Here is a 126,046-nt window from a genome sequence, read left to right as displayed (position 1 = left end):
AAAAACTATGAATGTACCATTAGAAAAATACGGGCCCAACGTTTATGGCTAAGCTTGGACAATAACGTTGAGAGGGGACAAACTCCAAATGTATAAAAATAGTTCAAAAATGAGGGGTGAGGGGCTCAATAAATTTTTGGTTGAAACAGGTAAATTCGCACTATTGCGCGGAAAAATAGGAGGCCAGAGTCATCCCTGGCCCTCACTATACCTCGCCCCTGCCACCGACCAACCATAAAATCATGTCAATCGCTTAGAGCATTCAAAATGCCAAACCTATATAATGTGTGTGTGTGTGAGAGGCCCTCACATTCTCGTCCGTCTCAACGATTGTAGCCCCAAACCTTACCAGCAAACTACCCCACAACAACGCGACTCGTTTCCCCCCTCTCGTTTGGTGCCCGCCACCTTGGACGGGCGCAATTACAAACGTTAGCTTTGTGAATGCTCTTATAACAAACTATGCAATAATCAAAATAAATAGATAAATATTCTAAATTTAAATTAATAAAAGTGTGACAACAAAACATGATGTAATTATCAATATAAACCTCAAATGGTGAACTCTATTTGATGACTTTTGAAGCCAACAGAAAATATAGTGGAAGTAGTGCTGAATATTGAAGAATATTCACGGAAGTGATGATATTCATAACGACTTAATTAGTATTAATATAGTAATTTAAGGTTATTAGGTGTAATCTGATTAATCAAAGACTTAAATTAACTTTACACTTAACAAATGCGTGGATTAACATCGGATGTATCTTGGGTTTGAATATGTGGCGTGCGGGAACCGCTTGTTTAATCGAATTGTATAAAAGGCTTTAAGTATTGATTATTTTAGATTATACTTGAAGTGATGATGTACATATTGCAACTCGATAATGTGGGAAGCTTAATAAAATGAACTTTTTTTTATCATCCAACTCAATAAAATGTAATAGTTTTAAGCCAATTAAGAGAACATAGATAGAATTAACCGGCTAAGTAAGCTAGGATTTAACACGTCACGAAAAAATAACATTAAAAGTACAATGAGGTTCATGAAAAAAGGCAATCAAATCAATACATGCGTAAAAGGTTGCCGTTTAAGACGATCAAGATTAGCCTAGCCAGCTAAGACAATATGACATGACTAACTGGCTTAGACGACTAAGATTATCCCCATCTTTAGAATCAGTCAGCTAAAATAACTTAAAAGTTAAAAAAAATGGGTATAAATTATTATTGAATAACCATTTTACCAAAATTAATTATTACTCTTATTAAACAGTTATAAAATCAATTAGTTACACTAGCAAATTTTAATTGCTTTGATTAATCATGAACAACCACTTGAGATTTTACTCTTTGGCATATATAGATGAAATCTTGTTAATAGTGTGAGATGTTAAATTGCTTTGCTAATTTCACTTATAATGAAGTCAAGCGATGTCTAGTTCCTCACGGCCCACATGTCTTACTCTATCAAGTGGTTGCGAAGGATCATGCCATGATTACATAGGATAAAACTCTATCATTTAACGTCACGCCACTGATTCTAACGCTTGCATTGGCTACATGCTAATTTGTGCATCATTGAAATAAAGAATTCCTTGTTCCCCCCTTTAGACGCTGGTCAGTTTAAACCGAACCACATTAAATTCCTGTGTCAGTTTATTCCTGTGTCAATTCATGAGAAAGGCTTAACATTTACAAGGATTCCTCTAAGTTGCAATTTTATCCCTACAAAATACTACAACTTTGCTATTTTATTGTTTCGTTTTAAGTGAATTAAACTGAATGTTCCATCAACAATGTTTGTTAAATATGGGATAAATATAAATCAAATAATAATAGCTATAATGAAGAGTGAACTGCTGTTTCATCCCTATGGTTTGTAAAAATTGCCAGTTTTAGTCCAATAGTTTTAAATTGCTGTTTTTGTTCATGTGGTTTCATTTCACCTACACTTAAACCCGAATTCATTAACCCCGTTAAGTTTGATCGTTAAACTCATCAGGGTGTCCCTCACGTGAAGGCCATTTTTGTCCTTTTCTCCCCAAATAAACCACATCATAATTCGCAAGCCCTTCACGTGAGGGGCTGGGGTGTAATTGAAAAAAAAAGGACACAACTGCCCCTCACGTGAAGGGTACGTTGATGTGTTTAACGACCAGACTTAACGGTGTTAATGAATTCGGGTTTAATTGCAGGTGAAATGAAACCACATGGATGAAAATATCAAATTTGAAACTATTGGTCCAAAACCACAAATTTGGACAAACCACAAAGACGAAACCACAATTAACTATTATAAATCGGCTAACACACGTGTACCATTCCCGTAAACAAGTGAGCACTAAACTAGTAGATTTATAAACTATAAAAAATGTGATGATCAAGGCATCGACTACTTTCGATGTCAATTAGACCTATTCAAGTATTCAACCGATTAAAATCGGCTCACAAAGTACAGAACTTTGAACCAATACTTAGACTATAGTTTATATGAAGTTTCACCTCACGGGTGATAAGGTTTCCCATTTCTATGTTTAGCTCGTGACACTACGTACTGGCTTTGAAATTGTTATAGCATGCATGTAGGTCACTTGAATACTAATGCATGTGGTTCATGATCGATCATAATTAATGGTTGATTATCAGATTTAGGATTCCATGCTTATTCAAATAGTTTGTAGGTGTTTTGTTTTATTTTATTTTCTTCTCTTCTTTTTGGTGGTAAACATCTTATTTCATGGTTGTAACAAGTTATAGATATATAATTTTGATATTTAGGGATTTTTGTCACGATTATGCAATTTGAAGTGTTCATTTTGCAAAGTGAACATAACAAGGGAGCGTAAATGGAATATACTTTTGTCAATATCTTTACACGACCATCATAGTCTTACAGGAAAGCATTAAGCACATATATATGTAGACTAGATTTTGAACCCGTATATTACACAGGATTTGCAAATAATACAAATAAATAAGATCCGTTATTTTAATTGTGATTATCAAAATACTAATAAATTAATTTAATGTAGATTTAATGGAAAAACAAACGTGTGGTTAACAAAAAGTACTAAAATAACATGGTTTTAATGGAAACGTTAGGTACTGATCTGCAAGAAATTTAAAAAAAAAGTACTAAAGTTGCGTAATTGGTTAAACCTCATGTATGAAAATGAAACTTAATTTAATAATGAATAAAATCTATACTATGTTATAACCCACTTGACAAAATGGTTTTGACCAATGATCCATGAATAGCTAGAATGAATGAGATTAAAGATTAGGAATTAAAAAAAATATATGTTTGACACTTAAGCTTCAACATTTTCTTTATTAGTATTGTAAGATAAGTAGCAATAGTGGTAAACATTTTAAAAACAATACTAAAAGCAATGACAAAGAAAACTATATAAAAGAGGGAATGAAAGGGACATTTCAATACAACTTAAAGAATATTAATTTTTTCTAAACAACTTTTAAAATTAGTGACAATATCTGAGTGAGTCTTTTAAAGAAGGGATGTCAATCGTTCATACGGATTTTGAAGCTTCAATTCCGAGCTACCCAAAAACATCATCGAGGAGGAAATCCACCACTGTGAGAAAATCCTTTGAATCAGGTTTTAGACTTTAGATCTTAAAGATTCAAAGTCTTAATTATCACTCCCATGTCATTAGACTAGAAAGATAATCGCAACAATAATACTATCACCAATGATTTGATTTGATTTGATTTTGCCATGTTAGGCATTCTAGTTTTAGTTTGAGCAAAGTTATACATGTTTACAAAACAATACAAAAACTATAATCTAATAGAAACAATAAAGTCAAGATTCCACTACGACATATAGTATTATCTAAAACATATAACTAACGTTAGTTTGAGCAAAGTTATATATGTTTACAAAACAATACAAAAACTATAATCTAATAGAACCAATGAGGGCAAGATTCCACTATGACATAAAGTATTATCTAAATCATAAAACTAACGTGTTAATATGTAATACATTTAACTATTAAACTTTAGACCCGTGTTTTCTTAGATTTGTTAACGTACACCGCAATAAAAATAGATATTTGCTAGCAAATATCCTTTTGCTATGAATTGGGTTCGTAACCAATACCTTTATCGCTATTCGTTTTTTTTTGTTAACATTTACTATGATTTTATTAATTAGATTTATCATGTTATTTTTAATATCTTTCGTTAATATTGTTATTATACACATGCATACATGTCACACCCTCAAAATCCACTAACGGAGTTTTACCGTCAGAGGGTGTGAACTAACAGGATCGGAATCATTAGTTATAATCAAACCATAAAAACGTTTAAATGAAAATAAGTGCGGAAGCGTAAAAACCAAAAGACAAAAGTTGCGTCACGCAGGACGACTTAAAACCCAAGTAATAATAGTTAAAAACATGTTTGCATATCAGAATGTTCAAAAACCATGCATGATCCTATACCGCGCGCCCGCCTCGGCTACCTGAGAATAACATACTAAAAGTGTCAACACGAGGTTGGTGAGTTCACAAGTTTATATAAAATAAAGCGTTTAGCGTTTGCGTTCAGCGTTTTGCGTTACCAGATAGTGTTATGTCAATTATATATCTATAGGTAGCTAGCCTATAAAACAAGTATTACTAAGTGTTCGACACCGAAGCTGACTGTTTATCATTTGCCTTGCCACCAGGTCTATCCCGACCATGGTATGTGTTTAGCCAAGATTACACCCACTCGACCTCCAGTCGAGTTTAGCGTTGGGTGGGGTTTGTCAAACCCATTAGTACTACTCAACAATGACTCGCTATTATCCAATACTAAACGGTTCGATGTGAATGAAGGACTTTAGTTATTGCGTTTGCCACTTAGTCTTTACAAGTGATATATAATTTATATTAACAAAATCTTAAATGCGTTTTCGGAGTATGTTATCTCCCCAAGTGAAAAGCGTTTGAAAATAGTTTAGAGGGGTAAGTGAACTCACTGTTTGCGAAGAATTCCCAAAATAAATCACCAAAGGATGCGCGTCACAGAAAAACTCTCTCTAGCGTTCTAAAACAACAAAGAGATTTTTTTTCTAAGTGTCGGAACTATTATCGAGTCTCTAGACTCGGCACATAATACCTATGCACACAATATGTTTCGTGTTTCGTTTGTGAATCGTGTGTGTCTTTAACAAGTACATTTGTGATACATTACATGTGTGAGCAATTATTTACGTGTCATGTATTAATAATGTACATCACTAGCAATTACTCCCCGTGAGGGCAATTTGGTCAACACATAACAATTAACTAGCAATTATTCCCCGCAAGGGTAATTTGGTCAAAACACGACAATTAATTAGCAATTATTCCCCGCAGGGGCAATTTGGTCAAAACATAACAATTAACTAGCAATTATCATGTTTCATGCATTTTCACAAAATTCAGCAGCTAGTTTCACCGAGACAGAAATTCTACTTGAAAGATTGTACTATTCCACCGATCATAGCATCTCAATTAATTTACCAAAAATCATCACAAAAGCATACATGTATTAGGTTTCCAGAACATATTTTATTTTATTTTTATTCCACATAGGTTTCTCACAATGATCAATACATTACAGCAAACTCATAACAGTCAAATTCATGCGCAACAGAATGTTGTTTGAAATTCCCGTTAAACGAAAAATCCAACAAATGCAAGACCACTTGGGTTAGGTTCCTAACTTAACAAGCCAACTTCCAGAAGTGGAACCAACCCAATTGGTCTCGTAGTTCATGAGATATAATATTTACAAAACAACCTAACAGCAGGTCTAACAACTCAGCTTTGCACAATGTTTTTGTAAAATCATAAAGGTTAACTTTTACACGTCAAAAAATTGCAAATTTATATTCTTTAGAAACTAGACTCAACCTAGTTTACTGTAGTATCAATAATCTCAACCAATTTTTACATTTACACCCAGATACAGTCAATTGAACATCAACAACACAATCTGTCCAGAAACTGTTTGCAACAAAACTCAACATATTAACTATCTATGGACCATAATCCGTTCATATGACCTTCTAGACACCATAATCATTATCCATGCACATCAAATACACACAACATACATGATTAGGGTTTTACTTGAACTCAAAATCAAAGAAACAAGCAATTAACATGCAATAACATCCATTCTAGTTATCAAATCAACAATCAATACATAATTAACCATCATCTAATCAAAACAAGTCATATGAACATTATATATTTAATTTCCAGATTCTAGGGTTTATAATTATACCTTCAAAAGCACAAAAATAAGCAAGAGGAAGGTAGAAGATGACTAGAATCGGGTGTAGGATGTTTTAATTGTGAAAAACAAGATCAAGAACCAAGCAATATGTGTTTGTATGAGGGCCGATAGCAAGGAGAGGGGGGGGGGGTAGGCTGCCGTCGGGTTTTGTGAGGGAAAGAGAGAGGGGAGTTAGGGTTTTATAATATTATTAATAATAATCATATTACATCTAGGTCCCTCCACTTTCAAATGTTACTTTTCTAACTTAATTAACTAGTTCTAGCACATTGAGTTAACGTTTATAACAATGTTATCACATAACACATAAGTCTAACACATAATTATCACATAATTATTGTTTTGACATTTTTCTTTTATTCACCAATTGTTTGCGTCAACTCGTTTGCGTTTCGGTGCAATTCCCGAAAGACTACACATGTAGTAAGTGTCAAGCGTCATTTAAACCCTAGTTTAAATGTAATGCGGTGTGCGTTATAGATTCAGTAATCTTTAAGTTTGAATTGACGGAGTTGAGTTAACGGAGTTAACCTGAAATTGACGATTGTCACATCATTCCCATGTCAAAGAATTTTCGTCCCGAAAATTTGAGTCAAGTCGTGATGAGTGTCTGAAAAAGTAAGAAAAAATTTTCAGTTTGTCATATCATCCCCTAGTAGAAAGAAATTTCGTCCCGAAATTTAATTCATACCTCCGGTGATTTCTGACGGTTTTTTGGGTTTCGCGGTTTTCTGTGTTTGGTCAGCCCTTCAAAAAGGTGAGGATACTTTTTCATCATTTGATCCCCGCGTTCCCACTTGAACTCCGGTCCACGTCTTGAGTTCCAACGAACCTTAACGATTGGAATTTTGCTGTGCTTGAGTGTTTTGGTTTCCCAATCCAAAACTTCAACAGGTTCTTCAATGAAGCATAGCTGTTCATCAACTTGCAGTTCGTCCAAAGGGACTACTTGGGTTTCATCAGATAGGCATTTCTTCAAATTGGATACGTGAAATACATTGTGTACGCCACTGAGTTCCGTTGGTAGGTCCAGTCGGTACGCCACCGGACCAATGCGCTCAGTTATTCGATAAGGGCCAACGTATCGTGGGTTGAGTTTGTTTCGCTTTCCAAAGCGAACCACACCTTTCCAAGGTGAGACTTTGAGTAACACTTGATCGTTCACTTGAAATTCGAGAGGTTTTCGGTGCTTGTCGGCGTAACTCTTTTGACAATCTCGTGCTGCTGCCATGCGGTTTCGGATTTGAACAATCTTTTCCGAGGTTTCGAGTACCAGTTCTGGACCAGTGATTTGGCTGTCACCCACCTCTGCCCAGCAGAGAGGTGATCGACACTTCCGTCCGTACAGCGCTTCAAACGGCGCTGCTTTAATACTTGCGTGGTAGCTGTTATTATACGAAAACTCTACCAAATGTAGGTGAGGTTCCCAACTTTTTCCGAAATCCAACACGCATGCACGCAACATGTCCTCTAAGGTCTGAATAGTTCGTTCACTTTGCCTATCCATCTGAGGATGGTATGCTGTGCTCATATCAAGGCGTGTGCCTAAGGCACTCTGTAGCGACTTCCAAAAGTGCGAAGTGAAACGGGAATCTCGATCAGAAATAATTGAGACAGGCACTCCGTGTCTAGACACTACTTCCTTCATGTAGACGCGAGTCAGTCTTTCCATTTTGTCCGATTCCTTAATCGCTAAAAAGTTTGCCGACTTAGTCAACCGGTCAACGATCACCCAGATGGTATCGCATCCCGTCGGTGTCTTAGGTAAACCCGTGATAAAATCCATTGAGATGTGTTCCCATTTCCACATTGGAAGTTCCGGTTGTTCCAGCAAACCAGATGGTTTCTGATATTCTATTTTGACTCTGGCACAAGTCAAGCATTTGCTCACGTAGGTGGCAATGTCGGCTTTCATATTTGGCCACCAGTAAAGTGCCTTTAAGTCATGATACATTTTATCTGAGCCAGGGTGGATAGAATATCGGGACTTGTGTGCTTCGTCCATCACCAGAGTTCTCAACTCTCCGTACCGTGGAACCCAAATCCGGTTCTCAAAATATCGAACCCCGTCCGATCTGGTTTCAAGTTGCTTGTTCATGCCCCGCATGAGTTCCGATGGAAGATTATCATCCTTCAAAGCTTCAAGTTGTGCATCGCGAATCTGATCGGGTAAGCTGGCATGAATCGTGAGTTGCAATGCTCGCACTCGCCTGGGTTTATCGGTTTCTTTTCTACTGAGGGCGTCGGCCACTACATTGGCCTTGCCAGGGTGGTACTTGATGGCACAATCATAATCCTTAAGCAGCTCGACCCAACGACGCTGTCGCATGTTCAGCTCCTTCTGATCGTAGATATGTTGGAGACTCTTGTGGTCGGTGTAAATGGTAAACTTGGTACCGTACAAGTAATGCCTCCATATCTTAAGGGCAAACACCACAGCTCCGAGTTCCAAATCATGGGTCGTGTAGTTCTTCTCGTGAACCCGTAGTTGTCGAGAGGCATAGGCTATAACCTTCTCGAGTTGCATCAGCACACAACCGAGACCTTGTATCGATGTGTCACAATGTACTTCAAAATTCTCTGTTCCCTCAGGGAGGGCTAAAATAGGGGCGCTACAGAGTTTGGTTTTCAACAGTTGGAAAGCGGATTCTTGCGCGTCTCCCCAATTGTACTTAGTACCCTTGTGAGTCAAAGCGGTGAGGGGTTGAGCAATCTTTGAAAATCCCTCGATGAAACGCCGGTAGTAGCCGGCCAGTCCTAGGAATTGCCGCACCTCAGTCGGAGTCTTAGGTGCTTCCCAGTTTTTGATGGCCTCTACCTTACCGGGATCGACATGGATACCATTCTCGTTGATCACATGTCCTAAAAAGTGAACCTCGCGAAGCCAAAATTCGCATTTCGAGAGTTTAGCGTACAGTTGTTCCTTCTTCAATAATTCCAGAATTATCCTCAAGTGTTCTTCATGGTCAGCTTCGTCCTTGGAGTAGACGAGAATATCATCAATGAAAACAATCACAAACTTGTCGAGGTACGCCTTGCATACTCGATTCATGAGATCCATAAATACGGCTGGTGCGTTGGTTAGGCCAAAAGGCATAACCGAAAACTCGTAGTGACCATACCGTGTTCTGAAAGCAGTCTTTGGAATATCTTCCTCGCGCACTCTTAATTGATGGTAACCAGACCGCAGATCGATCTTCAAGTAAAAACTCGATCCTTGAAGCTGGTCAAACAGATCATCAATTCGGGGTAAAGGATAACGGTTCTTGACCGTCACCTTGTTCAACTCCCGGTAGTCGATGCACATGCGGAAAGTCCCGTCCTTCTTTCTGACAAATAAGACAGGGGCTTCCCATGGCGTTGAGCTAGGTCGGATAAAACCCTTATCCAACAAATCTTGTAACTGAGTGGACAGTTCCTGAAGCTCCGCCGGTGCGAGCCGATACGGGGCTCGTGCTATGGGTGCTGCACCGGGTGTCAACTCGATTTGGAATTTGACTTGACGAATAGGAGGGAGTCCAGGCAAATCCTCCGGGAAAACTTCCGGAAAATCTCGCACAATCGGTATATCTTCAATTCGCTTCTCCTCCGCGGGTTTCTCAACAATATGCGCCAAAATTGCCGGATGACCCTTTCGTAGATACTTCTGCGCCTTCATGAGGGTAATGACGCTGGTGGTCATGCCGCTCTTCTCGCCCTGGATCGAAATGATCTCGCCGGAAGGGGTAGTAATGTGGACTATCTTGTCGTGACATATAATCTCTGCTCGGTTCTCGGATAACCAGTCCATGTCGACCACGACATCGAAACTACTAAACATAAAAGGAATAAGGTCGATATCAAAAACATGACCTGACAGTTTTAACTTACATCCCGCAAGTACATGAGTCGTTACTATAGTCTTACCGTCAGCTAATTCAACAGGAAACTTAGCATCTAACGGGGTTGGAGTTAGGTCTAAGAGTTGACTAAAGGCTTTCGACACAAAACTCCTATCAGCTCCCGTGTCAAACAATACAGAAGCAAAACAATCGTTCACAGGGAACTTACCAGTCACCACGTACGGATCATTGCGGGCTTGACCCGACCCAATAACAAAAGCTCTTCCTTTACCATTGTTTCCACCACCACTGCCACTTCCATTACCTCCATTGTTGTCGTTCTGTTTCAGCTTAGGGCAGTCTTTCTTAAAATGGCCCTCTTGACCACACTCAAAACATCCCTTAGTCGTCATAGGTGGTTTAGGAGCACCCTTTGCCGCAAGGTCTCCTCTACATTCCTTTGCCTGGTGACCCATCTTTCCGCATCTTTGACACTTGACACGGTCACACGGCCCAGCATGATGATAGTTGCACTTGTTGCACTTCGGATATTTCCCAGCATAGCCGCTCGAACCCTGCCCGCTACCGTTGTTATTGTTGTTGTGACCCTGATTGTTGAAGCTCCGGGTGAATTCGGGCTTTCGGTAGTGTTGCTGCTGTGGGGGGTTCGAGGATGAGGATCTGGTATTGTCAAACTTTCTCTTTCCGCTGCTCGGGTTGTTGTTGCTGTTGTTGTCAGTGTTCGGGTTGTCACGGGCTTTAGTGGTTGAACCCCTAGGTGGTAGCGCACCTTGGGTCACTGCTTGATCCGTTAGTTTGTGAGCTAACTGAATCGCTTGTTGAATCGTGGCTGGTATGGAAGACGTCACCATGCCCTGAATTTGCGGTGCTAACCCATCAATATACATTTCAATCCTCTTACTCGGTGGGTCTACCATCCGTGGACACATCACAGCTAACTCGTGAGAACGGGTAGTGTAGGCTTCGATTTCTGAACCCACCATCTTCAATGACCAAAACTCTGATTCCAACTTTGCAATCTCCTCCCTAGGACAGTACTCTTCTCGCATCATGTTCTTGAACTCCTCCCAGTTCATAGCGTTAGCCAGTTCTAATCCAAGAATCTGTACATTCGAATTCCACCAAGTGAGAGCAGAATCTTCAAGTGTTCCAGCCGCAAATTTGACCCTACTGGCAGGTGGACAATTACACATCTCAAACGCTGATTCGGCCTTCTCAGCCCAACGCAGGAAGCCTATAGCTCCCTCAGTGCCCTTAAACGTACTAGGCTTGCAGTCAAGGTAGTTCTTGAAGGTGCACGTTCCAATTGGACCTCAAGCTTGGTTCTGAACATGTGCAACTAGAGCGGCCACCGTGTGATCATTCAGCAGAGTTTGGAGTTCTGCTGCAGTCAAGTTGATGTTACCACGTCCGTGTCCAGCGTTTATTCCTGCCATTTCCTAGAATCACAGCATAAGCTGTTGAACATGAGTTTTTCTTTCATATGCAACACGCCATACCTGTAATAAGAAACAAACATCACATCACACCCATATATTAATCCAAATAATAATTTATGATTAAAACCATTGTATTCGTTACAAAGTATTTAAAATCAATCCTTAAAATTATAGAAAATAATAGTTTAGATGGAGACAACCCCTCCATCTAGGTGTTATCATCACTGGATGTCATCATCTGAGGACACCTCTGAGTGTGCCTCCTCCTCAGCCGGTTCTTCCTCCGGTTCTTCTTCAGGTTCCTCCTCGGGATCTTCATCGGGATCCTCTTCAGGTTCCTCTTCGGGATCCTCTTCAGGTTCCTCTTCCTCAGGCTCTGCCTCAGGTTCGGCTGCGTTCTGAGCAATTTGCATTTGTAAAACATCGCAACGCTCTAAAGCTATCTCGGTTCGAGTCCTTGCTACTTGGACTTGCTCTTGCAAGTCTATCATCTCGGCTTGCATCTTTCTCATAATCTTCATCTGTTGGTCACTAGCCTCTTGCATTTCCTTCATTACCGCTGTCATACGGGAAATTTCCTTTTTAGTTTCGGTTCCATCTTTTAACAGTCCGGATACGTTCGCTCTTGTATAGCGCATGTAACCAACATCACGCTCCAAACAAGAAACAACAGCTGCGAGCACACGCTCTACAGGTTCGGTTATAGGTGGTAGGGTGTTGGGGTAAGCAGGATGGTTCGGGTGAGGTAGCGGGGGAACTTGTTCACGGTAGACCATACGTCTGATCATATTAGGGTACCAATCCCAGCTAACTTCGTTTTCGTACATGCCTCCGGATAAGCGGTACCTCTTCGGTGTGGGAGCTTCGAGTTCCGGGACTACTCGGGGTGGCGATGAGGTAGGTAACTGCGGTTCCTTCCCATGCGCATGAGTCATCTGATCGGATGATGATGATGGTGGCGTCGACATCCCTACATGTAAGCCGTGTACGCGCGCGTATGAGTGAAAGGGGTAAAGAGATAAGATAACAAAGACTACACAAACATATGCAGTGCGTATCATTATAACTAATAGGTCGACGCGGTTATAGTCTAGTATGCATGCAATTTCTAGTTCGCTATAACCAATGGCTCTGATACCAATCTGTCACACCCTCAAAATCCACTAACGGAGTTTTACCGTCAGAGGGTGTGAACTAACAGGATCGGAATCATTAGTTATAATCAAACCATAAAAACGTTTAAATGAAAATAAGTGCGGAAGCGTAAAAACCAAAAGACAAAAGTTACGTCACGCAGGACGACTTAAAACCCAAGTAATAATAGTTAAAAACATGTTTGCATATCAGAATGTTCAAAAACCATGCATGATCCTATACCGCGCGCCCGCCTCGGCTACCTGAGAATAACATACTAAAAGTGTCAACACGAGGTTGGTGAGTTCACAAGTTTATATAAAATAAAGCGTTTAGCGTTTGCGTTCAGCGTTTTGCGTTACCAGATAGTGTTATGTCAATTATATATCTATAGGTAGCTAGCCTATAAAACAAGTATTACTAAGTGTTCGACACCGAAGCTGACTGTTTATCATTTGCCTTGCCACCAGGTCTATCCCGACCATGGTATGTGTTTAGCCAAGATTACACCCACTCGACCTCCAGTCGAGTTTAGCGTTGGGTGGGGTTTGTCAAACCCAGTAGTACTACTCAACAATGACTCGCTATTATCCAATACTAAACGGTTCGATGTGAATGAAGGACTTTAGTTATTGCGTTTGCCACTTAGTCTTTACAAGTGATATATAATTTATATTAACAAAATCTTAAATGCGTTTTAGGAGTATGTTATCTCCCCAAGTGAAAAGCGTTTGAAAATAGTTTAGAGGGGTAAGTGAACTCACTGTTTGCGAAGAATTCCCAAAATAAATCACCAAAGGATGCGCGTCACAGAAAAACTCTCTCTAGCGTTCTAAAACAACAAAGAGATTTTTTTTCTAAGTGTCGGAACTATTATCGAGTCTCTAGACTCGGCACATAATACCTATGCACACAATATGTTTCGTGTTTCGTTTGTGAATCGTGTGTGTCTTTAACAAGTACATTTGTGATACATTACATGTGTGAGCAATTATTTACGTGTCATGTATTAATAATGTACATCACTAGCAATTACTCCCCGTGAGGGCAATTTGGTCAACACATAACAATTAACTAGCAATTATTCCCCGCAAGGGTAATTTGGTCAAAACACGACAATTAATTAGCAATTATTCCCCGCAGGGGCAATTTGGTCAAAACATAACAATTAACTAGCAATTATCATGTTTCATGCATTTTCACAAAATTCAGCAGCTAGTTTCACCGAGACAGAAATTCTACTTGAAAGATTGTACTATTCCACCGATCATAGCATCTCAATTAATTTACCAAAAATCATCACAAAAGCATACATGTATTAGGTTTCCAGAACATATTTTATTTTATTTTTATTCCACATAGGTTTCTCACAATGATCAAAACATTACAGCAAACTCATAACAGTCAAATTCATGCGCAACAGAATGTTGTTTGAAATTCCCGTTAAACGAAAAATCCAACAAATGCAAGACCACTTGGGTTAGGTTCCTAACTTAACAAGCCAACTTCCAGAAGTGGAACCAACCCAATTGGTCTCGTAGTTCATGAGATATAATATTTACAAAACAACCTAACAGCAGGTCTAACAACTCAGCTTTGCACAATGTTTTTGTAAAATCATAAAGGTTAACTTTTACACGTCAAAAAATTGCAAATTTATATTCTTTAGAAACTAGACTCAACCTAGTTTACTGTAGTATCAATAATCTCAACCAATTTTTACATTTACACCCAGATACAGTCAATTGAACATCAACAACACAATCTGTCCAGAAACTGTTTGCAACAAAACTCAACATATTAACTATCTATGGACCATAATCCGTTCATATGACCTTCTAGACACCATAATCATTATCCATGCACATCAAATACACACAACATACATGATTAGGGTTTTACTTGAACTCAAAATCAAAGAAACAAGCAATTAACATGCAATAACATCCATTCTAGTTATCAAATCAACAATCAATACATAATTAACCATCATCTAATCAAAACAAGTCATATGAACATTATATATATAATTTCCAGATTCTAGGGTTTATAATTTTACCTTCAAAAGCACAAAAATAAGCAAGAGGAAGGTAGAAGATGACTAGAATCGGGTGTAGGATGTTTTAATTGTGAAAAACAAGATCAAGAACCAAGCAATATGTGTGTGTATGAGGGCCGATCGCAAGGAGAGGGGGGGGGGTAGGCTGCCGTCGGGTTTTGTGAGGGAAAGAGAGAGGGGAGTTAGGGTTTTATATTATTATTAATAATAATCATATTACATCTAGGTCCCTCCACTTTCAAATGTTACTTTTCTAGCTTAATTAACTAGTTCTAGCACATTGAGTTAACGTTTATAACAATGTTATCACATAACACATAAGTCTAACACATAATTATCACATAATTATTGTTTTGACGTTTTTCGTTTATTCACCAATTGTTTGAGTCAACTCGTTTGTGTTTCGGTGCAATTCCCGAAAGACTACACATGTAGTAAGTGTCAAGCGTCATTTAAACCCTAGTTTAAATGTAATGCGGTGTGCGTTATAGATTCAGTAATCTTTAAGTTTGAATTGACGGAGTTGAGTTAACGGAGTTAACCTGAAATTGACGATTGTCACAATACATTTCACGAGTTTGCTATGATTTGAAAAACAGTTAATTTTACTTTTCTTTAAATAACCATTTCTCGATTTTGTTAAGAATTTTGCTCTGAAGTTTATCAAATTAATTTTCAAATATTTGTTTTCTCGGTTTTGCTACAAATTTGTGCTACGTATTTAGTTTGTGTCAAAATACCCGTAGCTAAGCCGTAACAAAATATGTCCAGTAGCTAATTAATCCGTATCCACCCAAGAGTTTGTATCATAATTTGTTGGAAATGTGTTTCTCTCCATGAGGTTGAGTGTTCAAGTCCAGTAATAGATAAACATGTATAATGAACGATGCAAACTGTAGGTCCCCCGCGGGGCGTCGCCGATCGATACGAGATCCGCACGAGGTCTAGGAGTGCGGAATCCTCCTAGACTCGTTTATGGTGTAGAAGACGAAGAACACGATTACACACAAAACACATACACGAACAAACACACGAATGGGATAAACACATCTGCAGATCTTTTATATAATAACCAAACACGTTACATACCAACATAAACAGAAACACGGCCGACCCGAGGTGAGCTCTACCTCGGGTCGTCCCACACGACTCTCCCTCTCTGTTTCTCTCTAGACAATTGAACTGAACACTCAAAACTCTAACTTTCTGGATTCTCAAACCTAAACAAGACACACATATATATAGATACACAACTTCGCGGGCTTGGGCTTGGGCCTGTAGGCGAAGTTGTTATAACTTCGCCTAAGGCGAAGTTGTTCTAACTTCGCCTATGGCAGAAGGCGAAGTTGTTATAACTTCGCCTATGGCGAAGTTGTTCTAACTTCGTACTTCGTTTCTGCTGAACAGAATTGCATAGCGACGGTCACAAAATGCACCAACAGACTCCCCTTTGACCGTTGCTCTCAATTCTAACAAACACAAAAGATCATCTGTTACAAAACATGCACCAACACAAACAACAAATTAGCTAGGCAAAACTTAATTTTAATAATACGATAAAGTGTTATCATAAGATACGCGCGTCTTGGCTTTAGTAGGCATTGTATCTGGTTAACTTTTGAATTTTGTTGTATTTTGGAAACACAATAAGGTGTATGCGACTCACTCAAAGGTATAAGACAAGATAGTATGTTTGCCAATACTTGTAGTTAGTGGGAAATGATAAAAGAAACAATATGATATCACCCTTGTTTTATGAAAAGATCTCTTTGATTGATTAGCTTTACTATATGCATATACAAGTGGTGCAACTTTTATTATTATAAAGTAATTAAATTGGTTTCCATTTCTGATTCCATTAGTGACCGTGGAGGTCTTCCCCATGACATGCAAATTAAATACATGAGCCTACTGCCTACTGGTATGGTATATATATAGCCTAGTTCCCATTTAATTCTACACACCAAAAACAGACACAACACACAAACATAGATAGAGAGTGCTAAAATATCAAAACAAGATGACATTTGAAAAACTAAAGCCTTATTTGTATGTCATTTTCTTGCAATTTGGGAATGCAGGGTTGGTCATAATTGCCAAAGCTGCTCTTAACCAAGGCATGAATCACTATACTTTCGCCACGTATCGAAACCTCATTGCTGCCCTTGTTATGGCTCCTTTCGCTCTCATCTTCGAAAGGTTGTCTTTCTCTTTCTCTCTCGAGATTTGCGTTTATCTTTCTATATATATTTGTACACATATATAATGTTGAAAGCGCTCTAGCGACTTTTGCAACCATGTATTTGACATCTGTATAATGACAGGAAAGGAAGGCCAAAGTTGACATTTTCAATCTTCCTCAAGATAATGTTGCTAGGCTTTCTAGAGTATGTTTCTATTTCTCTTGAAGCTAATAATGTTGAAAGAATTATGATTTCACGGTTTAACAATATGTATTGATTAATCATGATTCATATATATCTTGAAATTTAGGAGTGTAACTTAGTCATGAATTACAAGAAAATGAGATAATATTAAAAATGTAAATAGTTATCATAACTCAAATTATAGAGAATAATGAGTAAGAGCATTCTCAGCAGGTACTTTTGAAGGGGTATGTACCCGCCTTAACATCGAGCGGGGCGGGTCAACCCACAAGATATAGACAAGAGGCTTGAAATCAGGATGTCATAAAGACAAAAAGCCAAAACCTATGCGCAAGCGCATGAAACATCTGCGCGTGGCGCATATCACATATGCACACAACACACACATTTAGTGTGAGAATAAAGAGAAGACCTTGCGCATCCCCGGGATAGGCGCATAAAGGCCGCGCGTAAGCGACACACAACAAATGAGACAATAGTCTAATCCAAATCAGGATAAGGACAACCATGATTGTACTCATCAGACAACCTTCCAGAAGGTATCTTTTAAGGAATAAAGAATGTGCTGATGTTGACAGCTGCCAATGAAGGGTGGACAACTCAGCAAAGCCCATGTGCCACCGCGTGATGGCACATGGGTCAGGTGAAATACCTTGGTCAGAGAATAATCAATGAAAAAGCACCAGGTGTCCTAAGTACACGTGGCGCGAAGCAATAGGAGGAGGCCAAAAAGGCCCTAATTGGGTCTGAGCCCAATCATTGGAAACCCTGATACTATAAATACCACACCACCTCCACAGTTGGAGGCAGGCAAGAAAATATATTCTAAGTCCTTTACTCATTTTCACATCCTGATTATCCTCTCCTACAATATCTGGTTCTCACACCGGAGGGTTACCCCAAAGAGGACCCCTCTGTCCCTTTCTGAGGGGTAAGCTCACGGTGCTGTTCGTTTTGTAGGTGGAAGAACTCGTGTCTCGGAAAACCATCGGTGATATAGCACACTCGTACCCGAGGAACGTTGATCGTATACAAGTAAGTCGATACACGTTTCTTCATTGGCGCCATCACCTGTTACAACGGCAACAAAACCACTATTTCATCAATTTTCTCTCTGAAAATCTTCACCATGGTTTCCGGTGTTCGAAACAACGATCAAGTTCTGGAGGATAATGAGCTTGAGGATGTTAATGAGGGACATCAGTTTCTGAGGGCGCCGCGTGACACTGCGCGCACCACCAGTAACCATCCCTTCAACACAACACCTCATAGTCAAACTGAAACTCCCCCAGACGATCTCACGTTCCAAAATCTGACTGGTACAAAACAAAAAGGACCAATGGGCCCGGAAGTTGAAACCAATGACCCTAAGGAATGGCTCATAAACGAACAACGGCGTTTAATGGACAAATACAATGAGTTGGTAAAACACAAAAAGTTAGCCGATTTAACACAAAGGCTCGCATTTGATAAACAAACCATGCAAGGAACAACAAAAAGGACGCGCGCGCTGGAAGACGGTTATTCTGTTCACACCGAACAAGCTGATATTAGTGATGAGGAAGAGGTGCACAGCATGAAGAAGACGCGAGATACTCATGCAGGAGGTTCACAGCTTCGCACACACATGCACATAGCACATGGAGCCAAAGCTGATATGGATTTATACACACCATACAACCCACAAGCGAAAGGGCAAGTGGACGTATCCACACCATATTGGCCAACATCTTGGTAAAACATTCAAAATTCGCTGAGCGCATTGCGAAGGCTCCCATCCAACACAAAACCAAGATGCCAAGTGGTTTAGGCAAGTACGATGGTACAACAGATCCAGATGATTTCTTACAAGGTTTTTATAACACTGGAAACTTAGAAAGCTGGACGATGCCAACATGGTGTCACATGTTTGCTCGCTGCCTCACGGGTGCAGCGCGTGTCTGGTTCGAAAGCTTGCCGACAGGACAAATCGATGGGTTCGAAGAGCTATTGGAAAAGTTCCAGGCTCACTTTGTACAGCAGCGCAGACACACGCGCGCGACCCCGATGACATCATGCACTACGTACGCAGGAATGATGAAACCATTGAAGACTACATAACTCGTTTCAATCAGGAATCTCTTGCAATTGGAGGCATCACTGAACAACTCTTGCACGTGGCCTTTATACAAGGTGCGCGCAGTGATCAACTCCGCAGAGCTCTCGTGAGTAGAGAAGGCATGCCAACCACTTGGGCTAAGCTTATGGAAGCATCGCGAGTCTTCGCGCGAAATGAAAAACAAATTGCCCAAGACAGAGCAAGAGATAAAGGGCATCAAACAAAAGCACCACGCAACAAGGAAAGGAGGGGCAAACAAAACTCCGTATGGTCCAGGTTGCAGCAAACCAATTATTCTCCTGCAGAAAAGCAAGCGCAACAAAGTTCACCCCAACCCCAAAAAGACATTCTTAATCGCGGAGAAGGTGACAAGAAAGAAGGCGGCAGAGAGCCTAACAAACCTCTACCAAGAATATGGACTCCCCTCACCAAAACGCCTTCGCAAGTGTTAAGCACAGAGAATGTCCAGTTTAAAAATCCCAGGCCATTACTCCATAAGGGACCACCGAACAGTGACAAATATTGTGAGTTTCACAAATCCACAGGGCACAACACCGATGCATGCCATCATTTGAAGGATGCGATCGAAAAAGATGTGAAATCAGGCAAGTTGGCTCACCTGGTAAAAAATCCAAGACCAGAGAACGAACAACCAGACGGAGCCTCAGCCAGTAAAAAATTCAAAAGAATCTATGTAGCTGAAGGAAGAAGGCAAGGGCAAGGATCGAGGAAGAGAAGCGCGCAAATCCAAGGGGATTGGCGCTAGCAACAAGTAATCTTTCCAAGAATCAGAGGAGGCCCGTCTATCAGCAGTCCCCTAGTCATCACTGCACACATCGCTCATTATGAGGTGTCAAGAATCCTGGTGGACACCGGTAGTGAGTCAGACATCATGTATGAGCAATGTTTCAGGAAGTTGGATCCAGCAGACCAAGCAAGGCTCGAAGTTGTGAGTGCACCAATCTCGGGTGTCTCAGCTCGATCAACGTCCTTCTCTCCCGAGGTTCGAAATGTGGAGGTACCTTTACCGTCACCTGCTAGCTCTGTCCGCCACGGGTTAGCGACATAAAGTGCGAATAAAGGTTCATCGGGACATTTTCTTCAACAACTAAAGCCCTTATTATCCCCGCAGAGCCTCCAAAGGAAGTAAAGACTACAGGTCCCTAAGGAAGTTCCTTGCCCACTTCTTGGCATCTGCCTTGATTATGTTTCTTGTCCGCGAATCGTATTCATGTCCGACCCCCTTCTCTGTTGGCGAATCGACTTCAGCTCCTGTACTTCTTTCCTTAGGGCCGTCTAAAAAGTATTAAGTTCTTTAAAGATCTTCGGCTCCTTTTGAAGCGGAGAAAGGGTGAAAGCTAATAATCACTTTTTTCCATAACTTACTTGGAAAAGGGAAACTCATGCCTTTCTTAATCAGTTACTTGCCTCCTTCTGCTACTAGTGATTCAATTCCAAAGATGGAGGAAGTGTTACCCAGCGTCGAAGTGAAGTTCCTTGTCTCAGCGTCCTTCTTCCTATTGGAAGGGCCCCATTACTTTGGCAAAGAAGGCCCTACCTCAAACATTCAATCAACCGGTTTAGACAAAAAGTAGGGCAAGTCATCAGGTATCAAACTAGGGCATCGTCTCTTGGGCTTTTGAATGGCTACCGCCTAATGTGTCATTTGACCTCAGTCATTCCAGGCAAAAGGATCCGTTCCTGGACTTCGGTTAGGGCAAGAAGGCTACGGTTAAAAACCACCGACATGTCAAGATCAAAATTCGAAAGGTAGATCATTTCCGTAACGCTTTCGCAGAAAGGTTCGGTCTTTAATCTATATCAATAGCAAACCAACCAAATGCCTTTAAGGGGGAGTACTGCTTATGGCTTTGTACAGGTAAAAGGCAGTATTCCAGTCATGGGGGCTAAGCTTGTCATAATGTACCGAATTGGGTATTTCAGAGGATGGTGAGTCATCTAAGGGATTTGGCATTTGAACAAGAACCTTTGAGCATTTCCCAATCAATAGGAGTTTGATTTATGAGTCCAAACGAAATTATTCACCCCCTAGGTCAGATACAATTCGAACTAACTATGGGGGATGAGAAGCACAAGCGAGCTGAAATTGTCAACTTCCTGGTCTTGCCCACCACTTCAAGCCATAGTATGATCTTGGGTAGAGGAACGATTGCCCAATTCAACGCCATACCGTCACCAGCGCATGGCGCGTTGGGGTTCCCAACACCAACAGGAGTAACATTTGTGTACCGAGATCATTTATGCGCAGTAATAAGTATACCTCAAGAGGGGAGAATGAAGCTTCCAGTGGCAAACAACGCGCCAGAGGAATGGATTCTCAACCCAAAATTCCCAGAATAAACAATCACAATCGGAGCTACGATATCAGATGACACAAGAGTGAGAATGAAAAGATTGTTCACAACGTATATGTCAGTCTTCGCGTGGCAACATTCTGATATGACTGGGGTTCCGTGAGACCTGGCGCAGCATTCTCTAAACACATTCAAGTCTGTGGAGCCAATTGCTCAAAAGAAAAGAGTCATGGGAGACGAGAAGACAGAGGCCATGAATGAGCAAGTAGAAGATCTACTGCGCGCGAATATCATTCGCCCAATACGATATCAAACATGGGTAGCCAATCCTGTGATGGTAAAGAAGAGCAATGGGTCATGGAGAATGTGCATTGATTTCAGGGACCTCAACAAGGCGTGTCCAAAAGATTGTTACCCCCTCCCAAAAATTGACATGAAGGTGGACTCTATGGTGCCATTTAAGCTCAAATGTTTCCTGGATGCCTATAAGGGCTATCACCAAATTCAAATGGCACCACAGGATGAAGACAAGACTGCTTTCAGAACTGACAAGGGTGTTTTCTGCTACACAAAAATGCCCTTTGGTTTGAAGAATGCAGGAGCCACTTACCAAAGACTCATGGATGCAATTTTCAACGAGCAGATTGGAAAAAACGTAGAAGTCTACGTGGATGATTTGGTGATTAAAAGTAGGGAGGAAAAACAAATGCTCAAAGACATCGAAGAAACCCTTCGGCGCCTAAAGGAAGTAAACATGAAGCTCAACCCGAGCAAATGCACATTCGGCGTGGAAGAAGGGAAATTTCTCGGCGTAATGGTCACCAAGGATGGTTTCAAGGTGAACCCAGAGAAGGTGGAGGCTATCCTCGGCATGCCCTCACCATCTACCATGAAGGAAGTTCAAAAGTTGAATGGTAGATTGGTATCAATTAACAGGTTCCTAGCAAACCATGCAAGCAAATCTACCCCATTCATTAACACATTGAGAAATTGCTTAAAGAAAAGCCAATTCAAGTGGACGCCTGAGGCCGAGCAAGCTTTCAGTGAGATAAAAGAATGTCTGATAAATTTGCCTGCGCTCACAGCCCCACTACCTGGTGAAACTTTAACGTTGTACCTGTCAGCAGGAGAGCGCGCCATTGGCGCAGTATTATTGGTGGATCGCAAGGGAATCCAAACACCAATTTATTATGTAAGTCGGGTACTGACAGATCCTGAGACGCGCTACACCATCATAGAAAAGTTAGTTTTATCACTAACGCATGCGTCGCGCAAGCTTCACAGATATTTCAATGGTCATCCTATTGAAGTCCTGACTGATTACAACATCCAGCAAGTCTTGCGACGTCCCGCGCTCTCAGGAAGGCTGACAAAATGGGCGCTGGAATTAGGGGAGCACACGATCACCTATAAGCCTCGTCCAGCAATCAAGGGACAAGTCTTAGCTGATTTCATCGCAGAAATCCCTGAAGGAAAAGTCGAAGAGGCTCAGCGCGAAGTAGACCCTCCGCAAGCCAATAATGAAGAAAACATTTGGAGATTATTCACTGATGGAGCTTCAAACAACGAAGGGTCCGGCGCAGGCCTCAAACTGGTGGATCCAGAAAATCATGAGTATACTTACGCAATCAGGTTGGATTTCAAGAGCACCAACAATGAAGCTGAGTATGAAGCCCTGCTGGCTGTTTGCGCATCGCGCACAAGTTCCGAGTTAAAAAGCTAGAGGCTCATGTAGATTCATACCTGGTAGCAGCACAAGTCAATGGCCTTTATGATGCCAAGGAGAACACCATGCCTCTGTATCTAGAGCAGGCGAAGAAACTCACCGAACAATTTGACTTTTTCAGAATCATACACATTCCGCGCAGTGAAAATAAGTCTGCCGACGCGCTAAGCAAGATGGCATCAACCAGCTTCGATCATTTTGGCAAAGATGTCAGGGTTGAAGTAATGAGAAACCCGTCAGTGGGAGCGAAGTCTGTTCTTGTAATTCATACAACACCTTCATCATGGATAACTCCAATAATGGAATTCTTGAAGGAGGGAAAGGTACCAGACGATCGCGCACAGGCGAGGAAGATAAGACACAAGTCGCAGAACTACGAAATGCTCGATGGTACGTTATATCGACGCTCTTATCTTGGACCACTCATGAAATGCCTAGACGCTGAGGAAGCAAGCTATGTGATCAGAGAGATACACGAAGGAATCTGTGGAATACATGCTGGCCCGCGCATGATGATCGCCAAGGCAATGAACGCAGGTTACTATTGGCCAGGCATGTACTTGGACGCGTTAAAAGAGATCCAAAAATGCAAAGCGTGTCAGAGCTATGCGCCAAATACCATGCGGCCAAAGAACAACTTGATTCCGGTGACCTCTGCATGGCCTTTCCACAAGTGGGCAATCGATATTGTGGGTCCCTTACCACAAGCGCCAGGGCGAGTAAAGTTTTTGGTAGTGGCAGTAGACTATTTCACAAAATGGGTTGAAGCCAAGCCACTGGCAAAAATCACAGCCGAGGCAATGAAGCAATTTATATGGAGTCACATCGTATGCCGTTTTGGCCTGCCCATGGAAATCGTGAACGACAATGCCAAACAATTCACTGACAGGAAGATATCCAGTTAGTTCAAGGAATTGCACATCAATCAGGTCTTCACTTCAGTATACCACCCTCAAGGGAATGGCCAAGTGGAACGCGCGGACCAAAGCTTGCTGAATGGGCTGAAGAAAAGGTTGGAGGGAGAGTCCCATGCATGGGTCAAGGAGTTACCTAATGTCCTGTGGGCGCACAGGACATTAAGCAAAACCAGCAATGGCGAGTCCCCGTTCAGCCTAACCTATTGAACGGAGGCTATGATTCCAGCAGAGATTGGATGCCCATCCTATAGAGTGCTCATGATGAGTAAGACGGATAACGAGCAAGAAAAGAGGTTGGATCTCAATTTACTTAAGGGACGCAGAGAGGCGGCTATCATCGGTGAAGCCAAATACAAGAAAAAGCTAGAAAAATACTACAATCAGCGCGTGAAAGAATGCCACTTCAAGAAGAATGATTTTGTCCTTCGGAACAATGAAGCTAGTCGCGCAATACCCCCGGGAAAGATGTCTCCCAACTGGGAGGGACCTTATCAAGTCTCGGAAGAATTGGGAAAAGGCGCATACGCTTTAAAAGATTTAAATGGAAAGAAGATCCCGCGCACATGGAACGCAGCACAACTTAGAAAATGTTTCATGTAAAAGTTGTCAAGTTTGTAATTAAGGATTTTTAAGCCATTATGAATAATGATACGCTCTATGCGTTCTATTACCTTTTGCATACATGTTTCACACTTCCCTTTATTAATTTTGAGCAATATGACAACATTGTATTGACATCAAACTAAAAATAAAACGAAGTAAAACATACATGCGCGAGCTTCAAGCTCAGACGCGTTAACGAGTTTTAACTCTAAAACGTCAGGCCCAATAATATGAGCCTTAGCTCAAATTACTCATAGCATCCATCCTACGTATTGCGCAGCTGGACCATAAAAATACCTAAGCACAACTAAGGCAAAGCACATGCCAAAGCATAGTTGTTAAGGTCTCAGGTCGGGGCCGCGCATAGGATTATAATGGATATAGGCAGAGTAACACATACTGACACGTAAAGGCTAAAAAACTCATTCATAATTCCCTATAATAAATGCACGATAACGTCGCGCAAAAGAGGAATAATGAAATGCCAAGGCACGTGTCAGCATATTCAGAATATCGCAAAATAACTTGAAATATGACAACTGTTAAGGATTAAGTAAAAATAATTTCCTTACAACCTTGTTCAAGTTTCAATGTGTAAGCATACCTTATATTCAACAAGCACACACATGCAATATAAAGAGATGAATTGGGAATGCGCAAGATGCGAATAAGGGAAAAACAAAATTTCATTCCGAAACATAGAAGTTTACAAATTTACAAATGATGAGGTAAAAACTACAAACAAAAAAAAAACAAGAAGGGCTTTTCAAGTCTCTATGTTAATATCAGGCTCTTCATCTTCCTCATCATTATTTCCTCCCTCAGCATCTGGCGCAATCCGCTCCTCGTCATCTCCAAACTTACCATAATCAAGCTGTTCGTCTTGAATATAGTCGTCTTCTGTCATGATAGCGTCAGGAGTAGGTCCTTTGGCCACGCCAGAGCCGCTGGCAGAGGTAGCGTTGCCCGCGCCATCATCATTGCCACCAGTCCCTTCACATTCATCAAGTAATTTCTTTAAAGCGCCAAGATCGGGCTGGTCAGCAAGCGCGGCTATCTGCAAGTCACAAGGAACAGTATAAGTACAAAAGATTATGAAAATAAGTCAGGTAAACTCATTAAGGTTAAAATACCAGCTCAAGGATGGGAATTGGAGTATTCAAGTACTTCTCCCCCACCTCAGCCATGTCAGCGCAGACAGCGTCGAGCTGATAAGGGTAGTCGGATGGATTCTTCTTTAGCATGCCATATTCATAACCATCCTTAAACCCCTCAGCCCGACCCACCAAGCGCGACGCCACATTACAGTCCATCACAAGGGTCTGAAACTCGTCTGAGTATTTCATGGCATAAGCGCAACGAGTCACACCCTGTGAAATCAGCCATTGACGGTCCTGCGCGAGGGAAGAAACAGACGTCTCAAGAGCAGGGATTTGAGAGTTTAACAACTTAACAGTTTCCTTGGCTTGTTTTAGCTCTTCTTTGTCAGACGCTGCTGCCGCCAAGGCTTCATTCTTTTCCGCTCGCGCAGCATCGAGCTCTTTCTTCAGGCGCGCAACCTCACTCTCCAATAAAGATTTTTCAATATTAACCTGCGCAATAGTTTGGTCATGCGCCTCCACTGCCAACTCCAGGTCACGCGCTCGACGCGCATACTTGGCCGCATCTGCCTCTGCCACTTGCAGTTTCTCCCGCGCAGCTTGCAGCTCAAGCCCGCGCTTCATAAAAGCAGCGTTGGAACTTGCCCGGTTCTCACTAAGTTCTGCTTGGAGTTTCTCAGCTTTCTCTCGGGCATCAGAAAGATTCCAAGCAGAAATCTTAGCCTCTTGCTTGGCCTCCGCAAGGGCATCACGTACCTTTATATAATCATTGCGAAGCTCTTGGGAGGCAGCAAAAAACGCAGACCCAGCAAAAAGGTGGTCATTAAGCAAATCCACGCGAGCGCGGTCCTCTTGAAACCTCCTTTCAGCTGGAGGAACAGAGTGAGCCCAAAAGTCTTCACATACGCCCAAGGATTGGAATGAGCTCTCTTCAGTGATACTCCAGCTCAGGCGGTATATGTGATCGGCTCCCTACAAACACAAAGCAACGCAAAGAAACGTTTTAGTTATCTAAACACTAATTTGGAAGTCTGCACAGCGGAGCAAAATAAACTTATACCTGAGGAGAACCGGCAGAAAGATTAGCGCCAGCTGATGAGCTCCTGCCTGCCCCATGAGAAAAAGGCTGCGCCACGAAATCTCGTGGCGCTATAGGGCTTACGCGGCCACCATCAGAATTTTCAAAATTAACCTCCTCATCATCCTCTATAACAGGTCTCTTCTCCTGCGACTTGGAAGAATCAAAAATAGTCTCACGAGGAGGGCTGCGCACAGGAGGAGGTGAGGGAGGTCTTGACGCTGTTAGAGCAGCGCGAAAAATAGTCTCCTGCTCCTTAGTGATCCCAATGAGGGGAGATTCAGTACTTGTTGGAGCAGGGTCAGAACTAACGGCGCCAGCGCTAGCAGTGCCACCAGCAGCTTGTGTGCCAGCTATAATTCTTATGAAAAAACCAACAAGGAGAAATGATTCATGACTTGAACTAAAGGAAAAAATCAGACAATCAAAGCGCAATAAATACCATGGCGCACCGCAGTCCGCGAATTAAGCATCGCCATGAAGTCCATTTTCCCCCTTTTTGAGGGCAAAACAGAGGACTTCAAAACAACCTTCGGCATAGCCTTGGCACCTTGCTGCGCCTGAGGTTGAGCCACCAACGTTGCCGGCTCTACAAACATTTGAGTGAACAAAGCTTCATTAATAACTCTATCGGAATCACGCTCATAAAACCACAAAATATAAACAAAGTATACCTGTTGGAGAAGACGAAACAGCAGGCGCAGCACCGCTTCCCTTGTCCGCCGCGCGCAGAGATGAGGTGGCAGCACCATACCTCGTGTGGACTGGAGGATTGCCCACCCCTTGAGGCAAAGAAGACGAGGAAAACTTGGAAGTAAAACCCTTGGTTTTCTCAAGTCCCTTCACTTGAGTAGGAGGAAGATTCTGGGCAACAGAGGCATCATCTTTTTTCTGTTTTTTACTGGCCCCTGCGCCAGTTTTGCCTTTAGCCTTGCGCTTGAGTTTTTGCGCTTCAGCTTCTGCCTCCTTCCCTCCCTCTTCCACAGGCTCCAACTCATAATTAGCGAGCGCATCTACAATACGCGCAACAGAAATGTTAAAACCAAATTTGGTATTCTAAGGGCCTAAACACAAATACAAGGGCTTACCAGGCGCATCGCTGTCAAAGCAAAATTCTAAGTCGACAGGGATGAACATATCATCGAAGCGATCAGGGAAAGCAACTTCCCCAGCGTTCAGGGCGACAGAGCCACCTTCTGTATGCTCGTCATAGACGGCGTGGATGTATTCCTTGCTTTCTGCATAAAACAAGACAAGTGATATCAGCAAAACGAATTATACTCGCGCAAAATTAATGCAATGAACAAACAACCCACCTGAGCCATCAACATGGATGACAGGCTCAGTCTAGCTGTCAGTCCACCTCTTGCTCATACCAACCCCCACCAACGCTTCCTCGCAAATATTCTTGGCGGGGGATGGTTCAGCAGTTAATTTTTTAACCCACGCGCCAGATGGATTCTTAAGAACGTCATCATCCGCGGGCGCGGAAGTAATCGCGCGCATGGTCATACGAATGGGAATAACGCCAGCCTTGATATAAAAGAATTTTTCAACCCAGTCATGAAGGCTTTTGAAGGTAACAGTGCAGCACTTAACCTTCTGACTGCGTGGTGTGAATGAGAACCAAGAATCTTGGATTTTCGGCTTATAAAAATATTGAAAGCGCCGAGGGGTGGGCTCCTCGCGCTGAGCTTTGCACATGAACTCAAAATGAGTCATGCGCACTAATCCACAGGGATGGACTTGAGATATATGAATCCCGTAAAATTGGAGGAGCGCACCTATAAACCTCGTCATCGGAAGACGAAGATTACAGTGGGTGAAAAAGTGAGAATATAAAGAGATATAGCCGGCGGGAGGATCCGCCGCCGTTTGCTCGGTCGCCGGGAGCAGACAACCATACTCAGGGAGAAAACCCTGAGAGGCGACGAGATTATCAAAATCAGGTTGTTTCAACTTGCAGGGAATCTCATCCCATCTCTTCACCGCCTTGTTCTTCCCTCCCTCCTCCGACAAGGCCTCGGCAACCCGAGTACCCTTGCCGGTTTTCTTCAAAGCAGACATAACCACTGATTTTACATGGCCTTTACTAGGGGAAATTGTGGTGTCTAGGTTATCAGACATACAATTGCGAATCGAACAATATGGTTACTTTAAGCACGGAATTCAGGGACAAAGACGAAAGCTCTTAATCGGAATGTAAATGATAGGCAAAAGCTCTGAAAATGACAGTGGAGATGAAGAAAAAACCGTTCAAAAGGTTTGGTTTTATAGGCCCAGGAGAGAGAGAGAGAAACAAGTAATAATCAGATCTACGCTCACGCGCCCCCACTCGCAGGCGTAGGTCAACATAAGCGCGACACGTGTTCCTGACACTGTATGAGGAGACGTGAAAAGCCACTGTAGCACCTCGAGCACACGAAAGGTCTGACACATAACGTCTCCATCTCTGATGCATGTCAACACCAACCAACCACGAGCATTGACGATTCGTTTTAACCAAAGGGATGGAATTTCGCGCAACGCGCGTACAAGAAAAGAAAAAGAAAAAACAAGCCCTATTGAAAAAGCAAACTATTAAGTCTAATATCTATCTTACCTCGCTCGCGCGAGACAAGACACACATTAGACTGGGGGGGCTTGAAGGGGTATGTACCAGCCTTAACATCGAGCGGGGCGGGTCAACCCACAAGATATAGACAAGAGGCTTGAAATCAGGATGTCATGAAGACACAAAGCCAAAACCTATGCGCAAGCGCATGAAACATCTGCGCGTGGCGCATATCACATATGCACACAACACACACATTTAGTGTGAGAATAAAGAGAAGACCTTGCGCATCCCCGGGATAGGCGCATAAAGGCCGCGCGTAAGCGACACACAACAAATGAGACAATAGTCTAATCCAAATCAGGATAAGGACAACCATGATTGTACTCATCAGACAACCTTCCAGAAGGTATCTTTTAAGGAATAAAGAATGTGCTGATGTTGACGGCTGCCAATGAAGGGTGGACAACTCAGCAAAGCCCATGTGCCACCGCGTGATGGCACATGGGTCAGGTGAAATACCTTGGTCAGAGAATAATCAATGAAAAAGCACCAGGTGTCCTAAGTACACGTGGCGCGAAGCAATAGGAGGAGGCCAAAAGGCCCTAATTGGGTCTGAGCCTAATCATTGGAAACCCTAATACTATAAATACCACACCACCTCCACAGTTAGAGGCAGGCAAGAAAATATATTCTAAGTCCTTTACTCATTTTCACATCCTGATTATCCTCTCCTACAATATCTGATTCTCACACCGGAGGGTTACCCCAAAGAGGACCCCTCTGTCCCTTTCTGAGGGGTAAGCTCACGGTGCTGTTCGTTTTGTAGGTGGAAGAACTCGTGTCTCGGAAAACCATCGGTGATATAGCACACTCATACCCGAGGAACGTTGATCGTATACAAGTAAGTCGATACACACTTCTTCAACTTTAAACTTTTTATAAGAGAAATCTCTAAAAAAATTTTAGAGAATTGTAAGTGGTTGTAAGTACATGAAGGAAAGAATAATATTAAAGAGATGAGTAAATTTGAAGAAATATTGTTCATGCTCTATTTAATTTTTAATATATTTGAAAGTAGTTGTGAGTGAAGGAGATATAAAAAATAATGATAAAAAGGTAAAAAAAAATATTATTTAATTGTATATGAGAAAGAAAATAGTGTTTTTAAGTGTAATTATAGAGACAAAGAAACAGTTAAGAATGCTCTAACATATATGATAAATCAAATAATAATAACTAGACAGTAAACTCGGCTAATTAACAAATTAATGTTCCTTTACTATTATGTTAACCATATGACATACTTTTATACAGGCCGGTTGTCGATCAGAACTTATATTACGCGGGGATGAAGTATACAACCGCCACATTCGCAGTCGCAATGACCAACATAATCCCTGCCTTGACATTTCTCATGGCTTGGGTATGCAGGTAATGTTTCTATATATATTATGGATGTTCAATTCACATAAGCACATAATTTACATTCTATACCCATCAAACTTCTTACTTATACAAAACTAGTCCCTCTTTTACCCTTTGTTGTCAATAACCATCCACACACTTTAAAGTACTTGTTATTTTGGGCAGGATGGAGAAGGTGAATATCAAGAAAGTACATAGCATTGGGAAGATAGTTGGAACACTAGTGACTGTAGGAGGAGCCATGATAATGACCGTAGTTGCGGGGCCTGCAATTGGTTTGCCATGGACCAAGGATTCAACGACGAAACATCAACAACAGTCCGCAACCCATGTGAGCCCCGGAGATAATATCAAGGGCTCGATGATGATCATAGCCGGTTGTTTGTCATGGAGCTGCTTTTACATTGTCCAGGTTAATAAAAATTTAAATATAGGTTGCGTAGTTATTATATAAGTTCAGGGTCAAAATTTTGACGTAACTAGTTAACGTCTTTTGTTATACCTATTTTTTTTTTATTGGTGAACTAACCAATTCATTAGCAGAAAATCAAAATTACTTACCATAGTTAGTTTCAAGTGTTATCACATGATTATTGTCACACTAAAGAAATGAACTTGTTTTTTTACAGGCGATTACACTGAAGTCATACCCGGCAGAGTTGTCTCTTACAACTCTAATATGTGCAGCAGGTGCATTGCAAGGGGGTATAGTGACTGTTATAGCTGAAAAGGGTCATAATGAAGCATGGAAGTTACAATTGGATGCTGGACTTGTGACTATGGTCTATGTTGTAAGAAACTTTTGAAAATCATGATTATACATATAATATCTCCAATGCAAAATGCTAAAAGCACTAAAAATATGCGTCGCATTGGCTGCCACATTAAATTTCCAGTCATTGTCAAAAATAACTATTTTCTCTCAAGCTTTACAAAATATCTTTAAAAATCCTTACATTTTCATTATATCACTGCCTTCGACGTTTATTTTTCTTAGTCAAGATGTTTTTATACAGAATCAAGTTATATGAAAACTTATACAACCTATTAATAAAATACTTTGTTGGTAAAATAATTTGTATAATTAAATTATTGTTTAAAAGAAATAAAAATAATAAGTTATTGGTTTTAAAATAAAAACATTACTTATTTAGTTATTTTGCTAGGTTGCTAATATCTAAAACTAAGAACAAATATGGTTTAGTCACTAAAACGCATGGTGTGCACGTCATTAATCCACACCATGTAAACAAACAACTATAAAAGAAAATAAAAATTAAAATCCCAATCGACCCCACCAAAACCACCCGTTCATGCCCTTGTGGAAGGGCGTCCATCGGAGATGGTCTAATTGAAAGATTTATCAACTTCAATCATATATATATGATCTTTGATCGTCTTTAAATGCAGGGTGTAATCTGTTCAGGATTGGGTTACTATCTTTCCGGAATAATAATGAAGTCAAAAGGGCCTGTTTTTGTTACTGCTTTTAACCCTCTAAGCATGGTTATCGTTGCGGTTTTAGGATCTATTGTTTTGGCTGAAAGTTTAAATTTGGGAAGGTACATATATAATATATTTGGATCAACCTTTGCACCAGAGTCAAAAATAGAACAAAAATATCCTTGTGTTACATTACATATGTAAATAACAAAAAAGTGAATGTTAAATATTTTGCAGGGTTCTTGGTGCAGTTGTGATTGTTATGGGACTATACCTGGTGATATGGGGCAAGAGTAAGGATGAAAGTCAGCCGCCAACTTCGAAATGTGACCCGAATGAGCTTCCACCAGTTAATCATCAGCAGATGATACCCATGACAGTTACTAGCACAAGATTTGGAAAGCTTGAAATGGATAGTGTTTCAATAGCAATAACCGCCAACTAAAGTTAATGGTATATAGAGTAATGACTATGAATCAATTGTAATATATTTGACTTTGGACTTTCAATTTCCTAAACAAGTTTTTGTATTGAATATTATTGCAAACTATTGGGTCATGACGGATTTCCTTTACATTATCTATGATAATTTTATTGCAACATTAATTTTATGAGTTAATAATAATAATAATAAAAATAATAACAACGACGACAATAATAATAATAATAATAATAATAATAATAATACGAGTTACCTCTCTAACACATGCTCAATATGTATACTTTTGGTTACGGTGCGTGTCTACACACGTGTACACGCATGCATCCTTAAAAAGCAAAGACAAAAATAATAACAATATAAATTATTTGAGCAAGCTGATAACGATACTAATGATTTTTTAACAATAATAACGAAGCCGTATTGCACCCTAAAGACATGTGTCAATGTTAATTAACATCAAACCAATTGCAAAAGTTTAATTATTCTTGTTTATTATTCTTAGAAAAAGAAATTAAAGGTATACAAAAGACATGGGGTTAGGGGATCTATAATATTGTAACAAAAGGAAAAAGGAAGGAACACTAAGTGCATATATAATATACGTATACTATATGTGGATCATGCATGGGAAGAGTTGAGATTTTTCATTATGTACTATGTCAAAGTTTTTAAGATAAGGTTTCGGTGTGTTGTATATTTGAATGTTATTCGGACACGTTGTTGCCCGAGAGTGGGCCACGTGTTGGAAGAGTTAAAGTCAATTTTAAGTGACAAGGTTAAAGTTGACTTTAGACAAGAAAGTTGGACATGCACAACGAAACCCAAAACACAAAAAGTTTGTAATTTAAAAGATGATTATTGAGGTGATGTTTTAATTCAAAAGATTAAAGTAATACATGCGTGTTTAAAAATGATCATAAAATCTGTTTGAAAATAAAATAAAGAAGATAAAGGTATGTCCTCGAAATCCATTACAAAAAGAAAAGAAAAAAAATGACCCTCTCAAATAGTATTTAAAAAAGTTTAAAGGAAAGATCGGATGCCATCATTGTAAACTTTTGTTTAGAATTAAAAAAAAATTGAGTTTATATAATCCTAATTATAACCTAGTGGCCGATACCTTGATAATAATTCATACTTAAACTTTGACTGATGATAATTTAACTTTCACTTTTATTGTCAAGAAAAATCTCGTTAACATAATTATCATAGTGTTTTATATCATATGGTAGGTTTCTTTATTATGATATATATGAAATCAATTTATGTAATAGACTTGCAATTTAAAAACACAATGACCATGTAGTCGTCATTTTCTATATAAAAGCTCATGTTGTGGAATCACCCTCACTAAAAAGATATTTATTTATATATTGATTTAATAATAACAACAATCATTGTACTTAAAAAAGGTGACACTATTTGGTCGGAATAAGGTTATGGCCTCTTTAGAACATACTTTATTTTTATAAAAGCAACGAAGGATTACAAAATAAGCCAGAACGTATGTCACTAAGCTTTAATAGCTTTATGCAACAAAGTTATGAAAATCGTAAGAGATTATTGTCTTGCAAAAATGATGTAGCTACCCAATTGCTTTTTAGATAATTAAGTTAGAAACGTGTGTAATACACTAATACACAAATTAAATATATGAATTATTTAAGTATACTTTACTAGTGAAGAGATTAGTGATCGATACCAATCTATTAAGGAGAGAGTGGGTCGTTAAGATGGAAATAAGTTCTTTTATAAAACCAATTTGTTTCAAATTGATCATTGTCATTTAATTTTGCAAGTTGTAAATTTATATATTATGAGTTTTAGATGTTCAAGATGGAAGAGAATGAGAGAGTTGATGAATTTTCGGACAAGCTAAGTGGCACTGCAACGAAACTCAAGAGCCTTTCTGGTAGCCCAATATTAATTTAAGCCTAGTTTACCACTAATTTGGTAGCCCATTTTATTTTTTTGAAAAAAAGTTTTGCATCGACCCATTTGGATTCGGTATCGGGCAGTGCTAAAAAGTATCGGGCTAGTAAGCGGAAACTGGTACAATCAGAATGAAATTTGAGGCTCGTTTCCAAATTACTTGTCAAAACTTTGCTCTCACATCAAACTCTTACAAACAAATGTTCATATAATTCATATAAACATTCTTTTCGCTACTTTTAATATGAATGTAACCATTTTATGAACACACCATACGTTAACATTTACAATGCATTAACTGTTTCACTTGGGTTTTGGTATCGTTCTTTATTTGAAGTAAACAAATTTTAGAACATGTCACACAAAATAATTCATACATAGTAATCAAGTTTTAACCTTCCTTTCTAACGCCTACAGTTGACAATTTAGTCATTCATGGTTTATGAATCAAGTTTCGAATTAAACCCATTCCTTCTTTGAGCTTAAGCATTCATCTTAAATACTTAAATCCCTCATAAAAGTTCTCTTATCACTAACATATAACACCTTTTTACTTGTTCTTTAGTTTAAAACATTAAGTGAAACTTGGTCCAATTTTTTTCATTTTAAGTTACATAATACACGTTACATTAACGTTCAAACTTTTATATGCGGAATGAAATGGACCATTGTGAGGGAATGAAAGAAGAGGGTGTTTGTTGGTCATTGAAATGGAATCACCTATTACACCAAAACCATTCATCCGCACTCTCGTGTGTTTTTCATTACACCCTCTCTTTCACCTTACTTTCTTGACACCACTACATGACAATCACCATACCACCATTGCTATCGTCACCACCTTGCCACTTGCGACCACTACTCGCATGTCCACATTTTCATGCAAGGTATAGTTTTTCCCAAATCCTTTCAAGAACATCATAAAAACCGTTTTCACCTTTATATGGGTACACATTCAAAAATGGAAGATCTCAATGATTTCGAAACACGAACAATGGTGTTTCTAAGGATATTAATTATCATTGTAATATTCAGCCACTCAGGTCCATGGACAAACTCACTTGGACTTATACTTAGGTTTAAGAAGAGTTCGTTGATTGACAATAATCACCAAAGATGATGAGGTTGAAGGGTTGATTTTTTGCTTCACACACATAAAGTGACAAAACACTCACAAGAAGTTCTCAACTTTATGTAATACCACATTGGAGGTTCTTATATTATCGAGTTCGTATTATTCACCCAATAGTTACCTTTTTTGTCATAAAAAATTCTTTCATTAAATCTTCGATGTATATTACTATACTAGATTCATTCATAATATACTATTTAGGATTATGATGCTACAGCCTCTATCTCAACATCCTCCGTTTAAAAACATTTTTATTTGTTGAATGTCATATATTAATTTACAATGAAGTTTCATTGGAATTCATATTTTTTTAATGATTATAATTTTCATGCTAACTAATTAGATAAATATAAGTTTTAAATTTATAATATCATGTTTCAGTTTTCAAAAGATCTATGTATGAGGACTATTCTAAAGTCTAGTTTATTATTCATACGTGACAAGTTATCAAGAAAAAGTGAGACAACAAAGAAGACAAAGTTATACGCTATAGTGACACAGTACCGTACATAAACGATTGTGAAATATTGAAGTTGTCGTATTCAAGACAATTAAAAACAGTTGAAGCAACACGACATGTGTTAATCTATACCCCGAACAAAGGCTCTTAAACTTAACATTGTCAATAATATTATAAGCGTAAACGTGTATAAATTTGTACCATGCCAAAATTTTATAATTAATTAACATAACTACCACTCTTTATTTTATAGTTAATTAGTGTTCATCATAATCGTGGGTTGAATAATGGCATGTGATTTGATTCTCTTAGTTAAGTCATCAAGTTAGAAGATAAAAGTCCATATTATTGGTATTTGGAAGTCAACTTAAAAAACCAATAATTCAAGCATAGACCAAGGGCTATATTTACTTTTTAGCTTTACTATTAAATGATCTTAAAACTTCTTCAACTAAGCTAATAGAGACTTGTTACACCTTAACCACCATGCCTTTTGAAAACTAATAAAAATATTATTTAATGAAATTTAATTAATAGTTGGGTCTAGTGTTAATCAAATCTTTCTTATCAACACGCTAATATATATTGTTTTATTTGCGAAAGAAAGTAGTGTGTGATTAGTTTTGTTTTCTGAAGAGGTATGTACCCGCCTCAACACCGAGCGAGGCGGGTCAACCCACAAAATATAGACAAGAGGCTTGAAATCAAGATATTATGAAGGCACAAAGCCAAAACCTATGCGCATGGCGCATATCACATATGCTCACGCATATCACATATGCTCAGGCATCACATATGCTCACGCATCACATATGCTCACGCATATCACATGCTCACGCATATCACATCCGCGCGTGGCGCATATCACATGCTTGTGCATATCATATCTGCGCATGAAACATCTGCGCGTGAGAATAAAGAGAAGACCTCGCGCATCCTCAGGATAGGCGCATATCACACATGCACATAATCAACCTCGTCCTTATCCAAATCAGGATTAGGGCAACCTTGATTGTGCACGTCAGACAACCTTCCAGAAGGTATCTTTTTAAGGAATAAGAATATGCTGATGTTGACAGCTGCCAATTAAAGGTGGACAACTCAGCAAAACCCATGTGCTACCACGTGATTATAACCAATGAAAAAGCACCAGGTGTCCCAAGGACACGTGGCGCAAAGCAATTGGAGGAGGCCAACAAGGCCCTAATTGGGTCTGAGCCCAATCATTGGAAACCCTAGCACTATAAATACCACATCAACTCCACAAGGAGGAGGACACCCAATTACACAGTATTCAGCTATATTAAGCAATACACTCCAATTTCCTTATTCTCAGATTATTATCTTCTCCTACAAATTCTTATTCTCACACCGGAGGGTTACCCCAAAGAGGACCCTTATGTCCCTTTCTGAGGGGTAAGTTTACGGTGCTGTTCATTTTGTAGGTGGAAGAATCCAGATCCCAGAGAACCATCGGTGGAATAGTATAATCACACCCGAGGAAAGTAGATCGTCTACCAGTGAGTCGATCCACGTTTCTTCATTGGCGCCATCCACTGTTACAACGGCAACAAGATCTCATCAGATCTCTAAAAAAAAAAAACAAATTTTCACCATGGTTTCTGGCGTTCGTAACGTGGATCAAGTTCTGGAGGATATTGAACGTAAGGATGTTAATGAGGGACAGCAGTTTCTGAGGGTGCCGCGTGATTCTACGCGCACCACCAGTAACCGTCCCTTCATCACAACTCCTCATTGCCAGACTGAAACTCCTCCAGACGATCTCACGTTACAAAATCTTACGGCGCGAAACAAAAAGGACCAATGGGTCCAGAAGATGAAACCAATGACCCTAAAGAATGGCTCATAAACGAGCAACGGCGTCTAATGGACAAGTACAATGAGCTGGTCAAACACAAAACACAAAGGCAAGCGTTTGATAAGCAAACCGTTCATGGAACAAGAAGGGGGCGCGCACCGGAAGAGGGTCACTCTGTTCACACTGAACACGCTGAGTTTAGTGATGAAGAAGTGCACAGCGTCAGGAAGACGCGAGATACTCATGCAGGAGGCTCACAGCTCCGCGCGCAAATGAACATGGCGCCTAGAGCCAGAGCCGATCTGGATCTACACACACCATACAGCCCACCAGTGAGAGGGCAAGTGGATGTAACCACACCGTACAGGCCAGCCATCTTGGTGAAACATTCAAAATTCACTGAGCGCATCGCGAAGGCCCCCATTCAGCACAAAACCCAGATGCCAAGTGGTTTGGGCAAATATGACGGCACAACAGATCCAGACGATTTCTTACAAGGTTTTTACAACACTGGAAACCTAGAAAGCTGGACGATGCCAACATGGTGTCACATGTTTGCTCGCTGCCTCACGGGCGCGGCGCGTGTCTGGTTCGAAAGCTTGCCGACTGGGCAAATCGATGGGTTCGAGGAACTATTGGAAAAGTTCCAAGCTGACTTCGTACAGCAGCGCAGACACACGCGCGACCCTGATGACATCATGCACTGCGTGCGCAGGAATGATGAAACGATTGAAGACTACATAACTCGTTTCAATCAGGAGTCCCTGGCAATCGGAGGTATCACTGAGCAACTATTGCTCGTGGCCTTTATACAAGGCGCGCGCAGTGATCAACTCTGCCGAGCTCTCGTGAGCAGAGATGGCATGCCAACCACTTGGGCCAAGCTAATGGAAGCATCGCTAGTCTTCGCGAGAAATGAAAAACAAATTGCCCAAGATAGAGCGAGAGACAGAGGGCATCAAGCAGAGGCACCGCACAACAACGAAAGAAGGGGCAAACAGAACTCTGTATGGTCCAGGTTGCAATCAACCAGTTTTTCTTCCTCAGAAAAGCAGGCGCAACCAAGCTCACCCACGCCCCAAAAAGACGTTCGTAATCGCGGGGAGGGTGACAAGAGGGAAGGCGGCAGAGATCCTAACAGACCTCTACCAAGAATATGGACCCCCCTCACTAAAACGCCTTCACAAGTGTTAAGCACTGAGAATGTCCAGTTCAAAAGCCCCAAGCCACTACACTACAAGGGACCATCAAACAGTGGCAAGTACTGTGAGTTTCACAAGTCCACAGGACACAACACTGATGCATGCCACCACTTGAAAGATGCAATTGAGAAAGATGTGAAATCAGGCAAGCTGGCTCACCTGGTGAAAAACTCAAGACCAGAAAATGAACAACCAGAAGGAGCCTCTGCCAGTAAAAAGTTCAAAAGAATCTGTGTAGCCGAGGGAGGAACGCAAGGGCAAAGATCAAGAAAGAGAAGCGCGCAAATCCAAGGAGATTGGCGCGAGCAGCAAGTAATCTTCCCAAGAATCAGGGGAGGCCCTTCAATCAGCAGTCCTCTGGTCATCACTACACACATTGCTCATTATGAAGTGTCAAAAGTCCTGGTGGACACTGGCAGCGAATCAGACATCATGTATGAGCAATGTTTCAGGAAACTGGATCCGGCAGACCAAGCAAGGCTTGAAATTGTGAATGCACCAATCTCTGGTGTTTCAAATGAAATCATTCATCCCCTAGGTCAAATACAATTTGAACTAACCATGGGGGATGAGAAACACAAGCGAGCCGAAGTTGTTAATTTCTTGGTCTTGCCCACCACTTCTTGCCACAATATGATCTTGGGTAGAGGAACGATTGCCCAATTTAACGCCATACCGTCGCCAGCGCACGGCGCGTTGGGGTTCCCAACACCAACGGATGTAACTTTTGTATACCGAGATCATTTGTGTGCAGTGACAAGTACTCCGCGGGAAGGGAGAATGAAACTTCCAATGGCAGACAACGCGCCAGAGGAATGGATTCTAAACCCAAAATTCCCGGAGCAGACAATCACAATTGGCGCTACGATATCAGACGACACGAGGTTGAGAATGAAAAGATTGCTCACAGCATATATGTCGGTCTTCGCGTGGCAACACTCTGATATGACTGGGGTTCCGCGAGACCTGGCGCAACATTCTCTCAACACCTTCAAGTCTGTAGAGCCAATTGCTCAAAAGAAGAGAGTCATGGGGGATGAGAAGGCGAGGGCCATGAATGAACAGGTTGAGGATCTATTGCGCGCAAACATCATCCGCCCGATACGATACCAGACATGGGTAGCCAATCCTGTGATGGTAAAGAAAAGTAACGGGTCATGGAGGATGTGCATTGACTTCAAGGACCTCAACAAAGCATGCCCAAAAGATTGTTACCCCCTCCCAAACATCGACGCGAAGGTGGACTCCGTGGAGCCATTCAAGCTCAAATGTTTCCTGGATGCCTACAAGGGCTATCACCAGATTCAAATGGCACCACAAGACGAGGACAAGACCGCCTTCAGAACCGACAAGGGTGTTTTTTGTTACACAAAAATGCCCTTTGGTTTGAATAATGCGGGCGCCACCTACCAAATACTTATGGATGCCGTTTTCAGCGAGCAAATTGGGAGAAACCTAGAAGTCTACGTGGATGATTTGGTGATCAAAAGCAGGGAGGAAAGACAAATGCTCAAAGACATCGAAGAAACCCTTGGGCGCCTAAAGTAAGTTAACATGAAGCTCAATCCGAGCAAATGCACTTTCGGCGTACAAGAGGGAAAATTTCTAAGTGTAATGGTCACCAAGGATGGTTTCAAGGTGAACCCAGAAAAGGTGGAGGCCATCCTTGACATGCCCTCGCCATCCACCATGAAAGAAGTCCAGAAGCTGAATGGTAGATTGGTATCAATCAACAGGTTCCTAGCGAACCATGCAAGCAAATCTACCCCATTTGTCAATACATTGAGAAACTGCTTAAAGAAAAGCCAATTCAAATGGACTCCTGAGGCCGAGCAAGCTTTCAGTGAGATAAAAGAATGTTTGATAAATTTGCCCGCGCTCACAGCTCCACTTCCTGGTGAAACTTTGACATTGTACCTATCAGCAGGAGAGCGCGCCATCGGCGCAGTATTATTGGTGGATCGCAAGGGAATCCAAACGCCAATATACTATGTGAGTCGGGTGCTGACGGATCCTGAGACGCGCTACTCCATCATGGAAAAGTTAGTTTTGTCACTAACACACGCGTCGCGCAAGCTTCATAGATATTTCAATGGTCATCCCATTGAAGTACTGACTGGTTACAACATCCAGCAAGTTTTGCGGCGCCCCGCGCTCTCGGGAAGGCTGACAAAATGGGCGCTGGAATTAGGAGAGCACACGATCGCCTATAAGCCCCGTCCAGCAATAAAGGGACAAGTCTTAGCTGATTTCATCGCAGAAATCCCCGAGGGAAAAATTGAAGAGGCTCAGCGCGAGGCAGACCCTCCGCGAGCCAATGATGAAGAAAATGTTTGGAGATTGTTCACTGACGGAGCTTCAAACAACGAAGGGTCCGGCGCAGGCCTAAAACTGGTAGATCCAGAGAATCATGAATATACTTACGCCATCAGGTTGGACTTCAAGAGCACCAACAATGAGGCTGAGTATGAAGCCCTGCTGGCTGGCCTGCGCATCGCGCACAAATTCGGAGTTAAAAAACTAGAGGCCCATGTTGATTCATACTTGGTAGCAGCACAGGTCAATGGCCTTTATGATGCCAAGGAGAACACCATGCCTCTGTATCTAGAGCAGGCGAAAAAGCTCATCGAGCAATTTGACTGCTTCAGAATCATTCATATTCCGCGCAGTGAAAACAAATCTGCCGACGCGCTGAGCAAGATGGCATCAACCAGCTTCGATCACTTTGGCAAAGATGTCAGAGTAGAAGTAATGAGCAACCCGTCGGTGGGAGCAAAGTCTGTCCTTGTAACTCATACAACCCCTTCATCATGGATAACTCCAATAATGGAATTCTTGAAGGAGGGAAAAGTACCAGACGATCGCGCACAGGCGAGGAAGATAAGACACAAGTCGCAGAACTATGAACTGCTTGATGGTACACTATATCGACGCTCTTATCTTGGACCGCTCATGAAATGCCTTGATGCTGAGGAAGCAAGCTATGTGATCAGAGAGATACACGAAGGAATCTGTGGAATACATGCTGGCCCGCGCATGGTTGTTACCAAGGCAATGAGCGCTGGTTACTATTGGCCAGGCATGTACTTGGACGCTTTAAAAGAGATCAAAAAATGCAAAGCATGTCAGAGCTATGCGCCAAACACCATGCGGCCAAAGAACAACTTGATTCCGGTGACCTCCGTATGGCCTTTCCACAAATGGGCAATCGATATTGTGGGTCCCCTACCGCAAGCGCAAGGACGAGTAAAATTTTTGGTAGTGGCGGTAGACTATTTCACAAAATGGGTCGAAGCCAAGCCACTAGCAAAAATCACAGCCGAGGCGATGAAGCAGTTTATTTGGAGCCACATCATATGCCGTTTTGGCCTTCCCATGGAAATTGTGAGCGACAATGGCAAACAATTCACTGACAAGAAGATATCCAGCTGGCTCAAGGAATTGCGCATCAACCAAATTTTCACTTCAGTATACCACCCTCAGGGGAATGGCCAAGTGGAACGCGCGAACCAAAGCTTGCTGAATGGGCTGAAGAAAAGGTTAGAGGGAGAATCCCATTCTTGGGTTGACGAGCTACCTAATGTCCTGTGGGCGCACAGGACATTAAGCAAAACCAGCAATGGCGAATCCCCGTTCAGCCTAACCTATGGAACGGAGGCAATGATTCCAGCAGAAATTGGATGCCCATCCCATAGAGTGCTCATGATGAACAAGATTGATAACGAGCTTTTACTTGTTCATCATGAGCACTCTATGGGATGGGCATCCAATTTCTGCTGGAATCATTGCCTCCGTTCCATAGGTTAGGCTGAACGGGGATTCGCCATTGCTGGTTTTGCTTAATGTCCTGTGCGCCCACAGGACATTAGGTAGCCCATCCCAAAGGAAGTTGGATCTCAACTTGCTTGAAGAGCGCAGAAAGGCGGCTATCATCAGTGAAGCCAAATACAAGAAAAAAACTGGAAAAATATTACAATCAGCGCGTGAAAGAATGCCACTTCAAGAAGAATGATTTTGTTCTTCGAAACAATGAAGCTAGCCGCGCGATTCCCCCAGGAAAGATGTCCCCCAATTGGGAGGGACCTTATCAAGTCTCGGAAGAATTGGGAAAAGGCGCCTACGCCTTAAAAGATTTGAATGGAAAGAAGATCCCGCGCGCATGGAACGCAGCACAGCTTAGAAAATGTTTCATGTAAAAATTGTCAAGTTTGTAATCAAGGCTTTTTAAGCCATTATGAATAATGATACGCGCTATCTTCTCCTAATGTGGATTCTATTACCTTTTGCATACATGTTTCACACTTCCCTTTATTAATTTTGAGCAATATGACAACATTGTATTGACATCAAAACGAAATAAAACGAAGTAAAACATACATGCGCGAGCTTCAAGCTCAAACGCGTTAACGAGTCTTAACTCTAAAACGTCAGGGCCTTAGCCCAATAATATGAGCCTTAGCTCAGGGCCTTAGCCCAATAATGTGAGCCTTAGCTCAAATCACTCACAACATCCATCCTACATGCTGCGCAGCCTGACCATAAAAATACCTAAGCACAACTAAGGCAAAGCAAATGCCAAAACATAGTTGTTAAGGTCTCAGGTTGAGGTCGCGCATGAAATTGTAATGGATATCTGAGTAACACATACTGACACGTAAAGGCTAAAAAACTCATAGTTCCCTATAATAAATGCGAGATAACGTCGCGCAAAAGAGGAATAATGAAAACGCCAAGGCACGTGTCAACATAATCAAGATATGGCAAAATCACTTACAATATGACAAGGATTAAGTATAATAATTTCCTTACAACCTTGTTCTTATTTCAACGTGCAAGCATATCTTATATTCAACAAGCAAACATGCAATATAAAGAGATGAATGGGGAATGCGCAAGATGCGAAGAAGGGAAAAACAAAATTTCATTCTAAAGCATTGAAATTTACAAGTTTACAAGATGATGAGATACAAACTACAAATAAAAATAAAAAAACATGAAGGGCTTCTCAAGTCTCCACGTCGACGTCAGCCTCTTCATAGTCCTCATCACCGCCCTCAGCATCTGGCGCAGCCCGCTCCTCGTCATCTCCAAACTGACCATAGTCAAGTTGTTCGTCCTGAATGGAGTCTTCTATCACAATAGTGTCAGGAGCGGATCCTTTGGCCACGCCAGAGCCGCTAGCAGGGGCAGCATTCCCCGCGCCATCATCGCCGTCACCAGCCCCTTGCACTCGTCAAGTAATTTCTTTAGCGCGCCGAGATCGGGCTGGTCAGCAAGCGCGGATATCTGCAAATCATATGGAAAATATGAGTACAAAAAAAAAGACTTGGAAAATAAGTCAAGGTAATATCATTAAGGTTAAAATACCTGCCCAAGGATGGGAATGGGAGTATTCAAATACTTCTCCCCCATCGCGGCCATATCCGCGAAGACAACGTCGAGCTGGTAAGGGTAGTCGGATGGGTTCTTCTTTAGTGCGCTATATTCACAACCATCCTTGAACCCTTCAGCTCGACCCACCAAGCGCGAGGCAGCGTTGCAATCCATCACAAGGGCCTGAAACTCATCTGAGTATTTCATCGCATAAGCGCAACGAGTCATACCCTGTGAGACTAGCCATTGGCGATCCTGCGCGAGAGAAGAAACAGTCGTCTCGAGGGCAGGAATCTGAGAGTTTAACAACTCAACAGTTTCCTTAGTCTGTTTCAGCTCCTCTTTGTCGGACGCTGCTGCCACCAAGGCTTCTTCCTTTTCCGCTCGCGCAAGCTCGAGTGCTTCCTGGCTAGACGCTGCCGTCGCCAAGGCTTCATCTTTCTCGGCCCGCGCGGCCGCTAGCTCCTTCTTCAGGCGCGCAACCTCACTCTCCAATGATGATTTGTCAGTTATAGACTGGACAAGAGCTTGGTCACGCGCCTCCGCGTCCAGCTCCAAGTCGCGCACTCTACGCGCGTACTTGGCCGCGTCCGCCTCGGCCGCCTGTAGCTTCTCCCGCGCAGCCTGTAGCTCATGCCCGCGCTTCACGAAGGCGGTGTTGGCACTTGCTCTGTTCTCGCTGAGCTCTGCTTGGAGTTTCTCAGCTCTCTCTCGAGCATCAGAAAGATGCCAAGCAGACACTTTAGCCTCTTGCTTGGCTTCCGCAAGAGCATCACGTACCTTTACGTGATCATAGCGAAGCTCTTGGGAGGCAGCAAAGAAAGCCGACCCAGCAAGCAGATGATCGTTGAGCAAGTCATCGCGAGCGCGGTTCTCCTGAAACCTTCTTTCAGCTGGAGGCACAGAATGAGCCCAGAAGTCCTCACACACACCCATGGACTGAAATGAGCTGTCCTCAGTAATATTCCATCTCGGGCGGTAAATGTGATCGGCTTCTTGCAAACACAAAGTAATGATCTAAGTCATCAAAACACTAATATGGAAGTCCGCGCAGCGGAGCAAAAACGAACTTATACCTGCGGGGATGAAGCAGAAAAGTCAGCGCCAGGCCCACTAGAAGACGGCGCCGCAAAACCTCGTGGCGCGGCAGGGCTGGCGCGGCCGCTGTCGGAGCCTTCAGCTTGAACCTCCTCATCCTCCTCTGAAACAGGCCTTTTCTCCTGCGACCTAGAACCAAAATCAGTCTCGCGAGGAGGGCTGCGCGCAGGAGGAGGTGAGGGAGGTCTCGATGCCGCCAAATCGGCGCGTAAAACGGCCTCCTGCTCCTTAGTAATCCCGATGAGGGGAGATTCAGCGCTTGCAGAAGCAGGAGCAGAACCAACGGCGCTGCCACCGGCGCCAGCAGTGCCGCCAGCAGCTTGTACGCCAGCAATGACTCCTATGAAAAAATCAACAAAAAGAAATGGTTCATGACTTGATCTAAAAGAAAAAAAGTCAGAAAATAAAAGCGCAATACATACCTTGGCGCAACTCCGTTCGCGAGTCAAACATCGCCATGAAGTCCATTCTACCCTTTTTTGAGGGTAAAACAGGGGACTTCGAAGCGACCTCCGGCGCAGGCTCGGCACCTTGTTGCCCCTGAGGTTGGTCCACCAAGGTCGCCGGCTCTACAAACATTTGAGTGAGCAAAGATTCATTAGTAACTCTATCAGAATCGCGCTCATAGAACCATAAAGGATAAGCAAAGTATACCTGTCGAAGAGGAAACGGCAGGCGCAACGCCACTCCCCTTTTCCGCCGCGCGAAGGGAGGAGGTAGTGGCACCATACCTCGTGTGGACAGGAGGTCTGCCCACTTTTTGAGGCAGGGAAGACAAGGAAAACTTGGTGGTAAACACCTGGGTTTTCTCAAGTCCCTTCGCCTGAGTAGGAGGATCCTGAACAACAGGGGCATCATCTTTCTTCTGTTTCTTACTGGCCCCTGCGCTAGTTTTCCCTTTAGCCTTACGCTTTAGTTGGGGCACCTCAGCCTCCTCCTCCTCCTCCTTTTCCGCGAGCTCCAGCTCGTAGTTTTCGAGCGCATCTACAATACGTGCAACGGAAATGTTAGCCAAATTTGGTATTATAAAGGCATAAGCATAAGTACAAAGGCTTACCAGGCGCATCGCTGTCAAAGAGAAATCCTTGATCAACAGGGATGAACATGTCATCGAAGCGATCGGGGAAGCCAACCTCCCCAGCGCCCAGCGCGACGGAGCCACCCTCCATATGCTCATCATAGGCGGCGTGGACATACTCCTTGCTGACTGCACAAAACAAGTCAAATGATATCAGCAAAAAGAATTATATTCGCGCAGAAGTAATGCAATGAGATTAACTTACACAAGCCGTCAACTTGGATAACGGGCTCAGTCGCGCTGTCGGCCCACCTCCTGCTCATACCAACCCCCACCAGCGCCTCCTCGCAAATGTTCTTGGCGGGGGATGGTTCGGCAGTCAACTTTTTAACCCAGGCGCCAGTTGGGTTCTTGAAGACACCCACATCCGCAGGCGCAGAAGAGATCGCGCGCATGGTCATGCGGATGGGGATCACACCAGCCCTGATATAGAAAAATCTCTCAGACCAGTCATGAAGGCTCTTGAATGAAACAGTGCAGCACTTGACCTTCTGACTGCGAGGAATAAATGAGAACCAAGAATCTTGGATCTTGGGCTTATAAAAAAACTGAAAGCGCCGAGGGGTGGGCTCCTCGCGCTGAGATTTGCACATGAACTCAAAGTGAGTCATGCGCACGAGTCCAAACGGATGGACTTGGGATATATGAATCCCATAAAACTTAAGCAGCGCACCCACAAACCTGGTCATCGGGAGACGAAGGTTGCAGTGGGTGAAAAAATGGCAATAAAGGGATATATAGCCGGTGGGCGGGTCCGCCGCCGTTTGCCCGGCCGCCGGCAACATGCAGCCATACTCAGGGAGAAAACCCTGAGAGGCGATAAGGCTGTCAAAATCGGACTGTCTCAGTTTACAGGGGATTTCATCCCACTTCTTCACTGCCTTGGTCTTCCCTACCTCCTCCGATGAGGCCTCAGCAGCCCTCTTCCCCTTGCCGGTCTTCTTCAACGTAGACATTACTAGCGATTTCACACGGCGATTGCTGGGGGAGATTGTGTTGTCGGAGCTATCAGACATACAACTATAAAATCGGACAAAGGATGCTTCTGAAGAACAGAGATCTGGAAGCAGAAGACAGTTAATCGGAATAGAATGAAAGAAAGGAAAGCTTCGAATAAACAACAAAGAAGATGAAGAATAAAAACTCTAAGTGCTTGCTTTTATAGGCCCAGGAGAGAGAAAATTTGGTACTAATCTAACTTCACGCGCCTCCACTCGCAGGTGTAAGCCAACGCGAGCGCGACACGTGTCCCTGACACTGTGTGAGGGGACACGAAAAGAAACGATACAGGTGCTGCCAGAGTTCACGCGCCACCACTCGCAGGTACGGACCAACGCGAGCGCGACACGTGTTCCTGACACTATGTGAGGGGACATGAAAGGCAACTGTAGCACCTCGAGCACACGAAAGGTCTGACACGTCTCCATCACTGACGCATGTCAGCAACGACCAACCACGTACAGGGACGATTCGTTTTCAACCAAAAGGATAGAATTTCGCGCAACGATGAGTAACAAGAAGAAAAGACAAACCATATTAAAAGAGCAAACTATCAAGTCTAATATCTATCTTACCTCGCTCGCGCGAGACAAGACACACATTAGACTGGGGGGCTTGAAGAGGTATGTACCCGCCTCAACACCGAGCGAGGCGGGTCAACCCACAAAATATAGACAAGATGCTTGAAATCAAGATATTATGAAGGCACAAAGCCAAAACCTATGCGCATGGCGCATATCACATATGCTCACGCATATCACATATGCTCATGCATCACATGCTCAGGCATCACATATGCTCACGCATCACATATGCTCACGCATATCACATGCTCACGCATATCACATCTGCGCGTGGCGCATCCGCGCGTGGCGCATATCACATGCTTGTGCATATCACATCTGCGCATGAAACATCTGCGCGTGAGAATAAAGAGAAGACCTCGCGCATCCTCAGGATAGGCGCATATCACACATGCACATAATCAACCTCGTCCTTATCCAAATCAGGATTAGGGCAACCTTGATTGTGCACGTCAGACAACCTTCCAGAAGGTATCTTTTTAAGGAATAAGAATATGCTGATGTTGACAGCTGCCAATGAAAGGTGGACAACTCAGCAAAACCCATGTGCTACCACGTGATTATAACCAATAAAAAAGCACCAGGTGTCCCAAGGACACGTGGCGCAAAGCAATTGGAGGAGGCCAACAAGGCCCTAATTGGGTCTGAGCCCAATCATTGGAAACCCTAGCACTATAAATACCACATCAACTCCACAAGGAGGAGGACACCCAATTACACAGTATTCAGCTATATTAAGCAATACACTCCAATTTCCTTATTCTCAGATTATTATCTTCTCCTACAAATTCTTATTCTCACACCGGAGGGTTACCCCAAAGAGGACCCCCTCTGTCCCTTTCTGAGGGGTAAGTTTACGGTGCTGTTCATTTTGTAGGTGGAAGAATCCAGATCCCAGAGAACCATCGGTGGAATAGTATAATCACACCCGAGGAAAGTAGATCGTCTACCAGTGAGTCGATCCACGTTTCTTCATTTTCAAATTGTTTTGTTAGTCACCATAGCCGGTGTAAAAGCCGATACATTCATTGTAATGTTCTAAAGACTAAATTGATCATCAAACCCTTTGCTTTATTGGTTTATTGCCTGGACATGTTGAATTAAGAATTGGATTACGTCGTAAATAATTTCAGAAAATATTTAAATATTACATAAAATCAAAATTTTAATACAATTATGTTATTAGGGTATATTTAAAAATAGAATAAATATTGCAGTTAAATAATTATACCCAGAAAACTATTTATAAACAAAAAGGTTAATAAATTAGAGTTTATTTTTTTTTTATGTTACTATAATTACAACATTAATATTTCTTTAGTTGAGTTCGCATAGGATTCTGTTGTTTAAATTATTTTTTAACAACAAATGTTTTCCACTAATTTTTTTTTCTACATAAAGTTATTTAAACGTTGCACTTGCAATGATTTAAACTTATTACCTCATATTTGTAAAAAAGAACATGTATCGCTAGATCAATAGGTAATGGATTTTCTCCAAAAAGACATGAAAGATCAAATACTTGAGCTAAATAAACATCTCATTTTCTTATGAAATAACCGGATTAAATTAATGATAGCTCGCCATTTAAAATTGAAACAATGTTGTAGCCTAATAAGAGGTGGAGAGCAACCCGAGCAATACATCTCATCAGTTTTGGTAGGTAATTATAGATAGATATAGAGTATGTGTTAATTCTATATCTTTTTCTAGCTTTATATGCTCAAGTTGATGTTTATCTTTTATTGGAGATGGACCGACCAATTTTCTCATTGAGGTGGATAAAACGGTCTTATCATTCCAACGCTTGCTTTATCTGTTTTGTTGTGTTGCATTATATAAAAATACTAGCATGAGTCCCGCGTACTTATATAGATAATTAATAAAAAGTTACCATCTACACCATTACATTAATAAAAAAAAAATCACCGTATAAATTTATTTTAACAAAAAAAGAAAATTTCCATCATAAATTATTCAAACTTTACACTTGCAAGTATTTAAATCTATCATTTTAAATTTGTAAGGGATGACACCATACTACTAGACCGATAGTATAAATACTTTTTACATAGTAAACATTTTTAATATAATTTAGGTAAAAGAAAGCAGAAAAGTAATCTTCCAAATGGTCGTCCATTTTAAATGAATATATAAAAACAAAAAGGAAATTATTAGGGAATGTACAGTAGACTTCGAATAGCTAAAAGCAAAAGATAAATGGATTTAAGCTAATCATATTTTGATCCAAGGTTCATGGCAATTATGTGTTTCAAATTGACAAAACTACAGAAAAAAATGGTATTACAAAAAAGTTTTGAATCAACCCTAAGACTCTTCGCTATGGGGCATCCATGGCTGAGGTGGCGGGCGCCGATGGGCACCGAACACCGCCGTGGGGCTCCGTCAAACCAAGGGCGCCGAAGGTTGGGTGGTTCCAACAGCCGGCGCGGTTGATGGTGAATGTGGCCCCCCCTCTCACACACACATACATACATATGCATATATATATATAGACAAACCATAGCGGGGTGGGCTTCGATGCCCCCCCCCCCCCCGGTTGCTTACGTGGCGGTGACGTGTCACGGTGGAGGGGCTTCGAAGCCCCTCATCATAGCGTATAGTCTAACGGCTCATCCATAATTCAGCTCCAAAACATTGATTTTTAAATTTAAATTTAAAAGAAATTGGATGTTAATCACTTAATCAGTTAAATTATTATAATCTATTGGATATTAATTCATACCAACACCTGCTTTATTTAAAAGAGCAATCTCATCAGCACAATATTTATAAATCTGCAGTTAATTTCGTTCACATGTTGATATGAGCGAATAAACTAAGGGAAAATTTCCAAAATAGCTCTTTTTTAGAGAGAGAAACTAAAAAATAGCCCTAAATTTCATCATATTTTCAAAATAGCTCATCAAATTTGAATTGAGAAGACGAGATCTGGAAAAATCTTTCAGCCAATAAAATTCTGACAAGTGTCCAAATCCGACGGGTTTTTTAAAAATATGGGGGACCAGTCTATATTTCCTATTAAAAGTTTTTGAAATAAAACAGTCTTTTCCGACGGTCTTTTAATGTTTCCTAACGGGTCCCTACAACTTTCAAAAACATGGGAAAATGTGCCTTCAAATTCAGTCTTACAAGACGCATTTAGGGTGAATTTGTACCAAGAAGACCATAGATTTATATATATTGTGGGACCCGTCCATATTTTTGAACTAAAATTTATTTTACAAAGCTTTCTTGCCAGACGGGTTATTTAAGTTTCTTATGTAACCCTACAAATTTTAAAGACATAGAAAAATGTGCCATTTTATTTTGTCTTTCAAAACACTTACCTGAAAAATTTGAAATAAGGGGATCATATTTTTAAAAATATTGAGGTACTCGTCCATATTCTTTACAAAATCTTAATATTAAAAAGTTGTCTTGCCAGACGAGTTATTTAAGTTTCTTATCTCGACCCTATATATTTTGAACTCATAGAAAAATGTGTCATTTCATTTTATCTTTCAAGACACTTACCTGAAGAATTTGAACTAAGGAGATCATATTTTTGAAAATATTAAGGTACCCGTCCATATTTTTCACAAAATCTTAATATTAAAAAGTTGTCTTGCCAGACGGGTTACTTAAGTTTCTTATCTCGACCCTATATATTTTGAACTCATGGAAAAATGTGTCATTTCATTTTGTCTTTCAAGACACCAATCTTTAAATTTATACGAAGGAGACGAGTATGTAGTATATTCTTACTTGTCCGTCCATATTTACATTATATCTATAATCTTCATCAATACTCAATAATTCGTTCACATATTTTCATCAAATTCTAACTCTTGAATCAAATCATGAAGTTTAAGAGGGGTGATCAAGTGGAGGAATGGATAAGGTTTAGAGTGGTATGAGAGGATGGTTTAGGGTGGTATGAAGTGGAAGATAATGAAGATAAGCCATTTATATTCTTTGGATGATCATGTCGGAATAGACGGAATCTCATAATATATTGTCGGTATAGACGGAATATAAATATATTTTGAAGGTCTAGACTAAATTTAAACACATCTATCTCTTCTAATAAAAGCCTACCACTTTTGCCACTTGTCAATACCATAACCCTCCTCATCTTTTTTAACCAATTTTTATATATGGTCCTTATCTTTTAAGTCATTTCAATATATGACATTAAAATTATAGGTTTATTCCAACTAAATTCGTTACCACATATAATAAGTATTATCCATATGGATTGACAAGAGACGATTAGTCATTAGTGTTTATTATGGTTTATATTCAAAATAATAAACAATAAACATTCGATTCGTAATATGTGGAATGAGAACAATCAACTTGGACTAAATCCTGATAACGTCAGCGGCTAAGGCTTGGCCTTTAATACCTAAAAATACATATGATTTTAAAACTAAATGTTTTCAGGTTGACCCTAAACCTAGAATTCGGACCCAAGAACCAACGCGAATTACTTCCGTTCAGGTTCTGGTTATTATTTTCTTGGGTTCGAGTTTCTCGGGTCGGGTTAGTTTGGGTTCAGGTACGGGTTTTCTTGGGTTGGGTTTCATGTTACGGGTAAAAGTGATAGCCCTACTTTCAACGATTATATATAAGAATCACTACATTCATTTTATGCAACTTTAAATCTTATAATATTCTTCGAACTCGGAATAATCACTATTATTTGAACATGGTTTTAATGTTAGTATGCACTTTTCATTTTCCTAGCAATTACATTCATATGAAACAAACAAATCATTTTGTTATATTTAAATTTTCGGTTTTTATTTTGCTTGATTATACAATTATTAATTGTAAAATATAAAGTTAATTAAAACATTTGTCATTACAGAATATTAATAACAAAAAATTTATCATGATTAATCAATTTTAAATCGTAAAGATTCTAAGGATGATTATATCATCAAAGATCAGGTATATGGTTTTTGAGATAATCATGTTTTTTTATAAACATGAGCAGATATTCTCAAATGACATTATATTTTATGTGTATGAATATTTTTTTTATTAGTATCATAGATATATATTATTATTTATCTAGAGTTGGTATGTACTTGGAGAACCTTTTTTGTCACACGGACAACTATATATGGCTATATCAAGAGTTATAAGTAGACCTATATGTTACTTTATTAATAGCTACAAGCAGACATTGACTAAAGATTTTGATTTTTGATAAACAATGTATACCTTCTAATACAATCTCAAATGTAGTGTAAAAGGAAGTTTTTACCTATTTGTAACATATTTGCGTAATCTTAGTTATGTAATTTATGTAATTTTAATATATTTGTAATTGTATTAACAATATATAATCAATTGCTTGAATGTATTTTACTTATTGGTCAAAGTTTAAAATTTTCATCAATTACCCGTGTAATACACAGGCCTCAAACTAGTAAGAAATAAACTACAAACTCCTCTTCTTGGTACAAATTCACCCTAAATGCGTCTTGTAAGACTGAATTTGAAGGCACATTTTCCCATGTTTTTGAAAGTTGTGTGGACCCGTTAGGAAACATTAAAAGACCGTCGGAAAAGGCTGTTTTATTTTAAGAACTTTTAATAGGAAATATGGACTGGTCCCCCAATATTTTTAAAAAACCCGTCGGATTTTGACCCTTGTCTGAATTTTATTGGCCGGAGGATTTTTCCAGATCTCGTCTCCTCAGTCCAAATCTGATGGACTATTTTGAGAATATATTGAAATTTAGGGTTATTTTACAATTTCTCTCTCTTAAAAGGGTCATTTTAAGAATTTTCTCATAAACTAAACATATATAGGTAAAATCAAGTGTAAGCCTATAATAATTAAATTAATTCAATTATGAATTATTATTAATATTGAGCAATAAGTATTATTTAAATTTTCGAAATTTAATTTGCCTATATATAAAAAGAACTATTCAATAAAAATAGTCAGTTAAATGCCAATAATATATGTCCATCATCTCCCACGTTATTAGAGCTCTTCCAACACTAAACAAATTAAAATAACAAATATATCATCACGTATAGTAAATAATACTCTCTCCGTCCCATTATAAGTGTCATACTTTGATTTTTCAAGTCTTTCTTATTTAACTTTGACCAACAATATTTTTGTTTGGTTATATAATACTTGATGTAAAATATATGAATGGATTGGGTTTTAAATGTATTTTACATTGATATAATTTTCATCAAGTATTATATGACACGAACAAAAAAATTTACGGTCAAAGTTGCAAAAGAAAGACTTGAAAAGTCAAAACATGACACTTATAATGGGACGGAGGAAATATAATAAAGAACACGCGTACGCCATCTCAAAGTAAAAATATGTATTCAATTTACACATAAAATGAAAAAAATGAAGTAAAAAAGTTTGCTTTAGTTATAATAATTACGTCAAAAATTGCATCACAAGCATAATTCAACCGTGGTTGGAACTTGGAACCATCCCTAATCGAAATTCTAAATCGTTCTCTGATGGTGTCAAGTTTAAATCCAAACTGAAAACCCTTCGACTTTTCACCCTTTTAACCACAATAGGAGACGGATCCATTGATACAAAAGACTGGTTATCATAATTGGTTGTTGTCGTTGCTCTATGTCGTCTCATATGTCCGCCTAATGCTTGCCCTATGGAAAACTCTAGCCCACATATAGGGCACTCATGTGATTTAGGCTTCACAGGCACCACGTTGGTGCCATGACTCAAGTCACCATCCGGATTAAGTCGTGGCTTCTTGTGGCTAGCCCTGTGGCCACCTAGTGCTTGGAAAGATGGGAATTGACGGTTACATGTTTTGCACTCAAAGACTCGGCCATGTGTATTATCATATGGTTCGTTGCTAGACGGACCCCTCGAAAGTAGCATCAAGCTGTTAGCCATGTTGCTTAGGGTTGCATCTAGCTCCGCTTCTCTCAATCTCTTCATCATCTTTAGATACATCATTTTTTGAACCAGTAAAGTACGAATTGGTACAAGTTTTGTTGTGTGAAAAGAAAGAAATGGTGTAGTTTTGTGTCAGGTGGAAATGTTGAGGGTTGGGTATATATAGGTGACAAGTGTTGACTTCTTTAAGTTTGACCAAAGAGTGTGGATGACGAAAGTGACACGTAGTTGCTTGTGGAGATGGTAAAGCCTGAAGGTGATGTGAGCTAGAGATGAGTTTAGGATGGTACCGGTATTGATTCCGTAAATATTTGATACCAGCACCTGTATTTCGTGTAAAATTCAGTAATACTGGTATCGTACCGAACTGTACCGGTACTGGTACCGTATCAATACCGAAAACTAAAAACTTGGTACCTGTACCGAAAATGTTCATCCTAACGTGAGCCCTGTTTTTATTAATAAAAGATTGTGGGAGGCAAATTGTAGAATAGAGATAAGAATGGTATGAAAGTGAAAAAAAAGGGAGATTAGAGAGCCGACTTAGCCGTCATGGCCACGTAAGCTTGACAAAGGCACCAAAATTCAGGGAGACTCCAAATAGTCAACAAATGCATGCAAGACTTGTACGGATTCTAGAGAGGTAAGGTTTGAAATAACTTGATTTTAAGATATGAATTAGTTCTAAAATGTTAAGGTATTTTATCAACTAAATTCTACTCTGGAGTCCATCTAACCCAGTTATTGTAAGATTTGAACCCTCGATCCATTGGACCAAATGTCCTTCCGTAAATATTAGTTGATTTAGGCTAGAAAAGTAGAAATGATATGGCATTTAGCTAAATCATTTTAATTAGTCCGATGCTGAAGCTTTTAATATTTTTCCGTAATCATAAAAAGCCATTACCGTAAAATTTACAACACCCAATCACTACGTCATCCACTTAAAGTTAAACTTTGATTGTTACAACCTTGATTTTGGGTTTAACATCTAAATAGAATCCCTGCGACCAAGGTAGTTGATCCATAGGTTTATGTTTGTCTTATAACGGGAGGTTTAAGGTTCAATAATCGACCATGACGTTAATTTAGGAAAAAAAATGTTTTATTTACCAGTAGTGTAGTTTAACGTTGTTGTTATTATTATTATTATTATTTTATTGTTGTTGTTGTTGTTGTTATTATTATTATTATTATTATTATTATTTTAGCCAGGTCACAAAATAATTTACTTGACACATTTTAATATCCTATTATTCTGACAATTATAAAGAAAAATAAGGATATTAGATTCCTACTAGTTTCGTCACATATATCTTCTAGTACTAAGAAGTGTGACTGGAGTGGTGCATCCAGAAGTTCAAATGTGGACTTTTGAATCGGGTCTTACAACTGAAAATTATAAGTCTGATATCATGACGGTCCCGGTGATCCATTAATCTAGAAACACAAGATACCAATTTAGTTTACAATAACTGCCTTGTGTTTCTGTTATTGCCACTTTTAGCACCTAAGCTGAAGTTTTTAAATATCGCACGTTATGCACGTCTTTGAAGCCATGTTTAAACAAAGTGTTTAAGGAAATAAAAAATACAAGCTTAAATGATTTGAGCTTCATATAAGCCTGGTTAATAATGGTCAGTTAGCACGACCTATGGGACTGAGATTATTGGTTTCATGACCGATGCATTTGTGAGATTTTCTTGTTTATAGATTTTCTGTATTGAGTTAGTGCGATTGTGATTAACTAATATTTGGTGATTTTATAAATTTTCTTATGAGGGTAATAGTCGGTTGCGTTTAATGTTTAGTTTCGTAGCTCACCTTTAGCCAAAGTTTAGGAGTTGAAACTTGAAAGGGAGGGACTGAGGTTAACAACTTAAACTCAAACCAACTTCATATTTAGTTAGTTATGCAATAAGGCTGGTGAGTTAATAACTTCAAACTCAACCAAAGTGAAATAAAAATGCACTAAATATCATTCCAAATTTCCAACTTGAAGCTGTTTAACACTTGAAAATATTTGTTGATAGTAGACTGCCCTTTTTGGTTGAATTTGGGCAATTAACCAATGGGCTCAAATGGAGTTTACGGCCTTTTGGGCTTATTTCACTGGACCGGCTCATTATTCAAAGAATTTGCAAGCAAGGCCTCCGTAATGCAAATATAAATAATGGTAGTGGTCCTATCCGAACCATCTTTCACCTAGACGTGCACAAAAAAACCGGTTCCGGAACCTAACTGGTGGAACCGAACCGGAACCGGTTCCAGTTCCAACCCGGTTGGTACAATACCCGGTTTGGGTATTTTTGTACCCGAAAATCGTACCCGGTTCTCATATTTGTATGTTAGTATCAGTTCCAACCCGGTTCCTACCCGGTTCTTAATTGTAACCGGTTCGGTTCGTACCCGGAAAAACCGGTTCCGGCGGGTTTTTTTTGAAGAGTCAAACAAAAGCCAAAGTAGCCGTTGGAACCGGTTCCAACGGTAATATAGCCGTTGGAACCGGTTTTTTAGCCACCAATTAGCCGTTGGAACCGGTTCCAACGGTAATATAGCCGTTGGAACCGGTTTTCGAGAGACAATAGATCCGTTGGAACTGGTTCCAACGGTAATATAGCCGTTGGAACCGGTTTTTGATGCCCAAACCTATATATAACTTGTTTTCCACCACTAATTTCACCACCAAACTCAAAAACAAACTAAAATACTACTCCTTTAGCAAACCCGTTCCGTTACCCGACCATCCAACTAAATATTATTATGGCACCCATCAAAAAAACTAACAAGAAGGCTAAGAAGAGTGTTTTTGTTGCCCCCGTTCCTGTTACGGAGGACCCAAGGGTTGTTACGGTAGTCAACCATAACCGCAACCAAGACATATGGAAGAATTGGGATTTGATTGTGGATGATGAAGGTTATCAAAAGGCTCGTTGCAAACCATGTGGTTCAATATTAAAGCACGATTCCAACTCTACTTTGAGAAAGCACATCGAGAAGCCATATTGCAAGGCGTTGAAAGGGATTGGCGCGACCGATCAAACTGACTTGGGTAAAGATGGTACACTATTTCGTTACAACACGACTTAAGTTCAAGATAGAATGGCAAAGTTCGTTATTCAACGAGGTTTGCCGTTTAACCACTTTGATGACCCGGAGTTGACGTCGTTGATTCGCGAAACTCTACAACCGAGATACACACATGTAAGTCGTACTACCTTAAGACGTCATTGTATCAGGTTGTGGGAGTGTGCTAAAAAAGAGTTAATCGAGTCTTTTCATTCTTTAGAAGCCATGGTTAGTTTAACTACCGATGTTTGGTCGGCACCACACGGGTTGCCCGAATCATACATATGTGTCACCGCTCATTGGGTTGATCCGGTGACATGGCAATTGATGAAACGCACCATCGCTTTTGAAAACTTCCCGTTCCCACATACCGCCGAAAAATTGTTTGAATTACTTGATGAAGTTATAACGACTTACAACTTGAGAAATAAAATATTTTCGATTTCGTTTGACAACGCTTCAAACAATGCTAAGGCGGCTGAAAAATTTATCATTAAATATTCACCACCTTGTTTCGGGGATTTTTTTCATGTCCGATGTGTTGCACATATCATCAACTTGGTTGTTCAAATAGGTCTTGACAATGAAAACATTTGTGATGATTTAAAATACTTTAGACTTATGTTACAAGATGTCTTCAAAAGTGGTAAAAGAAGACATCTTGAATATAAGAACTATTGCAAGTCGGTTGAAAGAAAGTATTTGGGGCCGAATTGGGACGTTCCAACCCATTGGAACTTAACTTGTCATATGTTAAAGTGTGCTTTTGCCCAACGCCAAACTTTACAAGCTTTTCATAACAATCTTGTTGAAGAACGCGAGGCCGATATGTTTCCGGAAAGTGTTTGGGTCCAAGTCGGTTATTTGTTGGAGTATCTTGACGTGTTCAAAAAGTCAACAACAAAATTATCGGGAGTCTATTACCCTACTAGTTGTTGGGTTTTGCAAGAATTGTACTATATGTCTTGTGTTTTTAAAAGCTTTGCGGAGAAGAACAAACTCTTCGAAAATATTGTTGCGGTGATGAAAGAAAAGTTCATAAAATATTTTTAAAACATACCGCCGGTCTTTACTTGTGCCGCCGCATTAAACCCCTATTGGAATGTTAATGGGGTTGAAACAACGATTGAGGAAATATTCGACAACTTAGGTATGCACGAGATTGACCCGAAGTTGTCGACGGAAGCGAAGGACAAGTTCAACAAAAACCTTCAAGACCTTTATGACAATTATTTTCAAATGTATGGTCCAAGCACGAGATCGTCTTTAGTGAAAAAAACAACAACTAGTAGGCCGTGCAATGACCCACTTATAAACTTGATGAATGGGATTCATGAATCGGCATCTAAGAGGCAAAGAGGAAACACACCAAGTAGCGAACTTGGTCGATATAGTGGAGCAAACTATGTTGAGGGCGCAACGGTCGACGAAATTCGCAATATTGATTTGTCGGCTTGGTGGAAAGGTAAACAAAACGAATTTCCCATTCTATCCGCCATGGCTCGTGATTTGCTTGCCGTACAAGCCTCAACGGTTGCTCCCGAATCGGTTTTTTCTCTTAGTGGGAGGGTGTTATCTATGCGAAGAACAAAACTAACTCTCGAGTCTCTAGAGGTTTGCATTTGCCTAAAGGACCATTTGGATGCGGTGGATCGTGTACAACACAAGGCGAACTTTGAAGACGAAATACCAATAGAGCGTCATATTCATGATGAGCAGGCGGAGGACGGGGTTTCTTCCGATAACGAAGACGAGGGTGAAGACGAGAATGAAGACGAAGAAGAGTTGTAATTATTTGTTTTGGTAAAATTATTTGTAACTTGTTCAACTAATATTTAGTTTTGATTTGTTTTATTATAATTACTTTTGTTACTCATGATTAATTTTTGTTACTTTTTTAATAACGACGAACATTTTATTTATTTAAAAAATAACTATTACAAACATTATTAAAACATAAACGATACTAAACATAACAACTAAAACATAAAAAACAAAGTCCGTCGTTTTAATCCGGGAATACTTATTTTTGGGTTGTAGAGCCGGACGACTCTCCCACTTCCGTTTTTTTAGCTTCCAAACTTCTTTTCTCTCGACAATACTTATTCGTATGTTTTCGTAATGTCGAGTTGGACCCTGCTTTAAGAAACTTCGAGCAATATTTGCAACGTGCCAACTCATGTGAGTCGGTCATGAGACACAAATCATAATGAACCCAAACATCGGGGCATCTTGTTGTTTCGATCACCATAACAACGTCATCATTAGTTGCCATTTGTTGTCGGTTTAAGGTTAATTATGGTTTGGAGTGTGTTTTATAGTTTTGGAAGTGGTTTAACAAGTACACAAACAAACCTTGCTATTTAGAGTAAAAAAATAACCTACTTATAGTTAAAAACCGGTTCCAACGGTCAAAAACGGCTATATAGCCGTTGGAATCGGTTCCTAACGGCTATGATATTTAAATTTCAAAAAAAACCGGTGGAACCGGTTTTTACGTAAAAACCGGTTCCGGTTCATACCCTACCCGGTTCTTAAAAGTTAGCATATCTGGGCATCGGTTCGGGTCGGGAACCGAACCGGTTCTTGATTGGAACCGGTGCCATTTTACAACCCGGTGTGAAAAAACCGGTTTCGAACCAGTTCGGGTTTTCCAGTTGAACCCGATTTGTGCACCTCTACTTTCACCTCCTCTCTCCTTCACGTAAGTGTCACTCAGATTTTCATTATCGCATCCCAATCCATCTTGCAAGTGCGTAAATGATCATCTTTCTCGTATTTTATATAATTAAAATTATAATAAATAAAAACTAAATTAACACTATTTAAAAAAAATTTAAAAGTTCATTAATAAAATAAAAATTACTACATCATTTACTTTTAGAAATCAATAAAAATACTATAAAAACGTAGTTCAAAATGTTCGGTGAGTACTACTCGATAGTATTGATTTTTTATCGGTGCCGAGGAGGCAATGGTGGTGTTCCCGGCGGCCCCGAGGCCACTCCGACACCTTTTTGTGACCACTCCCCTCACCCTAAGAACCACATAAACGAGTTATAGGCTCGCACTTACACGTATATATTAAAAAAAATGTTCAAAACTTTTGGTCACGTCTGAACAGGCCTTGTGAAATCGTCCACCTTGCATTTAGCCTGGTCCGTCCCTTTACATAAATACTGAAAGGTAAAACGTAAGAACATATGTTATGTATCACCTTCAAAGTACCAACTAAGATAACGATGTTATGTGTTTCACAATTTGTGTATTGTATAAAAGCATCTCTCTTAAACAATAACCAGACAAAATAGCACAAAACAAAAAATTACAAATGAAATAACTTTGAAAATTCCGAACATTTTCATAGATATTTCATACTTCTTTCCATGTGTCTTATCATAGGTAACACTTGAAATTTACCAGAAAATACAACAAAGTAAACGTCCAAGGTTGATATAAACCCTCACAGATCAAGTTTTTAAGTTTATATTTTAAACTATTTTTAGAAATTTAAGAAACTAAACACACGGAAAAAACTTGGTCAGGCTCTAGTTTTTTTTTTTTTGGAAGGTTGACTTTTTTGTACCGCATCCCTTAAATTTGGAGAGCCCCGTTGCCTCACTCTGACCAGATATGTTATTTTAACCGGGCTCATGCTGGCTTCAGAGTTTGGTTTGGGCGTTCCCCAGGAAACCATACCGCCGGTTGTCACTTGATAGTCGTTGTGTCACCACAAGAGCAGAACTCTTGGCGTAACACACGGTGGGACGAAAACCCTGGTGGGCTTGGAATTTGAACCGACAATCTCGCAAGACTCTTGCTCACCAAGTTTTGCATAATATCTCAAAATATTCTTATAAATTATTCTTCATCAACAAAAAAATTCAAAGTTCCAACCCATAAATGAATCACGAATCAAACCGTGTCATCGATCAATCCAAAAGGTAAGTTTTTCTTATCACAAAACATTGATAGTACGTGATTTGTGTTTATTCATATAACAATGGAGAATTTTCAGGTCAGAGATTGATGAAGACTACATAAGCAAATTACCAGATTAACTCCTTGCATATATCCTCTCAATTCATCCTTTGGATACTGGATCAAAAGCTGTAGCTCTCTTTACAAGGTTATTAAACAGATCTTGCATCAAACATGGAGGACCAACAGCCAAGATTCATGATTTTGAATCTGTGTTAAGTCATTTTCTGGTTAATTTTGATGAACACAATCCTCTAAAAAAGCCAAGAAAACTTGAATTTCATTTCGGTAAAGGTTTTATGATTACAACATCACTTGGGTCGAACAAAAACTTGAGTCTTGATTTTTCCAAAGGATATCAAGAATTCCCAAGGCAATTCGGGTGGGAGATTGTGTTGAATACCATGGATTTGGCGCATTCTACTCCGTATCAGTTTGCCGTCAAAACTCTTAAGTTAACTTCTGTTAACTATTTAAGTTGCGAAGTGGTTTCTTCTTTGGTCAACAAGTTTCGATATGTTGAGAGTTTGATAATTGAGAAATGCAAGGGATTGAGGTCTTTGAGAGTTGAAGGTCTTGCTAAGCTTACGAATTTAAGTGTTTTCGATTGTGTTGATCTAAAGTCGGTGTATGTAGAGGCTTTGGAGCTTAAATCTATTCGATATAGAGGGTCTTTGTGTTGGTTTTCTTTGAAAAATGTGATGTACTTGAAAGATGTCAAGTTGGATTTCCAGAGTCCGGTTCAAGTGGTTGAACCCTGGACTTTATAATTCACTCTTGCGCGCCATTCGAGATGTTAGCGTGCTTACGCTTCATGGATGAATGTTTAAGGTAAATTTCTTCTTGATAACAGGCTCAATATAGACTTGTAAGTTGTTAAATCATGTGTCTATATTTTCTTGTAGGAAGTCTTTGGGCCATTGTTGTCATCAAAACAAAATGAAGAACATTTCAAATTTAGCAAACTTGAGGATTTGTGGTGGATTGATAGTTGTATGCAATGTCATAACATTAACTTATTATTTGGTTTCTTAAAGTTCTATACTTCTCTGAAGCGGCTGTTCATAAGTGTAAGTTTTTCATTTCTTTTAATCTTATTCACAAACTACCATTAAGGGGTTGTTTGGTAGTCTCTTAATGATTCCATTAAAAGGCTTTGAATCGGTCAGAGGTAAATCGTGTTTGGTTCACTAAAAAACACACCTCTTAATGGTTCGTGAAGCCTGGGTAAGTTTCAAAAACATGCATGCTAAATGATTTAGAAGCTGCCTCTTAATCGGTTAGACCTCTTAATCATTCAACACAAGTTTGTGAAACAACCTCTAACTCTTGATTCTTTTAAGAAAGATTTTTTGAGGTGCTACTATGTGTTCACAGATTGACACGCGAAGCTACTCGAAATCATGTGAACACGAAAGCTCCTCCAAGGTCCAAAGGGAGCAATTGCGAAAGCTCAAAGTGGTGAAAATGGAAGGATTTGAATAGGAAGTAGACATCATGTGGTTCAAGGAGCATTTGATGGAAATTTTTGATGTTGAACCTCGAATTGTAGAGGTTAAGAAGGGGATGCAAGGCAGGTGTTTATTAAGAATCCCCAAACGCCAAGCTATTGGTAAAACAACAAAATCAAATAAGTTGAAGTTTTCCTATAAGTTTGTGGAAGAAGTTGAAGATAACAGGGGTTTATGCTCAAAGCATCCTCATATGCCATAAGTAGCCTTCTTTAAAAATTAATATTTTTCATGTTATATTTGATTAAATTTATAAATAAGACAATGGACCTTGTAAATAAATAGTGATTAACTCGAGTATACGAGTTTATTGATTATTTACTACATAATAATGGTGTTACCGAGTTTTGTGTTACGAAGAAAGGAAAGAAAGGAAAGACAATAATTTTTTTGTTAGAATGTTGAATTTCTTTTTTCATGTCGTCAGTAGAACTTGAACACAAGACCTCCAAACCTAATTAAGTGTTCCTAACAAGGAGCCTGAAGAAACACTAACCGGACCCCGGGCAGATTACGGGTAACCTGGGGGTTAGATAGATGTTTCCCACGAGGGGTTAGACCCGGTAAAGATGGTTCTTCTGATAACCTGCAAAACAGACACCGTGAGCTTGTCACTGAGAAGGGGGGGGGGTTCCTCCTTGTGACCACCCTCCGGCGTGAGAATCAGACTAGATTGCTCTTTAAATATAAATGTATATTAAGAGATTGCTAGAGCAGATATCAGGTATAATATGATAAGATATGTTAAGATGAGATGATCATACCATTTGTGGTATTTATAGCCGAAGGTAGGTTTCCAAGGAGGTGTGGCCGGCTGCAATAGTGTTCCTGTTCCACCAACAGTGGCCTACGCACGTGCCCTGCTGGTAGTTGGTGGGTAGGCAGCGGCTGATAGTGACCAGGCCTGCTGTGTACTATTCCTTTTCCACCAACTGCCGGCTATGCATGTGGTATGACAGGAGTTGGTGAGTAGGCAGCGGCTAATAGTGACATACAGTACAGGAGCATGCTGCTCGCCATACTGTTGTCAATAAGCTGTCGTATCTTTAGTCAGATCTTTTGCCCATACCTCGTCAGGTACAGTACAGAAGATCTTCCCGTATCGTACGGACTGGCTTATTTGGGCGGGAGTATTCCCCCTCCCGCCCTTGTGCGGGATTGTTCCCGGATTTGCTCATTCCTTCAGGTGACACTGAGTGATTGAGAGCTAAGTGCCTTGTGCGTGAGCCTTGCTGCGCGGGTGGCCTTCCCTGATGGCTTGTATCCGCAGCTGCGAGAACAGGCAGAGTCCTTCACCATTGGGAGGCATTTCCTGCGGGAACAGCTTACGTACTGCGCGTAAGGACGTCACGTCTCTGAGCATGGTTGGTCCTGCTGATCCAGTTGGTTTCTGCGCAGACGTCCCTCTTCAAGGTGAGTCTTGCGGGTCCAACTGGGCTCTGCTGGGACCTACCTCTTCAAGTCCCCCTAGTCCAATGTTCTTCTCATGGGTGTTTAATAAAGTGAGGTGAACTTTTGGACTTAAGCAAAGGGTTTTGAAAAGGGTTTTTTAAGGTTTTCCATGGGGATTCTTCCCGCGGAAGTCCTTGTCACTTGCAGAAATTCCCGACTTTCCTGCTTGATTTTTGGGTATGATGCTGGTAGGTCTGTAACCTCCTCGCAAGTCAGGAGCGTTGAGTCCCACTTGTGTGGATTCTCCATGAGGTTTTGGTAGTTTTGAACATAGTGATCAATTATGTTAAAACCACCAATTCCATCCTGGAGCTTCAAACAATGTAGTTCTCGACGTTCCCGCTATGCGGGGATGTTAATTCCGTTTCCGCAAGCATTGCCCAGAAGATCCTTCTTGGTTTCAATTCCCAGCGGAGCGCTGGTATGTGAAGGGTTTTGCCTTGACACTGTACCCGCGCTCGTCTTACGGTTACTTTACTTCCCAAGGTATTCCTGTCGTCAATTCCCTGCGGGTGCTAGGTATGTGAAGGGTTTTGCCTTAACACTGTACCCGCATCCGTCTTACGGTTACTTGGTTGCCAAGGTATTGGCTTCAATTGCCTGCGGGTGCTAGGTATGTGAAGGGTTTTGCCTTAACACTGTACCCGCATCCGTCTTACGGTTACTTGGTTGCCAAGGTATTCTTGGCTTCAATTCCCTGCGGGTGCTAGGTATGTGAAGGGTTTTGCCTTAACACTGTACCCGCATCCGTCTTACGGTTACTTGGTTGCCAAGGTATTGGCTTCAATTCCCTGCGGGTGCTAGGTATGTGAAGGGTTTTGCCTTAACACTGTACCCGCATCCGTCTTACGGTTACTTGGTTGCCAAGGTAAGGGGTATTTTCCCGCTTACTTTTGAATCTTTTTGAATTTTGAAATTCGAAAAGTTGGTGAAAGGATAAGAACAGTCCAAACCTCTGAAACGTCGTGCGACGGTTTCTTCTGACTGTGTCAGGACGTGCAGGAAGTTATGGTGACGTGACAGTACATGGTCATTCCAGACGCTTTTTCAGGCGCGTGGGCGCGATTTTTCGGGCGCATGGCCGCGAAATTAATGGTACGCGTCCTGTCAACAGCTGTTGCCAGCTTGCTTTTCGCCACGTGTTATAGTTTCACTGCACCTTTGATTTCTCTCTCCTCCGCATTAAATTCATCGCATTAATTGCGATTAGTATATAAAGGGGGAGAGGGTTCTTTGTAATCCACACTTTTCACTTTTCTCTTCATCTTCTAAACGATTTCCGGCGAATACTCATCTTTCAGTCGAGCATTCTCTTGAAATCGTTTTCTTCTTTCTTTTTGCAAGATGTCGTCTCGTGATTTCGAAGCTACAGCCGATGACAAGAGTACTGCTGGCGAGTGCCAGTGTGCTCTGCCTGTCGATCTGTATCAGTACGTCGTCAGGAAGTTCATGCTCGAGTCTCTCGAGCCTGAGTTTCCTGAACCCCATCAGACGGTGTACGATGCCCCCAGAGGCAAGATCGGGGTATATGCTGCATTCTTTGTTTATGGGAATCTTAGGTTCCCATTGACAAAGTTTGTTTACCGTGTCCTTGAGAGGCACGGTGTGCACCTGACCGAGGTGCATCCGATGGCGATTGCCAAGGTTCACCACTTCGAGTGGGTCTGCCGGATTCTGGGCATTGAGCCCTGTGTTGACCGCCTGATGACCTTCTATTCTTGGAGGTGCATCCAGGGGTGGTATACGTTGATAACCCGGATAAAGGGTTTGAAGATTTGCGCAACCGAGCGCAGTCTTCGCTCGTGGAAGCGGGAGTTCTTCTACATCTCCGCTCGCGCCATCCCCCTTGCCATGAAATTCAAGAATGGGCAAGCACTTCCCAGCCTTCACGCCTCCAACTACCAGGAGGCGGAATGGTTTGCGAAGATATCCCGAGTCCAATCTCCGGTTTACCGGTTTGCGGAGTCCGGGATGGTGATGCTGGGGATGAGCCGGGTGTGGAAGGCTGCGGATGCGCAAAAGATCCCAATCGTCCTTGAATACGGTTCGAACTCTGTTCCTTACGGTATGCTTTGTTTCTTTTTGTTGATTTAGAATTTCTTCTAATTTCTTTCCTGTTTATTTCAGAGGGGAACGACCTGCAGTCGCTCATGTACCCGCGGGAGGCTGACGGTCCCGCTCGGATGGGTACTCGCGCTCTAGACGAGAACGAGTTGCCCATCCTAGAACAAACGGCGGATCGGTTCGTGGAGGTCTATCCGCTAGGCCATGAGATCCTTAGCGCCAGGCGGCCAGGTAAGGCGCTATTCGACCCTCGACCCCTCAATGTTGAAACCTCTGCTGGAATTCCTCTAATCGTATGTTCTGATGAGGAATCCGTAGATGGTCCTCCGTTGGTGCGGAAGAAGAAGGCTGCCGGCGGGAAGGGGAAGGAGAAGGTGGCCTCCACTGCCGATCCGGTGCCTCGGAGACCGAGAGCGAAGAGGTGGCGGGGAATCCCGGTGGTGATAAGACCACCATTCCGGAGGCTGTGACAACTGTCACCGGAGAGCCCAGGATAACAATGGTGAGCGGCGTGAAGAGGCCGGCTCCATCGGGTTCATCCCCGCCTGTTCGTACATTTAGGCTCAAGAAAACCCGTAAGTACAAACTTCCTTATCTTTAACTTCATAGTTTTCCATTAATGCTTTTCTTTGTGCAGGCGTGGATGTTGACGCATTCCAGGGTGGAGCGCAGAGTATCCCTCCGCCCATGACGGTAGGCCTGGTCAGCCTACCTGAGGCGACGACCCAGGCGCCAGCGCCTGCTTCCGCTGGTTCAGTTGCTCACTCCTTTGAGCCGACTGTTCCAGCTGTGATGACGTCACCGCCGGCTGTGAGTGCTGTTTTTACCGCATCTTTCACCGGGCCGGCGGTTACTTTTGCTGCGGATTCCGCGACGGCGACCGCGGCGGCTTCTACCATGCCTCCGTCATCGGCATCGACGGCCGAACCTTCAGGTATGCATGGGGCTTCTCGCCAATCTCTGCCTCCTTCCCATCTGCCTGACCTTTTGGATGGATTTCCCTTGGGTTCAGGTGATGGGTTTGGCGGCTATCGGCCTGTTATTGACCCTACAGGTGCGTAGGGTTCTTTTGGCCCATTTTAAATATATATATATTTTTTTTATCATCTTTTCCTAACTGCTTTATGTTTTTTGCAGTGTCGGATTCCAATGAAGTGTATGTTCCACGATGGAACATTCGCCGAGGAACAACCCTTCGCACCCCTGTGGAGTGCGTGGAGTGGGCTCATCACGCTGCTCCCAGTGGTGCGTTGGGAGAAGCCATGGCTAGCTACCAAGAGGGTAGGCTAACCAATGAGCTTCGGGTTCTCCTGGCCCAGATGCAGCCGCGCGTCGAGCTGCTTTGTCGTGAAAACGACAAGTTAAAAGCAGCTCGCATTAAAGAAGTGGCTCAGGCGCGGGCTGTCCGGGAGGAGAACCAAAGGCTTTCCGCAGTGGCTGCGGAAAAGGAGAAGGCCTTCAAGGCCCTCGAGGTTGAAGTTCAGGCTCGGCTCGAGGCCCGTTCCAAGGCTGCCCAAGCTGTTAATGAACAGCTTCGGCTAGCTAAGGAAACTGCAAGGAACGCAACCGAGAGGGCCACCAAGGCTGAAGCTGTTGCTGAGCCTCTACGCGTGGAGAATGAAGAGCTTAAAGCCAAATTAGAGGCTCTCCAGCAGGCTCATGATGCCTTGGCGATGGAAGACGCCAAAAAGCTCCAGGAGATCTTGGACCAGAGGGGGGTGCTTGACCATGCTGAGCGGAAGCTAAAGGGTGTCGAAGAGGCTGCGGCTAAAGAAGTGTTGCTTGCCAACCTCAACAAGAGTGAAGCCGAACGCGCCCGTAACGAAGCTCAAGCTGCCCTCCAAGAAGCTCTGGTTGCCAAGGAATGGCTTCTTCGAGAAGCGTTGTCTCAGGTATGCTTTTCATTTCTTTACGCTTTTCTTTGTAGATAGAAAAGGTTTTGATACTTGTATATTTTCTTGTAGGTTGTGCATCGGGTCTTTGCTGAGACCTCTTATGATGATGCTATGAGCGCAGCCCTCAACGCTTCTCATGAGGATGGGGAAAAGGCCGGCTTCCTGCTTGGTCTAGGTTTCGTTGAGAAAGGCATCCCGCCTTCCAACTTCCCTTTGTATAATGTTGATACTGAAGCTGTTTACGAACAAGCAGTGAATCAGTATGCCGCCTTCCCGCATCCGGTGGTGGAGAAGGTGAACCAAGTTGCTGCTGCTGATGATGGGCTAGCTATCCTTAAAGCTTTCCTTGAACTGCCACGATCTACTGATGGTGCTGGTCCAAGTGGAAGTGGCCCTGAAGCTTGATCCTGAAGATCCCTTCCCACTGCTAGGATAGATTTAGCCTGTATAGATTTATTTTGTTGTAGGCGGGTAGTTACCCGGCCATTCTTGTAATGAATCATTGTGAAATATAAATCTTTGTGCGGGTAAGACCGCTACTTTCTCTGGATTCCTTGCTTTATAAACGTTATATGACTTGCATACTTTAGTTTAAATTAGCAATTTTCCAAGTGTTAAGAATAAGTTAACCTTTGATCGTGGTAGATAATGGGTTGAAGTTTTGCTTCCTCTTTCGTGATTGTGCGGGTATGATCGTCACTTGCACTTAGCAGGATGGCTAAACTTTACCTACATCTGACCTGCGTGGAGGTTTTCCTCATCTTTTCTGAGGATAAGTTAACCTTTGAACGTGGTAGATAATAGGTGTGAAGTTTTGCTTCCTCTTTCGTGATTGTGCGGGTAGGACCGTCACTTGCACTTAGTAGGATGGCTAAACTTTACCTATATCTGACCTGCGTGTAGGTTTTCCTCATCCTTTCTGAGGATAAGTTAACCTTTGAACGTGGTAGATAATAGGTGTGAAGTTTTGCTTCCTCTTTCGTGATTGTGCGGGTAGGACCGTCACTTGCACTTAGTAGGATGGCTAAACTTTACCTATATCTGACCTGCGTGTAGGTTTTCCTCATCCTTTCTGAGGATAAGTTAACGTTTGAACGTGGTAGATAATAGGTGTGAAGTTTTGCTTCCTCTTTCGTGATTGTGCGGGTAGGACCGTCACTTGCACTTAGTATGATGGCTAAACTTTACCTATATCTGACCTGCGTGTAGGTTTTCCTTATCCTTTTTTGAAATTTCTAAGTGTTTAGGATAAGTTAACCTTTGAACGTGGTAGATAATAGGTTGAAGTTTTGCTTCCTCTTTCGTGATTGTGCGGGTAGGACCGTCACTTGCACTTAGTAGGATGGCTAAACTTTACCTATATCTGACCTGCGAGTAGGTTTTCCTCATCCTTTTGTTAGAAATTCTGTTTTGAATAACCGTTCGACGCGCGGTTGTTAATAGGTTAGTGTTCAGTTTCCTCTCATGATTCATGCGGATAGACCGGCACTTTCATTTAGTAGGATGACTGAACTTTTCCCCTTCAACTGACCTGCGTGAAGGTTTGCCGTTTTTTGGGTTTATGCGGTTTTGCCGCCTTCCCCACGCAACGACACACTTATGTATGCGGTGAAAACCGGCATCAGTGTTAAAAGTATAAATGTAAAATCATCAGCGTCGATGTTCTAAGGAGAATCATTTCCATTAGAAGTGGCTCTGGGCCTTTTCTTTACAAATTTGGAATTGATTTACATGCAAACTGTGTAATTGAGCTCCCTTCCATGTTGTTGGGATGGGAGTGCCATCGAGCCGATACCTGGTTCAGGATCTCGTTCTTTACGCAGCATGTAGTCTCCATATTGAAGCTGCAATTTTATTCGTGTTTTCCCCAGCTGGGGTTCTACACGCATCAGCCTGCTCAGCGTTCATTGCGCCACGAGGTGCGCGAGCGTCCCATCTCTGACAAATGCTTCGACCATGTCCTTTACGTCTATGCATTCTTCGGTGTTGTGGCCTTTTGTCCTGTGAAAGTCACAGTATTTGCTCCGATCAGCATTGTGACGATGTCGGATTATTTGAGGCTTTGGCCATAGGAGCTCCTCAGTAGCGAATATCTCGGTGACGGTTTTGGTGAGCGGCGTCCATCTGGAGTTCTTGTTTGACTGTACGTTATCCCTTCCGCCTAACCGATGCTACAAGCCGGATGAGGTGTCAAAGTTTACCCTTGACTGCCAAATGCCTAGCTTCCGCTTTTTGTTTAATCGGGCGGTAAGGACGTTGTCTTCTCTTGTTTTCTGGGTGTAGAGGTTTGTGCTCTGTGGGAGATCTCTACCCAGTTGCTTCTCCGTTTCCGCAAAGCGTTTAGCTGCTGTCATGATGGCATCCCATGTGGATGGCATGCCATCTTTACCCGTTAAGGTGCGGATGAGCTCTGGGTCGTTCGCGTCCTGAATAAAAGCAGCGTGAACAAGATCTTCGCTAATGTTACCTAGACTTAGGTTCTTCGAGTTGAAGCGAGTGATGAAGTCTAGCAAAGATTCATCTTCCTCTCGAATGCATTTGAGGATTGTCCATTGCTCCTCGGTATACTTTCTTTGCTGGCTGAAGTGTTGGCTAAACTTCTGTTGGAAATATGCCCAGTCATAGATGTGGTTGACCGGTAGACGATCGAACCACGCTCTAGCAGCCCCAACAAGTGTCATTTGGAACATGTAACACCACGTAGGTTCCGTCCAACTACTGACGGTTGCCCCCGCTATGAATCTGTTCAAATGATCATCTGGGTCAGATATACCATCATATGTGCCTATGCTGGACATTTGTTTGGCACTTTTTGGGGCAATTGCTTCCGCAATATCCCTTGCAAATTTGGACGTTCCCGCATTTGCAACGTTTGGTCTGAATGTTTTGGAGAAGTCACGTGGACTTCCCTCTGTGTTTTTTGGTTTGAAGGCTTCTCCAAAATGCCTTCTCGGTTCGGAGTCCGTTTCCTTACGCTTCCCTTTTGCCCTATGGCGAGGGTTCGCGTCGGAGTCGGATTCCTCCGAGTCATCGTCCAAGTATTCTTCGAATTCGTCAGCCTGTTGGACGGAATGCAAGCGTTCGTCCAACTCAGCTTGGAATTCCTTTTGACGTGCCTCCGCCAATGCCTTAACTTCATCGAGTGTTTGGCGGGGGAGTCTTGTTCGTTTCTCTAACTGGGTATCGGTGAATCCCAGTGAGCGATTATTTACTGCACTTGCCCCAGCTTGGGTAACTGGGGTAGTGTTCGTAAAATTTACTTCACTAGCCCCAGCTTGGGTAACCGGGGTAGTGTTTGTAAAGACTGTGTAGCCGGTATTCCCCCCAGTAGCTGGGGTTGTGATTACCGGAGTTTCTTTAACCATCTTTCCAGAAGTTTGAAAAAACTGAAAAGAAATGAAGTTCTAGCTTTATGCACGGATGGCGCCAATGAAGAAACACTAACCGGACCCCGGGCAGATTACGGGTAACCTGGGGGTTAGATAGATGTTTCCCACGAGGGGTTAGACCCGGTAAAGATGGTTCTTCTGATAACCTGCAAAACAGACACCGTGAGCTTGTCACTGAGAAGGGGGGGTTCCTCCTTGTGACCACCCTCCGGCGTGAGAATCAGACTAGATTGCTCTTTAAATATAAATGTATATTAAGAGATTGCTAGAGCAGATATCAGGTATAATATGATAAGATATGTTAAGATGAGATGATCATACCATTTGTGGTATTTATAGCCGAAGGTAGGTTTCCAAGGAGGTGTGGCCGGCTGCAATAGTGTTCCTGTTCCACCAACAGTGGCCTATGCACATGCCCTGCTGGTAGTTGGTGGGTAGGCAGCGGCTGATAGTGACCAGGCCTGCTGTGTACTATTCCTTTTCCACCAACTGCCGGCTATGCACGTGGTATGACAGGAGTTGGTGAGTAGGCAGCGGCTAATAGTGACATACAGTACAGGAGCATGCTGCTCGCCATACTGTTGTCAATAAGCTGTCGTATCTTTAGTCAGATCTTTTGCCCATACCTCGTCAGGTACAGTACAGAAGATCTTCCCGTATCGTACGGACTGGCTTATTTGGGCGGGAGTATTCCCCCTCCCGCCCTTGTGCGGGATTGTTCCCGGATTTGCTCATTCCTTCAGGTGACACTGAGTGATTGAGAGCTAAGTGCCTTGTGCGTGAGCCTTGCTGCGCGGGTGGCCTTCCCTGATGGCTTGTATCCGCAGCTGCGGGAACAGGCAGAGTCCTTCACCATTGGGAGGCATTTCCTGCGGGAACAGCTTGCGTACTGCGCGTAAGGACGTCACGTCTCTGAGCATGATTGGTCCTGCGGATCCAGTTGGTTTCTGCGCAGACGTCCCTCTTCAAGGTGAGTCTTGCGGGTCCAACTGGGCTCTGCTGGGACCTACCTCTTCAGAGCCCATAACAGTGATATGATGGATGCATTTCATATTGATCTTTTTTCATACTAACTAGTCGATAAATGCGCCTATATGTTGAGAAAATGATTTAACGGTGCAATTAAAAAGGAAAAAGTTATGGCATGAAAAATATAAAAAAACAATATTCACCAGATTAATCATTATAATTTCAAATATACCCTAATAACTTATCTACTTCTACTCCTAAATTACCACCAATAATATATCCATTGTCAACTTTTGAACCATGGTCTTTTCTCTCAGAGTTAAGAGACTCTCCCAACAAAGTCTAGAATCACGTTATGAGCTAACTAAAAATGTTGGACTGGACTAGTAAAATTGACCAAAAGTGGTTAAATAGTATGAAGAATCTTGTGATATCTTTATATATATATATATATATATATATATATATATATATATATCTATATATATATATATTAATTAACTTTTCATTTTTTGAATACCTAATCAGTAATCATAGTATATATATGATTATGGATTATAGTAATCTAATTCCATGTAAATCGGAAAGTTTTAAGGATTGAGTTCTTATTTTGATGTTTCTAGAAATTTAAGAAGCAAAATACACGAATAACATGGCGTGACTCTTGTAGTCTTGTCCACCAGCAAGGTTTAGGAACAGAAATCTCATGTCATCGTTCGAAATCCTCAACCAAGACACGGAAGAAGAACCAATTATAAGGTAAAATATTCTTTTTCTTAAATATTCAATGGTGATTTGTAGGAATTAAGGTTTGTGTAAAATAAAACGTACCGCCTAGTGCCTAGGGGCTTCAAGTTTTTTTTTTGTGATCATTATTCTCTATGATTTTTGTTTAGGCCAGCTATATATAGTTATACACATAATATCTTACATCTAATTAATTTTTAAAGTTTTACTGTCTACATGGTAGGGACGATGTCTGGATGCTAGCCAAAACGGCCATTTGACAAATAAAAAATCTCAAAGTTGTATTGTCTATGGTCGGAGCGGTAGTCTGGATATTGTTCAAAAGACTGTGTTCTGACTAATAATGTTCAAAGTTTGACTTTTTTTTTCTTGTTTCTAGCCAAAACGGCCATTTGACAAAAAAAAATCTCAAAGTTTTACTGTCGATGGTCAGATCGTTCAGATATTGATCAGAAAACTGTGTTCTGACTAATAATGTTCAAATCTTGACTTTCAATTTCTTTGTTGTTTTTTTTTGTTTGTTTAAATGGCCGTTTGATAATGTGAAATTAGACTACGTCTTTTATGTTGAAACCGCTTTAGGCACAAAAAAAAGGTTGACCTATTTTGGGTAACAATATTTTGCAGGTCAGAGACTGATGAAGACTACATAAGTAAATTACCAGATGATGTACTTCGAAAAATTCTTTTAATTAACCCTTTGGATCCTGGATCAAAATCTGCAGCTCTTGTTACAGGGTTAGCTGACAGACCATGGGTAAAAACAGTCAAAAGTCAAGAGATTGTAACTGAAATGATTGATTTATATTTATATTATTATTGCAAAGAATATCCTTTAATAACAGCACCCAGAAAAATTGTATATCATCTCAGTAAAGATTTGATAGTAACCGCATCTACTCCGTCGTACAAGAATCTGACTCTTGATTTTTCCAAAGGAAACCAAGAATTTCCAATGCAATTCGGATGGAAGATTGTGATAAATACCGATACCATGCCGATGACACATTGTTACTCATGTCCAATGTTTGTCAAGACCCTTAAACTAACTTCACTTAACTTTTTAAGTTGTAAACTAGTTTCTTCCTTGATTAAAAACTTTCGCTATGTCGAGAGCTTGATAATTGAGGAATGTCATGGGTTATGTTCTTTGAAAGTTGAATGTTGTGCTAAGCTTAAGAGCTTAAGTGTTTCAAATTGTGTTGATCTTGAGTCGGTGTGTGTGAACGCGTTTGAGCTCAAATCTCTTCGATATAGCGGACCATTATGCTCGTTTTATTTGGTAAATGTGGAGTGCTTGAAAGATGTCAAGTTGGATTTCAAGGGTCCGTGGTTCAACCAGTTGAACCATTCGCTCTATGATCTACTCTTGCGAAACATTCAAGGTGTTAAAACACTTACACTTCATGGATGGATGTTTAAGGTAAACTTTTTTATCTTTTCAATATTAATCTAGACTTGTAGTATATAACACACTTGTACCATGTAGATCGATTCGGTGTTTTTATGTTTTTGTAGGAAATCTTTGGACCGTTGTTGTCATCAAAGCAATATTTCAAATTTAGCCAGCTTCAGGATTTGTGGTGGATTGATAATAGTATGGAAGAGCATGACATCAATTCATTGTTTGGTTTTTTGAGATTTTGCCCTTCTCTTAAGAGGTTCTTCATAAGTGTAAGTTCCCTTTATATCTCAAATCAATTATAAGCCTTCTTTTGTTATGCAATGTGGTTGGTTAATGGTACCTTTAGTCCATAAGGAAGAAGTTAATCTCATACAAGAATTTCAAATATTAAAATTATTTCTCTTAACTTAATTACATAAGAATTGTAAATATTATGACGTAATTTAGGATTATTGAAGAATGAGGAAGGTTAACGTACAAATGAAATTAACGTGTTAAACGTGAGAATCAGGTACAATAATTATACAAGTAGAGTAATTATGTAATTACATCATAGAGTATGTTCTCTGTCACACGCTTTTTTTTTTGGCTTTCACCCTTCTATTTTCCTCTAAAACACACCCTCCTTATATTTTCTACCTTGATTTTCTTATTTTAAATTAATATGAAAGTATTCCAACTAAATTTATCTAGTCTCATTTACAAAACACACACATCATAACACTTGGTTCTTTTAGGAAGATATATAACAAGCTACTATATATATTAACAGATTGACAGTCGACGCTACTCAAAGCCCTATGTTGGTGAACTCGAGAGCACCATCAATGTCCGGAAAGGGCGACCACAAAAGCTCCAAATGGTGAAAATTGAAGGTTTTGACAACGACGTAGACATCATTTTGTTCATCGAGCATTTGATGGATGTTTTGAAAGTTGAAACTCAATTTGTAGTGAAGAGGAAGGGATGCAAGACATGTGCTTATTAAAAATCCGCAAGCACCACCCTCGTGGTAGAGCAACATCGGAATCAGAAAAGTTGAAGTTTACTTACAAATTTGTGGAAGAAGTTGAATATGACAAACACCCTCATATGCCATAAAATTCCTTCTTTACATGTTATACTTTGACCAGTTCTAAAAAATTAACGTTGGAGTTTTAGTAGTTTAATTTGAAATTAATAATGTCTTTCATGTTGGCATGATCTTAGTGATAAACGGGGCGTTTAATAATCGAACAGGACTTGGAAAATCAAAATTCGAACCAAATCTCAATTTGGCTTTAGAAATTTCGAATAGGGTTAGTATAGTATCTGAATTATGAATTCAATTTTAGAACCAAATTCATGACCCGAATATCCAAATTCAAGTTAAATTCAAGTTATATGTACCTTTTTTTCCTATTTATTAGAAAGACAGAGATTGCATGTATAATTTACATGTAAAAATACACTTATACATAATACACAAACACAAATATGTTTATAATCTTTTTTTTTCAAAGGCAAATGCTATATTTCTTTTCTTCTTTTTCTTTTTTAACAGCAAATGTTATACTTCTAAACTCCAGCCAGGTTTGAATCTATGGTCTCTTCTCTAAGAACACAATTTGTTTAAAAATTTAAACCAAATTCCATGATCATCATTGTTGGATTTTGATTTCGAAAACATCAATTACAAGATTCTGAGTATTTAAGTGATTTTTTTTAAGAAAATGATTATTTTGAAACAATTCAGGTTAATGAAACAAATTGTTAACAAAACAAATGAGACATCGGTTGGTATAAATGCTTCAAATTATAGAAAGAACAAAGAACAATGACAAAGAACTCTCGTAGGTTTTTTTATATTGATAAACTCACTGATGATAAATGAAGTACATGGAAGCCCTATAAATACTTAAAAGAAATCCTAGAAATACTCAACAGAAAGTAGACTGACTCAAATGCTGTTAAAGACTTATTCAAATAAAACTCAAAAGAGAAAGCTAGATAATAGGGCATGTGCATGACTGAGCAACAATGAGGATAGAGAGTTCATGCAACAAACTTTGAATTATTCTTCCACATCCTCCCTTGATTCAAAGTCTTTGACATTCAACAATGATCTGAACTTGACAAACTTTTCTTTGGCTAATGACTTGGTGAACACATCGGCCATCTGGTTGTGAGTGCTACAGTACTCCAAGCACACAGTTTTCTTCATGACCATTTCTCTAATGAAGTGATATTTGAGTTCAATATGTTTAGACCTTTTATGCAGAACTGGATTCTTGGAGAAATTAATAGCTGACTTGTTATCACAGTATATCACAGTAGGTTGTGTTTGTTGGAACCCAAGGTCTTCCAAAATTCTTCTTATCCAGATGGCTTGGTGTCACGCCCCGACCAAAGACGGCGGAACATGCCGGGGTGCAACGATTGCTCATAAGCGCATGACACTATTTAAAGCGACAATATTTAACAAACTCATTTTATTTCACAACATCGAAAATGTCACATAACCAAATATTCATAAGTCAAATACAACAAAATATAGCAAATTAAATATTGTTCATTTTTGCTAATATCCTAACGGTATTTGTGACGTTTTCTTCACCGAACTCCAAAATCAACCTAGATGCAAACTTGTAACATTTCATAAAATAAAGTTTATCAACACAAAGGTTGGTGAGCAATTCATAAGTTTGAACAATAGATATATAGTATGAAAAGCCACAAAACTAGTATACAAAACCATAAATAATAGCTATAAACTTGGATAAATAGTTATCGCTAACAAGTTAGCGACACCCAACTATAAGGGGTTGCCAAATAGTTTAGGATTTTATAGTTATCGTTAATTGCATTACATTAACGACACCTTGCCATGAGGGGTTGCCAAATGGTCTAGGATTTATAGTTCCACCATCAAAAAGCGATAAACACATAGGCAAATAAGCATAGAACACCAAATCGAGCAATTATTCAAGTAAAGTATACAACAACGTTTGTGGTTTAAGACCCAAGTATAAAACATTTAGTTTAGATAAGATGAAATGTCACCCCCAAAATAAAAGATAGAAAACGGGGTATGAAGTTACTCAGGTTCAAGTAATAAACTTGAAAGATTGATTATTTGTAGATTTGCCGGAACGACGAGTTAACGTATGAGGCCTAAATAAAAGAAAGTCTTGGATTTAGAAGGTTGTCTTGAAGATCTTTAAATAAAATAATTGTTGCAAAAAGTAAACAATTTAAAGTTCAAGGTTTAAAATGTAACTATTTAAGAATTTATAATAATAACCCTTTAAAAATGTGAGTTTGCTCAAAACCGGGTTGAAGTATCCAACCTTAATATTTACTTAACCAATGTTAAGTAATAAGGTGGGAAAAATGCTAAAATGCAAGTTCCGTTGGGACAAAGATACTAAAATGGTTTTTTAATGAGTGTTCGGGTTGTCGGTTCGGGTCTTGACAAATGGTCAAACCCAAATAACTTTCCAAAATATTAATTATTATGAGATAACTCATTAAAACATAATAACACTTAACCAAGTATGTAGATCTATTGTTTTAGAACTAACAACGTACGTTAAGCGAGTGTTCGGTTTTGTCGGTCCAACTATGTTATGAGACCAAGTTGGATCCAACATTTCCAAGTACTTAAGAAGATGATTAAAATCAGTTTGTAAACTATTTTTAAAGAAATATACAAATCTTGATAGCTAAAAACACACTTGTGTGTCTTAAGCGAGTAAAATCCGATCGGTTCGGTTTACATTTCACAAAAAGTTCATAGATGGATTCTACATACCCATATATCATAGATCTTGTATAAAATGTACAAATGAAAATATTTAAGTTCTACAACTAAAAAGGTCAACAACAAGTGTTTTTAACAAAAGTTCGGTTTGGTTCGGTTTCCATCTCACAATGAGTTCATAGATGGATTCCACATACCCAAGACTTGTAAATGTGACTAACAAACTAAAATGAGCAGAAGTTAGGTATAAATGAGATGTATAATAAGTTATGTGTGTGTATATATATATATCAAGAACACGAAGTCCTCCATGAAGCCTTGCCTTATGACATTCGAAACTTAATCAACCGGAGTCGGTGAAGTAACAAATAAAGGAAACAAGGGGTGTGTATTATATATATGTTGTACCACCATATTCAAGTGTTAGTAATATTAGATGAACAAGTTAAAATGAAAGACTATAGTTAGTTGACCTTAAGAAATCAAAATAACAAAATGTTGAAGATGAATACTTGGATTTGAGAGAGATTTTGGAGAAGATGAACAACCAAAATGATGTATGGAGCCAAACTTTTATAATGGTAAGAGTATGGTTCATACAAATAGGGTAAAGATGCATGTGATGGTTGAAATGGTCAAACAAGTTTTTGGTAAATGGCAATAATAGTCCCCAAAGTTTGGTTTAAGTCATTTTTAAAGAGTTTTAAGGACCAAAAAGAATGTTTTCAAGACCCAACAAGTGTAAAACAATATTGTAACATAAAATCCATCATTTTGATTATATCATAAGCTTTGGTTTACAAAATGGATCGGTTTACATGATAAACGAATACAAAAAGACCCGAAATTGACGAATGTCACACTTGGCAAGTAGCACCAGTGGCTGAGATATACTCAGCTTTTGTGGCTGAGATATACTCTTTGAGCACCATGCAATGGCGCCATTGCCTAATGAGAAAACATAAGCCGATAAGCTCTTCCTAGTATCTGGGCAACTTGCCCAATCACTGTCACTGTAGCCAGTGAGCACAATCTCCTGTTCCTTTTTGTACCAAATACCAAGGGCTTTTGTACCAGCAACATACTTCATGATTCGTTTTGCAGCACCAAAGTGAAGCTTAGAGGGATTATGCATGTAACGTGCCACCATACCCACAACATATGCCAAGTCAGGGCGTGTATGTGTGAGATAAATCAAACCTCCCACTAAGCTTCTGTATAATTCACCATCAGCTGGGTCACTTCCATCTTCAAGTTGAAGTTTTTCATTATAGTTCATAGGAGTTGCTTCAGCATTGCTTGTATTCATACAAAACCAGGTCAACAGGCTATTGGCATACTTCTCTTGACACACAAAGATCCCTTCCTTGGTTTGTTTGACTTCAAGACCAAGGAAGAAATTGAGACTCCCCATATCAGTCATTTCAAAGGTGTGCATCATGTGGTATTTGAAATCTGAAATCATCTTTTCACAGGAAGAAGTGCAAATTATGTCATCAACATAAAGACATACATAAAGAATACCTTTTTCATTCAGCTTGAAATACAAAGTAGGCCCATTGCAGCTGCGTTTAAACCCATGGTCCATGAAGTATGTATCAATTTTCTCATACCAGGCTCGGGGAGCCTGTTTCAAGCCATGTAGGGCTTTCTTCAGTTTGTAGACCATTGTTTCTTTTCCATGAACCAAGAACCCTTCAGGTTGCTCAACAAAAATTTCTTCGGTTAAGTCACCATTGAGGAATGCAGTCTTGACATCAAGTTGATGCACATTCCATTCTTTATGAGCAGCAACAGCGAGGATTATTCGAATAGTCTCGAATCGGGCAACGGGAGCAAATGTTTCTTGATAATCAACTCCGTGTTGTTGAGAGTAGCCCTTGACTACTAAGCGAGCTTTGTACCTCTGAATTTCTCCATGTGGACCAAGTTTGGTTTTGAACAACCATTTTACACCAACAATATTTTTATCAAGTGGGTGTTGAACTAGCTCCCATGTCTGATTTCGTTCAATGGCCGCAAGCTCCTCCTCCATAGCTTGAACCCATTTTTTTATCTTGAACAGCTTCGTTGTACGTGATAGGATCTGAGATGTTGAGGGCAAATTGGCATGTTGAGAATAGGGCTTCTTCATCAGATAGTCCTTCACCACTACAATAGTCTTGTAACCAAGTTGGTGTTTTTGGAGGGCCTTGGTACATCGGTTGTATTAGTAGTGGTAAGGTTAGTAGGTTGACTAGTGTGTAAAGAGTTTGTGGTGCCTTGGGAATAGGTAGTGGTAGGGCTGAGAGTTTGTAAAGGTGGTGAAATATTGTTTTGGCTTGTGGTGGTGTTGGGTGTAGATGTGGAGCTAGTGGAGGTAGTACACCGAGTCAAGGAATTTATGGAGGGAAAAGTATCAACAAATGAGTAGTCAATGTCACCACCTACTTCTTGTGAGTTGTCATGGGTGACTTTAGTCCACTGCCATTTAACTTCTTCAAGGAATTCAAGATCATGTTTACTTTTAACAAAGAATTTGTTGGAAAGTGGATCATAAAGTTTATATCCCATTACCTGGTTATGTGTGCCCAATAAATATGTATTTTTCAGATCCGTGGTCCAATTTCTTTCTTTGTTGAGAAGGGGTTAACCCATAACATACACAACCAAATGTCCTCATGTGATGAACAGTTGGTTTTCTTCCACACCATGCATGCAAGGGAGTTTGTTTGAAAAGAGCTTTTGTTGGTGACCTGTTCATTGTATAAATAGCATTGGCAATAGCCTCAGCCCAAAAGCAATTTGGAAGCTCTTTTTCACGCAGTAAACTTCGCACCAACCCCATTATGGTTCGGTTTTTACGTTCACTAACCCCATTGTGTTGTGGGGTATAAGGTGCCGTAAGTTCTCGTTTGATACCTGCATAGCTACAATAGGAATCAAATTCATGAGAGCAATATTCTCCCTCGCGGTCAGACCTAAGATTCTTGATATAATACCCACTTTCTCGTTCAACCATAGCTTTGAAAATCTTGAACTTAGAAAACACTTCGGTTTTGTTGGATAGAAAATAAACCCAACACATACGTGTATAATCATTAACAAAGAGCAGATAATACCAGCTGTTACCTAAGCTTGAGACTTGCATGGGACCACATACGTCGGTATGGACCAACTCTAACTTTTGTTTGGCACGCCAAGGTAGAGGTGAATGAGGTCTTTGCTTGTTTACCCACAATACATGCTTCACACTTGACTGCAGTGCTTATTTTTGGCAATCCCACCACCATTTGAGAGTCATGCAATTGTTTAAGGCCATCAAAATGAAGGTGGCCAAATCTAAGATGCCATTTCATGACCTCAGTCTCATGTTTAGTGTGTTGATTTTGTAACAGTTGCTAAACGTGTGGTGGTGTTTAAAATAAACATGTTATTGCTTGCCACCCCAACCTCCATGAGTTTCCTTCCTATTTCTTTACTTTGTATCATGCATTTCCCATTATCGAATATAACAACATAGCCTTTTTTCATCATTTGACCTAACACTCAAAAGGTTATATTCCAGTTTTGGGGCGTAATATACATCATCCAAGAGTTTGAATGATGTAGGACTAATATAAATTTTAACTGTTCCTTTCCCCCAAAACATTTAATTTTTTTTTGTCACCAAGAATAACATCCAAAGTGAATGTTTCATCAAGGGTAACAAAACTGGTTTTTGAGCCGGTCATATGATTGGAACACCCTGAGTCTATGAACCAGAGATGGGTAGAGTTACCTGAATTAGTGGCTGAAGCCATTAATGACAGTGCTTTTGGTTCAGTTATGGTGGCCATTAGCAGGTGTTCTGGTTCACTTTCAGCGGTTGTGTCATTGGGTTCTTCATTTTCGGCAACATTTACTTGAGCATCCTCATTGTACCAACAATCCTTTTGAAGATGGCCAAATTTTTTACAGGTAAAACACTGAGGGACTTTGCTTCTTTCTAACCCGGTTCTACCACGACCTCTGCCTCTGACCATTGGCCAGCGCCTCGACCCCGACCACGAGTTGGTTTGTTGTTTTCTTGGAACACTTGCAAAGCTTTTTCATCTTGCCTTTCATTTGGTTTTGTGGGACTAGTGATCATTCTTCCATGCATCCTTTCTTCTTGGGATTGAAGCATCCCCATTAGTTTCACAGGAGTGATTGTGGACAAGTCCTCGATTGAGGGAATCACGTAGTCAAATTTTGTGGATAGGCTTTGAAAGGATTTTTTCAACTACCTTCAGATCAGAGATTTCCTCTCCATATGAGCGTTGTTGGCGAACACACAAGAGAAGTACTCCCCAACCGCTTCATCTTCCTTCATGATGAAATTCTCGTCGGAGACTTTGGAGTTTGACACTCTGAACTTGAAATTCCATACGTAGAGTATCCCACGTATCTTTTGCAGAGTCGGCAGCAGCAATTCGTGAAAACAGTTGATCATGTACCCCACGTTGGATAATGGACATTGCCATAGCATCTTTCTTCTTTATTTCTCGAAGCTGGTCCGGTGTATCGGCTGTAGCAGTGATCCCAAGATAGACGACATCCCATAACTCGCATGAGCGAAGGATGGTCTTCATCCTGAGACTCCAGCGTTCGTACCCATCGCCTTTGAAGGTGGGTACAACAGGGGCTGTGATGTTACCGAGAGAAGGGTTAGAAAGACCAAGAGATTGCATGTATAATTTACATGTAAAAATACACTTATACATAATACACTAACACAAATATGTTTATAATCTTTTTTTTCAAAGGCAAATGCTATATTTCTTTTCTTCTTTTTCTTTTTTAACAGCAAATGTTATACTTCTAAACTCCAGCCAGGTTTGAATCTATGGTCTCTTCTCTAAGAACACAATTTGTTTAAAAATTTAAACCAAATTCCATGATCATCATTGTTGGATTTGATTTCGAAAACATCAATTACAAGATTCTGAGTATTTGAGTGACTTTTTTTAAGAAAATGATTATTTTGAAACAACTCAGGTTAACAAAACAAATTGTTAACAAAACAAATGAGACATCGGTTGGTATAAATGCTTCAAATTATAGAAAGAACAAAGAACAATGACAAAGAACTCTCGTAGGTTTTTTTATATTGATAAACTCACTGATGTAAATGAAGTACATGGAAGCCCTATAAATACTTAAAGAAATCCTAGAAATACTCAACAGAAAGTAGACTGACTCAAATGCCGTTAAATACTTATTCAAATAAACTCAAAAGAGAAAATTAGATAATAGGGCATGTGGATGACTGAGCAACAGTGAGAAGAGAGAGTTCATGCAACAACAAACTTTGAATTATTCTTCCACAACATCTTATTTACTCCTCTATAACCAATTGACAAAACTTAACCTAATCTTCAAAAAATGACAAAAAATCAATTTCAATATTGGTTCCCCCCAAGCATCAGTTTGAAATTTGGAAAAAATTTAACGTCGTTAATTTTTTTTTTCTTAACAAAGGACTAATGGGAGTAGATTCTTAAAATTTTGGACCACTAGTGAGAATAAATTTAGTTGAGATTATTATCGGCCAATAATATATAGCTGAGATTATTAAAATCCAATTTGCCCAAATTGTTTATGCCTTGTTTAAAACTGGAGTATTTTAAAATTTTATTTGAACTATTTATGTTTATAAATTTATATCCAACTTTTCTATTAAATTTAACTCTTTAATTTTTATTTTTTAATAGTTTGTACGTGTAACATAGTATGAAGAATATTGTCATATATATATTTTTATGTATATATTTTAATACAGGGTAAAATTAAAATATAAAGGGAGACAAAAATAAGAAGTGTGAGAATGATTTGTGATCATACAAAAATCCCCTAAAAAAACTCAAAAAAAAAACAAATAAAAAATCATAACTCAATATATAAATAAAAACGAAAAAAATTAAAAAAAAAACAAAATGTTTCCTCCGTCACTCCGTTTAAAAAAACGAAAAGACACAATGCCGAAAATGAACAAACAACATAATCATATACAAAAAAATGACACAATAGATCGCAAAATAACGCAATGCCGAACAAAATATAACACAATGTTCAGTAATATAACATCATATCAAGAAAAAAAAGACATAATGTCAAGAAAAACAAAAACACAATCAATGACGAAAGTAAACACAAAACACAATGATCTTTTACACTCAACATTGTGTCTTTTTTTTTCTAGAACGAGGAAGATGGTGAACATTTTTAGGTTTTTACACCTTTCGATTTTTATTAAAATTTAAGTTACGATTTATTATTTTTTTTGAGATGTTTTTTTTGTTATAAATCATTCTCATCTTTCTTTTTTTATCTCTCTTTGTAAATTAACTTGAACCTTTTAATATATGTTGCCATAATCATAAGTATAATTATTATAAATTTGTGCGGTAATCTAGTTCCATGCAAGTCGGAAAGAATAAGGTTTGAGTTTTTAAATAAAACATGCAAGTCGGAGAGAATAAGGTTTTAGTTTTTAAATAAAAGTATCTAGAAACTTAATAAACAAGACACACAAACAACCTGGTAGGACTCTTGTTCACCAAGGCTTATTGTATCCCAAAACATTCTTTTAGCTTGTCTTAATGCACACGAATCTCATGTCATTATTCAAAATCCTCAACCAAGACATGGAACATGAATCCGATGGTATCACTGATAATATCATAAGGTATGCTTCTTTTTTTTCGCTTAGAAATTCAATGGTAGTTTGTGGTAATTAGGGCCAGGGTTGCAAGTTTTGCCGGTAAGGGGAGGATTCAGAGTGTTGGTTGTTCAAAAAACAAAAAAAAGGCTCCTAGGCTGCCAATTTTTTAGTGGTAGGGCTGTCACTTTTACCTAAAACCCAACCCGAAAAACCCCGTACCCGAACCCAAACTGAAAAACCCGAACCAGAGAAAAGAATAACCCGAACCCGAACCGAAGCAATTCGGGTTGGTTTTCGGGTTTGATTTATAAGTTTCGGGTCAACCCGAAAAACCTGAATAAACTTTTAGTTTTGAAATCAAATATATTTTTAGGTGTAATAGTTTAGTCTTAGCCATTAAAGTTATCAGAATCTGACCCTAATCGATTGTTGTCATTCCAACTATTATGGATCGATTGTTTATTGTGAATTTCCGTTTTCTGTTTATTACTAATAGCAACCGTAATCGAACAATCAAATCACGTGCGATTGGAGAAGATTATGGTTCGAGTTAGTTACTTAGTTTTATTTTTCTTTTGAATTGTTTTATCAAGTTATATTGGTTTATTATTTGATTATTTGCGTTACGAGTAAAGAATAATATGTTGTTTTAATTTAGCATTGAAGTTTTTAAATTTTTTTTTTGTTTTTTGTTTTGTTTTCTAGTATACTTGAAACCCGATTAACCTAACCCAAAAAAACCCGAACCCGAATTACCCATGAGAGATTTGGGTTGGGTTTCGGGTTAAGATTTAAAACTTTGAATCCGAAAAACCCGAAACCCGAAAAACGAACCCGAAGAACACCCCTATTTAGTGGTCACTAAGAAACCGCTTTAGGTTTTTGATCCTGATTTGGTAACAATTATATTTGCAGGTCAGAGATTAATGAAGACCACATAAGTAAATTACCAAATGATGTTCTTAGGCAAATTCTTTCACTTCACCCTTTGAATTCTGGATCAAAAGCTGTAGCTCTCCTTAGAAGGTTATTGAAAGAAACATCGATAATAACAGTCAAAACCGAAGATATTGAATCTGCAATTGGTGATATTCTTGTTAAGTTTGATGAAAAAAAACCTATGAAAAATCCCACAAAATTTGAATTTCATCTCAGTAATGATTTGATCATGACCGCGTCACTTGGGTTGAACCAAAAGTTGCATCTTGATTTTTCCAAAGGTCATGATCAGGAGGAAATACCAACACCATTTTGGTTGGATATTTTATTAAACACCATGGATTTCGCTCTTTCTTTGTCATATTCATTGTCTGTCAAGACCCTTAAATTAACTTCGGTAAACTATCTAACTGTCAAGACCCTTAAATTAACTTCGGTAAACTATCTAAGTTGCGACTTTGTTTCTTCGTTGATCAGCAAGTTTCGGTACGTTGAGAGCTTGATCATTGAGAAATGCGAGGGACCGTGGGCTTTGTCAGTTGAAGGTCTTGCTAACCTTAAGAGTTTAAGAGTCCTAGATTGTGATGATATTGAGTTAGTGTTTTTGAAAGCGTGGGAGCTCGATTCTCTTTGGTATAGCGGACCTTTATGTCGGTTTTGTTTGGAAAGTACAATGCACTTGAGAGATGTCAAGTTGGATATCAAGGGTCCAGGGATTAGTGATTACCACTTGAGCTGTATGCTCTATAATCCGTTGTTGCGTGCCATTCGAGATGTTAGCGTGCTTACACTTCATGGATGGATGGTTAAGGTAAAATTATTAAGGATTCCAAGCTTAACATAGACTTGTAAATTGTTTAAACCAAATCAATGTGCTTAATATTTTCTTGTAGGACATCTTTGCACCATTGTTGTCATCAAAACAAGATTTCAATTTTAGCCAGCTTGAGGATTTGTGGTGGATTGATAGTTGTATGGAAGATGATAACATTAATTGTTTATTTGGTTTCTTAAACTTTTGCACATCTCTTAAGAGGATGTTCATTAGTGTAAGTTCCATTCCTTTTATTCTCATTTGCACTTGCTTCTTTTAACTTTGTGTATATATATAGCGTTTGGATCAAAAACAAATTAATTAACGTGCTAACTGTGAGAATCAAGTAATGCAATTATATATCCAACATAGTGTAGTTATAGTGTAGTGTAACTACAACATCGATAGTTTAATTACATAATTACACTACTTATATATATAATTAAACTACTTGATTCTCATAGTTAACACACTAATTTAATTTGTACGATAGCTTTCCTCTGTATATATCTGAACTATGTACATGTATATGCAGATTGACAAGCGAAGCTACTTGAGTCCATCTGAACTTTTGAGCCCCACCAAGGTCCAAAAAGGGCGATTGCGCCACCTCAAAGTGGTGAAAATGGAAGGATTTGAGAAGGAAGAAGACATCATCGGGTTCAAGGAGCACTTGATGCAAGTTTTTAACGTTGAACCTCGAATCGTAGAGGTTAGAAAGGGGATGCAGGGCAGGTATTTGTTAAGATTCCCCAAACGCCAAGCTATTAATAAAAAAGCACAATCAAATAAGTTGAAGTTTTGCTATAAGTTTGTGGAAGAAGTTGAAGACAACACAGGTTTATGCTCTAAGCATCCTCATATGCCATAAGAAACCATCTTTTACATTGTTATATTTGATTAAGTTTGTAAATGTAACTATGGACAATTGTTGATACTGATTAATTCGAGTACTTGAGTTTATTGATTCTTATACTACATCCTCATGAAATGCCATAAGAATCCGTCTTAATACCGAGTTTTGTTTCAGGGTTTGGAAAAAAAAGATAAGAAAAATTTTCATTTTTTGTTCTTGAGTTTTTTTAAAAGAAAGAGAATGAAAAGAAAATCTATGGTTTTTTTTTTCTCCAAAACTTTTCAGCCAAAATAATATGGCCTAATTGTAAAGGAAAAATTATAGCTAATTATAGCAGTACTAATTTACCTTATCTCAATGTGACATTGTAGTTGTTGCTACAAAAACATAATTGTAAAGTTACAATTTTTTTCATATCTTTTTCTTCTGATCTAACTCAAGAATGTAATTAACACTTTCTTTTCTTTTATTTTATTTTAACTCGAGAATGTTATTAAGTATATAGTTTCTTTTCTTTTCTTCCACTATCCAATCTTATTATTTCTTTTCTTTGTATTTTAAACCCGAGAATGTAATGTTAGTGCATGGTTAGTAAATTTTTATTTTAATTTGTTACATAATTATTTTAAAACAACTCAGGTTAATGAAACATGATTAGCAAAGTTCACACTACAAATTATTAACAAAACAAACAAGACATCTTATTTAATCCTCTATAACCAATTAAAAAAACCTTAATCTAATCCAAAAATAGCAAAAATCAATTTCACTACATGTTCTTCATAATAATAACTGAAACATGAAAACAAATGATCAATAATCCGTCACAGGAATCGTATCAGTTTCACCTATGAAGATATTGTCATATATAAGGGCTGCAATAGTGGCTCCAAGAAACGGACCGATCCAATAGACCCAATGATGGTCCCATGTCCCGCTCACCGCGGCTGGACCAAAGCAGACCGCTGGGTTCATTGACGCACCATCGAATGCACCACCAACTAAAATGTTGGCACCCACAATCAAACCGATTGCCAAAGGTGCTAGAATTCCGATATTACCCTTCTTCGGATCCACTGCGGTGGCGTACACAGTGTATACTAGGCCGAATGTCATCATTATCTCGAATATGAGTGCGTTTCCAACGGTAACATCAGTCGATAACCCAAACGCCGTTGTTTCCTAAGATTCATATTCATTTTTCTATATTAGTCTTTTTTTAAGGTGTGAAATTATTTATGTTTGTCACTATTAAACAAAAGAGTATCACTGACAGGTTCCGACAACAAAGTCAACCGGTAAGCGGTAATTATTTAAGCAAATGAGATTACCAAATCCCATATTTCCAACGAGCATTTACCCAATGTTTTAAAATCTAGTATTTTACTTGTACTGGATTGGGCTAAAACATGGTACAATCGGCTGAACCGGGTTATATCGGGAGGTTCAATTAGTTGAATATGTTACCTTATAATTTTCTATAAATGTAACTTCAATCAAAAATTAACCCAAAACTAAATGGTTCCTATAACAAAAAATAATCGAAAAGTTAATCATATAAAAAAATAATGCAAAAGCACTCGATTTTTAAAAAATAGTCCTAAAGTTTACACGTTTGAATGTTGATTGTTGGGTTAAAAGTAATTTTGAAAAAATATAGGCCGCAAATATCAAAAATTTCTTGGGCTTAAAACCGGTTTGCCGGTAAAAACCGGTATTTTAGACAAACCGCCAGTACGATGTTCTAGCAAACCGGTCAAAATACCAGACTCAAAACACCAGCCTACTGTGTGAAATCTGGTTCAACCGGCCGGTATGAACCGGTTTTTAAAGCACGACATTCACCATTTGAATTTTCATCAGTAACCACTTTTACAGACAGATAAGACCATTAGTGATACTCATTTGTTTGGTTGTGTGTCTGACAGATCTTACCATCCCGCCAGTAGCATACTGGAGGAGCAAGCATGCAACAAGGGACCCGGTTAACTGACCGATCCAATACACAACGGCGCTAAAGAACGATATATTGCCACCTACAAACGAGGCAAACGTGACAGCTGGATTTACATGACCACCCGAAACATTAGCACTGACCGACACCGCCACAAACAACGCGAACGCATGGCTTATTGCCGCCGCCACCAGTCCCGTCGGATTGTTTGGTGCACCATACGTCAGTTTACCTTATTCCATAACAAATTAACAAGCATGCATGTTAAATTATTAATTAAAAAAACAATAACAAGATGGGAGATCAATGTGTTATTATAACATACTGTAAGCCATGCCGGAGCCTTGACCTGCGAATACGAAAATGAGGGTTGAAATGAATTCGGCTAAGCCGGCTTTGAGTGTATCGGGGTGGTTGGCCTCAGCCGGAGATCCGATGGTAATTCGGTAAAGAGGCATGTTGTTGGGAGGTTAATATGGTGCTGGGAAATAATAAGTTTTGATATATAGGTGAGTGAATGAGTAGGGTGTTTGTTTATAAATGCAGACATAACGGTAGAAGAACCGGTATTACAGGTGGCCGATAAATTAGTAAGTCCGGTTAACAAGCGGCTCAATGGGGTCAAATAATTAAGAACCGTGTGTGGTGATATAAAATGCTTTTAAATTTTACTATAATTGTTGACATCATTTTTTTAATATGATTTTTTGTGTCAAAGAGAATTTATAATGTTATTCCAGCTCTGTATAATAGTTTGGGGACAGATACAAGTTTATCTGTTTATTTATACATGGGTAGTTTAGTACTCCCTTCGTCCCGATCAAAGTGTCTTAATTTGAAAAACAAAGTTAAGGTAGATTACATTGTTGTTGTTTTTTTATTTACCATTTGACAATAATGCCATTGGAAGTTAGATCAATTAATATTGTTTATTAATGTTAGTTGTGTGTTTAAGAGTAACTTGAAAATTGGCTAATAAATTTTGAAAATGGACATTTGTAATGAGACAAATAAAAAAGAAAATATAGACACTTTTAATGGAACAAAGGAGTAATATATATTGTATTACTTTATGTATAATGCGTTATTGTTGTAAATTCATTATGTGAAATTATAACTAAAAGTAGCATATTAAATTATCGTTGCTGAAAAAAGCGAGTAAACTTATCGAACCACAAGCTAGTTTGAGCAAAGGTGAGTCGTATACAGAGCTTGGCTACTGGCTCGATTGAAAACATTAAACTTGTTCACTTTATTGTGGGTTCAAGCCAAGTTGACTACGGCTCATACATTCTATCACTCCCAGTAAGGCGGTAATCACCAACTGATTGAACTAGCAAGATTCAATTGCCTCCAAAACAATATCCATTTGTTATTTGCATTAACAATGTTTCAACATATTTCATTATAGCAGCTCTATGAGATATAAGAATAGTCGATTTAGTCGAATATTATTGTATCAAGAGTCCCTTGAACAGCACGCTCGATGAATGAGCTCTTTTGGCCTTGTTTTAGCATAAGTAAGTAGTATTGCACCTTAATTGTCTCACATTGTCATAGAATAAAGCATTACTATAGCTTTGAGCCTTTGAGGTCTCACAAGTTTTAAATACATAGGCAAAATAGACCTCTCCCCTAGAACTCACATGTATGTACATTGATTGGTTGATGATATTGGTTGATGATACTTTATACCTTAACTTTCCCTACTAAAGTTTTACTTGTGTTACTGTGTAAGAGCATTGTTATTAATTTCTTGAAAACAAAACGTTCCACAAACTCAGATAGCACCCAAATCTTTTAAAGGACTAAAATTTTATATAGATATAAAAAAAACTTAGTCATGTATTATCCACTAAATGACATGTTTACTATGCTAACCATAACGCTTAGTGATTGTCCTGTGTTATGGATGTCAAAGTCGCAAGCAACAAACCATGTGAACAGAAAAGCCCATTCAACGATGGTTACGACCCAATGTAATCAAAACTAGAAAAGATACAGTAAAAACACCCAAAGTAACAAAAACACTCAATAAGCAACGTAGAATCCAAGTTGAAAGTAATGGCATGAAACTTGAAGTACAACTGATTAAAACAAAACTAACAAAACTGCAACAATGAGCATACATCTCAACTTTAAAACAAAATAACATTTTACCTTAGATTATACCAATCTTGTTTGCAACATCCAAAGCATCATAGTCTGGTGTTAACCGAACATAAGCCTTCTTTGTTCCATCAGGTCTGCATTACAAAAACACCAACCAAAAACAAGATCAACACTCAACAATAACTTTTTAACCAATTAACTTATAAAAAAAAGGGTCAACTTAATATGATAACAATACCTGATCAAAGTGTTGACCTTCTTGGTCTGAATGTCATACATCTTCTTAACAGCAGCCTTGATCTTCTTCTTGTCAGCCCGGATGTCAACAATGAAAACCAAAGTATTATTATCTTCAATCTTCTTCATTGCAGATTCTGTAGTCAACGGGTACTTGAGAATCTGATAATGGTCAAGCTTGTTCCTTGGTGGAGCACTGATGCGCTGGTACTTTGGGTTTCTATCAGTCTTCAATGTTTTGGGGCGGTGGAAGGTAACCTTGGTGCGGATCTTCTTCGCCTTCTTTTTGAAGGTTGATCCGGTTTTCACAGCCTTCGCTGTCTTCAAAGCCTGAGCTTTTGCATCACCTTTCTTTGCCACATCAGCTATAACAAGAATCAAACACACCAACAATAAATTAAATCAAAATCATAACATATAAAACACAACCAATTACGTCTCGAATTCAATCCAAAAACATACATATCAAGCAAACAAAAGCAAACCATTCATTATCCAACAAAAAGTGATATTTTGCAACTAAAAAGCATCAGATTAATGATAACTGTAGTTGTCAAGAGCGAATAGCGGTAAATAGCGATGGGTCACCTATATGCTACGTAGCGAATAGCGATAAATAGCAACCGCTAATTCATATTTAGCGATAAAGAAGTAGAAAATTTTTAAGCAAATAATTAGAGTTTATATTTACAAAATAAGCTTTTACAGTGGAGCCTGTGGAAAGTGCAACTGTTTGGTCGACAAACAAGCTTAAAAAATATGTTTCTACAACTTTTTATATTAAAAAATAAAATAAAAATAAAAATACGCTTAATGACCGATATTTAGTATAAAGCATCTTATAGTTGCATCGCTACATAGCATGATATAGCGCCCACTATCACCGCTATTGACAACTATGATGATAACTAAAGCTCTGCTAGCTGAATGTAAAATCAGGTATAACAAGAATCAAAAAGCAGCAAACAAAAAATGTATTTAAAATTTAAAACACAAAATATGCTAGTCAACTTACTAATGATGTCAAATTCAATTTAAAAATAATAATTTCTAGTTATTACTAATAAAATGAGAGTAAAACACTCATAATAAAAACTAACTCAACAATACGAAAATATACAACTTTAGCCTAGACTAATAATATCCAAACATAATAGATAAATATTTTCTAGCTCAAAACTATCAAACTAATGGCAGAAGAACATAACTGTAACATAAATTGAGCATAATAAAGGTTACAAATGAATAATAAGCTATTAGAAATAAGCAGAAAATACTAACCTTTAGGCGCCATTGATAACTCAACCTACTCCAATCGATTAACTGATAATCATGAAATATGTTCGATTAATACAATTGAAAGTATAGATCTGAAGTTATGAGGATACACTAATCGACCCGGTAGATAAGATTGTTTGTGTAATTCGAAACCCTAATTAATTAAGCAGAAAGCGTACCCTGTAATGTGGAAATGAGGAAAGAGTTGACGCAGGAGCGAACTAGGGTTTCGAGTTATAATATTGGGATACATATAAGATGGGTCAGAGCAAGTATTATTTGGACGGGCCAAATAAGGGCCAACACTGGGCCTAAATAGTTTTAGACTACCCAGATTCCAATCCACATTAGAGGGGTATAAATTGGGATTTTTCTAATACCCGGTTTTAGGTATGAAACTAGTCTCGGGTATTAAAAAATCGGGTAGGGTAAAGGTGCACAGATCGGGTCTTTCAAATACCTGGGTTCAGGTATGGAACCAGGTTCGGGTATGACCGGGTATTGGAAAATCGGGTATTTGCAATACCCGGGTAGGGTTCGTGTCCGGGTATTGTCTCTAAAAACCATACCCTATGTATCGGGTTCGGATTGGGTATATAACATGGTATTTGAAAACCGGGTATTTGAATACCCTATTTCCAGGTATTGAAAAAACCCAATTTTTGGGTTTTTTCATGTATTTTTTGGATATATATTTGATTTTTTAAGGCGTTGCACCTTTTAGGATTATTTTTTCAGGTATTTTTCGAGTAATAATCGGGTATTTGTAAAATGTGTTTCGGGTATGGAATCGGTTCGGGTTTTCGGGTATTACTAGGTACAAATCGGGTCCGGTTTCGGGTACGGGTACGGGTTTTGGTACTGAAATGCATACCCTATCTGTACCCTACAAGTAGGGTTGGGTACGAGTTCAGGTATTAAAAACCCGGGTAAAAAAAACGGTTCCAAGAAACCTTGCACTTAGTAATATTGGAACAACTCTTCCGGATCTTGATCTAGGCGATTTTACTGATAAGGAGACTGCCCCCAAGAAACCTCAACAAACCTTGGCGAGTGCTCTTTATGGTAAACACGTACATGATTTGGAGGAGCGATTCGATATGACTTTGAGACAAAAGGTTGTTTTTACTTGTCTCAAGGGGGCTCATGCCCAAGATTTTTTGACTGTTGTGTCCATTGAAGGTCTTGGGCAACGAATGTCGGCAGTTGAATACAGAGTCATCCTTAAATACCGGCTCATGATTCCTATTTTCCCTCTAGACGAATCATGCCCCATTTGTAAAAAAAACCTGTTTGGATAAATTTGGTGAGCATGCCCTCCACTGTAAGGAATTGCCGGGGTTCAAGTATCATCACAGCTGGGTTAGATATGTCTTATGGGATGTGCTTAGGCGTGCCGGGATCTCAGCCAAAAAAGAGGCACCTGTTAACTTTCTGACTGATCCGAGAGAGGGAAGATCTACACTACGTCCTGCAGACGTTCTTGTGTTTGGATGGGCAGTGGGTAAGCATGCATGTGTCGACCTCACTGGGGGGGGGGGTCCCCATTGGTGGGGCTGAGAGAAAGTGGTTTCGTTCCGAGACAGACGGTTTTGAGGGCGGAATCTAGGAAGGTTGTTAAGCATGAGGCAACGTGTTTGGAGAATCAGCACGTATTCATTCCATTTGCCTTTGACACATTTGGATCCCTAGCTCCCGAGGCGGTTCGTTTCTTGGAACGGGTGCAGAAGGTGGTCCACAGTGACTCGCATAGCCTGAGGAACCAAGGATTTATATTTAGTAGAATAGGCTTTACGATCCAAAAGGGGATAGCGGCGCAACTTGTTGCTCACTTACCCATTATCCAGATGTAGTTTGGTTTGTGTTAATGTTAATTAATTGTTAATGATACATTTAGGCATAAAAATTTCGGTTGCACTATTTATTAAATTATTATAATTATAAATTACTTAGCATATAACATACTGAAGAGGTAGGTCCCCGCAAAGCCCAGTTGGACCCGCAAGACACACCTTGAAGAGGTACGTCTGCGCAAAGACCAGCTGGTTCCGCAGAACCCACCATGCTCAGTAAGAAGACCTTACACGCAGTAAGCCAGCTGTTCCCGCAGGAAAGCCTCCCTTGGTACAGTACCCTACCTGTTCCAGCAGCTATGGGTACAAGCCAAGAAGGAAGGCTACCCGCACTAACAGTAAGGCTACACGCATAAGGCACTAACTCTTATACTTCAGTAATGTCACCTGAAGAAAGAATGAGCAGGGCGGGAATATTCCCGCCCAAAAGAGCCAGTCCGTACACTTCTGGAAGATCTTTTGTACTATACCTGCTAAGGTATGGACAAAATAGACAAGATCTGACCAAAGCAGCCCATGAATCAATCACAGGGTGACAGCTCACCGACAATAGTACGAGAAGCACGCTCCAGTACAAAATGTCACTATCAGCCGCTGCCTACCCACCAACTCCCATCGTGGCACGTACATAGCCCGTAGTTGGTGGAAAAGGAATATTATACAGCTAGCCGTACCTGCTTGGAAACCTACCTTCGGCTATAAATACTTCAACACCTTGGAACAGTATCATCATCTCATATTATCTTATCTTCTCTCTTGCTATTTCTCTCAATATACACTTATATTCAGAGCAATCTAGTCTGATTCTCATGCCGGAGGGTGGTCACAAGGAGGAACCCCCCTTCTCAGTGACGAGCTCACGGTGTCTGTTTTACAGGTCGAGAAGAATAACCATCTTTGCCGGACCTAACCCTCGTGGGAAACATCTACTTAACCCTAAGATTATCCGTAATCTGCCGGGGTCATCTAGTGTTTCTTCATTGGCGTCATCCGTGCATTAAGCTAGAACTAATTCTCTCAGTTTTTTCAAACTTCTGGGAAGATGGTTAAGGTTACTCAGATGCCAAGGCCACCGAGTGACCAAGAAACTCCGGTAACCACAACCCCAGCCATTGGGGGGAACACCGGTGAATACACGATTTTTACGAACACTACCTCGGCTACCCAAGCGGGGCAAGTGCAGTAAACAATCCTCCCCTGGGATTCATTGATACCCAGGTGGAGAAGCAACAGACGAGGCTTCCCCGCCAAACACTAGATCAAGTTAAGGCCTGGGCGGAAGCACGTCAGAAAGAATTCCAAGCTGAGTTGGATGAACGTTTACGTTCACTCCAACAGGCCAATGACGAATTCGGAAGCACTCGACAACAGCTCAACATGAGCAATGATTGCGAATATTCGGATGATGATTGGGAAGAATCTGACAGTGACGCAAACCCTCGTCATAAGGCGAAAGGGAAGCGTAAAGAAGTAGACTTCCGCTCGAAAAGAAATTTTGGAGAAACTTTCAAGCCAAAGAGCGCAGGGGGAAACCCACGTGACTTCTCCAAAATTTTCAGACCGACTGTTGCAAATGCGGGAACGTCCAAGTTTGCAAGAGACATTGCGGAAGCAATCGCTCCAAAGAGTGCCAAACAGATGTCCAACATAGGCACTTACGATGGCGTATCAGACCCAGACGATCACTTGAACAGATTTATAGGGGGGGCAACCGTCAGCAATTGGACGGAACCCACATGGTGCTACATGTTCCAGATGACGCTCGTCGGGGCAGCCAGAGCGTGGTTTGATCGTCTACCGGTCCACCACATCTACGATTGGGCAGACTTCCAGCACTAGTTCAGCCAGCACTTCAGTCAACAAAGAAAATATACTAAAGAGCAATGGACGATCCTCAACTGCATCCGAGAGGAAGATGAGTCTTTGCTAGACTTCATCACGCGGTTCAACTCAAAGAAGCTAAGTCTGGGCACTATTAGCGAAGATCTTGTTCGCGCTGCTTTCATCCAGGGCGCTGAAGACCCAGAGCTCATCCGCACCTTGACGGGTAAAGACGGCATGCCATTTACGTGGGATGCCATCATGACGGCGGCTAAACGCTTTGCGGAAACGGAGAAGCAACTGGGTAGAGATCTTCCCCAGAGCACAAACCTCTACACCCAGAAAACAAGAGAAAATAGCGTCCTTACCGCCCGACAAAACAAAAAGAGGAAGCTTGGTATTTGGCAGTCAAGGGTAAACTTTGACACCTCATCCGGCTCTCACCCTCGGTTAGGCGGAAGGGACAACATGCAGTCGAACCGGAATCCCAGATGGACGCCACTCACCAAAAGCGTCACCGAGATATTTGCCACCGAGAGGCTCCCATGGCTAGAGGCTCCAATAATCCGACAGCGTCTAAACGCTAATCAAAGCAAATCCTGTGATTTCCACGGGAAAAAAGGCCACACCACGGAGGAATGCATATCCTTGAAGGACGTCGTCGAAGCATTCGTCAGAGATGGGAAACTCACACACCTCGTGGCGTAATGGTTGCTGAGCAGGCTAACGCGTGTAGAACCCCAGTTGGGGAAAACATGGGTGAAACTGCAACTTCAATGTCGGAGACTACATACTGCGTAACAACGAGGTTCCGAACCAGGCGCATACCGGCCCGAAAGGCTCGATGGCACCGCCATCCCAAGAACTTGGAATGGAGCTCAATTACGCAGATGCCACATGTAGATCAATTCCAAACTTGTAAAGAAAAGGCCTAGAGCCACTTCAAATGAAAATGATTCTCCTTATCACATTGATGTTGATAGCCTTACCTTTATACTTATGAACTGACCACACTGATATGCCGGTATTCACCGCATAAATAAGTGAGGAAGTAAGTCGTTGCGTGTGGAAAGCGGCAAAACCCGCATAAACACAAACGGTAGAAAATTTCTAAAAAGATGAGGAAAACCTTCACGCATGTCAGATATAGGTGAAGTTTGGTCATCCTACTAAGTGAAAGTGACGGTCCTACCCGCACAATCATGATAGAGGAAATTGAACATCAACCTATTATCAATCACGCGTCGAAAGTTTAGCTTATTCAGAACACTTAGAAAATTTCTAAAGAAAAGATGAGGAAAACCTTCACGCAGGTCAGATATAGGTGAAATTTGGTCATCCTACTAAGTGAAAGTGACGGTCCTACCCGCACAATCATGATAGAGGAAACTGAACATTAACCTACTATCAATCGCGCATCGAAAAGTTAACTTATTCGAAACACCTAGAAAATTGCTAAGTTAAACTAAAATATGCATGAGCAAATCATATAATGTTTATAAAGCAAGGCAATTGCAAGTTAAACTAAAATATGCATGCGCAAAACATATAATGTTTACAAGGCAAGGCGCTAATAAAATATTTATATTTACAATAAAAATTCAAACATTACAAGAATGGCTAGGTATCTACCCGCCTACAAAAATACAAATCTATCCTAACGGTTGGAAGGGATCTCAAGGTTCAAGCTTCGGGACCACTCCCTCCAAACCCACTTGAACCCGCACCATCAGTTGGTTGTGGCGGTTCAAGGAAAGCTTTGAGAACAGCTAGCCCGTCATCAGCAGCCGCAATTTCGTTCACCTTCTCTACAACCGGATGCCGGAAGGCAGCATACTGGTTCACAGCTTGGTCGTAGGCAGCTTCAGTGTCTACATCGTGTAAAGGAAAGTTGGAAGGCGGGATGCCCTTCACAGCAAATCCTAGACCAAGCAGGAAACCAGCTTTCTCCCCATTCTCATGAGAAGCGTTGAGGGCTGCACTCATGGCATCGTCATAAGATGTGTTCGCAAAAATCCGATGCACAACCTACAAATATATATATATATATATATATATATATATATATATATATATATATAAACTTTTCTAAGTATAAAGAAAAGCGTAAAGAAATTATGGAGCTACGCGTACCTGCGGCAACGCTTCTCGTAGAAGCCATTCCTTAGTGATCAGAGCTTCTTGGAGGGTAGCTTGAGCTTGATCCCGGGCGCGTTCGGCTTCATTCTTGTTGAGGTTGGCAAGCAACACATCCCTAGCAGCAGCCTCTTCAACGCCTTTGAGCTTGCGCTCAGTGCGATCAAGCATACCCTTCTGATCCAGGAGCTCTTGAAGCTTCTTGACATCTTCTAAAGCCAAAGCATCATGAGCCTGCTGAAGCTTCTCTAGTTTGGCTTTGAGCTCTTCGTTCTCAGTGCGCAGAGGCTCAGCAACGGCTTCAGCTTTGGTGGCCCTCTCGGTCGCATTACGCGCAGTTTTCTTGGCCAACCTAAGCTGTTCGTTAACAGCTTGGGTAGCCTTGGAACGGGCCTCATGCCTGGCCTGAATCTCGACCTCAAGGTCCTTGAAGGCCTTCTCCTTCTCCGCTGCGGTGGCAGCAAGCCTCTTGTTCTCATCCCGCAATGCTCGCGCCTGAGCCACTTCCAGGCCACGCGCAGTCTTTAACTTGTCGTTTTCACGACAAAGTAGCTCGACGCGCGGCTGCATCCGGGCAAGGAGAATTCGGAGCTCATTGGACAGCCTACCCTCCTGGTAGCTGGCCATTGCCTCTCCCAACGCACCGCTCGGAGCGGCATGGCGCGCCCAGTCGATGCAGTCTGCAGCCGTTCAGAGGGTCGTTCCCGGGCGGATATTCCACCGTGGAGCGTACACCTCAATTGAATCCGAAACTGCAAAAACAAAAAACAGTTAGGAAAAAAATGACAAAAATGGATAATAGGCCAAAACAACCCCACGCACCTGTAGGGTCGGTAACAGGCCGGTAGCCGCCAAACCCATCACCCGAGCCTAGAGGATATCCATCCAAAAGGTCAAGGAGATGGGAAGGAGGCAAAGATTGGACCCCCTCATCAACAGAGGTAAGTCCAGGGGTCCCAGCCCCAAACATACCTGAAGAACCGCCATGGACGAAGTAGTCGCCGACACCGGAGGGGGCATGGTAGAAGCCACCGTGGTAGTGACCATCGGAAGTGAACTCACTGGAGATGAACTCACAACCGTGGTCGCCGCTGCAGACGAGCTCGCAGAAAAAGTCACTGCCGGCCCAGTGAAGGATGCGGTGAAGATGGCACTGACGGCCGGCGGAGATGAAGTCATAACTGGAACAGTTGCCTCAACAGTATGGGCAACTGAACCAGCACCGGAAACAGGCGCAGCCGCCTGGGTCATCGTCTCGGATTGGTTGACCAAACCTATCGTCGTGGGTCCTGAACTGCTTCCTCCCGCACCGCTCTGAAAAGCAGATACGTCCACTCCTGCATAAAGAACAAAATATTAAAAACAATGGCGAAAAGAAATGCAGGAAAGGTAAAAAATTATACTTACGGGTTTTCTTAATCTTGAAAGACCTGACGGGCGGAGACGAACCCGATGGAACTGGCCTCTTCACGCCAGTCACCGTCGCAACGCTTGGTTGCTCAGAGGTGACAGCCGTCTCAACCTCCGAGACAATGGTCTCGCTACCACCAAGGTCCCCCGCCGCCTCCTCACTCTCAGTCTCGGAATCCGACTGATTCCCCAGGTCGACGACGAAAGCGACCTTCGCCTTGCCCTTCCCGCCAGCAGCCTTCTTCTTACTCATAAAGGGCCCATCTGCGGATTCCACGTCAGAAGATGACAAAATCAGAGGAATTCCAGCAGAAGTTTGAGCATGAAGAGGACGAGGATTGAAGAACTTATTACCTGGCCGAGTGGCGCTTAGGATCTCATGACCTGCCGGATAGACTTCTACGAACCTATCCACAGTTTGCTCCAAGATGGGCAACTCGTTCTCGTCAAGATCACGAGTACCCAACCGTGCGGGACCACCAGTCTCCCGCGGATACAAGAGCGATTGCAAGTCATTCCCCTCTGAAATAAGAAAAGACAAGTGTTAGTAGAAAAACCCTAAAACAACACAAAAAGTGGGGCATACCGTAAGGAATAGAGCTCAAACCGTATTCAAGGACGATGGGTATTTGCGGCGTCCCAGACCCAGCATCCTTCCACACGCGGCTCATGCCGAGCATCACCATCCCAGACTTCGCGAAGCGATAAACCGGAGTCTGGATCTGGGAGATCTTGGCGAACCATTCCGCCTCCTGGTAATTGGAGGCGTGAAGGTTAGGGAGCGCCTTCCCGTTCTTGAACTTCATCGCGATGGGGACGACGCGAGCGGAGATATAGAAAAACTCCCGCTTCCAAGACCGAAGACTGCGCTTGGTAGCGCAGATTTTCAACCCCTTGATCCGAGTGACCAGGGTATACCAACCCTGGATGCACCTCCAGGAGTAGAAGGTCATCAAGCGGTCGACGCGGGGCTCGATGCCCAGAATACGGCACACCCATTCGAAGTGGCGAACTTTAGCAATCGCCATCGGGTGCACCTCCGTCAAATGCACACCGTGTTTCTCCAAAACACGGTATACGAACTTCGTTAATGGGAATCTAAGATTCCCATATATGAAGAATGAGGCATAAACCCCTATCTTGCCCTTAGGGGCATCATACACCGTCTGGTGGGGCTCCGGAAACTCAGGCTCGTAAGGATCGAGCATGAACTTCTTGACGATATAGTGGTATAAATCGACAGAAAGAGTACACTGGCACTCGCCGGCAGTACTCTTATCGTCCTTATCAGACGTGGACGTCGGGTTCTCGAGGTATACATCGGACTCCTCGACGTTAACCTCGGGATCATGTGTAGACATTTTTTAGATGTTAAAGAGAGCGATTTCAGGAGAATGCTCGACAGAAAAGTTAGAGTATTCGCTAGAAATCGCTTAGAAGAAGAGTGAAGTGAAAGTATGGAATGAGATGCACCATCTCCCCCCTTATATACTCATCGCAATGAATGCGATGAATTTAATGCGGAGGAGAGAGAAAGCGCAGGTGCAATGAAACGGCGACACGTGTGGATAAAGCAAGCTGGCAACAGGTGTCAGAATGGCGCGTGACATGAAACTCGCGCCCACGCGCCTGAAAAAGCGTCCTGATTGACCACATGCTGTCACGTCGTCATAACTTCCTGCACGTCCTGAAACCGTCAGAAGACGCCAACGTCCCTTCAGCCATTTGGATTGTCCTTATCCTTTCACCAACTCTTCGAATTTCAAAAAGATTCAAAAAGATTCAAAAATAAGACAAGTGCGGGTACAGTGTCAAGGCGAAACCCTTCACATACTTAGCACTTGTAGAGAATTGAAGCCAAGAATAACTTGGAAACCAAGGAACCATAAGACAAATGCGGGTACAGTGTCAAGACGAAACCCTTCACATACTTAGCACTTGCAGGGAATTGAAACCAAGAAGGATCCTATGGGCCATGCTTGCGGAAAGAGAAATAGCATCCCCGCATGGCGGGAACGTTGAGAACTAGATTGTTTGAAGCTTCAAGGTGGAAGTGGTTGTTTAACATAACTGATCACTATGTCAAACTACCAAAACCTCGTGGAGAATCTACACAAGTGAAATCCAACGCTCCCGACCTGCAAGGAGGTTACACACCTACCCGCATCATACCCAAAGATCAGGCAGAAAAGTCTGGAATTTCTGCAAGTGACATTAGGAAAACTGCGGGAAGAATCCCCACGGAAAACCTTAAAAAACAAAAACCCCTCTTTAAAACCCCTTGCTTAAAGTCCAAAAGTTCACCTCATTAACAATTCATGAGAAGAACAATGGACTGGGGGGACTTGAAGAGGTAGGTCCCCGCAAAGCCCAGTTGGACCCGCAAGACACACTTTGAAGAGGTACGTCTGCGCGAAGACCAGCTGGTTCCGCAGGACCCACCATGCTCAGAGAGAAGACCTTACACGCAGTAAGCCAGCTGTTCCCGCAGGAAAGCCTCCCTTGGTACAGTACCCTGCCTATTCCCGCAGCAATGGGTACAAGCCAAGAAGGAAGGCTACCCGCACTAACAGTAAGGCTACACGCATAAGGCACTAACTCTTATACTTCAGTAATGTCACCTGAAGAAAGAATGAGCAGGGCGGGAATATTCCCGCCCAAAAGAGCCAGTCCGTACACTTCTGGAAGATCTTTTGTACTATACCTGCCAAGGTATGGACAAAATAGACAAGATCTGACCAAAGCAGCCCATGAATCAATCACAGGGTGACAGCTCACCGACAATAGTACGAGGAGGAGCACGCTCCAGTACAAAATGTCACTATCAGCCGCTGCCTACCCACCAACTCCCATCGTGGCACGTACATAGCCCGTAGTTGGTGGAAAAGGAATATTATACAGCTGGCCGTACCTGCTTGGAAACCTACCTTCGGCTATAAATACTCCAACACCTTGGAACGGTATCATCATCTCATATTATCTTATCTTCTCTCTAGCTATTTCTCTCAATATACACTTATATTCAGAGCAATCTAGTCTGATTCTCACGCCGGATGGTGGTCACAAGGAGGAACCCCCCCCCCTCTCAGTAACGAGCTCACGGTGTCTGTTTTGCAGGTCGAGAAGAATAACCATCTTTGCCGGACCTAGCCCTCGTGGGAAACATCTACTTAACCCTAAGATTATCCGTAATCTGCCGGGGTCATCTAGTATTTCAATTTTTGGTATCATTTACACCTTTGCTGACAACGGCTATGAAAACAACAAGGTGATACCTGTGTGAAAATGACGATGAAGAGTGAGGTTATGGTGGGTGGTAAAGGGCTAAAGGCGGCATTGTATATCGATATTATCACACACATTTTGACATACAAAATAGTCAACAACAGGACAACCTTTTTTCACCTTTATTGACAACCAATATAGCGAAGGCAGGTGTTGTCACTAAAAACTGTTAAGGAGTATTTTTCTGTAGTGAAGTTTGAGACAATCTTGATGCTAAACTTTCTAGATGTAATACTCGAAATGAAAATAACCTGTAAGGGTGGCCTAAGTGTTGTCATCTAATTAAAAAAAATTTATCGCCAAAGCTAAGATTTACATATGACAGATTCACACTCATGACAAAAATTGAGACATAGAAAATAAGCTCACATTCATGAGCCAAGTTAAGACTTAACAAGAAAATAAACATTGATGACAAAAGTACAGGAGTCTGTCTCATAAAAACCAAAAGCAAAACTCATAAGATGTGGTTTTAAACAAGTTCACAACCATCACTTACCGCAACTTCTAGACCTTTTTCAAATTGTCGTCTTTAACATCTACATCACGAAGGAAGACATCCGTCAACACGGTCTTGGAATTCAATGAATGCTTCAGTAGTTCCAAGCCCTACATCATTTGACAAGCATTTCATAGTGCGCGCATATAATGTATATATGTGTGAACACTCGGGTGGGCAAAAGTAAAATTGCACTAATTTTGACGTTATTTTACTAATCTCATGAAAATAACGTTAAAAGTGGCGGAAGGTTAATCAGGCATCATGTGGTGGCGTTGATAGCCGAAAGACAAGGGCACATGCACCAATCAGTCGGTGTCCCGATGATTGAGTGCTATGTGCCTTATGTCCAAGGCTTGATGCAAAACTACTATCGAGCCGGGGGTCTCACCGGAAGCAGCCTCTCTATCTCTATGGGATAGAGGTAAGACTGTCTACATCTTACCCTCCTCAGACTCTACCATAACATTGCTATTGGTGGGATATACTGAGTACGATGATGATGATGATGATGATGATAATGATTATGATGATGATGTAATTTAGAATTACGATAGAACTAGAAGTAATTAAGATATATATGAGGCATCCATTTTAAAAGAGATTACAATATCTTTTATCTTTACCTAGTGTTGAATCTCTATCTTATTTTAAAAATAATTAAACTAGAGTATTGTGTTAAAAAATGTGTTGATATTAGAAGATGATAAAAACATGTCTTTTACTACCATAATTTTGTAGAACAAAAAAAAGAAAAAGATATTAAAAATTGTTATGCGAAAATGTGAATAGTTAAAGCAAGATGTTAGAATTATCTATGGTACTAGGCTATTTGTTATGGTATAAAACTTTAACCAACAAGCCTAGCCAGTTAAAGTGTTGTATCAACGCCACGTAGACAATGACTTAAGCTAACCCGTCATTTAACGAACACGTGCGGTATGATTTAACTAGACATTAAAAAATCAAAAAACCAAAAACAAAGAAAAGTGATTGGCAATTGCAAGTAGGGAAGGACCGTGACGGATCCAAAAAAAAATTTACATTGACTGAAAAAGGGTAAGTGTCAAAATTTTATAAAGGTTGGTCAGGATTTTAACATATATATAACTCTAAATTAAATTATTCACAGGGGTCGGCCAGACTCTACGGTCCACCAATGAGGGTGGGCCGCACCTTTTGTGCCCGTCTTAAGGGTCGTAAGAGGTAAAACAATATCACAATTAAGATGATGGAAAAACGTCTTTTATTTCTCAAAATTTTTGTAGAATATATATATATATATATAATATATATATATATATATATATATATATATATATAGTAAACGAATAATGAAATTAAAGCTAGCGAGTACCTCATTCATGCCAAACGAATAATGAAATTAAAGCTAGCGAGTACCTCATTCATGCCAATATGAACAACCTTTCCCTCTAACGCACCCAAATCCTTGATGTTGAACTTGTTAAGCATAGTGATATTATCAATTGTAGACATGGGAGAAACACTAAGGTCATCCATAACCATGTATGTCACCAATCCCTTAACAAATCCTCCTCCCTTTGCATCTGTTTCAGACTTCAAAACATACATGTCATCAATAATGTTCATATATTTTTTACTGCGACAAGGACACATATGCACATAAGTAGATCGAAAGTCGCAGCCTGACCCACAACTATAAAGACCGGCTGCAGTTGAAGTAGATGACTAGGATGAAAATGCTTCAGTAGGCAGCAGAGAGATGTGAGAAGAGGAGAATGGAAGTGAAGATTTTGGGTTTAAGAGGACATCTTTATTCTGGTTAGACTGTATGTAATCATCTTTAAGATCTGATACGCTTTGGTAAAGCTTAGCTAAGCCACCTATCATGTCTCTATTGTCTAAGAGTTTGATGACAGTGCCGACTGGTAAAACCAAGAGACTAAATAGAAAATCAATGTAATCTTTACCGGCTTCTGTTGTCCATTTTTGTCTATTAAAAGCTTCAAAGTTACCTTTGAAGAAGATGAAGAAGAAGCCATTGATGTGTATCAAAAGCAAGTTATGGTAATGGGAATTGTACGTGAAGGACGTGGGGAAAAGTGAGTAGCATCGATTATAGCAAGAGAGATACTGCATGCATGCATGAGGGAAACGAGGAATCAATATTATAGGGGTTTCATTTAATTTCTTTCTTTTATATTTATTTCGATCGTTTCATATATTCAAACAAATCAATTGTTATGTTTCAAATTAAGCATGGTTCACACCATCAGCGAACCTTGAGAATTTTTTTCATGGGTGTGAAACTCTTTAATGGTCGTTTGGTTATCGCTATATAACTATTTTTTTATCGGGTTTAGGTTGTGTTGTGTCATGTTAAAAAAAAGATAATCAACCTAAATTTTTTATAATTAACAAAAGTATGTCAAACATCATAATCAGTAGTGGAATTATAGACGGTTAACCGGAGGGCTGTAGTGTAACTTTTTTTAATACACCATATAATAATAATAATAATAACAACAACAATAATATGTCTTTTACGGATGCAAATAGATAGTAATAACGTAAAAGAATATATCAAATAAAAATCTGAACATTATAACTTAAAAATAAATACATCATAAAGAAAAAATAATTAATGAAAGGTAAAACTGAAGTAGAATAATATAATTAATTTAAGTATTTTTAATATGTAAATAATTCACATTAAGAAAACTTTTTGAAGTGAGGATTTGACAAGAAAAAGTATGTCGATGCACGCACAATTATTTTCCGTCATTATTTTGAGTGGATATGGTTAGAAAGACGGGAAAAAAGAAACTCAAACTAACATAAAATAAACATCTACATGTCTCATCGTTTTCTTTACAACCTCTAACCTCGTTGTAACTAATGGCACACAAGAAGACCGAAGACCAGAGGGTCACATTATATGCTATTTTTTTCTAATGAACTAGTATATAACAAGCTTCTATTTTTTTGAATGTCTAAACTTTCAAATGGAAATTAAAAACTTGTAATAAAAGTTGAATAATTAATACAATAACTAATTAACAAAATACGTACACATACTATAACGGTATATCTATACTTAGTACTTGACTAAAAGGTTCATATTTTATTTCACTATTAGTTGTTGGAAAGGAGAACGAAAGGGGTAGACTACTATCATGCTTATATATCTTATTATTTAGTTTACTAAAAACTGTAAAAACCAATTGAAAATAACATAAAAGATCAAATGAAAATTTAGTATACTCTAGTGGTTTAAATAGTCAATTGCCTAAACCAAAAATCATTAAAGGCTAACTTTTGTCATTTCCTTAATATATCTTTATCTTCTTCATTTTGTTTCCCCTCAACACGAAAGATTCTATCATCTTTCACCATGGTTGTAACTCATCAAAAATAATTCCTTGAATACTTGTTTATCTTTTCCTTAGAGCATTCCCAGCCCGTCCCTTAGGCTATGTGTAGTGGAGGGGCAACAATTGGGGGCGAATTGTGACACGTGACGCTCAGTCAGCATGGAGTGGAAATTTGTTTTTGGGGTGTAATGGCGTATGAGCTACAAGTAGGGCCCACAGTGTGTTTTTTTTGTTATTTTCTTTTTATAACTAAACTAATTAAATAAAAACCAATTTATTTAAATAATTAAATAAAAATGTATTAAAATTAAAAAATAAATACAAAAAAATACATAAACTAAAAAAAATACGCGAATAATAAAAATAAATTATAATAAAAAAAAACACCGAAATAAAAATATACATAAAAAAACTAATCTATTCGTCTTCATCTTCGTCTTCGTCCTCGTCGTCGTCATTGTCCTCCTCCTCGTCTTCGTCTTTGTCCTCGTACTCGTTTTCGTCCTCCTCAACGGGACGATTATCCCATACGTGTTGAACCAAATCCAATTTCAATTGGTTATGTATATCACTTGATGTGAGTTGGTGAATGTTATACGTTCGTTGGTCTTGGGTTGGTTCAGGGAACTGTTCTGGAACGCTTCCTGGTATATAGTGTTGACATATTGCTTTTCCCTGGTCTTCTAAAATCATATTATGCAATATGATACATGTATACATGGCATCGCTCATTTTTGCCAACGTCCATACACGACAAGGGTTTTTCACATAATGCCAACGTTTTTTTAGAACCCCGAAACACCTCTCGATATCCTTTCTCGCGGACTCTTGCTTCTTCTTAAAATAATCTCTTTTTTCTTCGATAGGGTCTTGAAACGTCTTGACGATGATCGAGTACTCTGGATATATCCCATCTCCTAAATAGTATTCGTGACGATAGAAGGTATCGTTGGCATAAAACGGTAAGACCGGTATGCTACGGCTGATGTAATACTCTAACACGGGTGACGCGTTGAGAACGTTTATGTCGTTGTTGGACCCGACTGAGCCGAAGTAGGCTGACCAAATCCAGAGGTCGTGTGAACAAATGGCTTGAAAACTAACCGTTGGCACTCCATGGTCTCCACGAGTGTATTGACCTTGCCATGCGGTTGGACAGTTGGCCCACTCCCAATGCATGCAATCTATACTCTTGATCATGCCTGAAAAAAGAATGTTTGCTTTTGTGTACATCATATATGCGAGTCAGGTTGTTTGAAGTAGGAATCCTCATATAACGACGAGAGTATAATGTATTATCCCTATACAAATAAATTATTAAACAATATTTATATTAAAAACAATAGTTAATACAAACAATTTAAATATTACCGATGCAAAAATTCTCCAACGCATCTCTCGTTGTTTTCTCAATCATCTTTAAATACTCGTCATTGATATCGGTCGTGTTGCCGTATGCGAGGATGCGTATAGCCGAAGTACACTTTTGGATGGCGGAGAATCCTAAATATCCTCTTGCATCGGGTTTCTGTTGAAAATACTCATACTTCCGCTCCATATCTCCAACGATGCGCAAAAATAAACGCTTGGACATCCGAAAACAACGTCGAAACATACGTCGTTAAATGTAGGTGTGTCGTCGAAGTAGTTCTTCATCAAACGAGCGTTCGCTTGCGTACGATCCCGAATGATATATGACCGTCTACGTGGTGCCGTAGATGGAGCAGAGTCGGACACCATGTTATTGACGACGGCCCGAACCGCGTTCGTGACCTCTAAATGCTCTTCTGCCAGTTGTCGGTGAATCTGATGAATTCTTCGACTCTCGTTTATTAATTGATCCAAAATCTCGGCAGAGTTCGTGGAATCCGGGGAACTCATTGAGTTTGAAGAAGTATGAAAATAATAAAAATGATTGGTATTTTTATGTTTGTGTTTATGTATGATAGGGTGAAAATGGTTAGATAAAGTTTGATATATATATTAAGTTTTTAAATTAATTTTTTTTTATATATAGCCGTTACCCAACGACATTATTATTATTATATTATTATTTCTCCATCTTCGCAGGCGACAATAATACCCCCGCCCCCGCCCAATATCACTCAAATTTCGCCTAGGGGGTGGTGTGCTCCACCAAAATCGCCCTCTTTTCTCGCCCATTACACATAACCTTATCCTCATCTTTATAATTACACTACAAAACATTACATTTCTCTTTCATGTTCAATTAAATAATATTATTTTTTACATTTATCATTACAGTTTTCTTTCTCATTTACTCACAATCAATTCAACAAATATTAAAAAATAAATAGGGACAAACAAATTTTTTTCAAATTTACAAAAAATCACTACATATTCTCTCTCCACCCTATAATTTATATTCACAACCACTCAAAATCTCACCCTATAATTTACAAACTCTCATCATATAAGTATAAAGGATGGGTTGGGAATGCTCTTAGTGATTTCAAAAGCTTAAAAGGGCTGCTTACAAAATTATTTGGGGGGGGGGGGGTGTTCGGGATTTCACATATGCCTAACACTATTTTTTTTAATCTAAGGTGGGCAGCCGCCCCCCATCCTCAAGCTTTAGGTTCGCCTCTGGTTAACACATCAACATAATATAATAAAAAAATAAATGAAGTATGATTTGTCCCTAAGACTGCTTGTTGTGGCACTTTACCGGGTGTCGCGACCCACCTGGACGGCGAACACCGCACCGAGATGGCGCGAGCAGGCGCTAGCCGGCAAGCGGCTGCTAAAGGGAGAGTATGTGGCGTGAACGGCTAGCAGACCACAACAGGCTGGGGCGAATAGTGGCGCGAGTGAGCAATGAATGAAGGGTTAGATTCAGTCAGCACCACGTGGCGTGATATGATAGGATGAATCTTAGAGTGGCTTCAACCACAACACATAGCCCAAGGTAATCACTCTTCTAGTCCAAATGTTGCAATTCGATTTTTTTAGGGTTACTATGGTTTCATTGTCGTTTTTTATAAATCTACCTTTTTAGTGTTGTTTATTTGTTTCGTTAAAAGTAAGGATAATTAAGTCTTTTCACATCATCATACTTAGTAAATCTCACAAATAGCAAAGCTATGGTAGGGTCTGAGGAGAATAATATGTAGACAGTTTTACCTCACCCCTTAGGAAATAGAGAGGCTGCTCCGGTGAGACCCCCGACTCAATACTAGTTGCATCAAGCTTTGGACATAAGACCAATAACACTCAACCATTCGGACACCAGCTGTCACACCCCGACCAAAGGCGGCGAAACATGCCGGGGTGCAACATTGGACAAATACACAAGACACTATTTAAAGTGACAATATTTAATCAACTCATTTTATTTCATAAATCAATAAACAACACATCTCGTTCATACAAACAAATTGAATACAAGTAAACAATTATATTATTCGTTTTACTAACCTGTAAAGGTGGCCTAAGTGTTGTCATCTAATTAAAAAAAATCATCACCAAAGCTAAGATTTAGATATGAAAGATTCACACTCATGACGAAAATTGAGATGCATTTAAAATAAACTCAGATTCATGAGCAAAGTTAAGACTTAAACAAGAAAATAAACATTGATGACAAAAGTACTGGAGTCTGTCTCATAACAACCATAAGCAAAACTCATAAGATGTGGTTTTAAACAAGTTCACAACCATCGCTCACCACAACTTCTAGACCTTTTTCAAATTTTCGTCTTTAACAACTGCATCACGAAGGAAGACATCTGTCAGCACGGTCTTGGAATTCAATGAATGCTTCAATAGTTCCAAGCCCTACATCATTTGACAAGCCTTTCAAATATTCATGTAAGTTAGAATTACGATAGAACTAGAAGTAAGATATATATATATGTATGACCTAGTCTTGAATCTCTATCTTATTTCAAAAATACTTAACTAAGAGTATTATGTTAAAAAAATGTGTTGATATTAGAAAATAATCAAAATATGTCTTTTATTACCATAATTTTATAGAACAAAGAAAGAAAAAGATATTAAAGTAAGATGTTGGAATTATCTACTAGGCTATTTGTTATGGTATAAAACTTTAACCAACAAGCTAGCTAGTTAAAGTGTTTCATCAACGCCATGTAGACAATGACTTTAACTAACCCGTCATTTAACAAACGCGTGCGGTAACTAGACATTAAAAATAAAAAAAAATAAAAAAAAAACAAAACAAAAACAAAAAAGAAGTGATTGGCAATTGTTCATAGGGATGGACGTCATGGACCGTGACAGATCCAAAAAATATTTCACAGGGGTCGAAAAGGAGCAAGTGTCAAAATTTTATAGAGGTCGGTCGGAATTTCAACATATATATAACTGCTTTAAAATATTCACTGGGGTCGACCGAACTCTACACTTATAGTGTGGGTCCACGGTCCACCAGTGTGAGTGGACCGCACCTTTTGCACCCTTCTTAACGGTTGTAAGACGTAAAAAATGTCACAATTAAGTTGATGAAAAAACAACTTTTATTTCTCAAAAATTTTGTAGAATATAAATAAACATAGTCAATAAATCATAAATTTTTTTACCTCTAACGAACCCAAATCCTTGATGTTGAACTTGTTAAGCAAAGTGATGTTATCAATCGTAGATATGGGAGAAACACTAAGGTCATCCATAACCATGTATGTCACCATTCCCTTTACAAACCCTCCTCCCTTTGCATCTGCTACAGACTTCAAAACATAGTTATCATCAATTGTGTTCATGTTACTTTTACTGTGAGAAGGACACATACGGGAATAAGTAGATCGCAAGCCGCAACCTAACACACACATGTAAAGACCGGTCGCAGAGTTTGAAGTAGAATATTGTGATGGCACGGCTTCAGGAGGCAGCAGAGAGATGTGAGAAGAGGAGAATGGAAGTGAAGATTTGGGGTTTAAGAGGACGTTCTTTGTCTGGTTAGGCTGTATGTAGTCATTGTTGAGATCTGAGATGCTTTGGTAAAGCTGAGGCAAGCCACCTTTCATGTCTTGTTTCTCTAAGAGTTTGATGACAGTACCGACGGGTAAAACCAGGAGACTACATAGAAAATCAACGAAATCCTTACCGGCTTCTGCAAACAACACTCGTTGTCCATTTTTGTCTATTAAAAGTTTCAAACTTACCTTTGAAGAAGAAGAAGCCATTGATGTGTATCAAAAGGACGTGGAGAAAGTTATGTAACATCGGTTATTAACAAGAGAGATACTGCGTGAGGGAAACGTGGAGTCGATATCATAGGGGTTTCATTTAATTTCTTTATTTTATATTTATTTTGATCGTTTCATAACCTCTCCGAGGACATGGTTGAGGATAGGAATTCGTGGAGAAGTAGAATTAAAGTTAAGGATTTTTAGAGAGAATTGAATACCTTAGGGCTTAGACTTAACTTATTTAGGTCACATGCCATAATGGTATTTCCCTTACTTATAGTATTATTATTATTATTATTATAATTATTATTAGCTTTTATATAGCTGTTAAACTGTGATCTTATTATTAATATTATTATAATTAGTATTAGTTTTTATATAACTGTTAAACTTTGATTTCCTTTATTTTGCTTCATACACATGTACTTAGAGCCGAGGGTCTCTCTGGAAGCCACCTCTTTATTCCTTTGGATAGAGGTATGGTGTGCCTACATCCCACCCTCCCCAGACCCTACTTATAGCTTTGCTGTCGGTGGGATTTTACTGGGCATGATTGATTGATTGATAGTCGACACTATGGCTTTCAATTTATGACACGGACTTGTCAGCACGACACGACACGGATTTTAACAGGTTTAAGTTTTTGCTTAACAAGTTTAGTGTCTTAAACAGATATGTTTAAATTCGAGTCCGAACAAGTTAAAGACTTGTTAACATGCTGGTAAGCTGTGTAGACTTTTATTATAAAAAAACAAATATGTATACACTCCTAAAGTCTTAAACCTAAAGTCATACTTGCAAACAACATTTCACTAATGCCCGTCAGAACCCGATATTATATTTGTTATGGATATTATAATTTGCTTCTATGGTCTTTTGTTTCAAGTATGTTATGTATTTGTCGTCTTTTGTTTCAAGTACGTTATGAATTTGTGATTGTTTGTTTTAATTTTGTTATGGATCATCTATTAATTATGAATTTTATGATTGCTTTGAAAATTTTGGTTTCATTATACGTTAATTATTCATTGTGTCTTTAAACAGGTCCCTTAACATGTATTAACAGGTTAATATGTTACCAAACATGTTCGTGTTTGGAAAAAATGACACGATTAGTTACCGTGTCGTGTTCGTGTTTAGCACAATATGTCATCATGTCTTATCGTGTTGTGTCTGACATGTTATGACAACCCTAGTCAACACATCAACACAATATAAGGCTGAGGGGTGTGGGGGGCGCGAGAGGGGGCGCGAGTGGGGGCTCCAGCCAATAATATTGTGACGTGTGGCAGAGAGAGAAACTTGATAAGATGGGTGTTGGTTGTGGTGCTCGCGCCCCGGGCCCTGGTGTGGAGGGGCGCGAGAGGGGGCGCGAGCGGTTTTTTTTTTATTTTTTTATAAATGTATTAAAAAAACGTATTATTAAAAAAACTCATAAATTATTTAAAAAAACACACATTAATTAAAAAAACACATTAATATCTAAAAAAAAAATTAAAGTACTAAAAAAAACATTATTCTTATTCTTCGGCCATCTGATGTACTATTTCCTGGGTATTAATTAAAAAAACCTCCATTAATACAAAGTTTCTACCCATACAGACTGTCTTCTCCAATCCATTTCTCTCACTTCAAATTAACAAAATCCACACATGGGTTCTTGGGTTCATATGATTTAAAACACGGGTTCACTCAATTCTTGTCAAGAAATGGATAGGAAAATCCTTCTGTCTCCACCGCCACCACCGCCCGTTTCAGTCCACCGAAGCTGGTTCAAATTTAAGCAACAGTGTGAGTCCAAGTGTATTGCTAATAATAATAATTCTTGCCATCATCTTCTTCATATCTGGATTACTTCATATTCTTGTTAGATTTTTTATAAATGTATTAAAAATTTTTTTTTAATAAACATAAAGAGCCAACGGCTCTATTTACGCATTCCCAGGCTCCCTCACGCGTATTCCCAGCCGCGAGACCCCTTGCGCCTGCCTGGATTTCCGCGCTCGCGCCCCTCTCGCTCCCCTCTCGCGCCTCGGTGGTGTGGTGCTCGCGCCCCGGGGCGCGAGCGGATGGGCTCACGCGCCCCCTCTCGCGCTCCACACCCCTCAGCCTAATAACAAAATGAATGAAGTGTGATTTTTCTTTAAGGTAGTCACTCTAGCTTCTAGTCCAAATGGTGTAATTTGATTTTTGTTTGGGCTACTATGGTTTCATTGTTGTTTTATATAAATCTACCTTTTTAACGCTGTTTATTTGTTTCGTTAAAATGGAAGGATATCTAAGTCTTTTCACATACTTATAATAAGTGTAACCAGACAATGTAAACATGGAGTTAATTGACACAACATCATGAAATCATAATGACTGAAAAACCAAAATAAAAAACTTAGATTATAAATGTTGTTTTACTCATACACATGAACTAAAACCGTAGTTTACTAACAAATTAAGATGTATAGATCAAAAGTTTGTTAAAAAAAGATGGCGGAAGGCTAAAAAACTCAAGCATCTTTTCATCCTCAAGATGTTCACAAAATATAGGAATTATTAAGTCAAATTGAAATTGCAATGAGATGAATGGTTAATCAAACGAAACCAAGGGGAGTCAAGGAGGAAATTGGTTTCCAATAATACTACTCTTTTACAACACTTATTCTAAAACATTTTATCACTTAATTTTACACTGTTTACAAAAAATAGTACATCAATTATTTGACTTAATAAAACTAAGTGGTCAAACTTTGCCAATGAAATAAAAGTACACCGTATATATTATAATGTCTCTGTGTCGCTCAAATTATTTTATGTCTAAGAAATCCGATCGTGTACGGTAATTGCTTGAAATTACTTACGCTTACAAATTTTATTACGAACATATACTATACTTTCTATTGACTTGATCTATTTAACATTAATCACCCTTTTTTATGTGTCATATCTTGAGAAAAACTTTGATGATGTGCTTTTTTTTCAGTCACATTTAGTGTAGCCTTTTGATTCATAATTACCTCCATCTAATTTATCTACCTATCTTACCATCTTTACTATTCTACCATTTAATTATTAACCCAAGTAAACTTTTCCGTCATAACAATAAATATAAAATATTATTATTCGAATTTTAGGATGTTACACATAATAAGTGTGAACAGTGGTGTTTTAAAAGAAGACATTATTTAAGTTCTGGTTAAAAAGACATCCGACCTAAATGAAGTTAGGACGCTATAAGTAATTTTATAACCATAAAAGGGTACCAAAGTACGTTAACTTGTTATACTTATATGGTGGATACTAACGGTAGTGTAGGTGGTGCCAACTAGGGGTGTGCATTGATCAAGTTTTGGCTCATATCGAAAATCTTATTTTTGAAAGCATTTGATTTGTACAATATTTTTTTTTTACCAATTGGGCTAAAGTTTTGTGGGAAAAGAAATTGGCTCAATTATATGAACTTGTGTCTAAAACTTAATGTCTAATATTTTTTTTAGTTATTGATTAATTATTTGATGTATATTTGGTAAAAAAAATATTTATGTGTAACTATTTATTAAATTATAACAAATTACTTAACATTTAAATTAAAAAATGAAAAACCAAAAATTAATGTGGTTTGATTTGATCTTTTCAATTTTAATTACATACAAAACCAAATAGTTTTTACAAATAAAGCATAAACCAAATTGTTATTTTTGTTCTTCCCGTTTATTTAACTTTTTTGGTGTCACTACCAGCAGCGACGAAGACTACAAGGTGATATTAGGCGGCGATAACGATGGAGAGAGAGACGATGGTGGTTATGGCATTAGAGGTAGTGGTGGTTGGTAAAAACGAGCGTTTTTTTAAAGTTTAATAGATGAGAAAGACGAGCAGAAGACCATATACCAAACCGTAGAGATTTGCTATACAAGGATTTTCTGTTATATTTTGAATATATCATTACATCATGGTTTTTTAATGTATTTTTATTCATATAAACAATCATGTAGTTGCAGTAATAATCCTACTTGTGACCTAGTGGTAGGAGACTTTAATTTTTCAGTGAGACCTAGGTTCAATCTCTACTTGTGACACTTTAAGTGGATATTGTCATAGAAGGATCTGAGCTAGGCCTTGCGAGATTGTTAGTTTGAGTCTTAAACCCACCTGGGTTTTAGTTTACGATAGAGATTTATGTTCTTGTGGTGGCACAATAACTGTCAAGTGGTGAAACAACGTGGCCCGGTTAAGACAACATAGTCTAGCCATGGTGAGGCAACGTGACTCTCCAAATTGGGGAGTGCGGTGACATAACACACAAGAAAGTCATCGTTAAAAAAAAGAGTAAAAACGGCAACGACAACAACAACGGCAACGGCAACAACCACCACCAACACATATATCATGAAATGTAGGCTACATAAGATGTTCGTTTCTGAAAAGAAAAAAAAGGAAACCGATGATGTTGACCTTCCCATATTTTCAACTAGCGCCGATAATTGTGTAAATGATGTGCTGACTGAGAAAACCGGCGACCAAATCTGGAGATGGTTAACAAGGTAGATAGCGGCGGTCTTCAAAGAAATAACAACCCGGCTATGGGTGATGGCTGAAAACACAAGGACTAGTCTAGTGGTGCACAAATCGGGTTTTTTCTAATACCCGGGTTCGATTTTGGGTATGATCGGGTATTGAGAGAAATCGGGTAGGGTTCGGGTAGGGTATTGAGGAGAAAAACTCAACCCTATGTACCCGGGTAGGGTATGATCGGGTTCGGGTATTGGAACCGGGTATGTGTCCGGGTACGACCGGGTATTAATACGCGGTTGTGAATTTATAATTTTTTATACATTTTTAATTTGTTTAAAATTTAAATTTGCTTATTAATGTATAAAAATAATTAAACTATATTACAAAAACTATAAATCCACTAAATTACAAATTATTTATTTAGGAATATACATTTTACAAAAACTTAAACATAAAAGTTGTGAAGTAAACATAAAAATATACTATACAAACTCATGTATTATTTCGGGTATTAGAAAATTGGTATTGGATATAACCGGGAATAGGGTATGACCGGGTCCGGGTATTTACGGGTATAAATCGGGTACGGTTCCGAGTACGGGTATTGACCTCAAAATGCATACCCTATCCATACCCTACAGGTAGGGTCGGTGCCGGTTTCGGGTATAGAATACCTGGGTATAAAAACCAGTTTCGGGTATTTTTTTCGGGTCCGGTTCCGGATACGGGTTTTTTTGTGCACCTCTAAGGACTACTAAGAAAAACGCAAGCAACTGATACCCTTGTTTCTTCTGACTGAATAACAAAGCCCATCGACAACAACTGCTTCCAAAACCCTATTTTTGAGAATCGTTTCGTGAATAAAACAGAATGATACATGGCATTTTAAATAACTTGAGTCTGTAGCTATGATACCACTTGTTGGAAACAAAGTGATGCAATAAAAAAACAATTCTAGACGAACACACAATAATAGGCGAAAAAATATAAAAGAAATACGAAGACGGAATTTATAGTAGTTCGGTCGGTGAGACCCACATCCACTCACTAACTAGGGATCTTACGAAACTCTTTTTCAAAATGGACAATATCGGAAATTTCCCTTTTTATAGATGTGCACAAGATATTTTAGTCACTGTTGAGAGGCTTGAGTTCAATGCCAAATTATACTATCTATTAATTTACAACTTTTCTTAACAAAATTGTGCTTTGAAAATTGTACACTATGCTTTACAATTTGTGACTTTGGCTTTATTAACTGTCCTCCATGCATTAGTGGTGGTATTCATTGCCACGATTTTAATGAAATGATTAATCACCATATACGTGGCATCTTCTCTTCAAACTGGCAAACCTACCTCCACAAAGAAAGGCTATCAGAGAGAGAGACAAATCTCTGCCACCATTTTAAAAGATTTTCTATCTATCTTCATGAATTCATTCTCTCTCACTCTTTTTTCATGAAATACTTAATCTTTTTCATCTTTCATTTTGGAATCGTAGCCGACAGCGGTAAGACGGAGATGTTTCAATACGTCTGTGTATACTAAATATGCTTTTACTTTCAATCACCATTGTTGCCGGCTTTCATTTCGGAACCCTAGGCCGTAAGATGGTGACGTTTGACTTTATCGGGTTCCATTTTGGAGCCCTAGGTGATGGCAGTTATTTGATTGTTGTTGGGTTCCGTTTTGGAACCCTTGACGACGGTAATGAAGGAGACGGTTGCTTTTGACCACCGCTAATGACTGTTGTGGGATGTTGGTTTCTTTCTCTCTTTGTTAAGGGTTTTAGTCGGCGTTGACGTTGGCCTGCCACTTGGCATGGAAACTTTGGTTGCAGCCATGTCGGTACCGAGCTGTGTTTTGTTGGCAATCGGAATAAGAAATTATGGGTTGTTTACATTGTGTGTAACTTGGTTGTATTTCGTAATCTATGTATTGAACATTTTGTATACTCTTAAAGAGTACTGCACATGTTGTCACTTTTACACAGGCCATGTCACACCCCGGCTTAGGGCCTAGGCGTATGACCAATAGTTGGTACCTGTTTTGTAAATACATCAGAGTTGCGGTTTATTTTAGCGGAAGACTTTGCTTTGAATAGAATATTAATTTATTTGAAAACATCCCGGATAATAAATATCCGAGTGTTTGATTTATAAATCATGTTTATATCTTGTTTATAATAATTCAATAGTTTAAAACTGAGTCATCTCTACCTTGCGAGCATCTATCTTCATGAATGACTATATTCCTTGTACCTGTGCTAATCTGTTTCCCTGAAATGTGGGGAAAAAATACGTCAGCGATATGCTGGTGAACACGTATGACTCTATAAAACATTTGAATGACATTACAATACAAATATAGTTTTCTCTACAAACTCAGCAGAAGCATTTCTACTTCTGGTCTATGTACCACTGCCCTACACACACAATTGTTCCCGAGCCACGTAGCCCTTACCGGGAGACTAGTTATGACCATTAGCCCACGGCCACGTAGCCTTAGAATGATTAGGCTGAACGATTATGTTTGGATCCAGACACATGTGTATTCGGTCTGAGTTGATTTTATTCTTTACTTTGTATTACAACGTTTTAGAGATTTCTCGATCTCATGTAAACATTTGATTGACTCGTTAAGACAAACACCCGTTCGTCTCATTGAGTATAAATATGTTTTGACTGATAAAAAGGTTAACGTATTCACGTTATAAAAGGTTTGAACGTATTCACCTGTACCGCTGGTGTGCGTTTGAAACCTTGACAGTGAATGAATGATTGATTGACTGATTGATTGATTGATTGACCTATAATAAAATAGGTATATAAATATCCGGATCGTCCCTTGATCCGGCTATAGACCTTTAGTCTGGTTTAAATAGCTTTAAACCTTGATTGATCATTTGTTTGAATAAAATATTTAGACCCGTAGTCTTTCTGTTTATTTACCAAATCATATGATGAGTTTCTTTCTCATGAAGAAACATCTATAATCTGTTTCTTATTCAAGAAGAAACATTCATTGACTGCTATGCATGTAAAACCTTATGTTTCTTACACATGAAGAAACAAAGTTTTAAATATATTATTGGTATACGAATGCTATGTTTCTTAATCGTGAAGAAACTATATTTCCTTATGAATGTAAAACTGATGTTTCTAGTTGTAAAGAAACACTATTATAATTCTTTGTATGTTTAAAGCTTAAGTAAACATAATTGTGATCAAGGTTTGGGCTATACTCCTGACTATGGTCTAAGCCATATAATAATAATACCATAATGACTTAGGTCAGAACCCTTACCTTACACGGGTATTCGAAGTTAGATACCAAAGTTTGTACGAGCAGCATTTCTACTCTATGTCGCGTATTGGTGCTTAGATTGTCAGAACTTCGGGGCTTAGCACGAACTTCGAGGTTGGCACGCAAAACGAGGCAACATATGGTGGCCGTCGTGACGTGCACGTACTTCGAGATAGAATGTCGGGTTATTCTCGTGTAGCACGCACTTCGAGGTTTCGTCAGCGTATGACACGGATTACGAGGTAGAGAGTAATTTCTAGAGAGAGAGTCTAGAGAGAGAAAGTTTGGTGTGAGAAAATGAGATGTCGTTCACCCCCCTTTTATAGCTGATTTTGCACTCCATCGCGGTACGCGATGGAGTCTTCCATGTGGCCGTCGCGTAGCGCGACGCCACCACTTATGCATGACTGCCACGTGGCCTGCCACGTGTCACCTGAGTGTGACACGTGTCCCTGAGTCATCACGGCCCATCGCGGTACGCGATGGCCGTCTTCTTGGACTCATCGCGTAGCGCGATGGGTCCCTGAATATTATTTTTCACTTTTAGTCCCTTGTCTTTGATAGCTTGTCATTTCTAGTTTAATTCTCGTTGTCCAAAAATACTAAGGCGGCTCGCTGCGAAGTGCAAAGTGCGCCATCAAAGCGTCACATTGCACCCATCGCCCAATGCCCAACGCCCTTCGCCCGAGCCCGAGCCCGTGCGCGTGCGCGTCGGGTGCTTCGCACCCTCCGCTAGGACCATTGGGTGCATGCTAGGCATATAAGAATATTATTATGGAAAATCTCTTCCTTATAAAGAGCTTCCATTTCTTTACCACTTTCCATGTGGGATGGATTCCATTTTTCTTATTTATACCGATGTGGAATGCTTCTACTTTCTTGCATCATTCCATGTGGGATGGAATTTCCTTATTCCATATCCTTAACATAAGATAACTTTGTTTAAGGAATATTTTTATTTCCTTATAGAATAATTTTGTTTTCTTTATTTAAATTTTCCCAACACTTATTTTAGGGAATTTTGATCCTTCAACTTTACTTAGTTGTCAAGTTTCGATTGAAATTTTGGGGATGTTACAGGCCACCTTTGGTGTTGGCGGTGGCTGAGCTACTTAAATCTTCATTTATTTAATGGTGGTTGTGGTTTTTTTGTTGGTTGTCCGTGGGCTTGATTTTCAGTTGCATTGGCGGTGACTGTGGCTTTTTGTCTAGGCTACGACGATGCCGTGATAATTGACATGGCAACCTATGTTGAAGCCATAGTAGAGATAATTGCATGGCAACATATGTTGAAGCCGTAGTACAGGTCTGAGCCACGATTTAGATTCAAGTTTTTGGTTATCTTATTTTGGGTTTGACATTGTTTTAGTATTTGAAATGTTTTCCGTTTTAGTTTGCCTCGAGTCGTGCGGGTTAGTTTCTCCTAGACGATTGACGACAACGATTTGTTTTCCTTCATCACCTTCCAGCGCAACGCGCGGGGTACTAAATACTAGTATAAGTTCAAATGCAAACTGACAGTTGTGCAATTATGATTTTGAAGAAATTACAATATTGCATATTCAAGTTTCTAGGCAATTTAATTCAACCTGGAACTTAAGTTTCAGCTAGTATTTAATATCAAATTGATATTGATAATGATTACTAAAATAGTGAAAATAAGCATTTAAAAAAGGTTGCTGTCTTTTTTTTGAAATATATAATTTTTATATACAAACAGGCCAAAAGGACCAATAAGACGCCCGGCCTCTTCTCAAGCTGGAGAAAGGCCCCATCAAAAGAACTTACATCAAGCTAAATTAACATAATTTAGACAATTTAATGATCTTACAATTGGACCTATATTTGTACCACAAAAATCCTAGAGGTGTTATTTCTCCTACAATATATTCAACTTTGACTACCTTGTCTTAAAAAATTCAGTTACTCATCGCTTTCCAAATACTCCAACAAGCTATGCTCACAATTCCTTGGAAAACCACCTTTTTATCTACTCCCAAACCCGAGCTAGAATAAAGATTCAACAAATCATTGATCGTGAAGGCGAAAATCGGAGGGACTTTATAACACGATGTCACGAAGTCCCAAACTTTCAAAGCCACCGATCAGCCCACTAGCACATGCTCGATCGTTTCAACTTCCGAGTCACGAAGACCGCAAAGACGAAAAGGAACATGAATGTTCCTTCTACTCAAAGCCACCTGGGTGCGAATTTTATCCATCTCCGACCTCCAAATATGAGTATTGCATTTTTTCAGAATCCATTTACACCACTTCACAACCGAGTTAGTAGAATTATCCCTGCTGCAGACTAGGAGATTTTTAACTGATCTAACTGAGAACAACCTGGTCGAGTCACCCAACAAAAACCAAGAATCGATTACTCCTTTCCAAGTCGCCGAAATCATAACTTTTATACAATTTTCCCATTTGAGCCTTTCATGCATTGAGGATGGACATAGTATCCAATCCCATCACCAAACAATAAAGTTCCCTTGTCAATTAAAACGATCGCGGACTTTGCAATTTTTATACTTCTCGAGTTTGTATATATTTGGAAAGATCGACCTCAAGCATTCGTTCCCTGCCCGTAATTTTCTTTCCAGCTAGAGAAAATTTGCTCTATTTGCAATGTTTTTCCAATCCCGTTAACCGGGACCACGTCCCACCCCGACTATTGAAGGTGGATAGCCGTAATCACCCTTTTCCGAAGATCCTCCTTTTCAGATTTAAACCACCAGACCCACTTAGCAAGAAGGGACCGGTTCACGTCCTTTAACCTGGAAAGACCGATATCACCCCTGTCAAGCGGTAACGACATCATATCCCATGCCACCCAGTGGATTTTCCTTATCGAATGCGTACCTCCCCAAATGAATCTTCTCATAACACCTTCAAGCTTGTCCACAACCTTTGAAGGAACTTTAAATAAAGACAAAATGGCAAAACAGGTCCTTTATGTTTTCATGGTTTTTCAATAGTAGTCCTTTGGAAAACTTAATGACTGAAATCATATTATGTGTTTCCAAAATGTTTCACGTTACGTCCTTTTCCACTAACCCAGTTAATTTTTTTCGTTAACTCTGATCACATGACCTGCACGTGAGGGTAAATACGTAATTTCATGGTCCAGCTCATAAGGGTAGTTTTATAAATTAATGTGTTTATTTAATAATTAAAAATTTAGAATTAAATAAATAAATATATTTAAAAGAATAAAAAACTCTCTCTCTCTCTCTCACTCTCTCTCCTCCCCCTGTCTCACGCCACCACCACCCTCTCTCTGTAAACTTTGGCCACCACCACCGCAAAAAAAAAACCCCCTTTTAAATCAACCAGACTTGCCCTTATCAATCAAACAAATGTCTATTATTACAGATTGAGTACTCAAAATGACACTGATAAGCCTAATCAGTTCGAAAATCACCTCGATAACCAATCAAATCTCGTATCTGGACCGGAACAACACGACCATCTGAACGTTGGATTTGTTTCAAGATCTAGGGTTCATTATCTAAGATCCAATTGAATTTAATCATGATTTTTAGGTTCTTGACGGTCGATTGAGGATGACGACGGTGGAGAAACATATCACAAACATCAGATCTGGTAGTGTCTGGGGGAATTGTTCGTAGGGCGGGACTGGTTTAATTGGCAGTGGCCGATGGGTGGTGGTTTTATGGGAAATCTATTGATTTTTAGAGGTGATGTTTCTGTTGTAGAAGATGGCAGCGATCAACGATGGTGATGGCGACTAGAGTTGACTACTGGAGATTGAGGTGGTTAGGTAAGGTGGGTGGTGGAGGTGGCATGTGGTGGTGACGGTAGCTGGTAAGGTTTCTGCTGCTGATGAGTTTGGATATGCAGGTTTTGAGGAAGAAGATGAGTTTTCTTCATTGTTTTATATTTATTAAATAAATAAATAAATTTACAAAAATGCCCTCATGTAACTTGCAAATGATCATATTTAACAAGAAAAGATAACTGGGTTAGTGCCAAAGGATATAACATGATATGGTTTTGAAACGTAAAGAATGTTTTCTGCTATTAGTTTTGATAAAGGACGTCTAATGAAAATCAGATCAAACATAAATGACGTCTTTTGCCATTTTGTCTTAAATAAATAAAGAAAGTAAACATGAAGGCTTTC

At 39.9% G+C, this 126,046-nt stretch overlaps 5 protein-coding genes and 3 pseudogenes across 6 annotated transcripts; 4 read left to right on the top strand and 4 right to left on the bottom strand.

The window, feature by feature from the left end:
• The first annotated feature begins 16,728 nt into the window (after positions 1 to 16,728).
• LOC143610682 (WAT1-related protein At2g39510-like) lies at positions 16,729 to 32,983 on the top strand. The gene is made up of 7 exons (XM_077085089.1): positions 16,729 to 16,976; positions 17,102 to 17,164; positions 30,873 to 30,989; positions 31,149 to 31,395; positions 31,613 to 31,774; positions 32,394 to 32,545; positions 32,664 to 32,983. Exons 1-7 carry the CDS (start codon positions 16,798 to 16,800, stop codon positions 32,869 to 32,871), a joined length of 1,128 nt encoding a protein of 375 aa, XP_076941204.1. The 5' UTR covers positions 16,729 to 16,797; the 3' UTR covers positions 32,872 to 32,983.
• A 22,022-nt stretch (positions 32,984 to 55,005) lies between these two features.
• Positions 55,006 to 55,677, bottom strand: LOC143610695 (zinc finger protein ZAT11 pseudogene; annotated as a pseudogene).
• Positions 55,678 to 62,442: 6,765 nt separating this feature from the next.
• On the top strand, positions 62,443 to 64,348 carry LOC143610710 (F-box protein At2g39490-like; annotated as a pseudogene). The gene is made up of 4 exons (XR_013149637.1): positions 62,443 to 62,483; positions 62,558 to 63,351; positions 63,426 to 63,590; positions 63,898 to 64,348. The product of XR_013149637.1 is annotated as an F-box protein At2g39490-like (transcript).
• A 10,158-nt stretch (positions 64,349 to 74,506) lies between these two features.
• LOC143610709 (F-box protein At2g39490-like) lies at positions 74,507 to 77,259 on the top strand (annotated as a pseudogene).
• Positions 77,260 to 86,341: 9,082 nt separating this feature from the next.
• LOC143610700 (F-box protein At2g39490-like) lies at positions 86,342 to 88,982 on the top strand. Its single transcript, XM_077085103.1, has 4 exons — positions 86,342 to 86,382; positions 87,274 to 88,108; positions 88,191 to 88,346; positions 88,647 to 88,982. Exons 1-4 carry the CDS (start codon positions 86,342 to 86,344, stop codon positions 88,980 to 88,982), a joined length of 1,368 nt encoding a protein of 455 aa, XP_076941218.1.
• A 507-nt stretch (positions 88,983 to 89,489) lies between these two features.
• LOC143610687 (aquaporin TIP1-2-like) lies at positions 89,490 to 91,592 on the bottom strand. Its single transcript, XM_077085094.1, has 3 exons — positions 91,247 to 91,592; positions 90,903 to 91,153; positions 89,490 to 90,149 (listed from the first exon to the last, which is right to left on the bottom strand). Exons 1-3 carry the CDS (start codon positions 91,377 to 91,379, stop codon positions 89,781 to 89,783), a joined length of 753 nt encoding a protein of 250 aa, XP_076941209.1. The 5' UTR covers positions 91,380 to 91,592; the 3' UTR covers positions 89,490 to 89,780.
• Positions 91,593 to 92,920: 1,328 nt separating this feature from the next.
• Positions 92,921 to 94,835, bottom strand: LOC143610686 (large ribosomal subunit protein uL23-like). The gene is made up of 4 exons (XM_077085093.1): positions 94,728 to 94,835; positions 94,552 to 94,593; positions 93,272 to 93,635; positions 92,921 to 93,167 (listed from the first exon to the last, which is right to left on the bottom strand). The coding sequence occupies exons 2-4, from the start codon at positions 94,562 to 94,564 to the stop codon at positions 93,083 to 93,085; spliced, it is 462 nt and encodes a 153-aa protein (XP_076941208.1). The 5' UTR covers positions 94,565 to 94,593; positions 94,728 to 94,835; the 3' UTR covers positions 92,921 to 93,082.
• A 10,725-nt stretch (positions 94,836 to 105,560) lies between these two features.
• LOC143610708 (uncharacterized) lies at positions 105,561 to 114,076 on the bottom strand. The gene is made up of 4 exons (XM_077085109.1): positions 113,474 to 114,076; positions 112,611 to 112,706; positions 106,954 to 107,130; positions 105,561 to 105,662 (listed from the first exon to the last, which is right to left on the bottom strand). Exons 1-4 carry the CDS (start codon positions 114,074 to 114,076, stop codon positions 105,561 to 105,563), a joined length of 978 nt encoding a protein of 325 aa, XP_076941224.1.
• Between the last annotated feature and the right edge of the window lie 11,970 nt (positions 114,077 to 126,046).

The sequence above is a fragment of the Bidens hawaiensis genome, unplaced genomic scaffold (assembly GCF_021521415.1).
Source record: "Bidens hawaiensis isolate Kalapana, Puna unplaced genomic scaffold, B.hawaiensis_p1.1 tig00027557_1, whole genome shotgun sequence".
Taxonomy (NCBI): domain Eukaryota; kingdom Viridiplantae; phylum Streptophyta; class Magnoliopsida; order Asterales; family Asteraceae; genus Bidens; species Bidens hawaiensis.
Note: the sequence above shows the minus strand (reverse complement) of the source record. Positions and strands in the feature narration are given on the sequence as shown.

Excerpts from the sequence above, each read along its gene's own strand:
- LOC143610686 (XM_077085093.1), bottom strand. Across the intron at positions 93,168-93,271 it reads AAGGTCAACACTTTGATCAG|ACCTGATGGAACAAAGAAGG; the intron begins GTATTGTTATCA and ends TTTGTAATGCAG.
- LOC143610708 (XM_077085109.1), bottom strand. The coding sequence starts at position 114,076 with ATGGCTTCTTCTTCTTCAAAGGTAAGTTTGAAACTTTTAATAGACAAA. Across the intron at positions 112,707-113,473 it reads AGGATTTGGGTTCGTTAGAG|GGCTTGGAACTATTGAAGCA; the intron begins GTAAAAAAATTT and ends CAAATGATGTAG. Across the intron at positions 105,663-106,953 it reads TTCATATTGGCATGAATGAG|GGCTTGGAACTACTGAAGCA; the intron begins GTACTCGCTAGC and ends CAAATGATGTAG.
- LOC143610687 (XM_077085094.1), bottom strand. The coding sequence starts at position 91,379 with ATGCCTCTTTACCGAATTACCATCGGATCTCCGGCTGAGGCCAACCAC. Across the intron at positions 91,154-91,246 it reads AGGCTCCGGCATGGCTTACA|GTAAACTGACGTATGGTGCA; the intron begins GTATGTTATAAT and ends TTATGGAATAAG. Across the intron at positions 90,150-90,902 it reads AGTATGCTACTGGCGGGATG|GAAACAACGGCGTTTGGGTT; the intron begins GTAAGATCTGTC and ends TATGAATCTTAG.
- LOC143610700 (XM_077085103.1), top strand. The coding sequence starts at position 86,342 with ATGGAACATGAATCCGATGGTATCACTGATAATATCATAAG. Across the intron at positions 86,383-87,273 it reads ATCACTGATAATATCATAAG|GTCAGAGATTAATGAAGACC; the intron begins GTATGCTTCTTT and ends TTATATTTGCAG. Across the intron at positions 88,347-88,646 it reads TTAAGAGGATGTTCATTAGT|ATTGACAAGCGAAGCTACTT; the intron begins GTAAGTTCCATT and ends ATGTATATGCAG.
- LOC143610682 (XM_077085089.1), top strand. The coding sequence starts at position 16,798 with ATGACATTTGAAAAACTAAAGCCTTATTTGTATGTCATTTTCTTGCAA. Across the intron at positions 17,165-30,872 it reads ATGTTGCTAGGCTTTCTAGA|GCCGGTTGTCGATCAGAACT; the intron begins GTATGTTTCTAT and ends ACTTTTATACAG. Across the intron at positions 31,775-32,393 it reads TTGTGACTATGGTCTATGTT|GGTGTAATCTGTTCAGGATT; the intron begins GTAAGAAACTTT and ends CTTTAAATGCAG.